The sequence below is a fragment of the Taurulus bubalis genome, assembly GCF_910589615.1.
Source record: "Taurulus bubalis genome assembly, chromosome: 2".
Classification (NCBI taxonomy): domain Eukaryota; kingdom Metazoa; phylum Chordata; class Actinopteri; order Perciformes; family Cottidae; genus Taurulus; species Taurulus bubalis.
This window is the reverse complement of record NC_136590.1, coordinates 10,693,673-10,835,456: the sequence shown is the minus strand read 5'-3', so window position 1 is coordinate 10,835,456 and position 141,784 is coordinate 10,693,673. Positions and strand designations below refer to the sequence as shown.

General features: G+C 39.8%; 6 protein-coding genes and 2 long non-coding RNA genes across 9 annotated transcripts; 1 reads left to right on the top strand and 7 right to left on the bottom strand.

Annotated features, from left to right (window-relative positions):
* Nucleotides 1–26,661: 26,661 nt before the first annotated feature.
* Nucleotides 26,662–30,503, bottom strand: LOC306732979 (ras-related protein Rab-5C-like). Its single transcript, XM_079214158.1, has 6 exons — nucleotides 30,464–30,503; nucleotides 29,459–29,792; nucleotides 28,482–28,633; nucleotides 27,917–28,039; nucleotides 27,671–27,764; nucleotides 26,662–26,926 (listed from the first exon to the last, which is right to left on the bottom strand). The coding sequence occupies exons 2-6, from the start codon at nucleotides 29,625–29,627 to the stop codon at nucleotides 26,799–26,801; spliced, it is 666 nt and encodes a 221-aa protein (XP_079070284.1). The 5' UTR covers nucleotides 29,628–29,792; nucleotides 30,464–30,503; the 3' UTR covers nucleotides 26,662–26,798.
* A 9,798-nt stretch (nucleotides 30,504–40,301) lies between these two features.
* On the bottom strand, nucleotides 40,302–48,384 carry LOC306732808. Its single transcript, XR_013770931.1, has 4 exons — nucleotides 48,308–48,384; nucleotides 48,123–48,204; nucleotides 40,927–41,037; nucleotides 40,302–40,782 (listed from the first exon to the last, which is right to left on the bottom strand). It is a non-coding gene; the product is annotated as an uncharacterized lncRNA (long non-coding RNA).
* A 3,866-nt stretch (nucleotides 48,385–52,250) lies between these two features.
* On the bottom strand, nucleotides 52,251–53,566 carry LOC306732976. The gene is made up of 4 exons (XR_013770936.1): nucleotides 53,470–53,566; nucleotides 53,272–53,353; nucleotides 52,773–52,886; nucleotides 52,251–52,629 (listed from the first exon to the last, which is right to left on the bottom strand). It is a non-coding gene; the product is annotated as an uncharacterized lncRNA (long non-coding RNA).
* An 8,054-nt stretch (nucleotides 53,567–61,620) lies between these two features.
* On the bottom strand, nucleotides 61,621–93,746 carry kcnh4b (potassium voltage-gated channel, subfamily H (eag-related), member 4b; the record flags this gene model as incomplete). Its single annotated transcript, XM_079214476.1, has 16 exons — nucleotides 61,621–62,694; nucleotides 63,507–63,583; nucleotides 66,451–66,542; nucleotides 67,588–67,967; nucleotides 68,777–68,815; nucleotides 72,961–73,175; nucleotides 73,265–73,514; nucleotides 73,813–74,012; nucleotides 74,556–74,750; nucleotides 75,489–75,690; nucleotides 76,050–76,207; nucleotides 77,281–77,515; nucleotides 83,556–83,689; nucleotides 84,112–84,243; nucleotides 85,920–86,153; nucleotides 93,671–93,746. The coding sequence occupies 16 exons, from the start codon at nucleotides 93,744–93,746 to the stop codon at nucleotides 61,621–61,623; spliced, it is 3,693 nt and encodes a 1,230-aa protein (XP_079070602.1).
* Nucleotides 93,747–98,274: 4,528 nt separating this feature from the next.
* ghdc (GH3 domain containing) lies at nucleotides 98,275–103,479 on the bottom strand. The gene is made up of 10 exons (XM_079234364.1): nucleotides 103,248–103,479; nucleotides 101,933–102,129; nucleotides 101,648–101,842; nucleotides 101,410–101,529; nucleotides 100,849–101,146; nucleotides 99,731–99,920; nucleotides 99,277–99,348; nucleotides 99,027–99,160; nucleotides 98,810–98,898; nucleotides 98,275–98,720 (listed from the first exon to the last, which is right to left on the bottom strand). The coding sequence occupies exons 1-10, from the start codon at nucleotides 103,453–103,455 to the stop codon at nucleotides 98,499–98,501; spliced, it is 1,725 nt and encodes a 574-aa protein (XP_079090490.1). The 5' UTR covers nucleotides 103,456–103,479; the 3' UTR covers nucleotides 98,275–98,498.
* A 1,770-nt stretch (nucleotides 103,480–105,249) lies between these two features.
* On the bottom strand, nucleotides 105,250–109,057 carry LOC306753463 (FERM domain-containing protein 6-like; the record flags this gene model as incomplete). The annotated part of the gene is made up of 13 exons (XM_079237328.1): nucleotides 105,250–105,291; nucleotides 105,372–105,394; nucleotides 105,473–105,607; nucleotides 105,912–106,073; nucleotides 106,304–106,478; nucleotides 106,591–106,659; nucleotides 106,794–106,859; nucleotides 107,028–107,183; nucleotides 107,263–107,482; nucleotides 107,614–107,672; nucleotides 107,941–108,020; nucleotides 108,214–108,304; nucleotides 108,989–109,057. The coding sequence occupies 13 exons, from the start codon at nucleotides 109,055–109,057 to the stop codon at nucleotides 105,250–105,252; spliced, it is 1,347 nt and encodes a 448-aa protein (XP_079093454.1).
* A 3,683-nt stretch (nucleotides 109,058–112,740) lies between these two features.
* Nucleotides 112,741–124,345, bottom strand: gpam (glycerol-3-phosphate acyltransferase, mitochondrial; the record flags this gene model as incomplete). Its single annotated transcript, XM_079234921.1, has 20 exons — nucleotides 112,741–112,857; nucleotides 112,968–113,026; nucleotides 113,331–113,520; nucleotides 113,650–113,787; nucleotides 113,986–114,063; nucleotides 114,470–114,627; nucleotides 114,803–115,070; nucleotides 115,494–115,564; nucleotides 116,734–116,846; nucleotides 117,711–117,796; nucleotides 118,053–118,166; nucleotides 118,343–118,555; nucleotides 120,477–120,576; nucleotides 121,319–121,455; nucleotides 121,731–121,830; nucleotides 122,050–122,199; nucleotides 122,347–122,460; nucleotides 123,557–123,630; nucleotides 124,004–124,123; nucleotides 124,262–124,345. The coding sequence occupies 20 exons, from the start codon at nucleotides 124,343–124,345 to the stop codon at nucleotides 112,741–112,743; spliced, it is 2,484 nt and encodes an 827-aa protein (XP_079091047.1).
* Nucleotides 124,346–128,434: 4,089 nt separating this feature from the next.
* LOC306733234 (large ribosomal subunit protein eL19) lies at nucleotides 128,435–130,943 on the top strand (the record flags this gene model as incomplete). Of its 2 annotated transcripts, XM_079214442.1 has the most annotated exons (6): nucleotides 128,435–128,461; nucleotides 129,427–129,524; nucleotides 129,622–129,744; nucleotides 130,205–130,325; nucleotides 130,447–130,557; nucleotides 130,750–130,943. In XM_079214442.1, 6 exons carry the CDS (start codon nucleotides 128,457–128,459, stop codon nucleotides 130,874–130,876), a joined length of 585 nt encoding a protein of 194 aa, XP_079070568.1. In that variant the 3' UTR covers nucleotides 130,877–130,943. The 2 variants fall into 2 exon arrangements, with proteins under 2 accessions (XP_079070568.1, XP_079070567.1); XM_079214441.1 differs by lacking the exon at nucleotides 128,435–128,461 and having other exon boundaries at nucleotides 129,419–129,524.
* Nucleotides 130,944–141,784: the final 10,841 nt, after the last annotated feature.

Sequence of the window (141,784 nt, the reverse complement as noted above, 5' to 3'; positions counted from 1 at the left end):
ACTATTTTCTGACGTTTTACAGACAAAACAATTCACTGAATAATCAAGATAATAATAAATGATTTGGCGGAATAATAAATGAAAATATTTTTTAGTTGCAGCAGCATGAGGGGGGTAGGGGTGCTGTCTCTATTTGGGTGGATTTGGAAATGAGGTGCAGGTGTGCTTATACATTATAAATTGTGTTTCTCTCTGTGGTGGATTTAGAATAAGGATGACAATCTTTATTTTGAAAGGAGCCGAAGGAGAAGCATGACTCATCTTGAGGGCTCAATGAAGTATAAACGCACACAAGTGAGCCACACAAGTGCATTCGAGCCATGAACATTCAAAAACACGCTCCATGACCCTCAGAGCAACACGGACAGACAAATGCACACACTGCATATACTATGTAGACACAACTATGTTGTTGGCATACATAATCCCGCAGCATGAGGGGTATATTGTGTGTCAGATCTCTATGACAAGGTCATTTGGAAATGTTCCACTCCTATAACGCAGTGATTCACTCGGTTAGGTAAGTGAGTGGGAGCTGTTAAGAGGGTGCATATTTTTAGTCTCTGCATTTCCCTTGGACTGGCACTGGGAACATGGGATGACAACACTGTATAGTTGGACGTAACATGAAAGCAGTGACATACAATTTTATACAAGGCTTCTTAGCCCTTTGTAATTTAAGGACCACTTCTGATTGTTGAAAGAAATCGGCGGACTAGCTTCCTAAATATATAAAAAGAAAAACATAACATGACAAAAAAAGGCAGGGGGGGGGGGATAATCTGGGTTGTAAATAAATATGTAATATGACACTGTCAGATGTAATGACATAAATACATATACTGCTTACTCCACCCATCACTGCCTGCCATTATAAATCAAAATGTGATGTATTCAGTGTCATATTTCATCACCACACACTTTGCAGCTTTTACTGGTGCAAGGTTGTCTCACATCACTTTTTTGTTTCAAAAGTCCATTTTGTTGTCTTGCATCTGTGGTAACATTAGCTATCTACGGTGGCAAAAAACGGTTATCTCTTCCTGATGATGCGTTGTGATTTGTGTGGTATGATATTCAGACATAACGAGTTATTGAAATTATTGATTTGAAATAAGAATTGTCTTAATTTAATCTGAAATTCCTGAGCACATTTAGATAACGCTTCATAAATTAACACAACATTTTATTTTCCATTTAGTTTAATCATTTGACAGTACCTATGCAGCCCACTGGTTGAGAATAGCTGTTATTATTTCAGTGAGCAAGAATATCAAAAATAATAATAAAACAATTAAATCATTAATTTGTGATTATGTTTTAGTGCCACAGATGTAATTCTGACTCACACTCAAAACCAGAATATTTTGCACAAAAAAAATGCCGGCACCAAATGCTGTGGAGCCACACACACAGTAGCGTTTTCATGACTTTTGGGGACTTACATTGACTTACATAAATTTCCTGAAGACTTACCCTAAACATAACTTCTGCCAGTCTAATCCTAACCTGCACCTTGACCTAACTCTAACCTTAACCCTAAAATGTAATGATTTATGTCACACACACACACACACACACACACAGACACACAGACTCACACACACACAGACACACAGACTCACACACAGGGGGAGCTTGGCTGAATTCCCAACAAACGTCTGTACTGGTTTGGCATCCATCTTGTGGACGCCTCACAGCAATCACCAGATAACACACGCACACCCCTCTGTAGCAGGAGATTAGGTCCAATGTTAAACAAAGAGGAAACATGTTTCTGACAAGCCAGCTCTTTAATTAGACCACTGGTATCTGAGGACACACACACACACCCCTGTGTGTCTGTTTTGTCACAGTAAGACTGTTCGACAGCCAGATAGGAGGTGGAGCAGCCAATCAGCTGTCACCTTCTCTGATGTGTTGGAAGCGCCACAGGAGCTGACCACCTCTTTGGCAAAGTATTGCAGAGTATTTGCCAGAACTCAATCCAAGAGGCTTGATGAATATCAAAATCCATTCATCGCTAGAGAAATTCATGTGATTTGTAAAGCTTTAAATTTGAAATTACAATTAAAAATGTATTATTTTTCCAGTAATGTTACACATGAATGCTGATGTGAACTGTTTTTTTTTCTAATTTCTTAAATGCTGTGCCACATTCGTACAGTTTTGTCATTAAGCTTATCATTACAAAAAACTAATTATTATCAACAAACCAGTCTTCCCACACACCTTACATCGGATGTCTGTGTCTGACTACTGACACATACATACTTAAATATCTAATCTAATCTGCAACAAAATTAGTTTTCTTCAAAACATAATTCATATTGAAGAGCAAGAATGTGAAACTTTGATTTCTAGCTTCATGTTTTTCCTGCGCAACCTTGTGAATCCCCTTCTGAAGAACCTCTGGAGTCCGCAGCCCGGTGATTGGGAACCACAGATTTTGTCTCGTTGTCAGTCATGGAAGCTGAAGAGAAACTAAAGAAAACAGTAAAAAAATGATGATACCGTCATATCTTTCCACAGTATATAGAGAACTAAAAGTCCAATCTATCAGTGGTTGTGAGAAAACCAACTGCACCCAGTAGTGCGATAGACAATCCAAAAATGTTTGTTCTACAGGTTTAAAGGCCATTTGTGTTTTTGTCAAAGCTACATCTATTATCTGAAATTGCTTATTGCTGTTCAGAGTCACAAACATGTTTTTTGCATCGAGTCAAAGGAGATAAGCAGCAGACATACATTCTAATGGAAACAAGCAGGTCAATCACACACACACACACACACACACACACACACGCACGCACACACACACACACACACACACACACACACACACACACACACACCTTCTACACCTGCACAGACCATCATCCACTGACGCACCATATGGTCAGTCTATTATGGTGAATGTATGTCTATCTGTTTGATCCTAACAGGCTGCCGTATATTATGATTATGAGATTGACGAGAAGCTGGCAGCTGCCGTCGCGTTGATGTTCAGGATTAGATGACACCTTTCTGTCAGCGGTGACCACACACAAAGTGTAAGCCAAAATCTTTGACATTTGACCTTGACTTTAGAGAAGCATCTGCCCAATGTCGCCTCACCCCAGAAGGCAAGACCCTGCTCTCAGCAATGGACTCTGAAGAAGAGCATGTTTGACTTTTTTTGGCTTCATGGTTTCATTGTTCATAGTAATGTAAAGTTACTTTTCAGTATTTGATATGAAAATCAGTGAAATAACTTTATTTTTTCTTACTTAAGAATTTTAGTTTGTGAAGACCAACTGAATATGACAAATTAAACCCCTTTTTGTGGCATTTTCTTTTTTTTTGGTCTGTTTATAATCACATTCAATAGGATGTAATATTCATAATTTGCCACACAATATTATAAATGCAATACCTAAATTCAATTAATTATGAAACTGCATCTTTTGTCCAAAGAGCCCCACTGATTTCTTTAACGTCGTTGCTTCGGTGGAGGGTATTAGCAATCTAAATATAGGCCACATTTTGGCACAAACCGTTTCCTAATCGGAGAAACACAGTGGCCATGCCTACTTAGAATAAAACCCTGTCCTTGCACTTAATCTTCTTCCAGCACAAACCTTGACACATTCACTTAAAAAGGTACATTTGTGCTCCAAGTCAACACTGCTGAGGTAGGCCATTGTCAGGAATGACACAATGTAATCTCCTTCTCCCAGGTGGAGTCTCCTACACTGAAGTCTCTTCGAGCATGTGGCTAGAAATAAAATATACCACAGAGCAGAATTTGAACTGAACATATTTAGTTTTTACCAGAGAGCTACTATATTTCATTGTGGTGTTTTTACTTTTGAAGGACCACACCATTTAAATGCATGTTTTAGCTGATACATTTACAAAACAATACATGTGCTTTTCATTGCACATCACTCATCGCAAACAAACCAACATGTTATAGATTTTTGAGTAGCTGTTTCACGCCTTCCAGGATGCCATTAGTTTACATTAATTTCTTTAATAACTGAAAATCAACTTGCAGAGTCTTGAAACTTGTCTTTCCTCACAATGAGCATCATGCCCGTTTATGTTTTTGTCAAAGCTACAATACCTTATGACTGTACAGTGATGTAAGTAAACTTGTTTGTATAAATTCTGCACTACATAACCAACACAGTGCAACAATTTTGAGCGTAGTTGAATCAGAAATGACAATAGCACTTCATATTTGTACTGTTGTACGATACTCCACATGTGTGGCTGCCATATTTATGCCCAGGCTATTTTCAGTGTTGATGGAGCAGCTACAATGTTAGCCTAGCATAGCACTGATTGAGCCAAAAATCGATGGTGTTATGAGGACTCCATAACATGTACAAAGAAGCAATAGTAGTTATTTCGGCCATGATTAATTATAACGTTGTTAGTTTCTACATGGAGCTAGGCATTTGTAACCGTTTGGACTTCTTTAAAAAAAGTATTGTAAAAAAGAATAGCCTCAAACATGCCCAAGCACTGGCATGACCCTTTATTAAACTGCTAATTGTCTATCCTTCTTTCAATGCAAAAAGACTAAAATGTTTTGCCCAGTGATGGAACATTCGGGATATAATAATTGACACCTTGATGTGGCTAAAACCCTTGGTAAGCATACAGCTCCATGATAAACAAAAGGAGCAGAGGACATGGGATCAAGCCAAGGTCGAGGAATGGTACAGGAGGAGAGGAGCGGATGTTGGGAAAAACTAAATGGAGCTCAAACTAACTGAGCTATTTCAATATAGTAAGAGGCAGTAGATATACAGACCGAAGCCCAAGAGAGGCAGAATTTGAATGAAAAGAAATCCAGGCATGAAAAATGGGAACTGGGACATGGGGGGGTAACTTATTGAGGGCATTATTTATTTTTTTTATCTGGAGGGAGGAACTGCACTCCAACCAAGGGCAACAGCAATTGTGGGCATCTGTCATCGGCCATCTGGGTGAGCCCTCAGGCTTCTGTGGGGACCAAAGCAAATGTGACCTGTGCATGAGTGACAGCCGGGTACTTGAACACGAACGAAGCATTTAGACACATGCAAACAGAAGAAAACAGGATAGTGTCTTGATTATGAAAACTAGAATTTGCTAATAATCTAAAAGGCAAAAGAAATATATATATATATATATATATATTTAATACACCTGGCGAATCAAACAATTCATTTGTTTTGTTCAATGCTTTGTGGTCAGGTCAAAGGCCCAACATTTGGAGAATATGCTTATACGCAAGTTTTTCTTGCCACCTATCTTTCTGCTAAATATGAATCTACAATATAAGCTAGCCTGGCTTTTTCCAATTACAGGGCTTACAGAGACAAAAAGAGAAGAGAAAAGAAGTGATAATGTGAGATAAACGTTCCTAGCCCGCATTGTGCAGGAAACAGTTTAGGCTACGAGGAGAATTTTCGAAACACTCAACAATCAGGATGCCCAAATTTCATAGTTTCATATATGGAAAGTGGCATTGGCAAGACACTCTTATTTCTAATGTATTGAATTTTTACACAAACAGGCACGACTATAACATATCAAATCAAACTTTTAAATTAAAATCTCTGACTTCTCAACCAGAATTAAGTTATGAAAAGGAATTAAAAGAAATAAAAACATACTATTCAACAGCATTTGCTTTAAAGTGATGAAATACAGAATGGCTATTTTCAAAGATCTTTCCGGCAAGAGAGGCATAAAACTGTGACGAGGGAGTGATGATTATAATGAGACTGAGTAGTTGAGGCGACTGTGCTGTTCTCTGTCTTTCCTGATGGGAGATGTGGGCTGTTGGAGTCGGCTGTAATCTTCCTCTTCCTTCTTGCCACGCTCTAAACAAGACTTGACCTAAATTCTCTTTAATAGTTTGCCCCAAAAAAAACTATAAGCGTAAAATTAAGCTATTATGTTTCCCATGATGATGTATTCCTAAGTAAACATACGGATTATATATTTGGAGAATTCAGAATTATATTTTCCTGCTTAGAACAGCTAAGAACAGTGTATTTTATATTTATAGTTTAAAGTCAAGTATCAATATATACACCTTGTTGTTTCAGGTCCTGATACGCCAAGCTACTTCCGCTACGCTCAGTTTTGTCTTATTAAAAAAGTTATATAATTAGTTCAGTGCCCATTGTTTGAGGCCAGTAATGAAGGAAATTGGACAGAGGCTTTTTTTGTTTTTGTTGACTTCAGCAAAGAAAGTTTTTGAAGTCTGACATTACTGTGGTCCGTTCTCTACACTAGCCAGACACAAATAGTCAGGGAAGGGGATTCTTTACAAAATAAAAAGAAGTAAACTGCACACTGAAACTTTACTTTTAATGAAGCAACATTTCGAGAGAGAAAGCAGGCCATACGTAGTCAAAAAGGACATCTTAATTTGCAATCATCCCGAATGATGTACTACGAACATAAAACACAGCTATAGCCATAACTAGTGATATATATATATATATATGTATATTTGTCAGTGGTCAAGTGCCATTTACGAAAAAAGGTAATTTGTCAAAAGATTCAGTTACTGACAAACAGTAGTTTTATAAATAGATGTTCCACCTTTAACTTGCCAAATATCTATTTTGAACCATCAAGGTAGTGGGGTTGTTAGGATCCACTCCATCATTACACTCAATAGTTTACATTCTGAAAGTAACGTGATTATGAACTTGGCACTGAAAGCCACCCTGGTAGCCATTGAGGGATTTTAGCTGAGGACTCTTCAGTTCTCCCGTGACCGACACACGGGCGTGAACACGTGTTTACATTTGGAGAGGACCCGAGGGCAGAGCAGGGTCAAGCCACTTCCTGCCTGTTTTCCCCTTCGGGCTTCGTGCTCCTGACAGCTCTCAGATCAGTCCCTGCATGACACTGATAACGCAAGTTGAAGCAGGGACCCGCGACAACTCAATCACGGGGACATGCGCCATATCTCAATCTGTCTCCATGCCGCCCTCTATAAGTGCATTTTCAGCTTTGGCTTCAACTTACTTTCTCGCCTTTTCTAGAACTTCAGCAGAAATGTAAACTGATGGCATGCCAAGTAGAAAACACATCCATTTGGCCAGGAAACGTATGCTTTTCATGTGCAGTGATAGCAGGAGGTGGGAGGAGGGAAGCATGGAGGCAGGGATGACTAATGAGAATGACTAAGAGATGTTTCAGGGCGGTTTTCCATGTCATTCGTCTAGCCCATGTCTCGCTTTATCAGTTGATAAATATACATTGTGTGGAGTTGGTAGTGTGACCCCTGGCTCTTTATATAGGCCATTTACAATCGGTGCCAAATGTTTTTTCTTCCCCCAGGAGTGGCAGAAATATCTGATCAACTATATATAAATATATATATAGTCCATCCGTTTATTAGTCAAAACAACTACCTCAGTAACACTAGTGGTGTCTGGATAGTGTCAGCGTTAATCCAGGCAGATTTGAATAGATCCCTGCTGTACAGGACTGTGTTTTGCAGCACTACTCTCCTTAACAGCAGCCCGGCTGTGCACGCCCTCTGCTGCATATGCAAGCGGAAATTAGTGTGTGAGAATATGAAAAAGGACTTTGGTGCACCGGTGAGTGACACCGCAGCCTTGCAAAATGCAGATTCACTAAGCTACCGCATTATCAAACAGCAGAGTAATAAACATTCAGGTGGCAGCTCGTTGGCAGTGCATTTAATTTCATGAGTAACTTGATAACTGGACAACTTTTAACAAATCCAAGTGAGAGATCAGTTTCAGGAGTCTTAATCACCTGTTAAACATTAGATTAGATATTCCTTTATTAGTCCCGCAGTGGGGACATTTACATTAAACATTAATTCATGTCATCAATTTAAGCTTATTAACAAAATAGTTTTGAAAAAGAGCCTTCAGTATTTGGATCAAGTAGTTTGTGTATAATAAAATGTGTGACTTTAAAAGTAGTTAGCTGTAGACAGCTGTTCACAACTTGTGTACACTGCCCCCAAGAGGCCAAAAAAAATGAATCAGCTTTTTGAGGTTTAAAAACAGAAACAATTGCTGTAAAAGTTATGTGTTCCCTAATTGCCACAGTCTCAGTGCCAATCAAACCAAGTGGCAAACTAGTAATACTGCTTCCTTTGGTTATTCTATAACTGTCTTACTATGTTGAATCTTGGCTACCTGCATTAGTAATTAATTATCTAGCCACACTTTTGATTAAATTACTTTTCACTTCAATGAGAATGTGGTATCTAATCACATGGTGAAGAAAGCCAATGGTGTTTTTTTTTCTGGAGCGAATCATCCCAACGTTGACAGAAGACTGCAGATAAGATCACTGCTCTTTCTCGCTCACATTCCCCTAATCATCCATCTTCCAAGTTCTTATCTGTGTTGACTCATATTGGAAACCTGACAGGCTAAATTGGATTGACTTTTAATTAGGTGCACTCCCCAGGTAAAATGGGTTTAATTACCTGAATTATCTCACTGGTTCTTTAAGGTGGTTGGACAAGGAAACGCTCTGGATAGCTTTTTCAACAAATAAGCCCATCTGAGTCAGTTTAATTCAAAATCTTATCAGCCTCTAACATTTGATAATTAAAAGGCAGTAGATGCTGATAAGCATTACGTGAAATAACCCTTTGTAGTAAAATATTACACTATGTAATATCTTATCAACCTAAAAGGTGATAATATGTCAATGTCATGTTCATAACTCTTTTCTGCTGCGACCAAGTGTCAAATAAAAAAAAAAGAAAATTGCTCACTGGCTTCCAGCATAATGCAACTGCTTTAAACTGATTCAGCTATATGTCAACAACACATCTCACAATAAGTCTTAACTTTCACCTGCATGGCTACACCCCGAAATCTACGTTATTGGGTTAATTCGCCATGAGCTCATGTCTCATTTAACTTGTTGTGTATATTTACAATTTTTCTCTCTGCGCTGGTCTCTGTTTTGTCTGCATCACTGGTGGCCACACTTGCCAAAAGTATGAGATAAATATATGTATATACAAATAAATAAATATATATATATATATTTAAATAACTCCTAAACCAATGGCCTAACTTTGTCTTTCACTGGATAATTATCAGACCATTCTACAAAACTGGCTTTGACATTGAAATAGCCGTGAGACCAAATATTTAAAAGCAAGTCTTGAAAAATTAAACGACATTTCCTGCACAATACTGAAGAAAAACATCATATTTAACTGCCATATTCAAAGAGTATGTAGGCATTATGACACAATATGGAGCCGTCACTGCTGTGGAGAATTCAACTCACCATCAGAGTTAAATGCTCCAGAGGGAATGCAGTAGCAGGAAACTTCACTTCTTTCAGAATATACACAAAACATTTCCTTTCCATGTACAAATAAAATGGTAACAATGACAATAATTAATTTTCAGCCCTTAATTGTTACCCCAAAGGGCCTGTAGGCTATACAACAGTGAGTTATCATAATGCACATGAGAATGATACTGCTGAGATTTAAAAAGTAGCCTAATTTTGTCAGATGAGCGATGGTCGTAACCTGTTAGTGGACGTAACGGTCCGGAGGCGTCACCCTCAGCTCCCCGTGATTCAGTCACGACCGATGAACAGACGGCACACGGCGAGCAGCAGAGACATGCTTTAATGGCCCCTTCAATTAACGGCCATTTCATTTGGGCTGCTTGACTGGTCTTTTGTGTTCAGGAGTAATGGCCATTACAGAGAATATAACACACCATTTAATAGAGAAACAAAGAGCAAAATCTTTTTTGAATAAGACTGCATAACAAATAGAGTGCAAAACAAAGCTTTTTGATCCGAGGAAAACCGAGGACAGATGTTTTAATAGTGTAGCTTCTGGACATTATGACACAGGCTACTGGCAAGCAATATTCACAGAGAGAAAATAAACGTATGTGCTGTCAAATACCATCATGGCATCATCAGCAAAATACATCACGCCTCCTCCTTATAATATTTCTGTATGACGTTGTCAGTACTATTAGTTTCGTTGTAAGGACTGGAGGAAGGCATGGGACACCAACACTGGTGTAGCAGATCAAAGATGGTCACCCACTACTAAGTTATTCTCCTTTGTGTAAATATTGCAAACTAAATCTGTCCACTCATTTATGTCTTTCTCAAGCTGTTCTCTGGAAAAACCCACTAACAACACCCTCAAGAAGTATGTATCCGGCTTTGCACAATGAAGCTCTTCTAGATCACCAAGATACATAGTTTTACAATTAAAAAATATTTGTATCTTAAGAACTGCCTCCACTTCTGCAAAATGGAGAGACCATTCCAGACAATGAGACACTGCACTTCCACAGGACCTCCAGCAGGCAGTCTGATTAGAGTACCTCGTCTTTTGCACTCGAGTACAGAAGAATCAATCCGCATTCTTCCATCTGAATTCTCTCCAAAGGGGACGAAAAAGGGTGGCACTTATTTGCCAGGGCACATAGTTCATCTTCAATGAAGGAAAGCGCCTGAGCAAATTTGGGATTTAATAACTTAATAATTACACAAGCTTGATGAAGTATTTTGTTCAGGTGCTGTTACTCATATATCCTGATGCAGCTTGTCTTGTGATCAACTTTTAAGTCAAAATCATTGATTTGGATAAAAGCAAGCAAGACATTCTCTGTATGTCCATGTCAAAGTCATACATCCTCACTACTGCATTGCGCAACCCTCTGGATGCACAAACAACAAACACACACACATATGCAAACATTCACACCTATATACTGTTCACCACAAACACACACAGACACAAAGAGACATTTTCACACTGCTGCCTGCTGCGTTGAATCGCTACCTGCAATGCAGCCACAGGGGAGTGGAGAGGTAATGGACCGTACAGAAATTCCACATCCCACACAGCCCTCAAGGTGTCTGCCTGTCCCTCCGTCCTATATGGGGACTCAAAGAGCAGCGATCCTTTAGGGCTGCTGTGTTACATACAGACATCAAGAAGCCAGAGTGGGTGTCCACATATGAGCCAATATGAAATGTGCTTTTTAAGAATTAAATGCAGGTAAAATGTGATATGCAAAACACTATTTTTGGGTGTTGCAAACCTAACTACCAGCAATTTGGAAAAATACTCAGAGAAGGCAGAGAAATTAAGGGTCTTTTTTCCTCTTTTTTTCACAGAATAGCTGCATGTGAAAAGAAAGGTGTGTGTTTGGCGCCTTGTAAGGATCAACAGTTCAGCAGCTTTCAAAAACACTTTTATGTTTCTCCAAATATGAAAGCTGATTCATGCTGTCAATGTAGTGATGTATGAGCTGTGAAAACTACTTACAGGTGAAACCAAACATTTTACTTAGTTTTCTACGTTTTCTATTGATCTCTTGTTGGCATTCTTCCATTCTTGCAGCACCTTGAAGGATTGTGTTTACACCCTCGGCTCCAGCTGACAGACAATTGTTACGGGGTCGTGTCGGTAGAGAGTCGGGGAGGTGGCTTTGCCCCGTTTCGACATGTGAGCAGCCAAATAAAAAAATCACAGTTATCAGTCCAGAGGCAGGTTTAAGCTGCCACTGTGAAGGAGACTGTCATCTGACGTGTAATGACACAAAATGAGAGCCATTACGTCTTTGATGAGAGACGTAAGCAGAAATCCATTTCAGGATGCAATCTGAGGCGGGGGGGGGGGGGGGGGGGGGGGGGGGGGGGGGGGGGGTGTTGAAAAGAGCAATCGGTTGTGGGTCTGTTGTGATAAGGACGCTGCACATTTACCTTTGGAAGCTTCCTCTGAGGGTTTGTAATCTCACAGACAGCACATTTAAAATAATTATTGATGCTCGATAGAGGATTTATTTTGCCAGATTAACCACACAGAATGATGACAGAAGTGTTTATTCTCAACATTTGGTGTGTTAATTGTCCCTTTTCTGTTTTATGATTGGACATCTGCGGAGGAAATGTCTGTTGACAACACAGGCAACAATAAAGTCCTGAGTAGAAAACAGCTGCTATGGAGCACTCTAGTGAATGTGTGACTGCAGTTATCTGGTCACAGTTTTGATTTTATGCATCTCTTTTGTCTCACCTGTATCATTCTCCTCTGCATAAATACAAAAATGTAAAACACTTGGTCAATTAATCGGCTGACCAATTTAGTACGGTTCTAGCGTCTCCAAAAATGACAACTCTGTTGTACATAATTTCAAATGAAATATCTTTGGGTTTTAGACTGTTGGTAAAAAAAAGAAAGAAGAGAGAAGTGATTTGAAGTAGCGTTGCAATTAAAGATCTTTACTATCTATTAAACCAACAGTTTGGTCTATAACATGTCAGAAAATAATTAAAAATGTCCATCCCAGGAGTTTCTCAAAATCCAAAACCTAAAGACATTCTGTTAAATATATATAACAGATAATAAAAAAAAATCATGGCCAAAATTCAAATTGCCCCCAAATTGGACACAGCACTCGCTTTGGTCTCCAGCAATACATCCGCCAAGAAGTAGATCAGAGGAGCGGTTCTCAAGAAATGCAAATAACACACAGACAGATAGAGATTCAGAGACAGAGATGAGGAAATTGATCAAATATACATATCTTAGTTATGCCCACAAGTTGTGATCAAAACCATGTCAAAGAGATGTCAGTGTGATATCTAGTTGTAAAAAAAAGTGTGACTGAAAACAGTTTTAAAACTAGGTCTGTTTGTGGGTGATACTTATTTGTGGTAATCTACACAACATACAGGTAACCTGACACTCTTAAAAGTATGCGTTTACTTTAAAATGGGGGTTTGTGTAATGACCATATGAGTATCAATACTGTCAATCTTCAATAAAAATGGCTTGATTAAATCAGGTTCATTTGAAGGAATTTCAGGAAGTTACTGCCATAAAAAGAAAATGCAAGGTGTCTGCCTGTCCCTCTGTCCATCAGGGCTGCTATGATACATAAAGAGTGGGTGTCCACATATAAGCCAACATGAGCCTTGTTTTTTTAAGCATTAAGTGCAGGTAAAATGTGATCTGCAAAACACAGTTTTGGGGCGTTTCTAAACTAACTGCAAGCATTTTGGAAAAAAAAAATACTCAAAGACGGAGAAATTGTTTGTTGTGTGTGTAAAAAAAAGAGATGTAATTTTATTCAACACTATTGACCTGTGACCTCCATGTAGTCGGCTCTCTGTACTTTGGTTTGCATTATTCAGGATTTAAAGGAAAGGTCACCGTGGCAAAATAAGAGGCTGCGGTTTATAACTTAACATTTGAAGAGAAGTTTTATTTCTGAGCAATGCATTACATTTCCAATTTTTTTGTCAAGCATTGTATAATATTCCAAACATTACTCCTACAGGGATAGTATTGTTTGTAACCTCAACACATTAAACTTGACCTCTTGTATCTAATAAACTATTTTGTATAACTTATAACAGCATTAGAATACAAAATACAAAATTCAAGTTAGCCTACAAAGATGTTCCTCTGTGACTAAACGCAGCACGGATAATGGGATTATCGTTTCCATATATTTGTATTTTTCTCATGTGGTGTCATTACAATGTTTTTATGACAGTGTTTTGCATGTTATCGTGCCAACTATCCAGAGGCTCTTCAGATAAAGAAAGACATTCGAGTGCCAGTAATGCATTTGTCAAACTTTTCCACCTTTCAGTGGAATATATAAAACACACACATGAGCAATGGTATTTGTGAATAGCAATAGGATATCTCCATAATGTCTGTTTAAAACATGTTTATAACAAAAAACACAGCTCTGGGTAATTTACTAAAGGCAATGATGAGAGTGATGAGTCTTATAGAATAATCTTCTCTACGTCATGCTGATGACAAAAAAAATGATATTCCTTGCACGTCAACCAAAATGTTTTGTGGGTGATTGCTGAATCCCCAGTGGACTTTATCAGCAGGAGCCACGAGTCCATTGACAGCGAAGGGCTGGAGCTCAAGCTGCTCCCGTCCCAATCTCGTTCCACATGATTATTCTCAATTTCACAGCCGATGGTTTTTACTGAGACAGACGGCGGTGGCCAAATGCCAAAGTACAGAGAGGAGAATGCTCTGAGGTGGGAGAGAAAGTTAGAGAGGGAGAGAAAAGATAGGCCGGTCAGTCAACTTCATCACCAGTGTTTGGGATCGAGGTAATCTGTGAATGTGACCTATTGCCAGGTGCAGGATGGTGAGGGATGTGAGGCGCCGCGACATTGTGAGACTGAGAGTAGAAACCCAGCTTTGTGTGAAGGTAAATGCTGGCTGTGAGAGTAGAAACAGTAAAGCCCCACATTCACAACTCCTCATTCTTTTCTTTTTCTAAATCTATAGATCAATATTTTCATTTCTGAAACCATTCAAGAGAAAAACCCCGAAGATAGTTGGAGTGATCAATCCTGCCGTCATATCAGAGACGATGAGATGTGCACCGTGGGTTGTATGGAGTCGGTCGGATACACAGTCCTGCAGCCGAAAATAATCACTATAGCACCAAATCCATCACTGAAAACAGTCCCCAGCGAATACACAATTTACTCCTTTAAAAACGACAGTGTCCTTCTGTTGAAGGAGATTTTAAAGCTTTTTATCAACAAATTATATATATTGCTGATTTGTTTTTAAAGATGAACGGCTGAATGTCATAAGCTGGAGGAGTTTTGAGAGATTGCTGGTTCATGTCTCATGTAACTTGTTGTGTATATTTTGCAAAATGCAAACTAAAAGAAACATTTGCTACAAATATCTTTCAAACAGTCCCAGACGACAACACTAGGTGCAGGGCATGAAAATGAAAATATTTGTTGAGCAACTTCGCTAAATTTGCTAAATGCAATTTACAACATGAGATAATTTCCTCTTGCACTAATGAAAAAGCAGTCGAGTAGGGCTGCAAATAACAATTCAATTAATTGAAGATTAATCTGCTGATTATTTTGTTAATTAAACTATGGATTGTTTTGCATTCTACAATGTCCTAAAGCCAAAGTCTTAGCTTGTTTTGTCTGACCAACAGTCCAAAATGCAAATATATTCAGTTGCTGATATTCAGTACCATCATTTCACACATCAAGAAAATGTTTCCTTACTACTGAGGTTAATCGATCCCAGTCATGTTCCGTCTACAAGCGAGCACATTTGCAATCTGATTGTAAGCAATATTCACATATCACTTTCATGAAGTGAGCCAATAAACCCATATATGCCTGGAAATAAGATAACCTTACTTACCTATGGCAGGTAAGATAAGTAAGGTTATCTTATTTCCAGGCATATATAATGTCCACCAGTGCTCCCCATAACAGCCTTTAAGAATTTTTTTTTTGACCACAAAGTATTGGCCGGCCTTGCACCACAATTTGTTGTACCCGCTAAAAAGCTACGAGCTAACACCCTTTCAGTTAATTTGGTACCAGTCTGGTGAATCTGAAGCTTTTATGTCACTGAAATTGTGTTTTTGAAGACTTGAGATATGCTCAGACACACAGTACAGTCTCTTCCTTTAAAAGCAGCTTGAACAATTAGATGTTGCCTTTCAATCACACTGCAGCGTATCGTTGTCCTTAACATTGTAATGTAACATGTATTTAACATAAGTCACGGCCAGTTTATTTGATGTATGACATTTTCTATATAAAAGTGCCTTTCTTTAGGAAGCTCGTCTTGTGAATTTGAGCCTTCGCACTCTTTGGAGATGGTGCGAGTCTGTCCCAGCTGTGCAGAAACCCAGGGGCCCAACAGAACCACAAAAGGTATGACAAAAACACAACCGACTCTCCCAGCCTCACACGGGAGGAGTGCGAGTGAAAATTACAGCATCGCCCTGGAGAGTGGGCAGTGGGAGGTGCGGGATTTGATGATTCAAGGACCTTTTGTTCACAGCAAAAAGGACGGCTTGCATGCAGTTGGAAGGGGCATCTCTTCGGCGGAGCTTGGCAGGCAGGCGGGCGTCATTTGGAGCCATTTAGGTTTGAAGCTGACTCAGAGGGGGACGGAGGAGAGCAAGGTCATTTAAAGAGGATGCGGAAGATGATGATGTGGCCGGTGCGGGGTGCTTAAGTGGGTCTACTCTGCTTGAATTGAGGAGCAGCTGAGTAAGCCATGGCAACACTCACAGTAGTGCCTCTGTGAGACACACAGAACGAAACGCAACTGAACTGAAATATGGCAAGCAAGGCTCACACATAAGGTGTTTCAACAAAAGGAATGAGTTAAGTCAATTACTCAATTAGATTATGAAAGTTACTACTTTAATAATCAATTGGTATCTGCTTTTTTTGCAAAAAATGCCAGATATTCTCTCTGAAATGTGAATATTTGCTGTTTTCAACATCAATGTGAACACCTTTTGGTTTTGGACTGTTGGTCAGACAATACAACCGCTTCAGTGATTTAGGATTATATTATTTTCTTGCATTTTATTGACCAAACAATGTAGAGAACAAGAAAATAACCACCAATCAGTAAGTTCCCTATTTTTCTTCTTGGGAGGACATTACAATACATTCAAAGCTATTTTCAGTTTTGCCCACACCGAATACTCACAGGGAGTGATTTGGTGTTCACTCTTGCTCAAAGAGGATCGAAACCACCAAAATGCTCCACCTGAGCCAGAGGTCTAAATGTAGGTCCAAGTTTTAAAAAGGACAAAGGATATTTTCCACAAAGCTAAGATGACTGTGTCACAAGAAAAGGAACATTGAACACAAACTGGAAAAAAATGGTATAAGGGAAATATTTCTCAAATGGACCCTATACATGAAAAAATGCTGCATTGTCTTTTTTGGTGCATTCATGCATTTAACGTAGTCTCTTATTTTCTATCTCATTCAAACCCTGACTGAAACTTTTGTGGGCGGAGACGACAGATCCTTGAAGTCCAAGATGTACATGATCCCTCCATTCAATGACCTGGTTAACAACGTTTGACCTTCATCAGAAGGAAGACCTCAGCTGTCAATAAACTACTTAAAGAGTAGAACACCTTCATGTTTGGGCCTCTGAAACACTCTGAAACAATTATTAAGTGAAGATAACAATCATTACAAGGCAACTTAAAGGCAAGTAAAACTACTTTTTTTTGTAAGTAGCTTCAGCTGTAACACAAGTATATCCGTATTGAAAGAAAATTGTGTTGATATTAGAAAAGTAAAGAATAAGTAAAACATAGACAGACCTTTGAGCAGGTGTCCTTTGAGCAGCGTTACACACATAGCTAGCTTATTTAGCCAAAATAAATGCATTTGTACCTCATGACAACGAGACATGTTGCAGGAACATGTGTAAAAACATCAAGTCGACAGACAAGAGCAGTCACACACACAGAGAAACCGCCTCGACATGAACGGATATAAACCGTCTTCCTACCTGTGTGAGACGGTGTCACGGCTCCTGCGGGGCTGCTGTCCATTTCCAGTTGTCACAGACTCCAGCGGGAGCACAGAGAGCAGGCGTTTCAGTCCCGCGAGCGAGTCAAGAAATGATGAACCGCGCGGAAAATGCGCGCGCGCGCTGTGCCACACGGCCGCTTGCGCTGCTGCGCTACCGAACCGTTACGCGCGAGGATGAGAGAGAGAGAGAGAGAGAGAGAGAGAGAGAGAGAGAGAGAGAGAGAGAGAGAGAGAGAGAGAGAGAGAAATGCAGCCAGGCGGTGTCTAAACAGAGCGGAGGGGAAAGTAGCGAATGTTAAAATGTAAAAAGAAATACCAAATTTGTCTATCCAACATGACCAACTTTTTAGAGCCTAGAGAACTAATAGGGCTGCAGTTAAATCACAGCAATGAAGTGAATACAAATGATAATGCAGCATTTCCAAGAATTGTTCTTAGTTGATTCATATTTTAATAATAATTCTACTCTAAATAAATGTGGATTAGTTTCTTTGAGTCCTCAATATATAAGATAGAATGCAACAGATTACAGGCTCAGAGCCTGGGGGGCAAAAATATCAATATATTAATGAAAACACATTACATAAATAAAACATTTTTGATAAATATTCCTTGCTCTCTTGAACAAACTATTTAATGTTAATCATCTATTTCCAAACTACCTACCGACAGTTTATTAAGTTTGCACTCCTGCACTACAAATACTTATTACATATGACGACTTATACACCACGACCAAAATATCTATATGATAAACTAATATAAACTGTATACGGCCTATACCGTAAAAGTGTAAAAACAGAGCATGTTAAAGGGGCACTCCGGAGATGTAGCATTAAGCACTACAACAAGTATTGATTAAAAAAAAGTAAAAAAATAAGAAAGATTTAAGCAGCAGAGGCCAAGATATCCTGATTTTTTTTTCTTCCCATTGTGGGTCCAACAGTGAATCCTACACTTCCCATAATGCAACTGGATTGCAACCGTAACCCCTCCAGTTTGTAAGGCTTTGTGGTATGAATTTGTAGTCTCTACGGCCACCATCAGGGTTATTTTCTCTCTCTCCAGAGGTCAATAAACAACAGACTGAGCGTTGACCTCTAAGCTCCCCTTTAAAATGTGCCTGGTTTCTAGTCTTACGGTTAAAGGCTTGAACCCTTAAAGACAAATGATTTACTCTCTTTGTCCACTGAAAGTACAGTTTTGCATGACCTCACTTAAGTCTTTGTAAACACCTTCTAGTATTTTTACAGCCTTGGAACAATGCTAATGCAATGAAAAGCTATTATAAACATTAACACAAAATAGCCATTAGGAGTAAGATGAATTGCATCGATGGTCAAAGTAAAATGTTGTACTACTCAAATCCTCTTAACCTTTGTGTCCCATTTGTAGGCTGGGGAGGCCGATCACCAGCCATCACTCCTCACACCCACTCCTATCCAGAGCCCCTCATTAGCAATGTGGGCCAAATGTTCAAAAGCAGATTCCTGCAGATGAACTCGGGAGTACAGTGACACAGACGCATGCCTGAAATTGCTTTGGCCGACCTGCGCGTGCGTCTGCGTCAGCTGTCAGCCGGACGTTGATGGATCCTTGTTGGAAATATACTTGGAGTTTGAGCTATGTCCTTCTCATTGAAGTCCTTTGGCACCCTGCTTGACCCCGGCAGCACAAGGCAGCTACCCTAAAAATAAAAGGTGCACATGTGCTTGTATGCACATACAAGCACAGACAAGGGTGAAAGATATCGCAGCTCATCAAGTGACGTCTCCGCTTGTGTTTGTGGATACAGAAGAAACAATGCGCATGCAGAAATACACACAACACCAGTGGAGTCCTGCTGTCGAAGTTGGATTTAAAAGGCGTATTTGGTTGCTCCATTTCCATGAAGCTTCGAGACCAATCAAGCATCAAAGTTAATACCAACGCTCGGCTCCATCATCATCTTGAGTGCCTTCATTAAAGGGCATTTTTATTCCTCCGGTCCCTGAATTACCAAGAAACCATGCCAACGTTTTCTGACTTCAAAGTTTGATTGACATGGCAATTTGTAGGATACGAGTGGTTCATTTAAAAAAAAAAAAAAAAAAAAGGGGAGAGTGTGGAGGTGAACAATATAGGACCGTTGTGAGCAATATGTGACTGTAGCTCCCAGCTTTGAACACATAAGAGTATCTGAGCGTGAGGACAATAATCAACCTCTGACTTAGTGTGACACTCCGTTATTAGTCCACTGCAGCGACCAAAGCATGAAGCCTTTTGGTCATTTATTTCTCAAACCACATAAGTGATTTCATGGTTTTGATTGAATGTCCATCACATTATCGAGTCCTAAGCCGTCTATACATTTCAGGAAAGACAGAAAAGGGAATCCTTTCTCAATGTGACAAATGACAGGAAATTAAATGGACATTTCTAAATGATTCTGTCCTTTCTTCAAAGTCAAAAGCCTTCTGTCTTAATGTAGAGTATTATTCTTTGCTGTCAACGATTTCTCTTCTTTCTTTTTTTCTTTTCCTTTCAACAGTTGCTTTTTTCTACTTTTTTTTTCATTACATAAGTCAATGAAAAATAAAATTTAAGACCATCTTGTGGCTGAAATGTATTGTCCATGACACATACTGTACATTTAAGTAAAATATATTTAAAAAATAGCAGAAAATACTGGAAGGTAATTTCATTTTGAATTAAAATATGTAAATTGTAGATGTATTGATGAGGAAAATGATTAGTAACAATGTGAGTTTTAATCTTTGTATTACTGCAAGGAGGCATCAAGTAAACCATGTCCTGAAACGACATGAGACGAGTAGCAACATGCTACATCGATGTCTGGGCGATATAAGATATTGAATATGTCCCATTGTATAATTTGACTTGAGTATCAACATATTCAAGTAAATTTGCAAATATCTCTTTGGTGATTGTAAATAAATCCGATCTGTCATTTTAGGAGAAAAATTGTGCAATGTCCAACAGATTTGATAATGTTTCATTTCCTATATACATTTTAATAATACTACTACTTCAAAATACATGGCTTAACATTGTTTGAGATTGTAATCATTTATTTGTATTACTTTGCCTGACCTTCTCTTTTACTTGAAAATCCTTTATGATGTCTTAAAGGCCAGACCTACAACGTGTCGCTCCCAGTGTTCGTTTAATATGCATTACTTGGCTTTTGTTGCACACTGAGCAGCCAAACCAACATCATACGTGAACGATTTCAGGGTAAAGTCTGAGGGATCATTTAAAAAAAACAACACTATTACTTTTTTGGCAGATCTAACGATTGAGAATATATAACGACGAAAGCTTCTCAGAAAAGTGGTTGATGAAAATGATCAACGATCACAATGCACTCTGGGTAATATGTGCTGAGTGGACATAATCGTCCATCCCAGTCCTTGAGGGTCAATGAAGTCCACTGGTTTTTCCTCAGTACTAAAACGCTCCAGAAAGCGATGATTCCTTGAAGGAAAAGTTCCAAAGAAAAGACGAAAGGTTAAAAGACTATTAAATTCACTGCTGGTGTCCTTCAGATATTTTTTATAAATGTGTTGTAAGTCACTTTCTCAAAGTTTGAAGGCAATTCAATATCCAGCTGAGTCATGGAAACATTGTAGGTGTTTTTTTTTTTTTACCTTGTCGTGAATAGACTTCAATGACGAAATCCGACAATATAGCCTATATATGGTATCCTCTTGAAGAGTGTGAGGCGGCAAACCTCCCCTCATCAGCTGTGCTATGGTGTGCTGTGGACGTCAACGTTGGTGAAATAGAAAAAAATTAAAATAATAACTATATGCAAATATAACATTAAGGAAGATTGTGAGGCTTGATACTTTTTAATACCTGCTCAAAATAAAATACTAGGCTATTGGTGTTGAAATGCTTGAGTTGAAGTAACCGGTAATCAATGAGTATGAACTACTGAGACAGTGTGAATGCAATGCAACATAACGCAAGACATTTAAAAGAATCACTATCCATTCAACTGTTTATTGTGCGTTATTCTGGTTGCTTCCTCACCAGCGTCCTATCCGGTGGCAACACAGTTAGATGTTTCATTTTAGATAAGAGACAATTATTGCACCACATTACACACAGGGCCTGCTATCAGCAGAAATCTCAAACCACAGAAAGCAATCCAGATACCGTGTCCCGGTGCCTTTGGTATTTAATGACATTTCTTTCTGTCCAGGAAGATAGAAGGAATCCATCAGAGCGAGCGTTTGGAATTGTTTGACTGTTTTCTGTCTTTCTGAACTGCTATGAAACTGGGCCAGTGGTTACTCAAGCAAAAACACACATAACATCACAATACTAAAGCTAATCCATAAACCCTCATTGCTGATACAAACACAACGTGCTAAAGCTTCATTTGCTGAAAATTTGTTTCAATTCTTCCGCAAATTAAATAGAAACAACTGATTTTGTGAACGCGTAAAAAAAAGGTTGCGTTTGTTTTCAGGGCACATTCCCTTTATTCTGCAAATCTCCGCCACTAAACGCAGTCCATTTCAGTCCAGCTCTCACACCATTATGATTCACAAAAGCCAAGTATGAAATGAGTTTCTCTTTTGACAGAACACGCCTTGATTGACAGCTCAACAAATGAGAAATCATTTACTGTGAAAAGAGCGGCAGTCTGCTTTTGGCAGAGACGCTGCCTGTCTCTAAGGCGAGTGTGTGCCTGCATGTGTGTGTGTGTGTGTGTGTGTGTGTGTGTGTGTGTGTGTGTGTGTGTGTGTGTGTGTGTGTGTGTGTGTTCAAATGGATTTAATGTTAGGTTTGAGGCATCAAAACCACATTAGTGGGGCTGTCAGCCTAAAAGACAGTTTACACCATTTTCTGGTGTAAAAATCTTTACATGGTTGTAGTTTTCTTTTACATGAAGGATCAGACCAATATAACTGCTGCACCTTTAAACCTTTAAAAGCAAACATATCCCTTCATTAGTATCTCCTGTCTCACGATAAAACATGAATGAGTGCACTGTGTCAGCAGACACAGTCAGTGTAATGACAGGTACACGGATAAAAGATAACTACCTGCATGTCTTTTGCTTAGAGTAGCTTTTAACTTTAGCTAATAACATTAGCTACTCGTCATACCAGACCAAGATAGGTTTGATCTGAGTGTATTGAATCGAGGAAGGTTGCAATTCAATGCTCATCCTTTCCTCGTACTTCATAGGGAATGTGTTATTTATTCTCTCAAAAGTGATATTGTGCATTTATCTACCTATTTTGATGGTCGTTTAATATAGCCGCGTAAAAAACTGTTTGGTATTTGTATTGTTAAGTGCAATGGAAACAGACTTTGCAAATACATCACGATGAACATGAAGCACGCGACCTAAACATACCCCAATATATAAACGGCATATTTTCATTGTGTTTTCAATGCGTTTTTCCCCTCGTTTGTGGTTTAACTGGCACTCTTTTAATTACGTAATTTTGTTTTTTCTTCTTCTGCAATAAGGTTTTAATGGCAACCCACTAGATAGGGTACGCGCCCAAAGGTTTATCTCAATACAACCAACTTCTAACATTCACAAAACAGTAGTAGTTGGAAACGTTTTCTTTTGCAAACCTACTGTAAATTAATTTCAAAAGTGTGCTCCATTTGGATGGAAACTTAGATACTATCTCCATTTAAAATACATCGATTGAGATCATATCTCTTCACTATTACTAACCAAGAATTTATTGTACTAAATAGTCAACATGAGGCCCACTTCTACCACTGATTCAATCGCAACACAAATGAGAGCTTCCAAACTGACCATTAAGTTGAATTAACAACTTAAAACTGTTTCAATAATAACATGATTGAATTGGGCAAATTATGAGTCGAACCCTGCATGGGTAAATATGGAAGAGGAATTAACAGCTCCATTCCAGGTTATGGACTCGTTATCAGAAAAACACACAACAAATATAGATCAAGGAAATCTAATTTTACAACACTGAGTGGGCATGGGTAAGGGCACATACGATTCTAGGGATCTCTCAATATAAACAAAGCTACTCCTCCACTTGGAATAACCCTCTAATCTGTTTAGAGAAAAAAGTATTTCTACGGGATACATGGCGGGCAAAAGGAATACATGTTATCAAAGATCTCTACAGAGACGGCTCATTTAAAGCATTCGAGGACCTTAAAGAAACATTTAATTTAGATGAGAAGGGGGATTTCTGGAAGTATTTACAGTTGAGGAGTAGCATGGGGTCTGGGTTCGGACTGAAAAGAGAAGAGAAAGAAGAGAATAAGATCCAAGAGTTCCTAAGTGTTTCCCTACACTCTGGCTCAATATTCTATCGAAAAATGACAGATATTCAAGGTGGAATGTGCGAGGGCCTGAGACTAGTATCGCAGAAAGATCTCGATATCGAGATTGGTAAAGATGTGTGGCGAGAAATTATATCAAAAGGTAGTCTGGGCTACAAGGGATGCACGAAGCAAATGTATTCATTATAAAATTGTACATAGATATTATTTCGCACCTCTTAAACTATATAAAATGGGCTTGACGCGAGATAATAGGTGTTGGAGATGTGACGTGGAAGTGGGCACTTTCCTGCATGCTGTGTGGGAATGCTCCAGGGTGTTGCCTTTTTGGAGGGTGGTGCTGGGGAGCCTGGAGGGGTGGCTCAAACGTTCTTTGCCAGAGTCTCCACAATTTTGTTTATTGGGGGACACATCAGTAGTGCCACCAGGCCTTAATAAGGCAGAGTTTAGACTGTCGCTAGCAGGTTTTATGGTGGCAGCGAGGCTGATCCTGCGGAGCTGGAAGAGTCCACAGACGCCCACGCTCACAGAATGGCTTAGGCTCACGGCAGAGACGGCTGCCTTTGAAAGTATGATCGCCAGGGTGAAGGACAGTTCAAGCCAAACTGACCAGGCATGGAGGGATCTAATGGCTTTTTTTACAAGTTAGAGGAGTGGTCAAGTAGGTCCTGTGTGTGCTCAGGAGAATGGAGGTATAAATGCAGGGTCATGCAAATTTACAGGTAAAAGATAATAAAGGGGCGTCGGGGTAATTGTATTCTTATTTTATTTTTTTGTTTTGTCATGTCTGTTTGTCTGATGTATTGTTTTCTTCTTTATTTTTTTTCTGTGCTTTTTTGTTGTTTGACAAACCTGATTTTGTATTTGTGTTTAATGTTAATATATTGAAATGATTAAAAAAATGTAAGTTAAAAAAAAAAAATGACATGATAACATTCATACAGGGAGGACTTATTGCATTTCTGTACCAGATTGCATTCATTTTAGCCAGCTTCACCGAATAAACTTACAGGAGTGAGTGTATGTTGACAGGATTTTCACAATTTGCTATTGTGCCTTCTTGAAGGTCTGAATGTCACTGAAGTTATTCTACAGTTTCTTTAGCTAATAGGATTAAAACCTCAAAGAGCACCAGAGACCTTTATTTAAGTGTTCATCACAACAGAGTGAACTGCTGAACCTTAGCATTAGCTGCAGATGGCAAGCTCACCACAACCACCACGCCAAGCCTCTGCAAGACAGACTCTTTATTCTCACTTTGCCAGTAATGGCTGTTGCCATGGTCAATCTACATACTGTCCACTTTCACTCACTCACACAGCTACATTTCATTAAGCTATTGAATTTACATTTGGCCTTAAAATGACTTTAGCATTAATTAAAGTTGCCAATTATTTGATGTCAATTTCTTTTTATTTTAATTAGGAAATATCGACCACATGTAAATTATAAGTCACACATGAATTGAAAAGGAGCCATTTGTGAAGAGTGAATCTAGATTAAAGGGTTCTGCTGCCATCTAGTGGTTGGAAATATTTACTGATGCCGTTTCTGCTGATTATTTCAGGCATTTCAGTACATTTTATACTTCTAATCGTTTGCATTGTAGACATGAGGCCACAAATCTGATGCGTACATTTATTAGTAACTGGATTAAGGATCTAAACTGCAACATAGTATTATGAACAAACAAAAAATTATTTGCTCCTGAATAAAACTTGTCAACCTACAAAATGTATGTTGTTCCTTGAGGTGAAGGCAAAGAGGGACATGTCTTGACCGCAAAACAAGAACATTTATATATCATTAAACATGTATATAGCAAAACAATATATCCTATTAAAGTAGCTCGTTATGCCTGTATGAGACATAATCTGATTTAGTGACCCTCTTATTGCAACATCTATTTAGAGAAGTTTTTTGATGACGACACCTTTCAATAAGGCAGGAATTTATCATACATTTTAGATTTTTTTTAAAAATTGAATCAAGCTAAGGAAATCTTAAAAATAAATCTACAAAAATAATCTTCAGAAATTAAACAGGGTATTTCTGATTCCAATTTAAAATCTGAATTAGCATTAAGAGCCTTTTCACATTTAATTTCCAGGAAAAAAGAAACAAACATGTCTTATATTTGGGCCGATGCCGTATCTTACAAATCTAAAAACCCTATTTAGGGAGGCTGTACTTTCAACCCACCTGTACTACCCAAATATGCATGCAAATAATCATGCAATGCGATACCATACCACTGCAAAACAAAATCATTCTTGCATGTTATTTATTACTTTTTTTTTAGATTTACAAGTGATTTTAACAATTCTTTTAAAAAAGGCTAACAACTCTCCGGTGTTACAGGTATCAATAGACAATGACTGCAAACAACTGCTTTTGTTGCACAGTTCAGAAACACCTTCAGATGTGTAGCCTATTAAATCATGACCTGCTTCAATAAGCAAAATAGATCTTTCCTTTCCTTTCCATAACTGTGTCATGTCCAGGTCCCCAACAACAACAACAACAAAATGCTGTTCTCTAAACTGCAATAGGACAAAATATTTAAGAATAATTGCTCTGTCGTTTGCAGTTTCAGCATTAGTAGTTGGGTATTTGTATCTTTCATAATGATGATCAACGTAGAGGGGAAATGACAAGAGTAGAAAGGTAAACTGCCAATATACAGTACATGTATGTGTATATACTATAAACATACACATACATACATACATACAAACAAAAAGGGAAAATGGCAAAACAACCTCAGCATCACCCATCAAAAAAAAAAATCACTGAAGACAGAATTCCATCAATGGAGACAGAGGCTGAAGATGAACAGGGAGGTAGATAGATAGATAGATACACGGGGGAAAGACAGAAATAATGAGGGGTCTTGGTAATTCCCTCTAGCTTATGATTCTTAAAAAAAAAAAAAAAAAAAAAAAAAGAAGAAGAAAAGTTCCTTTAATCAAAGAGGATCCAGATAATCGCATCTGTAATCTCAGTTTAAGTGCAGGGGTGGCGAATGGCTCTGCCCTCTCCTGCCTCTCTGGGTTTTAGCTACGTGCCGTCCTTAAAACGATGTTCAGGGCTCGCTTACTAAGTTCATTGTTTTGTACTTGCTAATTGCCACCGCCACAGCACTGGCTGCTGCGGCTCTGCGGAGCAGTTTCTTGTAGATCCACTCCTGTCCGGGTCCGCCCCGCTTGTCCAGCTCCACCCTGAGGATCGCTTTTTGGTAGCTTCTTTGCTGCAGCGACAGGGTCACAGATGTTTGATTAGAGCAAGTTTAAAGGTTCAGAGTTGCAAATATACAAAACAAAGGTTACAAAAACATATTCATTGGAACTTGTCACTGGGAAAACAAGTGTGTTAGCAGCAGGCTAGCAGCTCTGTTTTTGGTATTTGAGTGCCTAAAAATACTGAATGTAATCCTTCCCATTAACGCTGTTTGTTCACCATGCTTACCAATAACAATAAACGTTTAGCATCACACTTACAACCTTTGAAGTTATTCATCTCTTCACCCAAAATCTCTTCGACACAAGCAGCTCTTTCAGATCTAATCTGAGTGAGCCATTTGAATGTTGTTTCTTTTGTTTTTTTAAATCAAGCAATATGGACATTAACCAGCTGTTAAACAAAGTTGTGTTATGGTAGACATCCCTTAAATGTGTTTAAACGTTAATGTTAAACATTAACGTTGTTCATTTGTGCGCACAAGTCATGAGGTCAAGTGCAAATATTTCCCCCCCAAAAAACTGCTGAGTTCAAATTGTTTTGGTTGTTTATCAGCTGTCTTTTCTTCAGGTACTATCAAACCAGTACGTATTCAATTCAGATGCAAGATGTGTCAGTTCTCTCGTTTGGAAATTAGTGAGCAACTCAACTTTGCTGCAGAAATAAGTGGGTGGTAAACTTAAGTCTTGCCTGATATTTCCATCTGTGGGAGCAGCTGAAAGGGGCATTTGACTCAGCAGCATGAAGCACTTACCAATAGCCATGAAAATTTCATTGACGTTCATCGCGGTCTTGGCTGATGTCTCCATGAACAGTAGACTGTTGTCATCAGCATATGTTTGTGCCTCCTGAGACCAGAATTTAGACATTGAGGAGAATATAAAACATAAACAGCACTGACAAGTGTAATACAATTTTACTACATTTTAAATAGGATAAGAATATCTGAAATAATTTTGCTGTATTTGTTATATTGATGTATATTTTTGCATCTTCATACCTGGAGGTCTATAGCTCTCTTGTTTGCGATGTCTGCCTTGTTTCCAGCCAGAGCGATCACGATGTTGGGACTGGCTTGTCTCTGCAGCTCCTTCACCCAGTTTTTTGCTCGTGCAAAGGTATCCTAATTGAGCGGCAAACTTGATTATTATGGCTCTCACCCGGTGTATTCACATGACAACTATATTTAACCTAGGTGGGTCATAACAGTACATTTCAAAACACCCACACGCCTGAACCTCAACAGGTCTAATTTGAGACTTAAAAGAGCAACAATTGGAGAGTGTCTTGTTGTATATTGCAGTATTCTGCCTCTAAAAAACCCAATACACCTCTATAAGATATTCTAACATTTACAAACTTACCTCGGATTGTCAACACAGTTTTGCTTAAAACTTCACGTTTCAGAGCAATGGAGTCAACAAAGAAATTATACACTAAATAATGCAGAACAAACATTAAAGTAAATGAAGGTAATATCAAAAGTAAAACCAATCAGAGTTCATCATGTTGCTCCCGACTGATAAGACTCTGTCCCCCATTGTTTCCCTGCAGGTGAAACCTACTGTGTTGGTGATGTCATAGACCACGATGGCCGCCTGAGCGCCTCTGTAGTACATTGGAGCCAGGCTGTGGTAGCGCTCTTGACCTGCGGTGTCCCAGATCTCAAACTTCACAGTGGTGTCGTCCAGACAGACGGTCTGAGTGAGGAAGGCAGCTGAGGAAAGCAAGTAATAAACATCAGTGGAATTATAGTGTTTTAGGACCATGTATGTTTCCATCCTCCTGAAAGATCATATTCATGTATGCAGCAAATAAAGGCTCTCACACACTCGTACGCCAAAATAATTAGTAATTTGACTCAGACTATTAAATTAAACATTCCACTTCTTCTGACCATTCAAGCTAATTCTTGACCTTGGGAACAGTACTTGTGACATGTGGTTGAAACTCCCAAAAAGGGCCCAAAATGAGATAGCTTTTTTTTTTTTAGATATGACACTTATTGAACCATATGATGGAAAAGTAATTTATCGGGAATACAATTGGAGATTTCTTCATTTAAAAGACTTTTATATTAAAAATAATTTTATATTTAAATGTATATTAAATATTAGAGTTTGTAGACACTTACACTATTATTACAATGATGAACCTATTGAACTAGAAGTGGAACAGAGACCCCAACATGGTAAATATTGGTCCAATGCTTTATTTAGTGAACTACACCTCTACTGGGTATTGAACCTGAATGTGTGTGTAACACAAACTGTCATCGGCTGTCCAATCAAATCTGTAATCTCCTACAATTACTCTTTGTTTGATTAGTTCCTTGAACAGCTGCATATGTTAATATTTGATAACTTTAGCTTATATCAGTAAATTAAAATGTCTTTATTTTAAATGGACATGTCTGTGGCATTGTATTAGCACGAGTATTGATATATTTTAAACAATATTAATCATCATCTAAGTACATGCAACAACCCAATTTACCTGAGACACTCCACAAATAGAGAAAAGTGTTTTTTTTGTCTCTTACCTCCAATGGTACTCTCCTGGAATTCATGAAACTGGCCTTTGACAAAGCGCAGCACTAAGCTGGACTTGCCCACGGCAGACTCCCCCAGCAGCACCAGTTTGAATTGGCAGATTTTGTTTGCTGCTGTGGCTCCATTTGGCCTGGTTGGTCCTCCACCGCGCCCAGCCATTGACAGAGACAGAGGTTGTTATGGATGAGATGGGCTGGAACTATAGGTCAATGCAGGTAAAGACTGCTCAGGAGACACAGGCACTGATGGCGAGCAAGGAGAGAAGCCAAACTCCCAGCAGGAAGAACGGAATCAGATGGGAAGCAGTGGAGTGACCCCGTCTACCTTGAAAAAAAGAGGAAAATTAATGGATCTAATAAAGAGAACCCAAAATACAAAACAGAATTATGAAATGGCAGTTTTTCAGGGCAGCAACTAAGTTATTTTCATTATCTATTAGTTTGCTAAATACTTTATTAAATAATTGACTAGTTGTTTGTTTAAACAACAGTTCATCATTGGTTGCAGCCCCATACTTTTTTTATTTCATGACATAAACATGTCATTTGTTAGGACAGTGCAGCCTCGACACCAGGATAACCTTCTTTGTAAAACACGTTTTAAAACGTTAGTTAGTTGATCAAGTCTTCAGACAACCCCGATTGTTCACAGAGTGAAAACGGGATAAACAGTTTCTGATAAATCAAACACTTTATAAGGTTTATAAGTGGATAATTGTACTATAACCTGAGCTTTTACTATATTGCCTAGCCATATTTTTGTATTTTTATTCTAATAAGCAAATTCTAGATAATATATATTTCATTTAATTCAAAACACCACAATAACAACCATCCAACAAACTGATTCACCTGCTGGTCTAAACTTTGACCGAATAACCTGATAAAAATAAAAAACAACTGTGAGTTAGCTGCGAGGCTAAAGCTAGCAATGCTAACATCGGCTAACAAGAAATAAATACTAAAAGGAAACGAACAACAAGGTGGCGTTCTTACCAACAACGAGACACAATATCCACTTCACCCTGTCACTGGTGAGTAATATCCGTGTTGATCCACGTTAAAAACGTTTTCTTCTCAGCCTAAAACACTTTCAGGTTCAGTAAAATATGCGCTTCCGCCTTGTGTAACCAAAATACTTCCTGGTTTCATCCGTCATGTGATCCACTTTGAGAGCCAATGAAATCGCCGGATAGTGGGCAACAGAAGGAGAGCCAGAAGAAGCCAACTCACTGCTAAAAAAAACGTCAAGCAGTACGAGTACATAAACTCAAGCACTGTACTTTTTTGTTGAAGTATGTATTTGAATCCAGGAATATATATATATATATATATATATATATATATATATATATATATATATATATATATATATATATATATATATATATATATATATATGCAGAGTGTGTCCTTTAAGTATATTTTAATTTAACAGAGTATTTCTGAGGTATTGTCACTTTTATGTTAAAGAACTGAGTACTTCTTCCACCACTGATTATATTTACGTATCATTTTGCCTACCATAAAATTAAAGGACAAAAGTTACAACTGATTGATCTTTATTATAACAATGCAAAAGTACACAATACAGTATTACCATTACTGGAAGATATGTTGCTTGATGAATTTTTCATTTTGCATGTACATTCATCAGTTGCAAAGATCAGTGCTGCAGCAGGTGTCAGCGGCTACGAGTGGATTTATCCGCCTCTTGCAATCCTTTTCCTCCATGCACGTCTTATAAAAGATGTCATCTGTGAAAACAGAAAAAAAGACAGGAAGTATTACGAGACAACTTCTGCAAGTATTTAATGAATGATTCTAAACTGATTTAGAACGATTGTTTTCCCTCTTTGTTTTTAGCTGAACAGCACATGGCGGGAGCAGCCAGTACTTACAGGGTGGAGTACGTTCAGTATAGTGGGCACAGACTATATTCAATCCGGAACAGATCAAATAAGGGCTTCTACACAGCACCAAGGTTCCTCCACACTTACACCTCAAGGCTTTACCTGGAAATAGAAGAGAAAAATAATGTTCAACCATCGTATACAAACTAGTGCTACACTTGCCAAACCACAAAGGATTGTCCTAAAGCTTTCAAACCAGACACACAGGATACATAATATTAATTTACAGTAATCAGCTGCAGATCATTGTGGCTGGTTTTGAGGAGGATTTCATTCTTGTAGTGGAATACACTGCAGGTTTGTTTGTTTCTCGTACATTAACTTACCCTGGCTCACAACCACCAATAACAGAAGAGCAAGAATCACAGTCTTCATGTTTGAACCTGTCTGTACCGTGTACACCGATCTCTGCATGAATAAAACAAGATGGAAAAGTGTTAGAAATCAAAGGACATATTTAGAACACTTTTATCATGCACATATGAAAACACTTAAAGATGTCCCACCTTGTTAGTCGTCCTACTGGAGTATTGATGCCTCTGATGTGTGCTGTCAGGCTGCAAGCTCCTTTTTATTTGAATTTGTTTTGTTTGTTTTGGACAAATTTCACTTTCACATAACATCCCATCAAGTAACATTTGGCACACTATCATTTGGAGGTCAGTTCACAATGTTGAAATGGCACCATTTTTGGATTATAAATAACAGATCACAAACAAACAAAAATGAGCACAAAGTCTAATTATTGGAATATTTCCAAGAGGTGTGACTAAACGCTACTGGACATTTCTAGTAAGTGGACTTTATGAAAGTTGTGTTATTGCCAAATCAGAGAATTGTTTTGCAACAAAAACAAACTTGAATGAAAATGATCAGACAGACAAAGCAAAATTATAATGGGAAATGAGAAATTAAAGCAAAATGGAGAGCGGTGAAAATAATGTCATTCAAATCAGGATCAATGAAACATTAAAGTCTTCATGTAGTAGGCAGTTTAAAGAAATGTTGCAATAAAGATGCTTTAAATTTCCCCATGCTGAGAAACTGAGTTAGTGAGATCCACATATTAATAATCTAGAACAAATAGGCAAGTGCCTCATAGTGAGAACAGGGTGTGAGGACGGGAAGCAAACAGTTTTTGACCGTGGTCGTGTCAACGTGGTCGTGTCAACGTGGTCATGTCTTTTCCTGTCTTGTGGTATTCTGTGTTGTGCTGTTACCAAGCTTGTAGGATTAATGTAATGCAAGTATATTGAACATTACTGATTTGATGCTATGTGTCACGGAGCAAAGGAATAAAGTGGTCAACAGATTGAAGGAAATACTGACCCAGGCCGTGTTTTGTTTGTGGCAGAACACGCGTCCAAACAAGTTCTCCCCTTCGCCCCTCAGTGGCTTTAAGATTTAAATTGGTTATTTGTTAAAGTCACTACAGTGTGGTTGAAATAAATAGAGAATTATGAAATAAACACACTTTAGACACACTTCAGAAAATCCAAAATAATGCACAAATGACATGCTTTTGCATAGAAATTGTGTACATTTTATTGGAGTTTGACAAATATGAGATCCCATAAATTAAAAGGTGGAATACAGCACACATTGACATTCTCCAGCAGGGTCTCTCTAACACTGTAAGTAGTTGCATGTCCATAACTTTTTGTTCAAGTCAAACACTTCAAAAGTTTTAAAGAACTGAGTACTTCTTCCACCACTGATTATATTTACGTATAATTTTGCCCACCATAAAATGACCATTCGAAAGTGTTATTAAAAGAACAAAAGTTACAACTGATTGATCTTTATTATGACAATGCAAAAGTACACAATACAGTATTACTATTACTGGAAGATATGTTGCTTGATGAGTTTTTCATTTTGCATCATTCATCAGTTGCAAAGATCAGTGCTGCAGCAGGTGTCAGTTGCTACATTTGGATTCTTCCGCTTCAAGCATTCCTGTTTCTCCATGCAAGTCTGGATATAGACGTAACCTGGGAAAACAGGAAAAAAGACAGGATGTATTATGAGACAACTACTGCAAGTATTTAATTAATGACTTTAAACTGATTAAATACGATTGTTTTCCCTCTTTGTTTTTCAGCCGAACAGCACAAGGAGGGAGCAGCCTGTACTTACCGGATCTAGATTGATGAGAGACGCGGGCACAGACTTGATTAAATCCGGAACAGGGATTATCAGGAAAGAAACATCTCACAAAGGTTCCTCCACAACGACACCTCAAGGCTTCACCTGGACATAGAAAAGAAACATAATGTTCAACCATTGTATACAAACTAGTGCTACACTTGCCAAACCACAAAGGATTGTCCTAAAGCTTTCAAACCAGACACACTGGTTATATAATATTAATTTACAGTAATTAGCTGCAGATCATTGTGGCTGGTTTTGAGGAGGATTTCATTCTTGTAGTGGAATACACTGCAGGTTTGTTTGTTTCTCGTACATTAACTTACCCTGGCTCACAACCACCAATACCAGAAGAGCAATAATCACAGTCTTCATGTTTGAACCTGTCTGTACCGTGTACACCGATCTCTGCATGAATAAAACAAGATGGAAAAGTGTTAGAAATCAAAGGACATATTTAGAACACTTTTATCATGCACATATGAAAACACTTAAAGATGTCCCACCTTGTTAGTCGTCCTACTGGAGTATTGATGCCTCTGATGTGTGCTGTCAGGCTGCGAGCTCCTTTTTATTTGGATTTGTTTTGTTTGTTTTGGACAAATTGCACTTTCACATAACATCCCATTAAGTGACATTTGGCACACTATCATTTGGAGGTCAGTTCACAATGTTGAAATGGCACCATTATTGGATTATAAATAACAGATCACAAACAAACAAAAATGAGTACAAAGTCTAATTTGTGGAATATTTCCAAGAGGTGTGACTAAACGCTACTAGACGTTTCTAGTAAGTGGACTTTTTGAAAGTTGTGTTATTGCCAAATTAGAGAAGTGTTTTGCAACAAAAACAAACTTGAATGAAAATGATCAGACAGACAAAGCAAAATTATAATGGGAAATGAGAAATTAAAGCAAAATGGAGAGCGGTGAAAATAATGTCATTCAAATCAGGATCTATGAAACATTAAAGTCTTCATGTAGTAGGCAGTTTAAAGAAATGTTGCAAAAACGATGCTTTAAATTTCCCCATGCTGAGAAACTGAGTTAGTGAGATCCACATATTAATAATCTAGAACAAATAGCCAAGTGCCTCATAGTGAGAACACGGTGTGAGGACGGGAAGCAAACAGTTTTTGACCGTGGTCGTGTCAACGTGGTCGTGTCTTTTCCTGTCTTGTGGTATTCTGTGTTGTGCTGTTACCAAGCTTGTAGGATTAATGTAATGCAAGTATATTGAACATTACTGATTTGATGCTATGTGTCACAGAGCAAAGGAATAAAGTGATCAACAGATTGAAGGAAATACTGAGCCAGGCCGTGTTTTGTTTGTGGCAGAACACGCGTCCAAACAAGTTCTCCCCTTCGCCCCTCAGTGGCTTTAAGATTTAAATTGGTTATTTGTTAAAGTCACTACAGTGTGGTAGAAATAAATAGAGAATTATGAAATTAACACACTTCAAACACACTTCAAAAAATCAAAAATAATGCACAAATTACATGCTTTTGCATAGAAATTGTGTACATTTTATTGGAGTTTGACAAGTATGAGATCCATAAATTAAAAGGTGGAATACAGCACACATTGACATTCTCCAGCAGGGTCTCTCTAACACTGTAAGTAGTTGCATGTCCATAACTTTTTGTTCAAGTCAAACACTTCAAAAGGTTTAAAGAACTGAGTACTTCTTCCACCACTGATTATATTTACGTATAATTTTGCCCACCATAAAATTACCATTAGAAAATGTTTTTAAAAAGACAAAAGTTACAACTGATTGATCTTTATTATGACAATGCAAAAGTACACAACACAGTATTACTATTACTGGAAGATATGTTGCTTGATGAGTTTTTCATTTTGCATGTACATTCATCAGTTGCAAAGATTAGTGCTGCAGCAGGTGTCAGCGGCAACGAGTGGATTCTTCCGCATCAAGCATTCCTGTTTCTCCAAGCAAGTCTGCCAATAGACAACTGTGAAAACAGGAAAAAAGACAGGGTGTATTACGAGACAACTTCTGCAAGTATTTAATGAATTAATCTAAAATGATTTAAAACAATTTGTAAGAGCCATAATAGACTTTAATAAGATGTGTCTAGTAATTTATAGAAGTGTGTTGAAATTCTCCTTTTAAGTTACGTTGCTGACTACGTCAGAGCCTATATCCCTCAGTTGAGGTAAATCAGTCTGCGGAGCAAGACAGTTTTTTGACCGTTGTGCCAAGTTGAGCACAGAATGATTCTTGTATCTTTATTTTTGTTAAGTAAACTTTTAAAATGGAGTTACTGTCTCTGAAGGTTCATTAGTGGTATTAGGGATTACCGGACGGAGACATGATTGCCGCTACACAATTGTTTTCCCTCTTTGTTTTTAGCTGAACAGCACATGGCGGGAGCAGCCAGTACTTACAGGGTGGAGTACGTTCAGTATAGTGGGCACAGACTACATTCACTCCGGAACACATCAAATAAGGGCTTCTACATTTCACCAAGGTTCCTCCACACTTACACCTCAAGGCTTCACCTGGAAATAGAAGAGAACAATAATGTTCAACCATCGTGTACAAACTAGTGCTACACTTGCCAAACCACAAAGGATTGTCCTAAAGCTTTCAAACCAGACACACTGGATACATAATATTAATTTACAGTAATCAGCTGCAGATCATTGTGGCTGGTTTTGAGGAGGATTTCATTCTTGTAGTGGAATACACTGCAGGTTTGTTTGTTTCTCGTACATTAACTTACCCTGGCTCACAACCACCAATACCAGAAGAGCAAGAATCACAGTCTTCATGTTTGAACCTGTCTGTACCGTGTACACCGATCTCTGCATGAATAAAACAAGATGGAAAAGTGTTAGAAATCAAATGACATATTTAGAACACTTTCATCATGCACATATGAAAACACTTAAAGATGTCCCACCTTGTTAGTTGTCCTACTGGAGTATTGATGCCTCTGATGTGTGCTGTCAGGCTGCGAGCTCCTTTTTATTTGGATTTGTTTTGTTTGTTTTGGACAAGTTGCACTTTGACATGACTTCACATCAAGTGACATTTGGCACACTATCATTTGGAGGTCAGTTCACAATGTTGAAATGGCACCATTATTGGATTATAAATAACAGATCACAAACAAACATAAATGAGCACAAAGTCTAATTTGTGGAATATTTCCAAGAGGTGTGACTAAACGCTACTGGACATTTCTAGTAAGTGGACTTTATGAAAGTTGTGTTATTGCCAAATTAGAGAAGTGTTTTGCAACAAAAACAAACTTGAATGAAAATGATCAGACAGACAAAGCAAAATTATAATGGGAAATGAGAAATTAAAGCAAAATGGAGAGCGGTGAAAATAATGTCATTCAAATCAGGATCTATGAAACATTAAAGTCTTCATGTAGAAGTGAGTTAAAAGAAATGTTGCAAAAATGATGTTTTCAATTTCATCACACTGAGAATCTGAGTTAGTGAGATCCACATATTAATAATCTAGAACAAAAGCCAAGTGCCTCATAGTGAGAACAGGGTGTGAGGACGGGAAGCAAACAGTTTTTGACCGTGGTCGTGTCAATGTGGTCGTGTCAACGTGGTCATGTCTTTTCCTGTCTTGTGGTATTCTGTGTTGTGCTGTTACCAAGCTTGTAGGATTAATGTAATGCAAGTATATTGAACATTACTGATTTGATGCTATGTGTCACGGAGCAAAGGAATAAAGTGATCAACAGATTGAAGGAAATACTGAGCCAGGCCGTGTTTTGTTTGTGGCAGAACACGCGTCCAAACAAGTTCTCCCCTTCGCCCCTCAGTGGCTTTAAGATTTAAATTGGTTATTTGTTAAAGTCACTATAGTGTGGTTGAAATAAATAGATAATGATGAAATTAACACACTTCAGACACACTTCAGAAAATCCAAAAATAATGCACAAATGACATGCTTTTGCATAGAAATGGTGTAAATTTGATTAGAGTTTGACAAATATGAGATCCCATAAATTAAAAGGTGGAATACAGCACACATTGACATTCTCCAGCAGGGTCTCTCTAACACTGTAAGTAGTTGCATGTCCATAACTTTTTTCAAGTCAAACACTTCAAAAGTTTTAAAGAACTGAGTACTTCTTCCACCACTGACTATATTTACGTATAATTTTGCCCACCATAAAATTACCATTAGAAAATGTTTTTAAAAGGACAAAAGTTACAACTGATTGATCTTTATTATGACAATGCAAAAGTACACAATACAGTATTACTATTACTGGAAGATATGTTGCTTGATGAGTTTTTCATTTTGCATCATTCATCAGTTGCAAAGATCAGTGCTGCAGCAGGTGTCAGTTGCTACATTTGGATTCTTCCGCTTCAAGCATTCCTGTTTCTCCATGCAAGTCTGGATATAGACGTAATCTGGGAAAACTGGAAAAAAAAAGACAGGATGTATTATGGGACAACTACTGCGAGTATTTAATAAATTATTCTAAACGGATTTAAAACGATCGTTTTCCCTCTTTGTTTTTCAGCCGAACAGCACAAGGAGGGAGCAGCCTGTACTTACAGGATCTAGATTGATGAGAGACGCGTGCACAGACTTGATTCCATCCGGAACAGGGATTATCAGGTAATAGACAATGAATATAGGTTCCTCCACATCTACACCTCAAGGCTTCACCTGGAAATAGAAGAGAAAAATAATGTTCAAGTATCGTATACAAAATAGTGCTACACTTGCCAAACCACAAAGGATTGTCCAAAAGCTTTCAAACCAGACACACTGGTTGGTACATGTGTTTCTCGTACATTAACTTACCCTGGCTCACAACCACCAATACCAGAAGAGCAAGAATCACAGTCTTCATGTTTGAACCTGTCAGTACAGTGTACACCGATCTCTGCATGAAGAAAACAAGATGGAAAAGTGGTTGTATTCAAATGACATATTTGGCTAGGAAAACCTTTATCATGCACCTATGAAAACACTTAAAGATGTCCCACCTTGTTAGTCGTCCTACTGGAGTATTGATGCCTCTGATGTGTGCTGCCAGGCTGCGAGCTTCATTTTTATTTGGATTTGTTTTATTTGTTTTGGTCAAGTTGCACTTTGACATGACTTCACATCAAGTGACATTTGGCACACTATCATTTGGTAGTCAGTATACAATGTTGAAATGACACCATTATTGGATTATAAATAACAGATCACAAACAAAAACAATTACCACAAAGTCTAATTACTGGAACATTTCCACGAAACGCTACTGGACATTTCTAGCAAGTGGACTTTATGAAAGTTGTATTATTGCCAAATTAGAGCAGTGTTTTGCAACAAAAACAAACTTGAATTATAATGGGAAATGAGAAATGAAAGCAAAATGGAGAGCGGTGAAAATAACGTCATTCAAATCAGGATCTATGAAACATTAAAGTCTTCATGTAGAAGTGAGTTTAAAGAAATGTTGCAAAAACGATGCTTTAAATTTCACCACGCTGAGAAACTGAGTTAGTGAGATCCACATATTAATAATCTAGAACAAATAGGTAAGTGCCTCATAGTGAGAACACGGTGTGAGGACGGGAAGCAAACAGTTTTTGACCGTGGTCGTGTCAACGTGGTCATGTCTTTTCCTGTCTTGTGGTATCCTGTGTTGTGCTGTTACCAAGCATGTAAGATTAATTTAATGTAAGTATATTGAACATTACTGATTTGATGCTATGTGTCACGGAGCAAAGGAATAAAGTGATCAACAGATTGAAGGAAATACTGATCCAGGCCGTGTTTTGTTTGTGGCAGAACACACGTCCAAACAAGTTCTCCCCTTCGCCCCTCAGTGGCTTTAAGATTTAAATTGGTTATTTGTTAAAGTCACTACAGTGTGGTAGAAATAAATAGAGAATTATGAAATTAACACACTTCAGACACACTTCAGAAAATCCAAAATAATGCACAAATTACATGCTTAATACAAATATGAGATCCCATAAATTAAGAGGGGGAATACAGCACACATTGACATCTAACACTGTAAATAGTTGCATGTCTATAACTTTGTTTCCCAGTAGTAGTGAAGTCAGTGAGTCTACCCCTGTGTTATGACTCAGAGTGTAATGAGAAAACAATGAACTGTAATCTGCTGTTCACCTCCCTGCCTGAGGGGGTGCTGTTGTATTGTTTTCGGTACTTTGCTCTGTTGTGTTGCAGGCATTTCAGAGGGAACCTGTGGAGGCTGAAGGTTTCTCTCCTGTCTCTCCAGCTTCCAACCCGGCCATGCTGCTCGTCACTGATCTTTGGGTGGTGGGGTTATTGAGCAGTCTGTGTATTGGTAGAGGGGAGAAGCTCTTTTTGTTCCACCTTGTTTTCTCTAGTTTTCTGGTAGGGAGATAGGTAAGATACATGTTCTTTCTTTTGTTTCTTTGTGTGCTAAGGAAATTAGGTTACTTGCAAAGATTGTTTTGTTTGTTGTTTTGGGACAGGCTCACCCTGACACAATAAATACAAATTGAGGACTATAACACTGCAGCATTGCGTTGCTAATCAGATGGGAAGCAGTGGAGAGACCCCGTCTACCTTGGAGAAAAAAGGAACATTAGTGGATCTAATTATGAAAACCCAAAATACAAAACAGAATTATGGAATGGCAGTTTTTCAGGGCAGCAACTAAGTTATTTTTTTTACTATCTATTAGTTTGCTAAATACTTTGTTAAATAATTGACTAACAACAGTTCATCATATAAGGCGAGGAGAAGCTCATTTGTTGGTTGCAGCCCCATACATTTTTATTTCATGACATACACTTAAATATGCCATTTGTTCGGACAGTGTCACCTGTCACCAGTATAACCCTCTTTGTAAAACATGTTTTAAAACGTTAGTTGATTGATCAAGTCTCCAGACAACCCCGATTGTGCTCAGCGGGATAAACACTTCAAAAGGTTTAAAGAACTGAATACTTCTTCCACCACTTATTATATTTACATATACATTTGCCCACCATATAATTACCATTAGAAATGTTTTAAAAAGGACAAAAGTTACAACTGATTTTGTATTATTACAATGCAAAAGTACACAATACATGAGAGTACATTATTACTGGAAGATATGTTGCTTGATTAATTTTTCATTTTGCATCAAATGAGTTAGTTGCAAAGGTCAGTGCTGCAGCAGGAGCCAGATGATACTTTTGTATTAATCAGCCGCCAGCAGATCAGTTTGTCCATGCATTTTCTGATTTTCCTGTCAACTGTGAGAACAGGAAAAAATGACAGGATGTATTATGAGACAACTACTGCAAGTATTTAATGAATGACTCTAAATTGATTTAACACTATTTGTTTTCCTCTGTTTTTTAGCTGAACAGCACACGGAGGGAGCAGCCTGTACTTACAGGGTTCATGAAGAGTGACGCTTGCACAGACTGGATTCAATATGGAACAGGTCTCAACAGGGTTTCTACATTTCACCAAGCTGCCTTGACAAAAACACCTCAAGGCTTCACCTGGAAATAGAAGAGAACAATAATGTTAAGAACAATAGAGAAAAAACAGAACAACCCTAGGTTTCTCTTTAGCACTGTGGCCAGGCTGGCTGAGAGTCATAGCTCGGTGGATCCGTGTATTCCTATATACTCAGTAGTAATGACTTCATGAACTTCTTCAATGGTAAGATTCTGGCTATTAGAGGCAGGATCGGTAATCTCCTGCCCTCGACTACTGCCGGTCCATCCTCAGGTGGGATGGCCATGGAGGAGGCTGTGGGCCCTGCTGTGTGTCTGGATGGATTTTTTACCATCAACCTCGACCAACTGTCTTCAATGGTTTCTACTTCTAAATCGTCTACTTGTCTCCTGGACCCTGTTCCGACTAAGCTGTTTAAGGAAGTTTTACCTTTAGTTAGTGCCTCTCTACTAGATATTATCAATGGGTCTTTACTAACTGGTCATGTACCACAGTCTTTTAAAGTAGCTGTAATTAAACCTCTTCTTAAGAAGCCCACTCTGGATCCAGAGGTGTTGGCTAACTACAGACCTATCTCTAACCTTCCCTTCCTCTCTAAGATACTGGAGAAGGTAGTCGCAAATCAGTTGTGTGACTTTTTACATAACAATAGTTTATTTGAGAAGTTTCAGTCAGGATTTAGAAAGCATCATAGCACAGAGACAATTACTAATGATCTTCTAGTTGCATCAGATAGGGGACTTGTCTCTGTACTGGTCTTGTTAAACCTTAGTGCAGCGTTTGACACCATTGACCATGACATCTTATTACAGAGACTAGACCAGTTGATTGGTATTAAAGGTACAGCACTAAGCTGGTTCAAGTCGTATTCATCAGATCGATCTCAGTTTGTATTTGTAAACGATGAGGCCTCAATGACCACTGCCGTTCGCCATGGAGTTCCACAAGGTTCTGTGCTTGGACCAATTTGATTCACCTTTTATATATGCTTCTTTTAGGCAGTATTATCAGAAAACACTCCATAAACTTTCATTGTTATGCCGATGATACTCAACTATATCTGTCGATCAAGCCAGATGAAACCCACCAGGTCGCTAAACGTCAAGCGTGTCTTAAAGACATCAAAACCTGGGCCCTGTTTCTCGTACCTGGCTAAACAAAGTCAAGCAAATGTCCTAATCTCCATCTTAAATTAGCGAGATGATTGACATCGGGCTATCTGGGTTTCTTCACGGCTGATCCGCGCTGAAACGGTCTCGTTAATTCTAGCCAGACGTCAGTCATCTGGATAAATGCGCAGGCCCGCTCCTCTTCAGAAGGGATAATAATCGAGCACCGACACCACGATCTTCTAACAGTACAATGGCAAATAAACTCAAAGGAACCTCTTTTTATTCCTCTGCTGAGAAGCAGGAGATGATCATGAAGGCATATGAGGAAGTCAATACCGTAGTCATTCACAGCAAACGCGTTGCGAATATTCCAACGTTTTTGCAACATTGTTGCCGTGAACGCAACTTTAACAGCGCCCCCGCTGCGAGACATAAGCGTCGCAAATAGGCTCGTTCGAGATGAGCCAGTTCTGCGCAGAATCGATCGGCGGCGATCGGCGCGCAATGCATGCCGGTTAGATTTGTGTCCGACTTGCTCCCGACTTGCTCTGACGTCATGCACACGTGGTCAACGATACTCTCACGAGACTAAGCCGACCGTCGATTTCAGAGGCAGGCGCTGCAGTGGCTCTCCCCTGACTGCTTGGCCCAGTGCATGATGGGAAACGCCTGGCTGTCGCCACATCAGAGAGCTGATTGGCTCTTAGATCTGACAGCAAACACCACGTGTTGTATAAAATCCTTATTGTATGTGTAGTTGTAATACTTAACACTGGATTATTGACTATTCATATCATGTTTGATCTAAAAACACATCTTGTGTGGTTGTTAATACAAAATCGTATTTATATAACACATATCAAAACTAGTAGTAATGAATTTCACAGGCAGACATCAAAAGACCAAAGGATGCAGCTACACACTCATTTTTACATAAATATATATTTATAAACACATATAACAAATCCAAACGTGATCTGTAAACTACAAGTAAACAAAAGTTCGGAACTAACAGGAAGTACTTTTTTCTGTGACTTCCTGTGTATACACAGCTGACAGCTGACAACTGTCCGACTTGATTGCAGTTTTTTGTCAACGCCTCCTGCTGCGGCCGCCTGCTCTCGTCTGGATTCCAGGCGAGGCGCAGCTCTAACGAACGAGCCTAGTATATCAGACAAGTTAAATGCCTCAGTGTTGGGAAAATGTATCGGCAAATTTGAAGTGCTTCATCACCCAAATCAATCAGATTATATTTACGAATAAATATATACTTATGAGGATATATGTACTGTATGCGGGTATGAATCATGTACTATATGTATATCCATGTATGTGTAGATTACTATATAACTAGGAGTTTGAATATGTGTATGGGCGGATCAGTATATATGTATTATTCATAATCAGGAATTCAATCAATTAAAGCAGTGAACATTTTTTTTGTGTAATTCTCTGTATTCTTATCACGATAACCTTAATCATGTTCTACAATAATGATATGTATGGTGTACTAATAACACTGTCATATAATTATGAGTGCTTTCACTCCTTAAGTTTCTTAAGAGCTAAATAAACTTAAGAACAGCGCGGCATGCAGCGGGTGATAGTCTGTGTCTGAGACGGGCGATCGACTGCGCCTGTAGTGATCAATGTCCGCGACTCGAGAAACTCTCGTAAATAAATGATTTCTTGCCGGCAAAATCTATATCGCCGCGTACAGGAAGTCATGATAATGTAAAGGATGGATCCTGGCGATCTGAAAGAACTCTCTCCCTATAAAACTAATATAACTAATATCGCTCCTTCATCAATGAGGAAGTGAGCTGCCTTTTTTGTCCGGTGGGAGTGGCCAGCTTATCCAGTGAATTTCAGTAAGCCTGCCCGGGAGCAGGTTTACATTTTTGGATGTGTTGCTATGGTGATTTATCTAAGCTTGCTTCGAGAAACCGAGAAAGCCTGACCTACGTCATCTTATCCTGACAATTAGCCCGCTAACTCAGTAAGCCAGGTACGAGAAACAGGGCCCTGGATGACCTGCAACTTCCTGCTGCTGAACTCGGACAAGACTGAAGTTATTTTACTCGGACCAGAACACCTCAGAAATCAAGTATCTGATGATATGGTTTCTCTGGTTGGCATCGCTCTGGCATCTACCACCACCGTAAGCAATCTCTGAGTTATTTTTGACCAGGACCTGTCCTTTGGCTCCCACGTGAAACAGATCTCAAGGACCGCCTTTGATCACCTACGGAACATCTCAAAGATCCAGCACATCCTGTCTCAAAGCGATGCAGAAACATTGATCCACGCATTTGTTACCTCAAGACTGGATTACTGTAACTCCGTTTTATGAGGCTGCCCTGGTAAATCCCTTGGATCTCTCCAACTGATCCAGAATGCTGCAGCTCGTGTACTAACGAGGACGCGGAAGAGAGATCACATTACTCCTGTACTAGCTGCTCTCCACTGGTTTCCTGTAAGATCGAGAATCATATTTAAATCCTTCTCCTTACCTACAAAGCATTAACTAGTGATGCACCATCATACCTTAAGGACCTTATAGTGCCATATTACCCCACTAGAGCGCTACGCTCACTGCATGCAGGGTTACTTGTGGTTCCCAGAGTGTTAAAAAGTAGGTTGGGGGCTAGAGCTTTCAGTTATCGGGCTCCTCTTCTATGGAATCAGCTTCCACTTTCAGTCCGGGTGGCAGGCACGGTCACCTCATTTAAGAGTAGACTTAAGACTTTCCTCTTTGATAGCGCTTATACTTAGGGCTGGCTCAGGTTTGCCCTGGTCCAGCCCCTAGATATGCTGCTATAGGCCTAGACTGCTGGGGGACATCTTAGGATACACTGAGCTCCTTCTCTCCTTCTCTTCCTCTTTTGCTCCTCCTCTCCTCTTCACCTCTTCTTTCTCTCCTTCTGGATAAATTATTGTCTCTTCAATGCACATTACTAACTCTACTTTCTTTTTCCATGGATCGTGGCTGACTGGAACCGGTCCTGCCTGCTGCCATGGCCCTGCTGATGGAACCGGCCTGGAACCAGGCCTGCCAGCTGCCATGGCCCTGCTGATGCCCCTCCTCTCTACCTCCTTCTGCTTAATGGATCGTGGCTATCTGGATCATGGACCATGCCTACTACTCATTATATGAATAATTTCTGTCATATTCATTGAATGTGCTGTAAATCCGTTACGTTATTCATTCTGGCCACATGACATCTATTGCTTCTGTCCATCCGGGGAGAGGGATCCTCCTCTGTTGCTCTCCCTCAGGTTTCTTCCCCTTTTTTTTCCCTGTGAAAGGGTTTTTACTATCTTTATTGGGGGAGTTTTTCCTGATGTGAGGTCCCGGGACAGGGATGTCATGTGTACAGATTGTAAAGCCCTCCAAGGCAAACTTGTATTTGTGATGTTGGGCTGTATAAAATAAACTGAATTGAATTGAATGTTCAACCATTGTATACAAACTAGTGCTACATTTGCCAAACCACAAAGGATTGTCCTAAAGCTTTAAAACCAGACACACTGGATACACTGTAAAACCTTTTCATGTAAAATTACAGTAACTTACAGGAGAAACTGCTGCCAGTAAGTTACTGTAAAATGTACAGCATCTCTACTGTATCAATAGAATACAGCAGCTTGCTGTATTCTATTGATACAGCATCTCTACTGTAATAATTCCAAATTACAGTAATTTGCTGGCAGCAGTTTCTCCTGTAAATTACTGTAAAATGTACAGCATCTCTACTGTTTTTACTAGATTACAGCAGCTTGATGTATTCTTTTTATACAGTAATTTACTGTAATTCCAAATTACAGTAATTTACTGGCAGCTGTTTCTCCTGTAAGTTACTGTAAAATATACAGCATCTCTACTGTTTTTAACAGAATACAGCAGCTTGCTGTATTCTTTTTATACAGTAATTTACTATAATTCCAAATTACAGTAATTTACTGGCAGCAGTTTCTCCTGTAACTTACTGTAACATATACAGCATCACTACTCTCTTATGGACATACAGTAACTTGTTGTAATCCAAATGTAAAGTAAATTTCTAAATTATTCAAAAAATATATAACAGTACTTTTAGTGCCAGCATCAGGAAAATTAACAAGCATGACAAATAACAACTTACAATAAACAAGACAAAAGGACATATTCATTATAATATTTTATTTATTACAATAGCCTGAGTTTTACAAAAAATAGCATCCAAATAAGAGATTAATTTACTTGAACAATAGTGTGCTTACCCAATAGCCAACTTCAATATTAAACAAAAAATAATGCCTGGTTGAACATTGTTAAGATAATTAAATACAAATAAATACAAAAAAAGCCCTTACAAATACAAATAGAAATGTGAAAGAGTGAGACACAGTCATAGATATGAAGTGTGTGTGTGTGCGTGCGTGTTTATGTGCGTGTGTATGTGTGTGTGTGTGTGTGCGTGTGTGTGTGCTCCATGGACAGAGTTAGGGTAGTGACAAACTCATACAAAGTCCCACTCGAAATCCATGAGCTTCCTCAAGAGGGTGCACACATGCGGCTTCAGGGATGTCACTTTCTTTTGGACCGTTCTCCCGCTCTTCTTGCTGATCACCTTTCCCTGACGTGCCTTTGTCCCTCTCTCTGGGTTAATTCCATCACAGCTTCTGGAAAGGATGGCAAGGTAGAACAAAAATAAATAAACGTGAGTCAAACCACTTCTAAACTATTGTTAATGGCCACCACATATTGTTAGCATAATTGTTCTTTTTCCTACTTTATGTTTATAATGCATATTAGAGTAGATATCTGGAAAAGTGGTGCTATATTTATTGCTAATACTTACTTTTCTTAGGTTTTTATAAGTGTCACGTCTTTGGAATGTGTAAAGCCCGCCCACTCAGTCGCACAGGAGACTTTTCTGTCTCTTCCTGTGTGACTGAGTGGGCGGGATTTACCCATCATGCAGTTTGGCGGTGTAATTCTTTTAAAACCATGAGTCAAGTTCTATCCCTGAGACATAAGTAGCTCAGACTAGTGTGTCGTCAGCTGTGAACATTATATTTTGTTGCCTGCTGAAGAGCAGGATAAATAAATGACAATAAAATGTCTAATGTTAATGTCCTTGTCCCAGAACATTCTTCACTTAATTTCTACTCCCTCTGACTTGGGAGATCTCTATATACTTGACATGTTAAAGCCAAAATGTTGCCAAATGAACGGCTACAACCATAAAAAGCATGGAGAAACATGTGCTAAAGCTAACCCACATGTTAGCAAAGGTGTTTGAAAATGTATCTTAAGTTGAAACTGGACGTACCTTGAAGTAGTTAATTGTCGTCCTTCTTGCGCTTTTCGTCTGGACTGAAGATCAAAACTTAAAAATAATACATCCACTTGACTTTCCCAAACTGGCAGTGGTGAAAATAAAAAAAATATAGATCGTAACATTGTGAGGTGTTGTGTCTCCTCCACCTGCACTGGAAGGGAATGGGTCTCCTGCTGCTGCGACGAGCACGAACCGAGCAGCGGTGAAAATACAAATAGCCGCGAGTTTTAAATGTTTTATCTTAATCTGATAAAATTAAAGTGATTTACGTATTAAAACAGAAGACATTATAATTCAAATAGAAAATGACGAGATTGACAGAGGAATTGCAAAACTCCGCTCTGGCTGCTCATTATTTATGAGAACTTCAAAACAATAGATGTTACTTTCCCATGATTCTCAGCGGTATGCAGTAAATTACTGTGAAAAGAAACACTTGACCGTAGGATCATGGAAGCAAGCGCTATACCTCCCAGAATGCATTGCTTTTACAGCATTATACTGTATTAGCACATTACAGTAGGTTACTGTTAGAATTTCACCGTAAATTTACATCAAAGTATTACAGTGTACGTACTATTAATGTACAGTAATCAGCTGTAGATGAATGTGGCTGGTTTTGAGAGGATATCATTTTTGTAGTGAAATACACCGCAGGTTTGTTGTGTTTCTCGTACATTAACTTACCCTGGCTCACAACCACCAATACCAGAAGAGCAAGAATCACAGTCTTCATGTTTTAACCTGTCTGTACCGTGTTCACCAATCTCTGCATGAATAAAACAAGATGGAAAAGTGTTAGAAATCAAAGGACATATTTAGTTGGGAGCACTTTTATCATGCACATATGAAAACACTTAAAGATGTCCCACCTTGTTAGTCGTCCTACTGGAGTATCGATGCCTCTGATGTGTGCTGTCAGGCTGCGAGCTTCATTTGTATTTGGACTTGTTGAGCTATCAAGGGAAATTCCAGTGTGTGAGTGACTCATGAACATGAAGGAGGTTTCAGTTTCTTTTTGCAGCAGAAAAACAACAGAGCGGAGCAGAAGGAGGGGAGGAATCCGTAGTGACTGTATTATACGTCATAGCAAATCAGTGAAAACTGATAAAGAGGAAAACCCCGTTATAGAAGGAGTGTTAGAATGAGTCTAGTATCACTGTGACTGTTTCATTGAATTTAAATTGTTGTATGCGATAGTTTTGAGAAAAACTTTAATAAAAACTCGGGCTTAGAATTTGTAAATGACTGAACTCGAACAAAGTATTCTGTTTTTTTTTTTAAAACAATTTAACCCTCTTCCCCTGTCCGTTAACCGTGTGACACAGAAGCAGAGGTGTCAAGTAACGAAGTACAAATACTTCGTTACCTTACTTACTAGAAATGTTGGGTATCTATACTTTACTGGAGTATTTATTTTTCAGACGACTTTTTACTTCTACTCCTTACATTTTCAGGCAAATATCTGTACTTACTACTCCCTACATTTAAAAAATAGCCTCGTTGCAATTTCATTTTGGTTTGTTTTCACTCCCGCTTGTCATCGTTCAAAAACACACACACACACACACACACACACACACACACACACACACACACACACACACGCACACACACACACGCACACACACACGCACACAAAACCTCTCCGCCCCGTTGCCCACAGATACGTGCACGCGCACACAGGTGAGCGCTGAGCACACACACCAGCGGACAGAGAGCGTCGAAAAATATGTCACGTGAAAAGTAGACCGCTATATCTGCGTTTTAAACGCTCCCAGGGTGAAGATGCAACAGCAGCTCTCATGTGAGGAGCAACCGGAGTTCTCCTCGCACCGGAGCAGCTCTCTGAACCCAGAGCAGCTCTCCTGCTCCAGGTGAAACGAGCCACGGTGCTCGTGTCTTCTGCCAACAATGAGCTGCTGGCTTCACATATTACAAAAGTGCAAAGTACACGGATATAAAACTAAGTCATTAATAAATACATAGACAAAACATTGTATGTTGGGGCAATCTGATTTACTTGAAAGTGATTGCAATTTTCTTTATTCTGTTATTTATAAAAGCACAGATGAGTCACACAGTTATGTTATTTACAGAAAAAGTTTGAGAACCACAGCTTTAAGTGTTTCTGTCGGAGTCGCCGTCGCCGCCTATTTTGCACTATTACAATACTTATAGGCAACTAGTTATCATGTCTTCCGCTCCATGAAACGCATGTTAATGCTCAGTAGTACACATATGGTACTTTAATGTATTTGCATTGTAATAAAATGTGATCATTTTCAATGGGCATATATGCAGCTGAAACGGGTAGCCTAGTGCATCCCACATTTTTCAACATAACATTTTAAAACATTATAGTCATTATGGCCTTTATAAAAATGATTGTTTTGGGGGAGGTGGGGTAGTGCACTATAGGCCCCTGAGACGCGGCTAAAGAGTTTGTCCTTAATGGAAAAAAAACATTCCCCTTACATTACTTTTACTTTTATACTTTTAAGTAGTTTTTAAACCAGAATTTTTACACTTTTACTTCAGTAAAAAGCTTGAGTTGATACTTCAACTTTTACAGAAGTATTTTTAAACCCTAGTATCTATACTTCTACTTGAGTAATGAATGTGAATACTTTTGACACCTCTGCACAGAAGTGACGACGGAATCTACCAGAGGAACTTAAGGTAAGTATCTTTGAGTGAAGACTTTGCAGTGTTAGTCATAAATGGTGAGCTGTTCACATATCATCTACCAGAAGGTGGTGCAAAGTGATGGAGAAAAAGAAAACTCAGCAGAGCCTCGTCGGCAGCCTTGAGAGGCTTTATCAGTGATACACTCAAAGAAACTTAAATGTGTGCAATACAATCTTTTTAAGAGCAGGTGGCGATATTCCGGTCTAAATCTACCCTGTTCAATTGTCTACTGAAGACAAATACGCAAAAAAGTTATATATGAAAAAGATGATTCATGTGTCATTCGTCCCACCAGGTGCAAAAGAGCTAACGGGAGCGTTTGGGAGATGTCAATCAGTCTGATCTGAAAAAGGTCTAATCAGCCAAATGATTACAGTCACCGTGGATGTGCAAGGCCTGTTTCTATTATTAAGTTGGACAAAAGTTACAACTAATTGATCTTTATTAGGACAATGCAAAAGTACAAAATACATTAAAGTACTTTATAACTGGAAGATATGTTGCTTGATTAATTTTTCATTTTGAATGTACATCCATCAGTTGCAAAGATCAGTGCTACAACAGGAGCCAGATGCTACACTTGAATTAATCAGCAACCTGCAGTCATTTTCCTTCATGCAACTCCTGAAATAGCTGTAGTCTGTGAAAACAGGAAAAAAGATAGGATTTATTATGAGACAACTACTGCAAGTATTGAATGAATGACTTTTTTAGCAGAACAGCACAGGGAGGGAAAAGCCTGTACTTACGGGATCCAGCTTGAATAGTGATGTGGGCACAGACTGGATTAAATTCAGAACAGGTCTCAACAGGGTCTGAACATCTCCTGGAGGTGCCTGCACAACGACACCTCAAGGCTTCACCTGGAAATAGAAGAGAAAAATAATGTTCAATCATTGTATACAAAATAGTGCTACACTTGCCAAACCACAAAGGATTGTCCTAAAGCTTTCAAACCAGACACACTGGATACATAATATTAATTTACAGTAATCAGCTGCAGATCATTGTGGCTGGTTTTGAGGAGGATTTCATTCTTGTAGTGGAATACACTGCAGGTTTGTTTGTTTCTCGTACATTAACTTACCCTGGCTCACAACCACCAATACCAGAAGAGCAAGAATCACAGTCTTCATGTTTGAACCTGTCTGTACCGTGTACACCGATCTCTGCATGAATAAAACAAGATGGAAAAGTGTTAGAAATCAAATGACATATTTAGAACACTTTCATCATGCACATATGAAAACACTTAAAGATGTCCCACCTTGTTAGTCGTCCTACTGATGTATTGATGCCTCTGATGAGTGCTGTCAGGCTGCGAGTTTCCTTTTTATTTGGACTTGTTGAGCAATCGAGGGAAATTCCAGTGTTTGATCAACAGACTGACTAACTAATCAAGGCCAGGCAGTGATTCTGCAAAACCTCTATGACCTCAGAAGAAAATACAAATATGTTCTATTGTCACATTGTACAGCTAACTAATGATAATGCTAGCTTTACATAGTAATAGCAATTACAGTGTAAACGTATATTCCTGCATGAGAGCACATGTGAGGCACTTTGACAACCAATAAAATCGCTGCATAATGGGCATCAGAAAGAGAGCCAGAAGAAGCCAACTCGCTGCTAAAAGAAAACGTCAAACAGTACGAGTACATAAACTCAAGCAATGTACTTGTTTGTTGTATGTATTTTAATCCAGGAATATATATATATATATTTATATATATATGTATATATACATACACGCACAGTGTGTATTTTAAGTATATTTTAATGTAAGAGTATTTCTGTGGCAGTCACTTTTATGTTAAAGAACCGAATACTTCTTCCACCACTGATTATATTTAACTTATAGAACACTTACGTTGGGTGTTTTTCACCCGAGCGATTGTGGTTTTGTTATTTTCATTGTGTTGCTTTTATCCGAGTTGTGCGAGTCCTTGTGTAGCTTCATGCTGCTCACAGATGCTATTGAAGGTGGGCGTGTCTCTCTGCTCCGATCCCTGTTTTTTCAACAGGCACGTGTTCAGGTGATTTTCCACCGGCGTTAGTGATAGAGGGTGAAAAAATTCCGGGGTAAAAAAAAAAAAAAAATAAAGAGTACTTCAACTTGCCTTGTATTGTTGTATTTTAATGAGAAGTATATTTTATCAGGTACATTATATTAGGTGAAATATAGCTCACGTTAGTGATAGTGTTACTATTTTTAACGCTAGTGTTCTAGGGAAGTATAATTTTACCCTCCATAAAACTACCATTAGAAAATGTTTTAAAAAGGACAAATGTTACAAATGATTGATTTTCATTATGACAATGCAAAAGTACACAATATATGAGAGTACATTATTACTATTACTGGAAGGTATGTTGCTTGATTAATTGTGCATGTACATTCATCAGTTGCAAAGGTCAGTTCTGCAGCAGGTAACAGATGTTCCTTTTCCTTTCAGCTTCTTGCATTCAGCTTTCGACATGCAAGTCTGGCGATAGGTGGAACCTGTGAAAACAGGAAAAAAGACGGGATGTATTATGAGACAACTACTGCAAGTATTTAATGAATGACTCTAAACTGATTTAAAACGATTGATTTCCCTCTGTTTTTTAGCTGAACAGCACACGGAGGGAGCAGCCTGTACTTACCGGTTCCAGTACAACGAGTAATGTGGGCACAGACTGCATTCTTTTGTGAACAGGTATACTCAGGAAGTAAACATCTCACCAAGGTTCCTCCACAATAACACCTCAAGGCTTCACCTGGAAATAACAAAATAATGTTCAACCATTGTATACAAACTACATTTGCCAAACCACAAAGGATTGTCTTAAAGCTTTAACACTTTAAAACCCCACCTATTTGTAGGCCCTTTCCTTGAAAATTGCATACCCAAACTAAAAAGGGTGTATCTTTACAACCACTAGGGACTTTTGAATAATTTTGGTTACAATAAAAGCTGATAGGTGCAGCTACGGGAGCAATTTATGGTTAAGTGTCTTGCTCAAGGACACATCAACATGGTCTAGCGGAGCCGGGGATCGATCCGCCGATCCTCTGATTGAAGGACGACCCTGCTCACCACTGTCGCCACAGTTCAATACATCCAACGCCTCAGGTTTGTTTGTTTCTCGTACATTAACTTACCCTGGCTCACAACCACCAATACCAGAAGAGCAAGAATCACAGTCTTCATGTTTGAACCTGTCTGTACCGTGTACACCGATCTCTGCATGAATAAAACAAAATGAAAAAGTGTTAGAAATCAAATGACATATTTAGTTGGGAGCACCTTTATCATGCGCATATGAGTTAAAGCAAATAAATGCAATAAAGATAGCCCACCTTGTTAGTCGTCCTACTGGAGTATTGATTCCGCCGACGTGTGCTGCCAGGCTGCCAGCTTCCTTTTCATTTGGTCTTGTTGAGCAATTAAGGGATATTCTACTGTGTTATGAACAGAATGACTCATCGAGGCCAGGCAGTGGTTCTGCAGAACAGTATAAAAAAAAACAGATCACAAACAAAAACAATTAGCACAAAGTCTAATTACTGGAATATTTCCAAGAGGTGTGACTAAAAGCTAGTGGACATTCCTGTCATATAAGTGCAGGGCTGGACACAAGAACTAAGGAGCAGTACACAATTATCTTTATTTAAACAGAACCAGAGGTGGAAAAGGTGAGGGATCTGTGATGGCGTCCAATGCGGGCTGGTTACAAACAAACAGATGCTGGGAATCAACGTGGCCGTAGTTCCATGAATGTGAACTTGGGGTAGATATACTGTGGTGCTTGATGAGAGAATGGGTTGCATGTGTGCAGGTTAAATTGATAACAGGAGGGGGAAAGAAAGGCCACACCCAGGCACTCACACACACACAGACAAACAAACAAACAAACAAATAGGACAAATGGGGGACCAAAAAGTAAGTAGACAACAATGTATTGACCCCTTTGATGATGCACTGTACATTTAAACGATCTGATTAAATGTAATTTGTATTAACTGAAATGTATTTCATCGTCTGTGAACATTATCCCCTCTTCCTATATGTTGTGTATCACAGATGGGAGCAGGACATTGAACAATGTGATATCGTGACGTTGTACTGTGACGAGTTTGACAAATGAGTGATAATTTGTAGTGATAATTTTGACATTTGTCTCCAGAAATGCCATTTAATCTCAGCAAGCTCTCTTTCCTGAATTGGACTGCTGGAGTGCGCTCCCAGTTTCTGCTTTCTTTGAGTCCTTTGAGTCCTTTGAGTAATTTTAAAACCAGATTAATGGAAAGATTCAATACAGTGTAGATTTCTCCTAATGACTGCCATGCCAGCATGCAGCAAACTGGATTAGTTTGCTTGTTTCTGCCTGCATTTACTCGATTTAAGTCAGACTGTACTTGTCCCAGTGCAGACATGACCACTAGGGGGAGACAGTCATATATGTAAGACTTCTACAGTAGCTGTTACTCTACTATACAGGTCTTATTGTCTTAATTTAAACAGTGGATTCTTGGTCAAAACTCTGACTTCAGTGCCTTCATCTCGATTACTGTTCTCATTGTAAGTCAGAATACATAAAACCACAGTCTATAGACAGTTTTCCTTTGGCTGTGTAAAGGTCAACCAGTTGACAGTCCGCCCCACTTAGTTGTTGATACCTCTGCAATGTGCTCCCAGGCTGCCAGCTTCCTTTTCATTTGGACTTGTTGAGCAATTAAGGGATATTCTACTGTGTTATGAACAGAATGACTCATCGAGGCCAGGCAGTAATTCTGCAAAACAGTATAAAAAACAGATCACAAATTAGCACAACGTCTAATCACTGGAATATTTCCAAGAGGTGTGACTAAAAGCTAGTGGACATTCCTGTCATATAAGTGCAGGGCTGGACACAAGAACTAAGGAGCAGTACACAATTATCTTTATTTAAACAGAACCAGAGGTGGACAAGGTGAGGGATCTGTGATGGCGTCCAATGCGGGCTGGTTACAAACAAACAGATGCTGGGAATCAACGTGGCCGTAGTTCCATGAATGTGAACTGGGGTAGATATACTGTGGTGCTTGATGAGAGAATGGGTTGCATGTGTGCAGGTTCAATGGCAGCAGGAGGGAGAAGGGAAACACACACACACACACACACACACACACACACACACACACACACACACACACACACACACACACCAGGTACCACAATGATTTCTAGTAAGTGGACTTTATGAAAGTTGTGTTATTGCCAAATCAGAGAAGTGTTTTGCAACAAAAACAAACTTGAATTAAAATGATAATGAGAAATTAAAGCAAAGCGGTGGAAACACTGTCTTTCAAATCAGGATCTATGAAACATTAAAGCCTTCATGTTGAAGGCAGCTTAAAGAAATGTTAAAAAAGGATGATTTCAATTTCACCGTCCTGAGAAACTGAGTTAGTGAGATCCAAAGAATCTTATAGTCACCTTTTTGTAATAAACACAACTACTTTTCTACTTATTCTTCACCTGTGTATCGGTGAATATTGATTTCATGAATAGACCCGAATGTAATTACCCAGTAGATGTGAGTACTTTTCAAGTAAGTAGACAACAACGTTTTGACCCCTTTGATGATGTACTGTACATTTAAACAATCTGATTAAAGGTCATTTGTATGAACTGAAATGTATTTCATGGTTTGTGAACATTATCCCCTCCTCATATTGTGTATCACAGACGGGAGCAGGACATAAAACAATGTGATGTAGTGACGTTTTACTTATTCATGTACCTGATTGGAGTTTGACAAATGAGTGATAATTTGTAGTGATCGTTTTTCTCGACTTACTTCTGACATTTGTCACCAGAACTGTCATTCTTGAGATGAATGGAACGATTCAATACAGTGTAGATTTCTCCTAATGATTGCCATGCCAGCATGCAGCAAACTTTTTACTTGATTTAAGTCAGACTGTACTTGTCCCAGTGCGGACATTACCAGTGTCAGGACTTTATTGTCACCACTAGGGGGAGACAGTCATATATGTAAGACTTCTACAGTAGCTGTTACTCATGCTGTCTACTATACAGTTCTTATTGTCTTAATTTTAAACAGTGGATCCTTGGTAACTCTGAATTTTAGTGCCTTAATCTCAATTACTGTTCTCATTGTAAATCAGAAAACACAGGCTACTATAGACAGTTTTTCCTATGGCTGTGTAAAGGTCAACCAGTTGACAGTCTGCCCCTTAAGTGTTGATACCTCTTATATGTGCTCCCAGGCTGCTAGCTTCCTTTTCATTTAGGCTTGTTGCGCAATTGGTTCAAATCCAATGAACTCTAAAATTGTCATCTGGCTTAAACAGAGAGATTTATCAACAAATATTGAACTCAAAGTCTATTTCTTTCGAAGGAGACAAAAAACTAACTTGAATGGAAATGATCAGATAAACAAAGCTAAATTGTAATGGGAATTGAGAAGTTGAAGCAAAACCATAGAACATTGAGGTGACCATGATGGCACAAAAATAAAACTCCTCATGGTGAAGGGATTTTAATAAATGTTGTAAAATACAGATTGATTTTGCCAGCCGGAGAAACTGAGACAAGGATATCCGAAGCTGAGGAATCTAACAAAGCCCAACAGTCACCCTTTGAAAGAAACAAAAACACTACTACTCTAATTCTACCAGCTACAAAAGAAGTCTCTTTTTCTCTGGAATAAAAGTGTTGAATATATAAATATATATGTAAGAAAGAACACACTTGGTTAGATCTTTGTTGTTTTGAAATACCATTTGAAGAAAATAAATTTGGAAAAAGGCCCAAAGTTTCAACTGACTGATCTTTATTTTAACAATGCCACACAACACAACCAAAGATTTATTATTATTATTATTATTATTTTGGAAGATTCGTTGCATGATACATTTATCAGTTGCACCGATCCCTGTTGCAGCAAGTGCCAAATGAAACCTCTGAACTACTCATCCGCCTGCAGTCATCTGCATTCATGCATCCTTGGATGTAGCTGACATCTGTGAAAACATGGAGAAAGACCGAATGGATTAGAAGACAACTTCTACAAGTTTTCAGTCAAAGTAATGACTCTGAACCGATCCAGCTAATGTAATTTTTCCTTTTAGTTTTTTTGCTGTACAGCACATTAAGGGAGCAGCCTGTACTTACGGGATCCAGCGTGAAGGGTGATGCTGCCACAGACTTGACCTGATCCATAGCAGGTCTCCACAGAGTCTGAACATGGCTTCGATGTGCCTCCACAGTTGCATCTCAAATCCTCTTCAACTTCAAACGCTGATAGGTTCTGCATACGTTCAGCTAAAGACACCATTTAAACTTTAAAAATGTTGACAAAACCTTCAGCTATTATTCTATAATTTCTGATATCTTTTATAGTTTTTTAACTGTCAGCGTTTTCATTTCATGCTTTTTTCCAACCATTTCTGCCTTTAACATGGGTGTGTATTGCGCCGCTTAGAGGGCGTGACGTCACAGCTTGAGTGTAGTTCCCCTGGAGGATTAGTTAGATTTCATTTTTGCTTTTTGCCATCTCCTCCACAATACTAAGTCTTTGGGCATAATTTATACATCAAAACGTAAGAAATCTTGTCTTACTTCGTAAACTTGGGTCGATTTGAATCCAAAAGATTCAGACGTGTTTAAATCAGACGATATGTGAGAGGTGGCCTCTTTCTTCTTCCATTCCCTCCCATGTTAAATCTTCCTCAAAAATGTCTCTCTCCGACGACCGTACCTGATTTAGAAATTGCAACTAGAGACAAATCGTGTAGCCTAGAGACCCACAAACAACCTTGACGCGTTCGCAAGAGTCTTATCTCTCAGAAAATATTATTATTTTGGCGTCTTGCCTTTGAAGTTCTTGAGATATGAAGCTTTTTATGAAAAAAAATGCACTGGAGTCTATGGAGATCATACAACTTAGTCTCTCATTCATGTCACAGGTGTTTTCAGTTTGAACTAATCACCATGCGCGCGCGAACGGCCGCGCGCGTGCACGTGGTAATACGGTCGCGCGCACTGTCGCGTGTGTGAACTCAGTGGAGCTGTTGCTCCCACGTCTATTTAAACTCCAGAAAAATATCAAGGATATCAGTGCGATCGTCTCCTCCTCTCCTCTCTGTTGAATGTACTATAATGGTGATTTGAGCATGTTTTTGCCTCGAAATATGGGGTTTAACAGATGGTTTTGTACACATTCTGCACACACATTGGAGTGTGTGACTTGGAAATATTCATGCAGATATTCAGTCAAAGCATTGTAAAGCCTCCTGTCTGTCTGTCTGTCTGTCTGTCTTCCCTTTCAAAATAAAAGCCCCATGAATTAACTATCATAACATAAAGCTCAAATGAGGATTTTTGGATTAAATACTTAATGCGCAGACTAATACTTTGACTACTGCTGCTAATATTTGGACTATTACTGCTACTCCTGCTACTAATACTACTACTGCTATAACTATTACTCATTACTACTACAGCTATTAATGACTACTGCTACTGCTATTACTATGAATACTACTACTACTACTACTACTTCTACTCATACTATTATTTAAACTACTACTTCTAATACTACTACTACTGTTACTTCAACTACTACTACTTCTACTACTGTTACTTCAACTACTACTACTTCTACTCATACTACTGTTATTTCAACTACTTCTTCTACTACTGTTACTTCAACTACTACTACTTCTACTCATACTACTGTTATTTCAACTACTACTTAAACTACTACTACTACTGTTACTTCAACTACTACTACTCATACTACCGTTATTTCAACTACTACTTAAACTACTACTGTTACTTCAACTACTACTACTCATACTACCGTTATTTCAACTACTACTTCTACTGTAATTTCAAATACTACTACAACTACTACTTCTACTCATACTACTGTTATTTATATTACTACTACTATAACTACTACTTCTGCGACTACAACTACTGCTTTCACTCATGCTACTGTTATTTCTACTACTACAACTACTACATTTAATTTATCTCTTGGATTATTTAGATGTTGCAGTTTTGCTTCCAACTTTTCCATTTAAACATTAAGGATGTTCAGCAGTTCAGTTCAACGCTTTTGGGCTTCAACACTTTTCAGCAGGTAGTTTATCTTTTCAGCTATTTCCAGCTATATTTAGCTATTTTCAGCTAAATTCAGCTATGTTTAGCTATATTTAGCTATTTTCAGCTATATTCCGCTATTTTCAGCTATAATTAGCTATATCTTCAAATATTTAAGCTTTAAGCTTCAGCTTTTTGCATTCCAACGCATTTTCAGCAGGAAATGCAATTTCTAGTTGACTTGTTGAGCAATCTGTTGAGCAATCTTGTTTTTTTTGACAATTCCCTAATTTTTCACCCGATTTTGAGCCTTTTTTCAGGGGTCTCCCCGTGATACCTGTTTATTGTTTTATGAGAAGTTCTATAGGGTAAAATAAAAGAGTACTTCAACTTGCCTTGTATTGTTGTATTTTAATGAGGTATATTTTATCCGGTACATTATAGCGGGTGAAATATACCCGACGTTAGTGATAGTGTTACTATTTTTAACGTTAATGTTCTAGGGAAGTATAATGTTGCCCACCATAAAACTACCATTGGAAAATGTTTTAAAAAGGACAAAAGTTACAAATGATTGATTTTCATTATGACAATGCAAAAGTACACAATATATGAGAGTACATTACTACTATTACTGGAAGATATGTTGCTTGATTAATGTTGCATGTACATTCATCAGTTGCAAAGATCAGTTCTGCAGCAGGTAACATATGTTCCTTTTCCTTTCAGCTTCTTGCATTCAGCTTTCGACATGCAAGTCTGGCGATAGGTGGAATCTGTGAAAACAGGGAAAAAGACGAGCTGTATTATGAGACAACTACTGCAAGTATTTAATGAATGACTCTAAACTGATTTAAAACGATTGATTTCCCTCTGTTTTTTAGCTGAACAGCACACGCAGGGAGCAGCCTGTACTTACCGGTTCCAGTACAACGAGTGATGTGGGCACAGACTGCATTCTTTTGGGAACAGCAGCAAGACTCTGTTTTTTGTATCCTTTTTTAAAGCCGACTGGTGGCTTTCTGTTTTTCTCTGTTCTTACCAGAGATTTTTTTTTCTACTTTTTGATAATTTCGTCTGTCTAGTAAATGGATAATAATAATAATAATAATGCATTTTATTTAGAGGCGCCTTTCAAGGCACCCAAGGTCGCCTTGTCTGTATATTTTTTAACATCCTGGTGGGAGGTAATTCAAATTAAAATAATTCACAAATTTTATATTTGGCAGCAACTCTTAAAGCAACGGTAAAGTGCTTGAATGACACCGTATTCATTCCAATTTACAGAATTTCCTCAGTGCAAAAATATCCCAACATATCCTCCTATCTTGCAACTAAATAGTTGTTCATAGAATACGTGACATATTTATTTTCAGACAATTGATATACATCAAGTAAGGTAAGTGTGATGCCAAAATAAAAGACACTTTAATACATTTCTGTATACTTTATTTTGTCAGTTAGGAGAAATAATTGAAAAAGAACAAAGTTCTTGAATTATTTTTCCCACGAGGCATTTATATTTAGTAAATTAATGACAGTACTTAATATTGAATTGGACCGTCTTTTCATCTAAATATTTATGTATGATTTATGTTTATTTATTCATAGCTATGCTGCGTTAATAGAAATATAGATCTGTGAGAAATAAATGATTTCAAAGCACTAATTTGAGTGCCTTGGTGTGGAAAACAAAAATACATGTCTTAATATCTCATAAAGGATCTTTAAGAAAGCATAAAACATGAACATATTTGATGGAATTTTATTGAAATCATAAATGATGCTGTGTACTTTTTAGTGGAAATTGGATATTAGATAATCATAGTAAATTAACTCACAAATAAAAAAATGTGAGAAAAACATTCAATTTAAAACAATAAACAATCTATACTCAATAATGCACATACCTATGCAAGGTGAAGCATGTGTCTTTTTTGTTCCACATATTAAAACATCCAACGACTCTGAGCTGTCTGCCTTACAAATACAGTGTCTGTGTATCACAATCAACAGGTTGTCATGTAGAATGCTTACACATTATTTTGGAAACCTTTTCCTTAGGAAAAAGAATAAACAACTTTACCATGCAAGGAGGTAACTGGTATTATCAACTGCAAATTGCTCCAAGGGATGTTGGAAAAAGTATACAGTCTACACTGGAACTGTTGTATTGAAAGACACACTTAGTAAATCCAAAATAATGCACAAATGACATGCTTTTGCATAGAAATGGTGTAAATTTGATTGGAGTTTGACAAATATGAGATCCCAGAAATTAAGAGGGGAAATACAGCACACATTGACATTCTCTCTAACACTGTAAATAGTTGCATGTCTATAACTTTTTTTCCCAGTTGTAGTGAAGTCAGCGAGTCTACCCCTGAAACAGTTTAATCTGTGAGGTCCAGACACCACGACTGCTCTGTGCTCTGAGTCTGAACACCAATGCTGGACCTTCTCGATGACACGCTTTCACTGTCCCTGCTCTCCATAGAGCCCCCATTTCCCAGTAGGCACTCCAGACTGGTGTGTTCTACGGCAGATGGGTCGCCCAGTGGAAGATCAGGCTCAAGAGCATCCGATCGCTGTGAGGCTGAATCCAGGGAGGATCCAAGAGGGTGGCCTGGCAATATGGGTGGAGATGCAGACACAGGGTGGATCGAGGGGTCCGAGTCCTCGATTTGGAAGAGGGAGGTGTCCTGGATCAGATTATGGGATGTTGTCGCAGATATCAGATCACACATGTCCTCATGTGAGGCTTGTGATGAGTTAAGATGGGACTCAGAGGGCATGGAGAGATGGGGGTATGATTTGGGTGACGAGTCCAGCAGGCTGTGTGTGGACGTACCTGTGGGGGCACCGGACAAAAGGCAAGAGTATTCATCACTATCACTGGGAGGCTGCAGGCACAAAGTCGGCTGGGATTGGCTGATGGTGGTCGGGCTCGCACTGAGATGTCTGTTGTCAGAGTCTTTATACCCAACATGAGGTCCGAGGCCTGGACTTCCACCCTGGAAGCCTCTGCTGGCGCTAAGAGGAGACGGGCTTGTCCACAGATGTGTCGTCATACTCTCAGAGCTGTGACACAGGCCTAACCTGGGTGCAGAGTTTACAGAGAGGGGCAGGCGGGAGTTGGCAGGTGGACTAGAGGATTGAGGCCAGTGCTGGCTCTCTGTTTGGGTTTCAGTAGCTCCACTGTAGTTCCAAAGGCCAGCAGGTGCAACACTTCGTTGGCTGTGGCCTTCCTGACTCCCAGGATCGTTATTGGGGTGGAAGGTTGGTGCTAAATTGAAGGGCATGCCAGTGTTGGGGACTGTAGACGGGCTGGAACCCATTTGGATGCCATACGGGTATGAAGGGAGGGAGGCTTTGTAGTGTTGCACAGATACGTGGGCCTGAAGGAGATGCATCATGTGGTGTAGGCCCTTGGTGAGGATAGATACTTCCTGGTTTAATGTGCCCATCTGCAAAGACAGTGCACACAGTTTGGTTGTGACGTTAACAGATTTGGATCATATTCTATCTGACTTTGCATATTCCATTATTACACTGAGCATGGTAAAGTCAACAAGTACAGTACAGCTTCAAAGTACACAGAAAACAACAACACAGTTTTGCTCAATTTAGTCCCCAGCACAGTATGACAAATGAATCAGTTTCTATCTTTGAGGTTCGATATTGGATTCCTATCCAGATATAATTGTCTGATGACCTCTATAAAGATGGCTAAACCATTTGAATCCCCTCTTTTATTAAAGGAGTCAAAAGTTGAAAAATAGGGAAGAAAGTACACAGAATACTGGGAACAAGGTAGCAAAACAAGAGGGAAAGGGTGTCAGAGAAGGGCCACAAGTAGATCGAGGTCATTATCAAACTTTATTTTTGTCGAGTCAGCACTCCGCATTGCAGAAGCATCCTGCTGATTTAATTAATATTAACTTCAGAAAGCACCTACATGGGTCCTGTATCTGTATCCTCTCGCTGCACCTGCTTTCGCATTATTTACATACAAATTGCAGGGGCAGAAAGGGAGTCTATTTCTGCTTATGTTCTAGGTCTGCACTGAAGAGGTCAGCGAATTCATTTCTAAACAGGAACAATCTTAAACAGGTTGTATTTTATCATCAAAAGTGAATGAATGCTTCCTGTATTTCATATTCAGTGTCTCCAAAATACTTTACAGACAGATGTGATGATGCAAAGCAAAATTTGGATCTGTGAGGCTACATTGTTTTTGGTTAAGAGGCTGTATTTAGGTTAAGAGGTTGTACCGTACCTTTTGGTTGAGTTGACTGATGCTCTCTCTGACCTCCTCTGTCTCAAGCAGCAGAGTAGCATAAGCCTGTGTGGAGTCTAGAGATATGAGGAAAAAGAAAAAGTAGTTGACGCAGTAGCACACAACTCAGCCACAGAGGGTTTAACTCCAATCCCACCTCAATCTTAACAACCTCTTAATCAACCTCCTTGACCTCAGCGCTGCCTTTGACACCATCAACCACTCCATCCTCCTCTCACGTCTCCAGCAATCCCTTGGCATAACTGGCACTGTCCTCTCCTGGTTCACCTCATATCTCTCAGACCGACATCAATTCATTGCATTAAATAACTATAAATCCTCCACCTCCCCAGTCACCCACGGTGTCCCCCACGGTTCCGTGATTGGTCCCCTCCTTTTCATCATCTACATCCTCCCCCTTGGACAAATCATCCATCATCATGGTCTCAGTTTTCACTGATACGCTGACGACACCCAACTCTACCTCTCTTCCAAGACCATTACCTCTGTCACCCACTCCACTCTCACCACCTGTCTCACTGAAATAAAATCATGGATGCAACAAAACTTTCTCAAACTCAACTCCAACAAATCTGAAATACTCATCATCGGCCCTAACTCCCTCACCCGCTCAGCCCAGACCTTCTCTTTGAACATTGATGGCTCCATCGTCACCCCCTCCACCCAGGTCCGCAACCTCGGCATCATCCTCGACCCCACCCTCTCTTTCCTCCCCCACGCAAACCACATCACCAAAACTGCCTTCTTTCACCTCAGGAACATTGCACGCCTCCGGCCCTCCCTGTCCCCTGCCACCACCGAAATCCTCATCCATGCCCTCATAACATCCAGACTCGATTACTGCAACAGCATCCTCTACGGCTCACCCAACAAAATCCTCAATAAACTTCAATATGTCCAAAACTCTGCCGCCCGACTGCTCACCTCCACCCGCCGTTATGATCACATCACCCCGGTCCTACACAACCTCCACTGGTCAAGTACAGGATAGACTTCAAACTACTACTCATCACCTACAAAGCCTTAAACAACCTGGCCCCTCCCTACCTTTCAGACCTCCTCCCCCTCCACGCTCCAACCTGTTGCCTCAGGTCCGCCGGCACAAACACTCTGAAGAGCATCAGGACCAAGCGCCGGACCTGGGGGGACAGGGCCTTCTCAGCTGCTGCACCCCTCCTCTGGAACGCTCTCCCCATCCACATCCGTCAGGCTCCCACCCCTCCATCATTCAAGCAAGCCCTCAAAACACACCTCTTTCAACTTGCTTTCACCTGCTAAACCCTGCACCCATCCTCCACTATGACCCTCAGCTTCTCCAGTTTTCTTTCCTTTTCTTTCATTGTCACAAAAATATCCTGTTTGTTTGTTTTTGTTTGCTTTCTTTCATTTTTGTTCTGTTCTGTTTGTCTTTGTCCATAATGTAAAGCATCTTTGAGTATCTTGAAAAGCGCTATATAAATTGAAATTATTATTATTATCATTATTAAAATGAAAAACCTTTCTCCAGAGGATGACAAAATACAGATACAGTATGTCTACATATTGCATGTACACATACACACATGCATGCATGTACAGTTGAATAGTATGCAACCTAATACAACAGCAGTGTGAAATACTGCAAAACATTATGCTGTAGAGCTATGATGTTATCTCTACTCTTATGTCTATTATCTAAAGCAGGGGTCTTCAACATTTTCTGACCAAGGACCCCCAAACTGATAGAGAGATGGAGCAGGGACCCCCTACTATATATATATATATATATATATATATATATATATATATATATATATATATATATATATATATATATATATATATATATTGTATATAATTGTGTTTCATTTTAAACTCGGCCTAGTGCCATATATACACATACCTTGTTATTGTGCATTTAATACACAGGTTCATATTTGTAAAAGGTATAAGTAGGGTGGCCGTGCCACTGCCATTTATAAACATACATTGCCAACTGATACCAATGCCAATATCAACATTGTCTGTCAATTGCATTATAATCATGCTTACAAGCCATTCAAATTTACATTTTTTATTTTGTTATTTACTGAAAGATAGCATCTTCTGCCTCCATTTATCCATTCACTACAATGTGTTGGATTCATGCTAATGTGTATTTAAAGACAATTACATTTGTGGATAAAAAATAGTGGAAAAAATATGTAAAAAAATATGAAAAATTGTCTAATCAACCAAAAATGTTACGACACCCCTTGCAGTACCTTCATGAACCCCCTAGGGGTCGCGGGCCACCTGCTGAAGACCTCTGATCTAAAGAAATGGTTTACACAAGCTTTGTAGAAAGTGTGTTGACTACTGTTGTTGCTGCAGTATGTTAAGCTTGTGAAGACTTAAAAGATAAGCAATATGACAGTATACAGACCACAGCAGCAATTATGTGGAATCAATGAGGCAAAAACTAAAAAGAACATAATGCAGGACAATCCTCTGGGAGGCGCTGTATGATGGCAAGAACAACTCAAACCAAATCAGGAGGTTCATCCTACACCACAGCTTTTAAAAACACTTTTAGTGATTAGAGAGCTGTACTCTGCATTGATTAGTGTGTAATGTTGTGCATCTTGTTGCAAAAGCACTCATTAAACTAAAGTAAATGAGTTGGACTTTAACTGAACTGAAGGTGATATTCATCCCAGAATGATAGCTATCGTCAGTATTAAGCTCAGGTTAGATGATCTGTACACTGCTTTGACCTCTGTTGTCCTTTAACATGTTCTCTGACTCTTTGGACACCCGGCTGTCATTTCATTCCTCTGCGCTCTCATATTTCCCCCAGAAGGAGTCAGGGCAACATTGTTGTATCCACTGTTTGAACTCTTGGGCTTACCTCCAGCCATCTGGCACCCAGGTGACCCTCGCAGCTGGAGGTGGTTTGACTTACCTTGGGTGCTGCCTCCTGTGCTGGCTTTGGGCCTGCTGTGCTCCACGTTGAAGTGGAACGCGTGTCCATTGTCTTCGATGCCGTCTACAACCCTGGCAGGGAGGGGCGAAGAGAAGGGAAGCCGGAGTTAATGTAACAGTAGAGCTTTTTCAATTATCATTGGAGCCAGCAGACGACCAAGGAATGTGGCATGAGAGCTGCTGCTGGCAGAGGACCATGTGGGTTTGAACATGAGGAGAAGAGCCCAGTCTGGAGGGGCGGACACCTGAGCTCTCTGAACCAGCACTTACCCATATCTAGGACTTACTGGATGACTTAGGGATACATTATGAATACAGATGGTTGGGGCAGGAGGATAAGGTGCCCTGGTAATGACATACAGTGACATCTGTTGAAATAAGCAATGCAAATACACTGCATTTACATTAAGTGGATGATGCCGGTTCCTGTGACATGACTTTAGGTGCCATAGGCATCAAGGTCCATGGTCTGGTGGTGCTGTTATTCATGAGGTAAACCACTGTTAAATAGTTTTTAAGGGGACACACATTTTGGATTCTTGAAAATGAATGAATTTCAGCCTCTGGAAGGAAACCCCAGTGTTTAAGAAGGAATGACACTAGCATGTTGCGACTCACAATGAAAGATTATATGATGATAACCAATCAAAATAAACCTATTTATATAAAATCCCTATCACACTGTAATGCAATCTAATACAATTGTTTGAATACATTCTGCCTTTGTGGATCTTATAATTTGCTGTTGACACTGTGCCATGTGTTAGATCTACTTGAAGTGTTGTTGTGTTGAACTGCATTAGAACGTTATTTGAAATATAATGAATACATTATATATAATGAAATGCAATTTAGCACAGACTCAAACAGTTTAATCAAACTTAATCAGGAAATAAAGACATTTTAGTTAATTGACATTTAACACTTATGGCATTTTTTATATATTACATATATATTGCATTACATTATATTGCTGTTTCTATTTTTTTCTATTTTGGTCAACCAGCGACCAACATGTAAAAAAGCATTTTCATTTAGACTTTGATACATTTTTGTTTGTTTTCTACTTATGTTTTGAAAACTGATATTGATGTACTGGTAATAGCTTTCAGGCTACCTGGGACTAAGATCTGGGGGTCCAACGCAGGTGACAGTTGGGATTAGCAGCTTCAAAGGCTTTTTCTCGACCCGCGACTCCCCCTGGGCTGAAGTTGAGGCCGTGGTGGCTTTAGGGGAACTGTGCTCTTTCTTCGACAGTGGCTGAGGGGATGAGCTCTGCCCGTGGATGCCACGGCTGAGGTTTGGTGAACGGCAGCGGCGCAGGGCGTTGAATTGCCGCAACTCATCCCCCAGGAGGTTCCCCAGGGAGGTACGCCGAACAGGGCTGCTGAAGTTGGGGAGCAAGAGGTTGCGACGGGAGCGGGTAGCTGGAGAGAGGTGGAAGGAGTCGTCGGGGTCATCCCCCTTAGTTTCCACAATAGAGGGGAGCCTGGCTTCCTGCATAACAGCAAATACAACATGCATCATTATTAAGTGTACCCTTCTAATGTGAGCTGTCACTACCAAGGGATGCAGAGGCCCTAAAACTGCATGGTTTGTCGTCGTGTTTGAGGATATGAAAACAGATTTTGAAATACTGGAGTAATAATTGCATGAATGCTGAAATACTTAAAGATATTGGAATCATGTCAGGAAACTTGACCAATTTAAAATGCCACTCACAATACACAAATCATTCCATGGGTAATCCTGCACATAATAAGCCTTGTAATCATGAAAGCTGCTGATAAAGAGCCATTATCGTGTTATTTAGATTTTAATGAGATGCAGCTGATGATATTTTAATCACATTATTCTAATCTGATACAGATCTATTACACTCCAGTCATGGCTAACTGTGTGCTTCACAGTATAAACAACAATAACCTTTTAATGGCAGATAAAGGGAGCACTGTAAACAGTATTTTAATATTAGAAAAATAAGGCGGGGCGATAAGCATAATGAGAAAAGTAGCTCACAAGGTTTGCCATTAGGAGAGCTACTGACCCAGTTAGCGAGCTAACTCCAGGGACTCAACTGATCCCTCTTTCCCAATTGAGTCTCAACCTGCAGGGGAAGTCCTTGCACAAACCATCCCACTAGCAATACAGTCCTGTATGTCAGACACGCCAGTCAAACCTGACACAAATGCACCTTTGACGATTCAAAAACAGGCTTTTTTTAACTTAAAAGTTTAGGAGACTGTCTGGTGGAAAAAGGAATATTAACACCCCGAAAAGAAGAAGTACATTTCATTTGAACTCACGTGGGGAAGCCTGGGTGACCTTGAAAACCTGCTGAGGCCCTGCAGTCACAAAAAGAAAGCAACAAAGATTACAAAAGACACAGCCTCAGGCAAAACATATTAATGTATTCAACTTTATATCCTCTTTATCAAACCTTCAAACATTTAACGTAACCCTTGTAATGACACATTAGGAATTTAAAGTTGCCCTGTGGAGTTTTCTCATCAGCAAAACAAAGTTGAAATTCCATGCATTCTGTGTATCCTTGCCTTCTAACAAAAGTGTATTTCCTTCCTCAAAACAGTTGCAAAGCTGATCTTTAATTACTCCAGCATTGGCGCATTGCAGCACATCTTGCCGTGTTACCACCACCTGTTGATCCATGGAATAAAGTGTGACATCATCGGCAGCTCCTAGTGCAAGTAGAGGTCAAAAACTCCACAGGGAATATTTTATACATGTTGGTGATGTCTTTGCATTTACTGTGTTCAATTACAATGTGTTATCTACTGTTTTATCCACTGGAACCCTTTTGGAACTATCTCAATGACCTTGGCCAGTGATGAAGCCATTGCTACACAAGTCGAATCTCGCATAACCGATCCTTTCTCTTCAATCGATTGCAGAGGGATTTCGGTGAAAGTTTGTCTTACACCGTTGCGAGCAATTTAGCATAATCACCAGCTGGATGGCAAATGAAACTGTGTTAGTGTGAAGTCTTCCCTCATGTGTGAAAAGTGTGCTTCTGACAACATGGCTTAATGTGACAACACAAGCCACAGTCTATCGCTCTACCAGCATAGTGCAAGTAATGCTCTTTGATGCATGAAGGCAATTCACTGAGGAAACACATTACATTTAATCCTTCAATGAAGCACAATACTGAGTTTAAAAATCATCTCCACTAAAAGGCGGTTAAAGCAAAAACATAACTCTAGTTGTGAGACGTTGCATCTCTTTTCGGGCAAGGGTGATATGTGAAAGGCATGTGAATCCATTCAAGGCAGGAAGAATTCCCCTCATAACGAAGACGAACCCTGGGGCAATATGCAGTGATTAATTAGCCAGACAGGATTATTGGGGCCAAATTACATTAATTGAACATAGTGATGCCACAAGTGTCCCACATATGAAAATTGGTTTGCGGGGGATTCATTCAGGGACTTCTTCCTGTCACTCACAAGAGGGCTATCTTGTTTTTGCTCATGCAAAGAACAGACCTACTTAAATTCATCCTGATATATCTCAGAGTGAGACGGGGATATGATATATTGCACTGAAGGGATGTACTTGAAATGACACCGTCACCTGGGACAATTGTTGTGACATTTGCTTTTGTCATCTCCTCTGTGTACTCCTTCAGCCCACTCCTGGTTGGTATTTTTATCCCATCCAACATGTAATAACATGTTTCTAGCTTTTTTAAACTCCTTTCTCTCCCACGACTGGTTATCAGTGGCTGGCTTTATCATCTTTGTTAAACTGTTGTTGTCATATGAGGCTCCAGCGGAGGTTGCGTCCCTATAACTTCTGACCGGCCACCTTGTTCTTCACACTCCATGACTTCTGACTACTTAACTCCCCCTGTGGCGACATGGTCATTAAAGTGGGACTCAGTGCTGGTTCCCTGGTGGTGTATTGACCTTCCCACTCTGCCCAGCAAAGCACAGTTATCCCATATCTCTCTAAATCCACCTCCCTTAAGACATAAGCCATGCTCCTCGATCTTCAATCATTCCATACCAAATCATTCAACCTGACCTTTTTGCTTGGGCAAAACAAACAGAAGCTGCGAGCACACTGTTGACTTATCATTCATTACCTTTTACTAACTGGGTATGTCAGGTATAGAGCAGGTGTACAGTGTTTTAAAAAAAGGTATTTTTTCATTGGAAACAGCTGCCTGCTGTGCCCAAAAACAACACCATGAGAGTCTCCTACAAAATGACATTCATGTACGACTAAACTGCATTTGTACTTATGCTTCAGAGGAAAGATATTTTCGTACGATCGCAGTTGTAACATATGATTAACATTGTAAATATGAACAAATGTTAATGAAGACATGGCTTGAAATAAATTCACTAGTTACGTTATTTAAATTATGGACATATGATTAGAAACCTATTTGTGACAGGTCATAAACAAACGTAATTCGGGAGAATATGTTTCCATCGAAATGTTATTGAGAATAAACAGGGAAGTAATTTTGTAGAAGACCAGTAAGTTTTGGCTAGACAGCAAAACATTGAGCTGAAACTGACAATAAAGCTCTGTAAAGGTAGATGCAGATCCAGTGATAATTCTCTATAGCTTGTTCAATATGAACGACACTTTTCACATTGTCATTTGATACATTGTCATAATAAAATATGAATAGCTGCTTTGAAAGCATAAACAACTTTTTTTGCTCAGTACAAATCGCTGAAAAAATGTCACACTCTCCATCAAAACCTATTGAAAATAATTGAATTGATATCACATCAGTAAAAGCTATTTAATTATAGAGCTGACAAAAAAAATCCTCAAACAAAATAATTTCCATCTGGTAGTCTGGGTTTTTTCCTTTTTTGACAAGATAAAGTAGTCCCTCTTGGAAACCTTACAGTAATAGGCATTCCTACAATCTGTTTCTTTGGCAGTATTTCACGATGACTAATTGCTGTACAGTCAGAATACAATTCTCAAGTATCTCTCGAGTGTAACAATTCCCAGCTCAAACCACCCACCGTGAGGACGTGGAAGAGACGAGTCCTACTGTGTGTGTGTGTGTGTGTGTGTGTGTGTGTGTGTGTGTGTGTGTGTGTGTGTGTGTGTGTGCGCGCGTCAGGAGTTATGGAACCTGGCAGCTCGACCAGCTAGCTGAGCACTCCTTCATCCTAGGGATCGACGGAGCCCCGGCTTTGTGCATAAACTCTGAGCAGATGGCCTGAGACAGTTAGAGAGCTAGTGCTTGTGATCAGCCACGCCACAGAGAAGGCTGCTTGAATCTTGAATCATAACTGAAGACTGTAAGAAGTCTAATGTACATAATTACAATACTTTACATTTCATTTAGCTGAGCAAACATACGCTAATGGCCTCTATATACACAACATTCTTTGTCTTGTGATAACCTTTATCCAATAATGAGCTTTTCTGTAGTACATACATATGTTTGGTGCCAAATGGTATCTATGATGTCTCTTTATAGGATGAAACCCCTAAAAAATAATAATCATCTTTTTGAAACCCTCATCAATGGCTAAAAAAGGACAAAAGGACGTCCATAATGAACATGGCCAGCACAGATGTCCTGTTCTTCATATTCCAAACTATGTTTTATTTCTTTTTATTAAATGAATGAGCTAATGAGCAAGAAAAACCTTCAAACAATGGGAGCCAAAGAGGAATGCTTGAAGCAAGTACAAAATGCTTGAGATTGACAATAAGGATGACATTGGAAAAGTTTTTGGGGAACTTTGTCAGTTTTGTCAGTCACACATCAAAGACATCTTGGCATTAATTTGTTTAATTGTACGGTTAAACAAAATGCTGTGCAAACACAGCCATTGAACTTTGTCACACTGTTTCTGTAATTAATGGAACTATTACATTTCTGGGTTTCAAGATGCATCTTTACGCAGATTATATAACAATGCCTGAAAACATGTGCTACATGTGTAACATCAACAGGTGCATTTTTTCCACGGATGGAGGACGGTCTTAAATAACTGTTAGGGGTAACAGGCAGCACTGAGAGGAGGCCAGTGTCTGGCTGTAATGTCATCCGGCTTTGCTTTCGGGTGGCACCAGGGAAGCGATACGGCGGCCTGACAGTGGCACCAACGCATTGTAATTGGTGTGACAATCAAGCCACCAACAGCCCTTTGGTCGTTGTGGTAGACCAAGTGTCAAGGAGAGTGACAAAGGTCCCTTAGTGGGGAGGGACAAATGCGTTGTCTGGTATATTGTTGCTCTATTCTATCAGACTAATGTGTGTCTCTGTGTGTGTGTGTGTGTGTGTGTGTGTGTGTGTGTGTGTGTGTGTGAGAGGGGGAGGGGGGAGGGGGGGGGGGGGGGGATGCAATACAACTAGATGAATTTCTGAATTCTCTAGGCTTCAAAAACATTTTGAGAGTTATAAATTAGAGATTGAATTTGAAAAGACAAAGAAAAAGGGAACCCAATGACACATTTCTGTTTGGGAGTGATTATTCGGTACCTCGTCCTGGCTGCCCTCACGCAGGTTGTAGGTTAGGTTGTTGTGGATGTCAGAGGTGAACACACTGGCGTACTCAGGGTAGAGTTCCAGCACCTCTCTCAGACCGCGCACATTGATATACTGGAGGTCACAGTAGGTCAGCGCCTTCACATCAGCATTGGTTTTGATCACCTGGTCGGTTCCAGGCAGGTCAGACCCAATCAGGTCCCCTTTTCCTAAAAATCAAAACAAATATTCACTGTCTTGCTCCACTACATAATCAACTGAAACAGGATGCAACAACAGTCCACGCCACAATACAAACCTAATATTGCCAGCACCATGCTGTCTTTCAGCACCTCCAGAGACCCGGAGCAGACAAAGTAGTTGGCATGCAGCGCGTCACCCTGACGGATGAGGTACTCCCCAGGGACACAGAAGGAGGTTTTTATATGAAGAGAGAGCGAGCGCAGGCAGCCACGACTGGCCCCCTTAAAGACCGGCAGCTGGAGGATGTCCTTATTCAGATGCATGGCGATGTCGGCCCGCAGCTCATCAGGGAAGTCGTGCAGGAGCTGAGGATGTGTGACAGATGTAATAAGGTGTGACACTCAATGGTATTTAGGGAATGGACTGTGTTGACACCAGTTACCCTCCTCTTTTGAATTTCAATAGGATGTGAATTGTTGGTGTACAGGCAGCCGTGGGACGTGAAAGATCACGAACAATTACAGCTGCAAAGGGTTGTGAATGGATTGTAGAACAGATGCAGTGCACAAATCCCATCTAAAAAATGACCCAGAAGTTTCCTGAGGGCAGACAGCAGCTTGTACAAAAGTATTACATGACAACAACAATGAAAAGGACTCCTACCTCATTGGCATCTATGCCATTGTTGACAGACCATGTGGTCTGGAAGTACTCCAGCATGCGCTGTTTGATCTGCTGGGGCAGACGATGGACACGGATGAAGTCCTTCAGGTCCGTCATGCGTGTGTGGTAAAGAGAGCGCCGTGAGTACATCCGCTGAATGATGGCCGTCACGTTACCGAACACCAGGGCGTGCATCAGCGCTGCGGGACAGAAGGAAACAAAAAGCACAAAAAAAATGTACATTTTAATATTAAGGCTGAATAGATCTATTGGTACATAAAACACGTACAATCTGACATTTTATTCCAAAGGCGGTTTCTTTTGGCCTTTTACAAATCTAATTAATGGGTTGAATCACATCTAATCTGAATTCACTTTTTAATTTAACTTTGACTTTTCACTCCTTTCAAACACTTTTCCTGCTTTAAATTCAAAATCACATTTTATATTGATCGCTACCTAATAATCTACCCTTGTTCCTGGTTATTTGCTTATTAATCCACACAAGAGGCAGAGTAATTTACAGCTTTGTGTATATCACTGTTTGCAAAATACTTGCCACACAATAATTATCTTCTGGATTGTTGAACCAATAATTGCCACCTCAGCTAAAATAATCGGTTTATTGGTATATACATATACAAGCTGTGTTGTAACAGCTATTCAAACCATCAAACCCACTTCCTGCTGAATCTCTAGTCTCTAGACGCCAGGGGGGGAATGTACCCTGGTGTCAGACATACCGCCGATGAGCATGGTGCAGATGGAGAATATCTTCTCAGCATCGGTGTTGGCACAGACGTTGCCAAAGCCCACACTGGTCAGGCTGCTGAGGGTAAAGTAAAGGGCAGCGATGTAGGAGCTGCGCACTGTCGGGCCGCCCACCGTGCTGTTGATGTAGGGTGTCTCCAGACGTTTGCCCAGCTCATGAAGCCACCCTTGAATGAGAAGGTAGAGCGTGCACAAACAATGTTCAAAGGTTATGGTTCATGTTATTATCATGTCTGAGCTTCTTCTGTCTGCTCTGAGACAGGTGGTAGTGGCAGAATGGAACTGCAATACCTGGACAGAAGTGCATGTTTGGGTCTGTGTGTGTCTGACAGAGATTTCCAGCGGTTTCAGGAGGCTGGCATGTCGGTGCGTGTTGCTATTTATGGTTGTTTAAAGAAAACATACGGCTGTTAAACTGTAAGATTAAACTATGCTCTTTGATCTGACGCAGGCAATTGTGTAAAAAAAATAATCCTCAAATCATTTATAGACTAGAAAAGATTTAAAAGTCAGTTTGTGATATAGGCTTTTCTTTAGTCTCCATGTTGAATCATTTAGAAACAGTGGCACAAACAACACATTACTGTGCTGCTTCCTACCAGTCATCTTTTTTTACCATCTTTTGATCTGGTTTCAGACAGTCCTCATTCGAGCCCCAGAGTATGGTGTTCGCCACCATTTCACCACTGAGCAGAGCCAGACACCCCAATAGGTGAACAATGACTATTTATAGCTACATGAGACACACAATTGTCTACCGAAGGCCCAGTGGGGACAATTAATAATATCATTTTCTCACTATTGCTGGATGGAAAACCAAATCTGACCTTCAAACTTTAATAGCTAGGATTTAGGATTTAATAACTTTAACAGGTTTCTCTTAGCAAGGCCTCAATCAGACTCACCAATGTCATAGGTCGCATTGGTCTCTATCTCTTTACGTCCAATCATGTACCAGATGCAGGCCATCCAGTGTGCCAGCAGGGCAAACACAGACATAAGCAAGGTCAGCACCATGGCGCTGTACTGCGAATAGCGATCCAGCTTCTGAAGCAGACGAAGGAGGCGTAGCAGGCGTACCGTTTTCAGCAGGTGGACAAGGGAGGTCTGAAGAGGAGAAGCAAGTATGGGTGGGCATAGTGACAGAGAAAAGGAGAGAGAAAGTGAATCCCTTGGGTTTGTGTTGTATCTGGAAACGCACTGTGACTGTACATACAGCTGAATATCACAGCTTGAACAAGCGGCAACTTGTTTTGATCAAACAAATGTTCTTATCTTTTGTAAAATTCACTATTCAGGGAGGACTAGACACACAGGCAGGCGAACGGCAACAATAGAAGCCTTGTGGAATGCAAGGTAGTGCATTTCAGAAACTGAGTTTGTTCATTAGTTATAAGTAATCCAATTGCTGCATGTCAACAGTCCCAGTGACAAAGAACGACATTCTATTGTCCAGTTGCACTCACCACTGTGATGTTGAAGGCGTACAGCAGGTCAAAGGGCAGGGCAGCCACCAGGTCCACAAAGAACCAGGTGGTGGCATAATGAATGCAAATGGAGCGCGCCTCGTACTCCACCTGCCCTGACTGGCTCACATAGGTGGTGCGGAAGTTTAAGATAATGTCTGCAAATACAAAGTTTGAAGGTAATATTTCCCTCCCCCACCGTGACGCATTGTCATATTCATTCAAATGGAAAAGGTCACACATGTCTGTGTTTTGGACTGATAAAATAATGAACACATTGCATACAGAGAGGAGAGGTTCACTTGTATGTGATATATACTTTAGACCACACCATGATGTTTGTCATTCACAATTTTGAAAGTGTAGAATGGGTTGTGTAACAATTTAAAGTAATTGTTTTAATGCATCAATATGAATCAGCAGGTTGGCAAGACAAATCATCTTCATCTTTGTGTCAGAATGTGGCAAGCACACATAACAAGCAGGCCTCTGGGTGTACAGTATGGTTTCATGTAAAAATCTAAAACATATATGTTATCCAAGCTGTTGATATGTCCGGATCTGTTGGCTCATCACTCAATACAAATCTCAGTTATGAAAAGCTAAAAGGTAGAATGATAATGATGATTTTGGAACCTGTTCAATATATCATATTCCCTGAATGTGTTTGGCTGGCATGCCTTATTGTATAGTGATATACTGTTTGAGGCAGTTTCTACTTTTTTTTAACCTGCAATCTATCAATTATATTCAAAGTCAAATTACAGTCAAATTACAATTAAAAAAGCTTTCTCCCTAGAATGGTTGGTGGCCTCCCTCTTCTTGCTTAGTTGAGGGACTCAGACATGAAGTCTAAATCAAACCACTGTTCATCTACACCCTAAGTGGCCACCTCAATTCTTCCCTTGGGTGCTTTCCTTTGGAGGTTGCCTGAAACTGGGTGTGCTTTCACGGGAAAAAAAGATATCTCTTGTTGCTCCTTTGCCATAGGTGGCAAGAAAATTAATGTTTGTTAAATGAAAATCTTGTGTCGTCACATACAATTTTTTAAAGGACTAAATATGGTTAAGATTATGAAAGTTCAGCACGATTTGATTTGACTAAACGCGATGCTCAAAATAAGTGGAAAGAATTGGCAAAACCATAATTGTGTCACTAGTGATTAGTTGAGCCGCAGCACGAGAACTTCAGAGCCAAATCAGGGAGCCAATGTCTCCTGTTTAACACTCACCTATAATAAAGAGCATTTCCACCACAATGTCGCTGACAATGGTGGAGCGCGCAGCTGTGACGGTGTCATCATACGGCGTGAAGCTGACGTTGTAGGGCACCGTGACGGCCACGTAGAAGGTGGCCAGCAGGATGAGCCAGTCCCACAGAGCTTTAGAGATGCTGTAGTGGAGCAGAATAAAGCGCGACTTCTGCACTGCTGCCACCTTGTACTCCGGTATTGAAGGCTTCATGCCCTGTAAGAGAAGTGTAGAAGTTCAAACATATCTTGATGAGAATACATACCCTATCATATATATACATACATACATACATGTGTATACAGTATACACACACTCACACACAAACAGCCACTTGAAATTCAAGCTGACATTGATAAATAAAATACAAAACACCCAAGCACATCAGAGAAACTGCATAATTGAATAACTTGATAACCAGATGGTCATGAGGTGGAGTGCTGTGAAAATAAATGGTAATCAGATGGACATTGCTGTGCCAAGATTTTGCAGAAACAGACAATATAAATGTCAACACCCTGACCGGTGATGATTCAGTACGGTATGCAACTCAAGTGAAACAGATATGGTAATGCTGCTGGTTATCTATTCATGACAGCCTCCTTATAGACAGTGATAAAACCGTTAAATGGTCATGCAGTAATAACACAAAAATCACAAACATTGGACTGTGGTCAGTGAAGGGGAAACAATTGCCAACAATGACGCCTGATAATCTCATACATGACTTTGCCTCGGCTTGACTTCATCCCTCCAAATGCCATAAATGCTTTAAGTATTAGGTGGTACGGTACAATGGCCATCATCTGCTTTTATTTTTGAAACTCCTGCGTTTTCATTCCACTCATTACATTTTTGATTGAGAAAATCCAATTGCAGAAAGCATGAATTGTTATTGCTGATGAGGTGGGGGAATCCATTCGGCACATAATGAGAGTGCAGTTCTCCAAATGGGGCCATGCACTTGGCACTTAATAGCCTTAACCATTTAGGAGACAGGAGGAGAAGCTATTACCACTGACAGCGGTGAGAGGGATACAGAAAGACACACGGGAAGTAATTCACCCAAGAACAATGCGGCCACTTCACGAACAGGTGTGGTTGAGCAAAAATGGAGCCTCGATAGATAGTCAGTCCCGACTGACTATTTGAAAGTAATTGGGTGACAATGGACAGCCTTTTAAAATAAGAAAAATACTAAAGAACAATGACACACTCTCCTGTATAAAGAAAGGAAAGGAAAGAGCATCAAATTGTAATGCAAAAATGTTCAAATTGTTTGAAGGGGTACAACCTTCAGAACTGTATTAATGATGGCTGCTTGACACTGGATAATTTCTGGTCAAAACATACGTTATTCATCATAATATCAAATATCAAAAGTCAATTGTAACCACAATGGGAAATCTAGAGAGACCATGCTGACTGACTGTGGCCACTGTAATGATAGTTCAAGCAATGTCAGCAAAAGCTGGACTGTTTTTTTGTATTTGCCTTACAGTGCACCGCCTGACCTTTGGCACTTGAGGCAGTCAGCCGAGCACATCCCAATGATTAAAAAATAAAAGCCCAACACTTCGAGAGCACATGCGTGTTTCACAGCTACAGCTGGTCTTTGCACTTCATTAACTCACACTGTAGCTCAGAGCTTACTGTTCCAACTACATCTCCCAGTATGCTTTGGGCTTCAGCACTGATACAAGCCCGTCCTTGATGGGGGAAAAGATACACACATGGCTTACCATGTGACTCAAGAACTCCCTCAAGCACATAATCTATTCTAGACTATTGCAGAGGATCCACAGCCTTCAATATGTACCCCAACATTTTTTAAACAATGCAACGGGAGTACAACACAATAAAAACTGTAAAATGAGCCCGCAAGTAAGGAAATACTAGTCAACACTCAACAATTGACTCTGCTTTGTTATTATATGATTATGTGTTCACTACACATACTACACTTTGCAATACAATCTTTAGTTTCAACAACCAGTTTTCTCCTTCAATAAATTGCGTTACAGCAAGAAACTAAAGACAAGAAATTGCTGAGGGTGAGGGTACAGGGCATGGACACAAACTATGGGCTCTGTATTTTACAGTCAGCCAAAGAAGTATTTGAATCATAGCTTAAAAATGCCTCCAGATTCATAGCTCTTTGACAAGTGTATTAAAGTGCAAAGAGGCAATAGTGGTCCTCCGCTGGGAAGTGCTTAAAATCAAGTCTGAACTACTAGTCAGTGTGCTCGTGGTTACAGTGAATGATACACTCATGGGCTGTGGGCATCAAAACTGGCAGAACGGAGAAAACAACTTCTCAGTGTTTGTGTTTGGCAAAAGGCCTTCAGGCAAAGAAACACTCGAGCTGAACATGTTTCTGGAGAGGCAACGTAGTGTGTGGTAGACCATTTAAAAAGGATGCAACCTCTGCAGTTGGAAAATAAGGTACACAGAGTACAATGGAAATGTGAAACGAGTGAAATCAGTTAATGGATTTCCATTTGTAATTATTGATGCTTTAAGCAGGTTGTGCCTTGATCTAAAGATCTGTGCATGTGTCTATGTCTTTTCCAGCCAAAGGATAGCTCCACTTTTTCTTCCTTGCCTGCAGGCTGAAGGGCTAAATGTAGATCTAGTCAGACGAGCTGACTGGTGTGTGGAGGCAGAGGAAGACATTGTTAGCTAACTGCCAGAGAGACAGACAGACAGAAACAGACAGAGGGACAAAGCCAGAGAAAGATGGAGGGGGAGACAGACAGAGAAGAATGAAAACAGAATGGGAGAAATATAGTCAGAGTCAGAGTGGGAGGATGGCAGTGGTGGAAGAAGTAGTTTGACCCATTACTTAACTTAAAGTAGCACAACCACAATGTAAAAATACTCTATTACAAGTTAAAGTCCTGAATTTAACATCTCAGTTGTATAATCAGTAAAAAAAAATACCCAAGTATCAAAGGTAAAAGTATTCATTATGACTTATTATTACTGATGCATCATTGCGTAAACAGTAATGTAGTAGCTGGTTATTGAGGAGCTAATATGAACTTCTTTATATATCGTTGGGTCATTTCATTTTTATATTTTATTAACTCATAATGGATTTTATAAATGCAATTAAGGACAGCATCTCCCTCTGGGTTGTAAGCTATTAACTTTCAGAAAATGTAAGTCCTGGAGTTAAATACAAGAAGGCTACTTTAATATTCCACTAATATGAAACATTAAGTATTGAAGGTCCAGGTCGGAGGGTCACACTTTGTGAGCTGCAGGAAAAAAAGTGGAAGCGTGACAGATCATTCAAAAACAGTAGAAAATTGGGCACCACAGAGTGACAGATATACAGGGAACGACTGCAGGACACAGAGAGATGACGTCAAAAGGAGATGAGATTCGTGATGGAGTGAGAGAGGGAGAGAGAGAGAGAGAGAGAGTGAGGGGGAGAGAGAGAGAGAGAGAGCTGGTCTAACACACAGAACAGGGGGAGCTGAGGACACTGGAAAGGACACAGAAACAAACTTAACATGCACGCTCTCCAGCATTATTTTATTTTTTTTATGACAACTGACAGTTAGGTAAACTAACTAACTGCCGGTAAACTCAATAGTTGTCTCTGTTACTGCATGTAATGTCCGCAATAATCTAGATTCTAGACATACTCAAGCGGTTCAAATGTAAACATTTCATTTTCTCGTATGTTCCAGATTTGCTTAAGATCTCTATTGTTTAACACTACTATGATGATGATTTAAGTATAAAACAATATGTTTTGGGTGTCCCTGCCTTCCAACATTTACTTCACTATTGTTATTTTACTGCTTAGCAGTAATTTCACACAGAATTTATATTGTGTTATATGAGGAGGTGATTTTATGAAAGGTAACCTTCTGAGAAGTGCATGAAGAAACAGTCCAGTGAAATTGTGTCTAATATGTGCCTAAACATGGGTAAATTGTCTGTTTTAGGATAGTTGACTGTACAGCCATATCATGAAACATCTAGTGAATATTAGTTCCTAATCAATACTCACTGATATGTATGATGCAACATGAACTGCACAGATATATAAATTTAAGAAATGACTCGAGGGAAAGCCCATGCACACAAACCAGCAAACACTAACATGTTTCATCTCATTCTCATGCAAACTGCAGCTCATCTGTTTAATACTGGTGGCAGGTCTGCAAGGCAAGGTGTTCCGAAGTCACTTAATCACAAAACACTGTCAAATGAGCCGTCAAAGATCCAGAAAAACACAACAATAACTTGCAGAAATATATCTGATTTATACTCTAACCGGTCAACGTTTTTTGTCTGCATCCAAAAATGCAGGTTGCCTTCATGTGTGATATGAACCTCATCACATGCTTGTTCTGAATGTCTGCTTATTGTTTACAGTTGCAGATATGATATTATCAGTCCCAAAGGTTAAGTTTAAGGTTAAGGTAAGTCCGACCTTTTTCGTTTATTTTTCTCACTGAACTCAAAAGTTAAAAAAGGTTGTTCAAATTAAAACACAGAAGCTTGATAATGCTGTGTCTACCTCCTACTTTGCAGCAGGAGGTCCGGCGAACAGAGGAGAGGTGTAGCACCTTGATTCCCATGAAGACGGCAGCAGAGCTTTTGTTTCAGGTCAAGTTCATCTATCCAGGAGCTCAATGGGATCTTTTTAAATTGCTGGTTTTGTTTGACCATCAATCAAAACCTCCAAGTTCTTCATGTTACAATGAGATAAAACTGAGGAGAAGCAGCCAATCCTCACACGTATGAGGATGTTGTTTGACATTGCTTAATTCATTATGAATTAATCAATGTTTTGTCAGTCGACTAACCAATTTATCGACGGACAGCAATAGTAATTTAAATATCTACAGTATAAAGTAAATGGCATGTCCTATTATTTATTTACGAATGTAAATGTATTAAATTAGAAACTCCATATTATCTTGTTCTCTCTTTTTAGTAGATCTATATATATCTGCCGTTGGCAAACACGTTTGACCGGTCACTGGAAAATTTATAGTGTGTTCGAATGATAAGAGTCAGAAAGCCAGATTGTATGTTAGATTCATGCGTTTGCAGGTTTTAGCAATAAGTGTACCAGAGAAGGGAAGCTCAAAATGTGGTGTCAAGTAGGGGGCATACCATTACCATGACCATTAAAAGTTAAAGTGCTTTAGAGTTGAGACACCTAAAAGGGTGAATAAATCTCTTTACATATACACAACAGCCTTTTTTTTCATTTTCAAATGTTAATAATAACCACTTGAGTCACACATGTCTCACAGGTTTTCAACCTTTTTTTCCCCCCAACATTTTAATTTCCCCCTGAAATGTTCTGAATTGCTTTTAGCCCCCTGGGATGAAACGCCACATTGTGAAAGACAGGTTTGAGTACAGACCCAGTTGGTAACTGAGCCTCTGCAGGGAGGAAGCGGGATTATCTTAAAATGGTGCTACGCTAGAAAAACTGCTCCTGTTTGCTATTTGAGAGCAAAACAGGGGCTCGTTCTCATTTGTCTGGAGTGTAGAATGCCTTTGTTCTGTAGAAATAAGACAAGTGGCGAAACTGACCATACTTAGGGTGTATATCACCACAACAACGTACCTGAACACACACACTTGAAAGACCAATAGCACCGGCAAAATGACACACTTATCTGAAATGGGTTGAGATCTATATGAGCCTAGATGAGTTGTGTATATATATATGATAATGTATAGCAGCATTAGACACAGCAGTCTCACCAGAACCTACTGTAAGGGTGAACGTAATTTAAGGGAACACGCTTGTGATATAATAACCTACAATACAAGAATCCTACTGGCTTGTACTGTTGGCATGTCCACATAGTCCTAAAAAAAAGTGATGATGACGCATCCAGCTTCGCCTATGAGCAACACCTCACCGTCAGTGACAACCATATTGTGCCTCCCAGCACACTGACCTTGCTATTTGTCCATTTAAAGCCACCAAACAACAGCTTCCATGTAAATAAATGCAACAGAAGGAAGAATAAAATCCTTTAGTATAGACGTAAAGTAGTGATCCCGATTCATTTTCCAGATATAAGCCACACTCTGGGAATCTGGGTCAAGACTTCCCTTGTCTTTCTAAAAACTCATCTCAAGTTCAAGATTGAGGATGCTGCATGTCTGAATAACTCTTGTTTATTTTCCTCAAGGCTATTCCAGGGTGCACGTAAGAAATACCATCATAAACAAACAGAAAGTATGTGAAAGTGGTAAAAGTACTCACGCCACTCAGGTTGACTTCTCTTTTGCCTCCCCGTGAGAACTGGCTGGTCAGCTGGTACAACATGGTGCGTCCACGCTTCCTGGCCTCGACGAAGTGGGAGCTGCTCTTCCGCCGGCGCCTCTTGTCCTCTGAACCTGTTGCACATGTCAATTAGATCACAAGGAAGACAAAGAACACCTGAGGAGAATGATGTGTAATTTAATGAATATATTATTATATTGTTTCCTGTAAGACACAAAAACACAACCACTGATATGTACTTGATTGCATTATACCACAAATGATTTCCCCTGGCATACTGCTTGATATTTTCAATGGACTGTGTCCAGGTTCCACTTGAGGACGCACCACTGCCCAAATCAAACTCCCCATTGGAAACACATTGTCTGAACAAATGCCAGCCTCAACAGAAACTGCAGGGCAGCATGCCGACAGTGATGAACAGGAGTGCGTGGAGAAAATAAAAGCTGGAGGCTGGGAGGATGACCTGCTCGTAAATCATGCTCAAATTAAGCGAATAAAGGCAGTATTTTTGGAAGCAGGCCTTGTAACCTACCCTCCTTCTTGCTGTTGTGGTGGCCCCTTCCATAGGTGTCAGTGATGTCCTTGAATGAGAAGAGGAAAAGAACCATTTCACCCTTCTCGTTCTTTATAGGCACGATGTCTAGCAAACACCAGAAGGCCACACCTGGAACAAAAAACAGAAGTCTTCATTTGGGGATTGAATGAAAATTTTCCAGCAAGCACATCCAGTGTACATGTGATGCATCTCCTTAATGTGATTCCCCGTGTCATGTCAGCTCTCACCATGTCTGAGCCGTTGATACTTGTCAAGTATGGCATAGCCTTTCTAAAAATACACCTCCAATTAGATATGGACCATGTTCGGGAGGATTGGGCACAAGGAGAAAGTCTGAGGGTTGGTTATAACAAGTCGGCAGGGAAGGAGCATCTTGGATCTCTACGACCTGTATGCTCATTAGGAACTCTGAAACTGTGCACTGCCAAACAGATGTTTCACATCTATCATAGTGTCCCTAGTGTGTGTGTGTGTGTGTGTGTGTGTGTGTGTGTGTGTGTGTGTGTGTGTGTGTGTGTGTGTGTGTGTGTGTGTATAGAAAAGGATAGAAGACAGAAACAGTGTAGATGCTGGTGTTTCAGCACAAAGCTGTGGGTGTAAATGCACAACACGAGAAGCTATTTATGTATTTTGTGCTAGCAAGCAGAAGGCGCCAGTGGTGGAATGTAACTAAGTATATTTACTATAAGTACTGCACTTTTTTTTAGGTGTTTTTACTTTACTCAAGTCTTATCTTTTCAAGGCATTTTCTACTTCTGACTGACTTTAACAGAATAATTCTGGTTTTAAAGGAATTCATGAGTAATAATAATCAATTATATCATCTATAATATACAATAGTATTCACAGGAGTCATATTTTTTTATTGAATATTAATACTTGAAGAAGTGTTTATGATTATACTTACATACATTTCAATTCAGGAATAAAACTTGTGACGAAGTATTTTTTCGATCTGAATACTTCCTCTGGAGGTGTGTGAGTGAGTATGTGTGAAAGTGTGTGGATGTATGTGTATGTGTGTGTGTGTGTCTCCTAAATTCCTTTAGTGTCTGATTTGATCATACAACTCCTGCTAATACTTTATAAGTAATATCTGCAACTTAGACTGTAGCATTAAAATGGAATTGCTTCTCTTTCATTTTCAGTCCTTGTTGTCTTTTCTTTTCTATCGTTGTTGTTTCTGAATTGACGTTATATTATGTTTGGGGCATATTCAAAATGATCGTGTCCTTCCCCTCATTAGTCTCACTGGCACTGCCTTGCTGTTTCTCACTTACTGAAATATGTATTCAAGACTAGCTTTACGAGTGTTTATCCAGCACATAAATTCACTTCAAGCACCTTTTGCACTCACATTGAACGGATCAGCAAGAAGAACTGACTGCAAATTTTCACTCGATTCGATGGTTTTCTATTAATAAGACAGAACACTTACTCTGTGCAAAGAGAAAGTATTGCACTGCTGACCTGCTGTATTCAAGATCACTCTGGGGATTCATAATTCAACCTAAATGTTCAGCTCTCATCTAAAAATGACTATGCTCTTCATGATGTTGAGAACCCAAAAAAATCCCACAATTTACCGAACAGATTTTCACAGCCTGATCAAACCAGAACAGGATTCAGGAAAACAACTTGTTATTTCCCCAGTTAATAGAAAAGTTTGATCAACTGAACACAGTATGACAGGTTAATTGCCAGATAACCCTTTAACGTCTCAATGACAGTTATGGAGACACATTGAGGCTCTCCCCTTCTGATCATCTTTGCCATGCACCCACCATTCTTCTTGTAGAAGTGGACCTCGGCCTGGTACTCCTCTCGACCCTCCAGAGCCTTCTCCATCTGATGGGCCACATGCTCGCTGGTGTCGGCCCCGTACAGGAAGCGGCAGCTGCAGTTCTTCTGCATCACCTCAGTTCTCGTGAAGCCCGTCAGTTCGCAGAAGCCGTCTGAGCAGTAGACGATGGGGTAGCCGCGGTGGCCCTGGGCGTTACCCAACAGGAAGTTACTGTCTGTGAGGAGGACATGGGAAGGTTTTAGAGTGAATGGAGCATCATGGAGGCAGAAAAAAAGATGGATGAGATTAAGTTCTAGGCTTACGTGATCATTTGTATTTTTAACAAATTAGTTATAGTGTCATGTTTCAGTCTGACATTTGGTGCAAAGTTGTTCATTGCATGAGAATCAAAGTCTGTTTAGCTATTGAACTGATTTCAAAGTTTTGCAGGTTAACTTCAACACTAGTTTACAAGTTCAAAGTAAACATGAATCAGACTTTGGTGTGGACTCAATTAATGTGGATGGTTGAAGAAAATTGCTCCTGGGCTGCAAGATATTAAAACAGCCGACAGGAGTTTAAAGAGAGCACGAAGGTCAGTGATGTAGAGATGGAAATGAAGTGCTAAATAAAAAACTAGATTGCATAGTAGAGAGAAGCATAAGTTGGTAAATAAGTGACTCATGGATGCATTTAAAGAAATGTATTTTTTAATAAATCATGTATTTGGATGTTGATATTGCAGAAGAGATAATCAGACACAGACAACACGCCATGTTCCACCACTTTCATGCCAGAACATTTCATTCCTAGATCTTAGTCTGGTCAAATGGTTGTGTGTTTTATTTTCTTATTTGTTATTAATACATCTAAAAGTAACTCCACCACCTCTCCACTCCACCCACATGTTATGAAGCGATTATGAGTGTAACGTTATATTAAATATCTGTGATTTTAAAATGTGAAATAAATTGCATTAAATTAACTTTGGATGCATGTAAAAACGAATATATAGATAAATACAAAAACTGCATATTTTAAGCTAAATTACATCATGTTTATTTTACAGTTTATAAAAATGGTTTCATATTAAATCTTTATTCGAGCCATGGGATGGATTGAACCTCATTTTAAAATCCAATAAAACGTTGGAATATTGTCAACGTCCCTTGCTCCTACATGTAGGCTCCCTCAGCTGCTTGACACACTCGTTCATCTCAAGGTACTGGCATTAAATGGAAAAATGCAATAACAAAAATCCACCAGATCCACACAACTAAATGTTTCATTAAATTGTTGAAATATTAAGTCTGGTGTGCAGGATTTTACATCACGTGGATCACATGATGTGGATATTGCACTCCACTTGAGCTGTTTATTCAGCACCAAAGTATATTAGCTTTGCCCCGTCATTTCTTCTTGTCTTGCTTTCAGCACCATGGACAGTTCTACAGCAGCAACAGGCTTATGCCCTTTTCTTATTCTTATTCTTCTCTATTCTGGCATCTCATTAACTTCCGGCTGAAGTACATTTGTTCCGCACACCTATATATATATATATATATATATATATATATATATATATATATATATATATATATATATATATTAATCCTTGTGATAGGTATAGTTAATAAATTACTCTTTCCCTCTGTTGCTAGACGCATGTGACCTTAATAATCTTGCTGCAGAGAGGCTTCTTTGTTAGACTAGATGCCAAAGCTACCAGTGGAAGGAGCTTTGAAATACAATACATTTTACGACAAAATCCACAACAGCCTACTCTGTGCTACAAAAAAACATCAACAATAATTGAGGGGCTTCCATTTAATCACTTTTTCTGTATTTGATTAATGGAACCTAACATCAGCTATTACCAGGCGTCATTTTTATTTTTTAATTGTCAGTTTGGTCCAGTTTGCAGTTTGCACATTATTACTTGTAGCAACAGTTTCTGAACATTTCAGACATACAGTATATCCATTACTTTTAGGTAACAATTTCAACATGTATTCTCAGAAGTAGCTGCAGGGTTACTTGTTATTGTGACAATAAATGTGTTAATTTTATCATCGCTGATCTTTATCCCTATTTGTATGTGTGAATGTAATATATGATGTTTCTTTCAAATTCCATGTAGCCTCTACTGCATTAGAGTAGCTCATGCAGTACAGGCACGGCATATGTACGGATATTTGTTTGCTAATTAGGCATCAAACTTCGCTTCACAGTAACTGACTTTTTTCTGCTGCTTAACTGAAAACATAACACTTCAGATTTTCTGAATGCCGAGCTGAGAGGCAGCGCACATGCAGTGTGAATTCTCCTGATTCCACAGAGAGTGAGCCTAAGAAGGAGGAGTATTAAGCAGCTGCTACAGCGCTTTCCACAATCTCACACTTTAATTGGCCAGACTGAGCAGAAAGCAGTCCATAGGGGATGTCTTTTCTGAGCGGTGACAACCTTTCTGGGTGTGCAGTGAGCAGCAGCTAAACTGTCACTGTGGAATTATAGAAAGAGACAGGCATTAGTCGGATCCATCAACAGACAGAGGAGGGTTTATGCCAATGCTATGCCTTGACATTTGCAGTTCCCCAGACTTTAAAATGGAGAAACTGAAATATTTCTGCTCCACACATCTACTGCAGATCTTTGTGTTCATTGGTGTCATGATTTTTTTTTACCACATACTGATTATTTGCATATAAACTTTGAAGACAAACTGCTCTGGTATACTGTCTCTGCCTTTTTAAATAATAAACAAAAAGAAATCGCATTAGAAACAATGGCTGAACACAAAGTGTTAGTCTACCCTGTTGAAAAAGAAGAAAAAAAACATGCCCTCTTTTTCATGTTCTATATATTTTTAACACCCCAACTCAGTGAGCCAGGAAGTCAGAGAGCATCCGCATTCATCTCTGGATTATGTAATGTTTACTTAAGAATAGGTACATCTCTGCTCAGCATCCCTAAATCGGTCCTTCAAGTAGGTCAAGGGCAGGTGTAGTCGTAAATCACTTTGTAAGGGTGTATTAAAACCAACGAGCCACAATTGGGAGAATAACTTTTACACTGCGTTTGGAGGAATGCAAACTGCTGCTTCACAACGTGGATTAGATCAGCCATTGAAGTTATTTTCATGAATCAGAGTTGGGAAATTCAATGGTTTCCTCAAATGATAACAATCAGGTTGGGAACATTTTTAGTTGGAGTAAAGCACATTCAAAACAATAGTTTAGCATTTATTTACTGACAAAAGTTAGACTAGAAGATCTGTACCACTGTCATGTTTGCATGGCAAAAAGCTACAACCAGCAGATACTTTGTCTTGTTTAATTATCTGTACGTATGAGTAAAGTAGAACTATTCCTTTAAGATATTGATGATTTATGATCATTTTATATCCTGAAAATCCTCTGATGTGATCTTATGAAAATAATTAAAAAAACTAAATGCTTTCACTTTAGCTTCAACAAACACATACTTATTTCTTCTCTGGTAACTTTGCAAGCAAGCAGTCCAGTGCCCACATGGACCCCACTTGATAAACCGCTTCTGTGAGTGTGTGTGTGAGAGATTGTGACATAGCCTCAATTCTTAGGCCATAATCCTCTCAGGGATGTTGCTTTGAGTGGCTGCTCCGCTGTGCCAGCTTCCTTAATTACACATCTGTGCTGACTTGCTACAACTGTAATCTGACATGATGATGCTACATGCTACTACTGACAGAAAGCAGCCTGCATCATGTCCTTCTATTTGAGACAGATGAAGCCCATGAGGCCTGGCCACTGACTCACCAGCTAATTACCGCCCAGCAGTATGTAATTACTTGTTGGGGCAGATGGGTTAGAGTGCAAAGAGCGGTAGTCTTGCAGGGGAAGAGGTCACTGTAATGAGGAAATCATCAATCATTTGATATATATATATTGGAATCAGTGATGAAATAGACAATTTTTCAACAACATCAGGACCAAATAATGCTTGTTTGACAGAAGGATTTGTGGTATTGTGGTGGGAATCATTAAAAAAGCCAAACGGACTGCATTTATGTTGTGGCTTTATTCTGAGAATGGTGCAAAGTGCTCTACAAATCCTCACACCCACTCACACCTACATTCACACACCAGTGGAGGCGGAGCTCTCACGAAAGGTGCAGACCTGCACATCAGGAGCAAATTTAGATTTCAGTGTCTTACTCAAAAACATGCATTCAGGAGGAGCCAGGTACCAAAGCACCAACTCTGCTATGACTGAATGATCTCTATTGTTTCATTTAAAGACTTTTACAATGTCAAATCAATACCTAAATTAAACATAGCACCTGTAAACCTAAATACAACGAAGCAGCAAAGGATGAACCACACAAGTAATTCAGCTATCCACTGGCTTCTGTCTGCCGTGTTCTGGCCTTTCCAGCTGCCTATGAAGACCCGTTCATCACCTGGCTAACAATGAGCTCCATAAGGTTCAATCTGACAGTCCTCCCCGTTTCCTCTTTGGTTCCTCGGTCGCCTTTTAACAGAAAAGTGTTTAGAGGGAAAATAAACCCCGTTCTTATCTCTGGCTGCAGCTGCCCTGTGGTTACGCTGTCCCACAGGGCGAGCGCTGCTGTCAATGTGAAAACGCCGCCGGGGAGGTCGTGTAAAGGAGCTGGGGGAGATGGGGACGGGTGTAAAGGACAGGCATGTATGCCGTAACACTCAAACACACAACACAGACAGCACACTGGTGGTAAACATAGTTCAAGGTCAAAGTTTTTCCCAACAAACATCAGAGGTGCTGCTCTGTAACGTGGCCCTCACCTCAGACATCAGAGAATGACCATACAGGGATCAATATTCAATCACAAACATACGGATACATCATATAGAGTCAGCCTGTAGTTCAGAAACTAAGCCCTGAGCCCCTTAAACACACATGCACACAAATCCTCGGGGAACAGGAACGCTGACATTGCCATGAGCCAAGTACTGTGTTGTGCAAAGGTTAGTGACTTAACCTGATCTGACATTTGGCTTATAGTGAGGGGGAGTCTATATGGTGTACATGTGCTTCGTCCAGTATCTGTTCAATTAAAAATCAATTCAGAATTGCTTTCAGTTCTGTAAAGGTCATTCCTAAGGTTGAGCACAGTCCAATCAACATTTGTGAGCATGAACAATTTTCACTCAGAGACACAGACTGAAGAAATTACACTGAAACCCCTTGATGGCATGACAATGTGGAATGTAAGCTGCACAACAGAGATCGTCTGAGAGGTTTTTTTTTTAAATCAAAATGCTCTATTATTTCCCCCAGAGAGTAGTTACGCTTTGCATAAAGGCAGAGGGCGGTCTTGTTTTGTGTAAGGGAAACAATTATGGTAAGGTCATGTAAAATAGAGAAATACAACAGGATAATGATTTTACATAAATAATACTACCCTGATATAAATTCTACTTACTGTAGATAGTCGACCAGACAATGACAATGTTGGCGGCTCTCTTTTGTTTTGCTGAAATAACATTTGTTTAACTAATGTGAAATAGTGAGACAGCCTTCCTGTTTTATATATGTTAAGGATGCATACAGCTTGTTATGTATTAGGGCACACAAAAAAATAATTATGTTTGTTTAAGTTGTATTCTGGATGGGGATTCGCTTACAGACTAGTTTTGATGTCACACATCCTGCTCATACGTACACACATGAACCTCACGGAGAAACGTCCCCACCTTCAACAGATGAATGTGAAAACAGTCTTTGAGGGTCAAATACATCATTCACTGAAGGTCAGAAACAAGAAGCAGAGCACATTCTTTTGAAGGGGACTTCAACAAACACTAAGTTTTAGCACTGCATAGAGCCAAATTGTTTTCAAGGCAAAGTGGAGAACCACCTTTAGCCACAGCGGGTTGAGGGCAGTGACACTGAAACGAGATCGCAGCTGCACGACACACAATGCCACTTGTTTGAAGATGCGCCTTTTCCTAAACAAGAGACCAGCTGGATTCTAGAAGTCCTTGATTGGAAAGCAAGTTCAAGTGTTTTGTCTTTAGCGGACCATCTTTTTCTCAAAGACCAAAGTGTTCAAGCATCATCAATGTCAAGTGGCGGGACCCTGTCGCCCCGGCAACAGGAAGGAAGCTATTCTGGGCCGTGGGCACTCTGCCACTCTTCTGGGAGCCAGGAGATATATCGGCTTGAAAGTGGCAAGAACTGGCATGTAGTTGCAAGGAGGCGTGTCCTGCTGCTACCAACATCTCGGCCATTATTTGGTTGTTTATCAACAAGCATGCAGGAGAAAGAATAAACACTTTGCTACACTGAAGTAAAGCACATATGTGAATGTTGAAATTACTAAATGCTTGTCGGTGGGAAACTGTGACGTCATATAGCGCTGGCTATAGGCTCAGCTGTCCAGAGCTACAGCAGTGCTGCGGGACTGAGGGCTGAATTACCACAACATGTGAGAGAGAAAGGGTCCTGTGACACTTCAGCGCTCTAAGTGTTTCTAGACATCGCTATCAAGAAGGGATACGCATAACAAAAGAGTAGAAAATGGCATGTCAGGAAGGCTTTTCACTGATGAATAGTTTCTGCTGTTTGTTGACTTTACACATTAGAAAATACATTGAGCCCGAAAGGGAAGTGTGTTGTTCCCCTTTCACTGGTTCAACCAGAGAGCAGCCCTGTGGAGTCAGCAGGGTGTCCGTGTTTATCTCACAGACCCTTCAGCAGGTCAGATGCAACATGGGGACCAGATCCTCCAGCTGCACTGTGTGCACGTACCTCTCGATTCAATGTGTTTGCATCTTTTTATTTCACAAGCCTCTTCGTTTGTAAACCAGGGCCAGTTTTCCTGATTGGCAACGTGTGTTTTAAGCTCTTGAAAGCTCATTTAACACCTCATTAGAATGCCTCACCCACAAGTCAAAGCTGTAATTGCATACGCTACACATCAATTACACTGCAATGTCTCTCATTTCACTGCGTTTACTTCCCCGAGCCGAGTTGAGAGCCAGCTCGGAGAATAACTGCGAGCCAGCGGTTCGTTCAGGCAGCTCCGACTAGCAGAGAGCGGGTAGGCTGAATCGACAAGCGAACACAACACAGACATCCCCTTGGTATTTGTTTACAACAAGCCACAACTTCCCCTGAGGCGGCAAGAGGTAAAAAACACAAGAGACACAAGTCAAGCAGAAATGGCGCTGCTGCCTACTAGCTGCAGTGGTTAGTTTGGAACTAACTGTGTGAAACAAATGTGAAGTGACAGGATTTTTGAAGGTCAATTTTCTGCTTGTGTCTTATTATAAAAGTGAAAAACAAACTTTTCTCTACATCCCACTGCCCCCTGCCAGCAGATGTGGATTTGGTCAGGTAGTCAGATACAGAGCACCACAGACTGACCTGAGAACAGGTGTATCTCGCTGATGTTCAAATTCAAAATTATTTATTTTCTCGTTGAGAAAACACTAAGCAAGCTTATTTCCTGTGACGACAGCCATGCTGCATAAATACATTTTAATGATTTCATTTTTACTTGTTCTTTTAAAGTATTTTTTCCCTCATTAAATAGGATAGAGTTTAGGGGTGAGAGGAAATGAGGGGAACAAACTAGTCGGAGTCAAACCAGGCCATGCAGTTACATGGACAGCAATATAAACCACTAAGCCACCTGGGCACCCACAAATGTCTTCAATTTGAAAGAACAGTAAGTTGTGAGCAAAACTACAAGTACCAAAACAACTCAGATGGTTCCATTGTACTTACGGGTGCCATCGAAACGTGTAGCGATGGTGTCCAGAAAGGTGTTCTGTGGGGCCAGGAGGCCCTTCATCACTGGCATCTTGACCCAGATGTGGGACGGCCAACAGCTGGCTGAGGTCACACCATCCCAGAGACACGACAGGTGGCTTCCAGGAGCTCTCAGCTGGTGCAGGTGACTTTGAGGGTGGCAGTCCAGTGCCGGCAGGGACACACATTTACAGTCAAAGCTGCCCCCCTTCTCCAAGCGATGCCTCTCCCGAAGACAATAGTGCAGTCGGGGAAGACTAAATTAGCTCACTCCAACAACGCAGAGGTTCAGGTGGGGGCAGCCTAGATAAGTAGAAGTGAAAAGTAGCAATGACCAGCAGCTGCTCAGTCAGCAAGGTAAGATCAAGTCCAGGTGACGCTGAGATCCAAAGAGCTTCAGATCAGTCCGCCCAGCTGTTGCTCGTCTGCACCTTTCAGCCGGAGGGCTCATTACAGCAGCAACGTGGAGCAAGTCCACCGCTTCTTCCATCTATAGGAGGACCCAGAGTCTGAAAGACAAAAATTGACAGTGCATGTGTCTGCACCTTGCCTCCCTCCGCTCAGAGCTCTGTTAAGATGCTGTGCCAGAGTAGTTGCATCTTCTCGAGGTTTCTCTCTCTCTCTCTTTCTTTCTTTCTTTCTCTCTCTCTCTCTCTCTATCTCTTTCTCTCTCTTTCTCTCTCGCTCCTGCTCCCATCCACTCCTGCGATGCCCCAGCCAATGAGATGCTGGCATCCTCTGTGGGGACCAGTTTTCATCAGTGGTGGGGGTATAGGGAGAGCGAGAGTGAGAGAGAGAGAGAGAGAGAGAGAGAGAGAGAGAGAGAGAGAGAGAGAGAGAGAGCAAAGGTGGAGGATGGAGGGAGTGAAGGAGGAAAGGAGGAGAAAGGATGCTTTTGGCGCAGCTGACAGCACCATTACACCCCATAGTGCTACTACTGGCACATGGCTTTTGTGTGCAAGTCTGCAAATAAAGGAAAGATGGATTACCTGCATGTCGGTCCATGCCGGCCATTGTATTCAGTTGGACTGTGTGCCATTGTGCGGTTCTGTCATGTCGACTCTAGGGATATTGTTTGTCTGTCTGTGTGTGTGTGTGTGTGTGTGTGTGTGTGCGTAAGAAACATTCAGACTTTTTTTCTCACATATTTACTTTGCTATGTGAAGGCATGAGGACTGTAGTCCTAAAAATACCATTCCTAGAGTAGTGTTGTTTTAAACTTGACTCTGCTGGATGGTGCTAGTCATCATTTCCCTCACAGCCTCAACAGTATATTCATGAGAGAATTACGGCTCTGGGATAAAAGCCGCTAAGAGCGGATTAAAAGGATAAGCCTGGAGATGTTTGTCGTGAGGACTTGGTGATAAACACCAAAGGAAAGTTGCGACTTAACTCACTTTGACCCAACAAACAACTCAGCTTAGGAAATACCTATAGTGTAGACACAGGAACACTTGTTTATTGTATTGTGTTCATTTTGTCAACAGCAGATATTACAGTAATCAGGGGAAATATTATGCTACTCTTAATTCAATTAATGTCATCAAATATTATCATTTTAAAGTAACTTGAGAAACCTGATAATTAGGGGCTGTTCTTTGAGGAGATAACATGTCATATTCCTTCCAGTTTAGATGCAATGCATTAAGATCATTTATTTCCACAGAAGATTTTAGCAAATAAGTGGGAGACTGAATTTATTCTGTTCATTTTTAAGTGAACAATAGGAGGTTTTCAGTCAGAGGAAGGGTCTGGGTTTAACTGAATTATGAGGTGGAATTGTTAGTTTTTTGTCACTGTGATTTATGTGGAGTACGAGGACGAATCCAACAACTGTGTTCAGGTTGTATATATTGTTCCAGGAGCTTAAAGCCCCATCAACGACAATATATCATTTTGAAGCTTTATTTAGACCTTTCAGCGCCCTCAATTTAAAATGAACACGACAGTCAAGACTAATTGTTTTTGTGTTTTTAACATTCCTGTAATATCAGAGGTTTGAAACTTTTTTGTTTTTCTATGATTTTCTAAAATCAAAAATATATCTCCTAGATTCTAGGAGATATATTGTGAGGACTAGATTATTTATTTTGTACACCATGCAGCAAGTGTTGCTTTATGCAAATTGGGAGTTGAGTACACAAACATGGATGAGAAAAGTTTCTTGTGGGGGCGTCAATAATCTGGGGAAAGTTGAGCAGATTCAGCAGCTGTGTGGGCGCTTCTTCAACCAGAAATGAAGTTTGTAATCTTCAGGGGGGGGGGAGTTTGGTTTTGATCCGTTTTGGCAGTCCCGGCAGCAACTGAGATGAGAATGAACAGGTCAAGGAAGAGGTGAAGGATAACAGCCATTGTACTGTGTGCATGTAGTTATTTGTTTTGAAAAAAGCAGTGAGAACAACATGTGCACGTGTCGAGTCTGATCCATTCGGTCTCTGAGTGATAGAGAAGACAATTTTCTGAGCTCAACATTGATATGATGTTATTCCAAAAATGGTGGAGAGAAAAGATGATTTAAAGAAAAAAAAAAAGCACAATTAAACCCATCCAGCTGGCAGCACAAAGGAGCTGCATTTAGAGAAAAGGGGGGAAAACACAACCAGTGAAAGTAAAAGACCGGCTCTCAGACTGTACGAAAGTAATTTCCCCTCTCGGATCCTATTCAAGCCCTGGCAGCTCCTCGCTGCTATATTTTTAATGACCTCTCTTCTTGTAGTTCATCCATCTCTGCTTGTCGTTAATAAAGAGGCTAATCCATTAAACATTCTCACTATCTACTAATACGACAGTGACGCACAGACGGCCAGGTGAAATATGATCCTAACTACATTTCCCAAAGTTCCTAGCTCTGTTGGTATTTTCCCAGATTGTATTTTGGGAGGTGCTTTTAAAAGGGTTGAATCAAAACTCACCGCTTTAAACTTCAATGAAAATCTGCAGCTGTAATCCCGATTGGAACTGTAAAATAAATAAGCTCTGCAGTCGGCGTCATTCACTCAACATGCAACATCTCCACTTTCAATCAAACATATCCTCCATCCCTCAGCAAACCCATTGAGAAAACAGGCCTGTCATTCTCAAATCTCGGCTATTTACATTGAATTAACTTGTGACTGAGCAGATGTGCTCAGAAGCTTTGTGCGTAAATCCTCGAGGCATGTGAGGAAGACAGACACACACCATTCCACTGAACACCAATCAGAGAAAGACGACAGTCTGTCACAAATAAACAAATACATGGCGAGATGATGGATACAAAAATAAATATTTACCTCCCACGCTGTCATTATATTATACCCTGGAACCCCACTAGGCACAATCAAATTGTTTTCTCAAAATAACAAAAGCAGAAAGTCATGGGTTTGAAAGATTTTGTTGAACCAAACGTTCCACGATTATTACATTCACATTTTTTCAACAAAGTGTGTTATTCTTCCCCTGCGGTTAAAACATCAACTAAGTAGTGTTTTTGTGCTGATTAATAAAAACAAGATATTACATGCTAACTATTGAGCTTTAGGGCGACTGGGATGAGACAGACTTTCTCATCTTCAGGTAACTAACATTACTGTTTAACTCTAAATATCTTCTGAGAGAAAAACAACATCTCAGCCTCTGTTCCCTCGAGTCTCCATCTCATGAAATGGCCTATTTGACTCCTGTTTGGTCCTGATCACACTGTGAAGCCAAAATAATGCGAGAGTAGTGATAAATCTCTGCTGAAATGGGACAAAACTAAAAATATTAGCCCATTTTGTGAGAAGGGAGACCTGCAGCAGAGAAGCGGGTCATGCAACAACAACACAAGAGTTAAGAGGGTCATCTCTGATGTGGGCTTGTTTAGTATTCTGCTCATATCATTTTCATAAAATTGAATAATAATGCTGGAGACAATATTATAAGTCTCTATTCTCTTTGATCTGCCAGTAAAATAAAAATACCTTTTTGCTACATTTAAACTACAGATATCACGTATAGCCTGTGATTTTATGTATTCTGACTTACAATGAGAACAGTAATCGAGATGAAGGCACTAAAAACCAACAATCCACTGTTTAAATGAAGACAATAAGACCTGTATAGTAGACAGCATGAGTAACATCTACTGTAGACGTCTTACATATATGACTGTCTCCCCCTAGTGGTAATGTCTGCACTAGGACAAGTACAGTCCGACTTAAATCGAGTAAATGCAGACAGAAACTAGCAAGCTAATCCCGTTTGCTGCATGCTGGCATGGGAATCATTAGGAGAAATCTACACTGTATTGAATCTTCCCATTAATCTGTTTTTTAAAATGACTTACGGGACTCAAAGAAAGCAGATATATATGGTCTATAAATAAGAAGGTTTACTGCAAAATGTTTTTTTCTGTTGCATTTTACAACAGAGATTTTACAAGCTTTTAGTAAGGAGAACACTACACACTATTTTGATTTCCTTCACCTGCCATCAAAACCATTCAAATAAATGATCAAACACACCAGTAATGACCAATCAAATAATAAAATATGGCACAATGGTCATTTTATGCCAGACAAGGTCTTCAAACATTTCACAAACCAAAACTACGGTAACAGTTTAATAAAACACTTTAATAAAATGATAAATGTGGTCAAGAAAATAGATCCATCAAATGAGCATTTCTCAAACATGAAGTTATGTTGTGTTTCAGAGTTCCAAAAGGCATGATAAATCAACTCATTCATGAGCAGCAGATTGAAAAACTGGAGACATGTAATTCAGTCAGCGCTCACCACCGAGTCCACACGCTTTGTCTCTTTCTCCTCAACAACGGGAGCTTTTAGGAAACCGTTTTTCCCAGGAGGAAGTCAGCGTATTCTTTCCTGCGCAGCACTCGGTGCATTTTGAAGGTGTTGACCGAGGTGTTCGAGAAGGCCATCATGTGTTTGCGTAGTTCCTTGAATGCACCGTCCGCCACCAGCTGCACCCTCATTGGTCCGATGCTGCCTTTGACACGAAAGGACTTGTAGACGGCAGAGTCCTGCTGGAGACAGGTGTCCAACTAGACGGAGAAAGAAGAGATGATAAAGATCTATTTCAGAAAAAAAGAAGGAAAGAAAACTACCGGTAGGTATGCTAAGTTTGTCTTACCTTGTATCGTTGTTCCTCTGTGAGGTTTCTCACACCTTTCAGCTCTATAAAGACCTGGTAATGTGGATCTGAGCCGCCTATTGAATCTCCTACAACACCAGCGGAAGGTAAGATTAATTGGAGGGCAAACTGAACCTGACTAACCATTTAGAAGACTTTCCACACACACACACAGATGTCTGATCCCTAATGCTGGGGTTAAAGCTAGACGTCTTACCCATGATGCCGCTCTCAGCGCAGCAGTAGTCAACGAGCTGAGCTCCCGGCCACTGAGCGACCGCTTTCTTCAGAGCATTAAGGAACAACGCCTCCGACACTTTCTCCCCTCGGACGTTCAACATCTGACCCCGTCTGGCGAAAGAACACATGTTGCTGTGATGTATACTCCAAAAACCAACATGGGCAGACGGAGAGTGCTTCACATGCAGCAGGGCATATGAACACATGTGCACAGGGACTAAATGTACCTGTACTGAAACTCAACAATGGGACACTGGTTGTGGAATCCAACTACTTTCACGATGTCTCCAATGCGATATCTGTAACACAAACGAAGAACAGGGTGATTTTTTTGCAATTTCCCCAATTCAACTGAAGTTTGTGAAATACCTGGGATTAAACCTCAGATTGTAGTTTTGAGCATCTTTCAATTTTAATGTTGGATTGTCTAACGGAGTCTGAGCACAAATGTAGATATTACTAGACTTGAGATGATGCTCAGTCAAATGAAACCACATCACAACAATGACACAAAGCAATTACTGAATATAATCTCTCACTTTTCTAATCTCAATTTTTGACAAATGGACAGTTCATTAAATGCATCGTAAATCTTCCAAAATGTTGTCTACATTCCAGGTATTTACTCCCTAATCATTTCATTCATCATTAGATCATTTTTGGTTGTAAATAAAATCAGACCTGAAGAGTCCTGAAGCATTTGTGATAATGAGCTCGTAGTTTTCTCCCTCCTTCACCTCCTCCATCAGCAGCGTGAGAGGCGTCTCCTCCTCCAGGCTGCTCTCCGGCAGGAACTCGCAGAACATTGCACGAGGACACAGCATGTAGCGTCTGGTTGGCTCGTGAGGCCACAGGTTCACCCCTATCAGACCTGCAGGGGCACACGCGCACACACACACACACACACACACACACACACACACACACACACACACACACACACACACACACACGCGCACACACACACACACACACACAATTAGAGCTCATGCTACGAACCGTAGATGCAGGGGTGTCATGCACGCTTAAATTCTGGTGGGGCACAACTAGAGCAGAGGAGTTCTTTCCCAGAAAAAAAAAGAAAATTATGTAAATTTCTGCTTATCATACTTTTAAAAGTCCCACCACGCCTTCCCTATGGTGTCCGTCTGACAGCAGGTATACATACTCTATTAAGTGTTGAAACTGGGGGAAATAAAGGCTCCAGCTTAAGTGTTGCTGAAGTGGTTAGTAGAGCATCGATAGCTTTTTCCTTCATGTGAAAATGAAAGGCAGTTAGTTATAGTTTACACGCTTAATTGTACTTGAGAAATATAGTTATAGATTGCTTTGCAAGAGATTAGCTAGAACCTACCAGTTAAAGTTAGTAGCCATCTCTCAGTTTGGTTGTCTAGCCCTCTGGCTCGCTAGCTAGTCGTGACGTGTGATAGCATATAGTATCCTATTTAATATTGGTAAAGGAGAGCTGTTTGAATCTTATGGCCGCAAGCTGATGGATTAATTAGTTCTTTTGAAATCCAGTTAAAATCCCTGATCTGCTGTCATAAACAATCCTGTGGTTGGTTTGTTTTCTGTCACACCTCAAACAAACTGCACTAGAGTTCGCATGGAGGCTCACCGAGACCTAACATTTTTTCAAATGGACTCTGTTCGGTTGTTGGTCTACACCAGGGTTCGATTAACAGATTTAAAATCGGCCCAACGAACCCAGCAAACAGACACAAGTTGCTTTTAAACCAAACCAAACAGGTTAGGTGTGGAAGCACCCGTATAATGGTTAGGTGGAATCAGGCTCCTACCTTCGGTAGCAGCGTAGAAAGGCGAATAGAAAGGCACTCCCCGGCAGTAGCTCTCCCTCAACATTTCCCCATAGATCTGATTGGAGCCTGAGTCTACTGTCAGCACCAGGTGGAGGTGAGGCCACAGCCGCTTGCCGATCCCAATGAAACCTTCCTGGAAGTGGGCCCGGAGCTGAGCGGCCCTTTCTGGGTCCGGCTTCATCAGAGCCTCGAGCCTCGACCTCACTTTGGTCTCCAGAGCCAGGGAGCTGCTAATCTTCCCTAGTTCGATGTCGTCAACAAGCTCCTGCCAGTGATCCTGCAGAGGAGATGGGATAGAAATTACTTTTCTCATCCTTTCTCCATCAAACATATGACTTAAGCTTTTCTTTCAATCAGTAAGAGCCTATCAAAATGAATATTTTCTTCAATGATTTCAATGAAAAACGTTCCCTTTTTCGGTTTATTTTTAAGTAGTAGAGAATTCCTTGATGCAAAAAAGGAGTATAAGTAACAAGGAGGGTGTTTATACGTTACATGCAAATATTATCTGTCTAAATCATGTCATGAGCTATTCTGTACCTTTAAAGCACTGAAAGCATAGAAGACTGTGGAAGCAAAGTTGGACTCCAGTGTTCCCACACTGGAGTCTTTGAGAGCAAACAGGAGATGCAAGTAGAGGGTGTCCTTCTCACTGGGAACCTGAAAGGGAGGCCAATATAATCCCTTAAACACGGTTCAAAATGTAAAATAATAAACCGATTTTGCACAAAAATCATACATAGCAAGATAATTAGGGCAAACTCATGTTGATCATCACCTCAAAGGCGGCTGCTGGGGTGGTGTAGAGGTTGAGCATGTGGCGGGAGGAGGCTGGTGTGGAGGAGTTTGGTCCGATGGGAATACCGGCCTCAGACTGACGGAAAGTAGGTGAGTAGAAGAACTTGGTGGTGCGCTGAAGGCTGTCCGTCGCAGGAAATGCTCTTCCCATGGCTTCCAAACCCACAGTCACTCCCTGGTGGAAACACAAATAAATATAGTTTAATTTGCACAACAACACGTAATCATCATCATCATCATCATCATCATCATCATGAGGCTTCACCTGCAGGAAGAACTCAGTGTTGGTGTCCTTGGTGCTGAGCAGCATGGCGCTGGCTCCCGACGTCCCAGAGGTCATGGCCAGGATCAACGGCTTCTCGGCAATGATGACCTTCTCCTCTCCTGCCGCGATGCGTCTGATGAGCTCGCGGTAGTGCTCGTATGTGGTGATGGGGTGACGCGCCCGGAAGCCAACACTGTCTGGAAAATCACAGGCAGTTTCAACTTTTCTGTTTATGAGAGAAAACTGTTTACATTCTTTACTTTTGAAATCTTGATTTCACTGGTTTGTAGCTCAGAAGAGACAGTAAGTGGTCCTTTGAGTTAAGGGTATTTATCACACTGTTCAAAGGTAAATAATGACGTATATCATTTCTTAATAGGGATAAGACCCACCGTTTTATCTTACAAAGTCTAACTCCACATAAGATGAGGTGCAGCCTCACATCCTGGCACCTTTTTAATTGTATAATCTTCTAAATTAAATATGTATGATGATTTGTATGCGCTTGTTGCAACATATTTTGACTGCCACCAATCCTGTTGTTTTTTTTGTTAACTACTTACAGTTAACTTGTTATCTAAGAAGCAACACAGTTTTGAATATTACCATTTACAGTTTATTTTCTTCCGCACATAAGTGTTTTCTTTCTTGTCCTAAAGGAATAAGTATTTTCCAGCTGATACCATTAAATATCTTACAAGAAGTTGGGCAATTTTTTAATTTAATTAGACTTTTAAGCTTTAAATGTGGCGTATATTACTACTCCTTTATAGTGAGAGCTGTCAAACAGGATAAGCTGTATGTCATGTTTAAGTAAGTTTGGAGAAGTGTGAGGTGCTCAAATAATGTGTTTTATTTCAAAGAAAAGCAAAGCATCATGTTTCTTTGTACAAATGTCTATAGATTTGTTTTAATATATTTTTCCTCACAAAAATATCAAACATTGCCTAGTTTGCAATTGTGAGAATGTGCTTAATTTCTTTGTCTTACAATAAATGATATATGTTTGGAATGTTGACATTTGGTCAAACTATATAAGTGATTTAACGAAATTTGTGTGATATATATATATATATATATATATATATATATATATATATATATATATATATATATATATATATATATATATATATATATACACACACACACACACACACACACAGAGTTACATGACAGCCGGTCAGAGGACAAATGGGTGTCAGAGGAGGCAGGCTCTTACAACACGTGCAATTTGTTGTCCTGCAAAATAGTGCTTTAAAAAAAAAAAACACCACGTCAAATTCACAGTTCATTAGCACTTTCTCATTCTCACCTTTAATTGAGTTAAAGTCGTATTGTCTTCCATAACATGTGTTGGCGTGTTTGCGCAGGCGCGTCAGCAGCGTCTGCTCCTGGACTCGTTTCACGTTGAGAGTGTCGGCTTCGAGCTTCTTCCTCTGCCGCCTGCCCAGCCAGCCCACACCCTTCACCGCCACGTACTGGCTCAGCAGGCTGCTCCACGTGCGGCTGTCGCCCTTCATCCTCGAGCTAATGTCCCTCCAGATGAGCGCCATCCCGGCCAGCGAGCACACACCGACGGCACTGCCGAGGACGGAGGGCAGCGAAGGCGGCATCACTGTGGCCGACGGCCGGTGTTACACAAGAAACACGAATGAGCCGGGTGGAGGCGCTGTGAGCCAACTTTACACCGTCACGTTTTAGCGAGGATTTAAACCCGTTTATCCTTCACTTTAAGCTATTTATTTTACATGTTTAGTCTTTTAGGGAACTATTTCAACCGTTTCTTTCACTTTAAGCAAACTATTTCAACCGTGTATTCCTTACTTTAAATGCTCATTTGAACTGTTTACTTTTAGCTATGTAATTCTAACGTTATATTAATGATATAACTACTTTTATTAAAACTTCTGTATGAGTTTGCTCGGTTTTCACTCCTGCAACATGTAGCCAGTGTTCAGGTGCTGCATCTGATTTATCTGTATTGTTTTAATCTAGTACACGATTTCTAATATTTCCACCAGGTCGGGGGTCACTGATCTAGCTCCAGTTAAAGACAGCCAACTCAGTGCCCCTTATATGCTCCGGTTATAGCGGCCCTTCCCATCACCTCACACAATCAGCTTCATCATTATGAAGCCACTTACCCAGGATGTGCCCAATGATGACGAGAACAAACGACCCAACCGCCACGCGAACCCATGAAAGAGCCATCTTCAGCAAACAATGTGCCCTAATGTTTATGTATTTTTAACTGTCCACGTGAATAATAACATATATGCCGCATTTTTTTCTGACAACAGAAGAGCCTGAACTTTGGTTTCGTAGCCTCTTGAGGCGCTTCCGTGTTTTGGTCGCAGCCTGTACCGCTGATTGGCTGACTACACGGTGACGTATGTCCAGACCCGCCCTCTTATTTTTATGGAGGAAAACATGAACGTTGGCTCTAATTTAGCTGCAGATCAGTTTAGCAAATCCCAAATATACAAATGAAATGAACATTTTGAAGACACAATTTCACTCACATCCTCAGTGATTTTCAGCTAAATTTGAACTATTTCAGGTTTGCAAAGAGAGAGCACCAGCATCTTTTCCTCCATTTTCTTCTCCTCCTACGTATCACTTTTCTAGTGAATGCATGTATATGTTTTGTATCTTAAAAAAACAAAAACGGAACTAGTCCCACTATTGTTTTGTAGGTCAAAAAGGCACTTTCATGCTTAAACAAAACCATATTTATTTTTAATTGATTATTTCCATATTTTCTATAATTTACAATCATTTTTCTGGAGAATATTTCTTTCAATCTAAAAATTACACCAGATTGAGGCTTGACGTCTGTAAATTCTTTGTTTTTTATATTGCTATTGTTTTAAGAGCATATTATTTCATTTTACTTCCAAACAATTTTGAGAATACGAGTTAACAATTCTTTATTATAAATCTTTAATACATTATTTGGGAAATATCATATATATTAAGTTACATTTTGTAATAAGAAGCCCACATTTTCTTTCTTTGAATTAGGTTTCAGTCAACCCATGAACATAATCCAACCATCAAGGAAACAGAAAAATATTAACCTTAAAAACATACATGGTTTCAAAAATCTTTGTTTTGAAAAAAATAGTTCTTAGCATAGTTCTTATTTTATTATTAATTACATACAGTAAGTAAAAGGTATTTGTCTGAGCTTACATTGCCCTGGAGACGTACAAGCATAATTTATAGATTAGGTATGATGTGAGCATCAGAGCAGTGACATTAAGGATCGTGTCCTGAGCTGGTAATGAATCCCTTTTGCCTCTGGCGGTACATTAGTCCACAGAAGCTCCTTCATCAGCTCTCCTCCTCAGAACCTGCACAAAGATCACAGACATCACTGACACCTTTGATGTCGGGCTGTGCCGGAAATGTTCAATCAGAGAGATCAGCTCACCTGTTTCATTTCCCCGGCGACGACTGAAAATGAAAGAGCACAGACAAATCACGTAGTGCACATGAGATGATAGACACACTATCGAGTTTATTTGGACTAACCTGCCCAATAAGAAGAGGGTAACACCACAGGCTCATCGGCAGGCAGCTCAGCCAGCCACGACACCTCAGCTGGGTTGTCGACAAATAACTCCACTGGTTCGTCCACACAAAGCTCAAACTCTGCCACAGTCAACATAAACACAGATGTTCAATAGATCCTCCTGATTTCCAGCAACAATCAGAAAAACTATTCAAGTCTTGATTGGCCCTATTAGCGTGTACATTTTCTGGTGGATTTTGCAAAACTTAAGGCACCAATTTTGCAGCTGTAATTGTTCCCTGTACTCTGAGTTTTTATATTTATCTTCATTATGTATGTCTAAATTAATATCATGTATTGTGCAACCTTTAGTGGAATAGAGTATACAAGAAAGGAAGTAAGATGACAGCTGACAAACTTATTTGTAAGCTGCAACGTCTTGGAACATGTTTTCTTGACCTGTGACTTCATCATCTTCCTCCTCCTCCTCTTTGAACCAGGCTGTGACTGTTTCGACTGCAACACTGCCCTCGGACATGGACGAGGTTAGGCTGTTGCTCTGCAGTCTGTGTGCCAAGCGTGTTGTGTCACAAATATAGGCCTCTTTGTACAAGTGACTGGCTGAAGAGAGAACGACAAAAAGAAAAAAAGACTCCTTTGAATTGTGATTATGTGAGAAACCGGCTGAAAAATCCCCTAATATTTGTTTTTCACAACATTGTTTAGTTTGTTAAAAGTTTGGTTGTAAAGGATATTCATTTAATGAATCATTATGAATAATGGAACCGGTCAAGACAAAGTTTGAAATGAAATAGTGATGACCAAACAAGATTTTCTTTTCAATTTCGGACCCTGCATGTCATCTAGCTGTTGGATGTAGCCGACTACTCCTCTGGTGTTGATGTGGAGCCGGTGACTGTCACTAAGGTGCTTCAGGACGTGTTTGGAGTGGAAGGCTGACGGAGTGTAATACACCAGCTTAGGGAGGCACCGAGAGCCCACTGCAGCGATTTCAAACCTGCTGCCCTGGAGAGCGAGAGAGAAGAAGGGTACAATCCAAAAAGAGGGCCAGAGGATGTGGCAACATGCACGTCTATGTGAATACTTTGTGTATTTTGGTGTGTACTATCTAGTCAACCTGGAAAGTGAGACGGTCAATGTCGGTCCAGGAAAAGTCATACATTAGGCACAGCTTCCCTTCCAAATCCTAAAGTAAAAAGTTACTACATGTAAACTCAGGAATACATCGATTAAGAAAGTAACAGAAAGTGTATTTACTTCTAGTGAAACCCTTCAAGAATGAATGTGTACATGCAAAAATAAATTCCCAAACAGACCCACCTGATAAATACGGACACCTTTCAACTCCACACCAAGAAGGATTGAACTTCTCATCTCTTTTTTCTCCTGCACATAAAATATAAAAAAAGGGGAAGAAGAGTTTTATATATAAAACATCCGCTCTTACAGCAGCCGGTGTTGCAGGACCAATATGTTTCCTCGGTTAAACACTCTCATAACGGTCTATGTCAAGAGCGTTGCAGTATTCTGGTGGTTCGTTCCGTGCAGTCAGACCTGTTTGATCCTGTAGAAGGTGACCGGTCCATCCTGCAGGTTGCCGGCCTCTTTTATAAATTGCAGGACGGCTTGGCTACGTGTCACACCTCTCAGCTCTATGTGTAACACCGGGCAGTGCCGCAGCAGGAAGTCTCGTCCACGACGCTTTATCAGCTGAAGACATAACTCATGTTACACACACACATACAAAAATATAGGTTAGGTCTAAAAGCTCACAATTGTTTTTTTTTACCCAGGAGGGGAAGTAATCTTCAGGAATAAAGTAATGTCTGTGTCTTTTCTCTTCTCCCTCCTCATCATCATTCCTCTCTGCTCTCTGCTCCAGATCTCCGACTTCAGCCTGCAGTGCAGAAGCTGCCAGCTGGAAGAACAAAGCTTCCTGATGGCGGCTCTCTGAATGCAGTACCTTCTGCCTCAGCTCAGCGTAGTAGAGCTGCTGCACTTTGCTGCTCCTTAAACAATGAGAGGTTGACTCTGTATTGTTAGCACATATTGATAGAAAGCAGATGTGACGTTTAAACAGTGCGGGGGAACATTCAGTATTTATATAGACAGATAAAATGCTGATGGGACATCAACTTACGATATCAGCCGACCACTCTCTACATAATACTGAATTCTCAGAAATAAGATGAATGGGACCTGAAAATAAATAAAATATTTCAACAGTCAACAATAAATGACAGTTTAGTTTAGTTAATATTTATATATTTAGAAACAAACAGAAATCATGTAACAACGACCTGATGCACATTTTTTTTTCCAGGTAGATATTTCCCTGAACAATAACAGGACACAGATCATCTCCCGATATAGAATATGCTTTATCACTGTTTATAAGTTCAATGAGGCACTTGGCTACATTCAATGGTACAGCTTCTAAGAAAAGGACGGCAGAGCTTAAACTCACCATTAAAGGTCCTCTGTTCCATTGTTTGCCAAAGTACTTGCTCAGTTTTTGCTCAAAATCAATGAAGAGATATTCATTATCTGGAGGAAAACAATGCACACATTTCATTAACTCAGAGAAAACACGGCATGGCATCCGGTTTGTTTGCTCATGGTTATCTTTAGCTTCACAGGCTAATGTAAGTTAAGGCCGCAGCCTCCCTACATTCCAGCATCCCACAATAAACGACTTGAAAACATTTACTCTTGAACTCCCACACAGACGCCAACTGACCTCTGAGAACCGCAAGACCAAAGACTTGGAGTTCACTGACGCCAAGCTGCTTCAACACACTATTCAGCACCTCGTGGCCTCTGGCTCTCACCTAAAAACCACATAACAAGAATATGTACATACGAGTACATGTGAGCTTTGGGCTCACACTGTTAGGGTATTTGGGCCTTTTGGTATCAGCATTTTGTGAATAATTAGTCAGAATGCGGTTTGATTTTGTTGTTATAGGTCAGAAATTGAAGGATTTACTGAATGTATAAAGAGTGATAATCTCACGTTAAAAATCAGTCAGACTTTCTCCAGAGGCTAAGGATGTCGTGATAATGTAAATAATACACGCCTAATAAAACTCGCCTCTTAAATCATATCGGTTTCTTTCCCTTTTTGCGTTTTGTACAGCTACGGTTACAGACTCTCTCCACCCAATAAACGAAGAAAGATTGACTGATAGCATTATCTTTATATGATAAGATATTGCTAATGACATTGTTAATTCTTTTGGCCACGATAACCGTGTCGTGAAAACCTGAAATTGTGAGCCAGAGTTAAATTATTGAGTTGCATCATCCCATTACAGTAAACATGTAGTTTCAAATGCTTTTCCAGTTTAAAGAAGTTCCCCTAATGTATCTGAAATATTAAAATGATCACATTCCAGCCACTGAGTAATCTGGCACATCAATGACAGCCGGGCTCTATATATTTCTAATTCCAAGTGATACATTAAAACAAAACAAAACATAAATATGACACAAAAGACATTAAAGCCACGCACCCTGATGGTACAGTCCAGGTTCTGCTTGTTTGGTAGAAGGATGCACACTCGTCTCTGCGTCGTCCTCATGGTGTCAAGAGCTTCAGTTGGTCTCAGACCTCCATGTACCGTCCTCTTGTCCTCCCATGAGCCAACTGAAGACAGCCGGCCTTCCTCCCTGACCCGACACATAATGTTGGGTAACTCTTGTTGATGTAGAAACACAGAAAAGCATCACATCCTCACATTGCACATTTTGTTTGTAGCATTTGTTTGGGCCTTATCCATGTCTACAACATTCTCACGTAAAAAAAATGAAATAGGATACAGGGAATAATATCAGGACAAAATCAAGAATGTGTGAAGTTAAAGCTGAGGCGTCGGAGAGTTGGCAGACATGGTGCTTCCAAACATCTTAAAATACTGACATTGCTAAGAGAATTCTTTGACAAAAACACTATCACACCTGTCACAATTGAGAGATATGATTAAAATGCGACATACAACCTAAAACATACAAACTTTTGAATTTGTTTTGTATTAAAAAAACAAAACATGGATGAAATGACTGAACTATGGTCATTCAAAAGGAAACATATTTTGTTACTTCACATGATATAGATCAAATCAATTAAGAGTATTTAAAAACAGTAGTTTCCCAAACATGTACCGTCCCATCCCGCCACAAAAAAATAAAATGATAAAAAGACAGACAAGACACACTTGTTAATCTATCATTAATTTATTTAAAAACAAAATCTAATAATGCCAATTGTGCTTTGCTCGGAGAAAGCAAGAACAAAAAAAGTGACACTTTTTGTTTTTCAGTAGCTGGTGATTCTTCTTCTAATAACGACAAGTTCTTGGCTCTTGTTGTTGTTGTTGTTGTTGTTGTTGAATTACAATCTACAGTGTTCTTTTGGATTCCCACACGAAATAATCTTTGTTAACATGCACAAAAACACAACAAATAAAAACACAACCAAAGAACACTACAGTGTATTAAAAAGGCACCTGCTCCCCACATACAGGCTTTCTTTTATCCTACAAAGTTACATAGTTGTAGAGGGACGTTGTTAATGCAGCTTCAGTAGCAATTAGTCTCAACAATAATCCCAATGAGCAGTTCATAAAAACTGTATCACGTGTGTACCGACTCCATGGAGTACTCTACAATATCACACTGACCTTTTCAGGGACAGATGAGATACATTCAAAGAGGTAAACAAATTTAACTTCATCTCCGAAAACAACTATCTTTCTCTGCAACATGACTGTAAAATACAATTCTCAGGTTAAGTGGAGTTCACATTGAAATGTCGATGATTAAAGGCGACCAGAGGAAACATGCAGTACAGTACGTAGTGTTTTTTTCTTTTTTAAATCTTGGCGGAGGGGGTCCCTCAGCAGATTGTGGGCTCAGAAATGCTTTGCATGTAAATCAAATCACTTTGATCACATTCACATTTAAATGACATACATTTCTGTTCTTCAACATGCTGCGGGCGTCGCTCACCGATCCTCCACAAGCTTCCATGTCAGGGTTATTTTGTACACAGATTTTAAAGACTGCATGAAAATATGCAGGTCTATAATATTAAATTAAGCAATATTGTTGACAAACAGCATTTAAGTTAATTGTAACAAGCAGTGTTGTTGATCACTGTCAACAAGTCTTTCAGTATAAATATTCACTTAAATGTTTACCACCAGACACCCAATGCCCATTTACTTTTATTGCCCTGACAGATCAAGAATGTTGATTTCTAACATTCACATTGTCTTCTTCACATTATCAATCTGAGAAAATGTTGTTAGCATTTCCTCTAGTAATCCAGAAAATGTATCAACCTTTTTTTTTTTGCCCTTTCCAAACACATTCTATTTATCTCTATCAGTTGGTGTGCACTTAACTTCGATGTTGTACATTTATGTTGATTTTGAATTACACACGTAGGACAAGGTCTAAATATTGAGTCATGTTGTGTTATTTTGCAGTAAAAATAAAAAATGGTAAATGTTAATCAGCTAAATGCACAAGAACAGTACACTGAGATTTCACTATCAGGTTTTACTTCTTTTTTTTTTTTTTTTCAACAGTTTCCTTTTGGGTCTGTTTTTGATACCACTGAGCTTTTACTACCAACCTGTCTGACACAATTTTCTTTACGTGTGCATTTTGGAACAACAACTGAAAGGATCAGGACCTACTTCCTTTAAGTGTGTTTATAGAACATTTTCAGACTGTAGTTGTGTGAAAGTGAGACAGTTTGAAGTGGAGCACTAAAGCAAGAAAAATAAAGAATAGATAAACCTGACAGTTAAGGACTATTATTTCATTTTCAGTAATCTGCACGAAAAGTATACAAAGGAGAAATATGTCCTCTCCTTTCTTCACCGGTACAACAGAGACACAATCTTGCTAACATTTAGAGACATTATCTTTTGTTTTAATGCACTACACAGTGGATATGTACCATTCATTTTTAAACCGCATTATGCAGGTCCTTCGTTTTGCAAATGCCCATCCATTGGAGCAAAACTACTCTCTCAGCAGTTATGCTATAACAGCTTTTATAAAGTAAATATATTGGAAAAAGTGGTAGTGAACCCAAATCTCTGCTTTCCCTGAATGGCGTGACCTAAGAGTTTCTGAGCTTGTTGCATTTGAACCTAAGTGGATGTGATGGCTGGTATCAAGTATTCTAAGTGCTCTGCTATGTACCGTTGATCAACAGGTGAAAAAGCTGTTATGCAAAGAGATCAAAGTTACTTTTCATCAAAAACCCATGACGAAAAGTGTAACTGAATGCACTTAGAAATTAGTGGTTTGAATGCACTTAACTGGAGATGCTTGGGATTTTAGGCTTCAACTGCGCAAACTTTCAACAGGTACATTTTGTGTTTGCAAAGGAGATATTTTTGCACGGCAGAACTGATTTGCTGCTTATATCTTTGATATCTTAAACCAGTAACTGTGGAGTATAATGGATCAAAACTATCTATAAAGAGGATTAGATTTCAACATTTAATTTAGCAAATGAAAATTTGGATATGTACGCATTTTGCAGGGAAAAATCTTTCTATCTAATGTTCCTACATCATTAAAGTTGATGACATCAGTGTGCATGTATTTATTTAAATGCACAACAAATGAGACTCTTGCTCTTCTGGCCTATGTACAGGGATTTGTTTTTAAAATGAGCCTTTCATCAAACTACTATTTTGACATGTCTTCTACTGTATGATAGTAGAGTGCACTGGAGAGAATACAGCAGTTTTACAAACAAGCAGAGTTAACATAAACACGCCTTTGCTTGTTTATGTTCACCATTATCTTCTATGCATATTTTGCTTGTTTACTTGAATAGACGAAAGGCAGCCTGCTTTGTTCGGATTGCTGTAAAAGTGATTCCTATTTACTAACCTGCTTGAGTATATTTTCTGATTAAGTTTAAAATTTTGATCATACTAAAACCTCATGACTTCAATCGCAAAGTTCACAAAGAGATGATGATCTCTCGAGGTACCTCATCAAAGAACGATACATGTGTTTTATCAGCTGCACAGTTCTTAGACAGGAAGTCAGAGACTGGAACAAAAAGGGAAGAGTGGCTTCAAGTCTCTTCCGGCTAACAGCTAACAGTTAGCGGCTGTTACGTGAAGGCACTTCCTGGTAAAGCTTTCCACAGAGTAGCACCTGGGATTGTTTAGAAGTAACCAGTAGAAGCCCTTTATTGGAAGGAGCCTGGGGTCTGAGCTGGGCGTCTTGGTCACAGCAGGGTGAAACCCAAGATGTACTGCAGGAGTTTGTTCCGATTGGCTTGAGGTAGAAAGGTGCTGCTCAGCTCCAGAGTCGTCACCTGGTTCTCTCTTCTCTGCTTCAGGACCTACAGATCACAACACAAAGCAAATTGAACTCCAGTTGGAGGAACCCCAGACCCTACTATGTTTCAACAACTGTAAGCAACATATTATGTGTTCATAAACACACTCTTACCCCGAGCTCTTTGAATGTCTTCACTGTGTTCTTAACCAGGTAATGAGTTGCACTTTCACCTGGAAAAAAAAACCCACACAAAAAGGATAAATGACTGACATTATATTTTATTGAATATTGTACTAGTCAATTCATAATTAATCTTCAGATGCTATTTTTGCTCTGAGATATAACTAATATATTAATAATATATTATATCTAGTTCCAGCAACTGTTTAACAATGATTTTTCTTTACATCATAAACAGATGAAACATGGAGTAAGTACGCATTGCCCTTTATTTGTTTATTCCAAGTCGAAACTAAGCCTGGATAATGAATTTTAAATAACTTCTGTGTCTGTGGGGAGATATTGCAGTAGTACCATAAGCAGCCACTCCTCTCTCTGTGCGGGTGAGCAGGTATCTGAAGAGCCTCTGGGTGTACTCGGACTCAGCCATGGGCTGACTCAGACTGTGGACAAAGATTGCAGCGCCGCTGTAGGCCTCCAGCACCGGGCTGACAAGTCGCTGAAGGAAGACGAAGAACTCCTGGTGCTCTGCGGAAACGCTCACCTAAAACGGGGAGAGAAAGTCAGTGACTCGGTGTTGCCTTATAGAACTTGAAAACAGATCTAGATGTTGGCGGTTCTAATTTGGGATTTAATAAAAAAGTCTTTTGAGATAAGTATTACTGAAGTAGACCTTTAGGTAGCGATCTCTCTGCTCCTCTCCAAAGTCACTGTCCTCGTCCTCCTCGTCGCTTCTCCAGGAAAGGGGCTCTGAGAACTTTTTGGGCCAAGGTTCCTCTGTGGGACTGGGACTCAGTTCTTCCTGGTCCTCCTGTCAAACACACACACACACATTACAGCAGACCATCTGGGTCTTGAAAAGACCACATATTACACATACAGTAAGAAAGTATATTTAACCACACTTCCCAAGATGTTCATCATCCATGAGTCTACTTTCAGCATTAGTCAGAGTGGTTACGTTCATTTTGTTGTCCACCAGCAGTGAGGTTTGTATCTGAATACTGACCTCTGCTACGTAGAGAACTCCATATTGGATCAGCCGGGTCACTGCATCATGAAACACCTGGTAAATAGTCTGACAGGGCTGTGAGACAGAGAGGAGGAGAGGGAGAGCCACTGTGAAACATGCAACGAACCATGTGGAGTCCTATTTAAAATCTGTTTAAATACTCAACAGAATCAGAAACAAACAACCAAAGTTGACACAACTGATTAGTATTTTGTGACCATTAGCTATAGCTGGCATTAGGTCTAATGAAGAGCCAATGTTGATATGGGTTGGCCATATGTTATTCTCTTGCACAATCCCATATAATAAATAATAAAGCTATAATAAAGCTTTTCATATTTTAATTCGGACACAGCCAAGAAGAAAATAGGGACATGAAAGTGTTTGTTTTTACAACCAAGATAGTTTCCTCTTGCTACTTGCTGGATTAATTGTGTACAGTGCAAAGTGTAGAAAGATGGTGGCAATGTGCAGGACTTACTGGTGCTACTGCGACCTCATTAATAAGAAAGTGAGAGAGCCCGGCGGCCTTGCGGATGAGTCTCTCCTGACTGAGAGGGAGGCTGCTGGGACCATCAGGCGGTTGATCAGACTCTGATTCCGCGACCAGCTCTCGCTGCAGTGACAGGATGCTGCAGGCTGGAGACATATCATGAAGTAAAAATCTAGGCCTGAGAAAACAATCATCTGGCTGAGGTAATTCATAACTTCAACAGCTAATTTGACCTATAACACACCAGTAAACGTAAAAGTAAGGTAAGTGATGCACCAGATTGAGCGCAGAATAAAACAACAACCTCTTGGCTCAACATACCAATGAATGCATCAGAAATGAAGACATGGAAAAGGCCATTGCTGTAAAAGTTGAGCTCAAAAAGCGCTGGTACAGTTTGGCTGGGTGCGATGGTGAACTCTCCGTTGCGATTTGCACTGCTAGTTACATTGACGCAGTTTCCCAGCAGGTGGAGGGCACGCATGACCACATCCTCCGAGTTCCCCGAAAAGCCCAAATCAAAGTCCCGTGACAGGATCTCCTCCTTCATGTTGAAGAAGTCCTCCACCAGCTTGGACAGCACCACCCCCTGGAGCAGAGAGGAGGTAAAAACCCAAGCTCAAAAAGAGCACCAAAAAAAAACAGAACTCAAAATGCTAGACTGGGCTTGAGTTGTATGCAGCGCTGGCCATTTCTTCAGAACGGAAATATAATTTCAGTAACTGTTTACCATTGCAACCCACTTCCATCAGTGTGCCTGCAGAGGGCAGCGGCTCACCACTAATGTACAGAAGAGAGGACGCAGGAAGAGGGAGTTCTCTGACAGAGAGGGACATTCACTACTATCATGCAGAGGTATGTGACATTTGGATCACCTTGGTGTAAGAGAGGATGATGGGCAAGACTAGGATGAACAGGAGATGAAAAAAAGAACAGCGGAGTAATAGAAAAAAGGGAGGATGCGGTATACCATGGGTAAGAACCGAGAGAGGACATGAAAAGCCAGACTTACCTGTCTGTGTCTGTACAGTAGCAGACAGGCTACAATGTGGGTGGACATGATTGCTGATGACTTATTAGCCGCTGTGAGAGAAGATATAAAGAGATTATGTTTAGAACACATAACAGACAAACAAATGTACTAATATCATCCATAAATATGTACTATGTAATTTGTATTCTTAAGATAAAAAACAGACGCTATGCTGTTCTGACCATCTGACCTGAAGACTAAATAAGTATGTACAGACGGGACTTGTTGGCCAACCTATGTTGGAACACACATTTTCAATATTAAACCTTTTAAACGTTTTACTCCCTGGGCATCTTACAGACTTAAAATAAAGTTATGTGTAATGTTAACATACATTTGAGCAATGTATCAGGTTTGTCATTGGAAATTATGTATGATATAACACAGGATTAAAAACATCCAAAAAGAGTTGATTACATTCATAAGATATATGCAAAAATAATGTAGTGTGTGTGTCCACGTGCGCATGCCTGAGGACAAGGGTTACTAGTGGTCATTTCAAAGTATAGCTCAGGTTTAAGGGTGTAAAGCATGTGTGAGCAGTGGTACTGCATTCCTCCCCTCCTCTGCTTCTCTTTCCTCCCCTTCATCCTATTGGCTGAAAACAACATGCCATCCAGCTGGAGGCTCTGTGATTGGCTGAGAGCAAAACACAAATGAGCCTAGCGTAGGAGAATGCAGCTGAATGAGCTGGGGAGAACCGGTTTCTGTAGTGCTACCCCCGCGGTAAAAAAGCCCCGAGTGATGTGAAGCGGATGGACTGATGCTGTGCTGTGTTGGATTTCAATTAACGGAGGCAGTTTGATGGATTGTATTTCACGTGTGCAGCCTTAGCTCCAGCAAGCAGGTGCACTTTTAACAGAGGATGAAAAGGAGAATGATGTGCTGAAGAAGAAGACAAAAGAGGAATGCATAATGAAGCAGCAAACATGTGCTCCAGTATTTTAAATAAATGAGATGTGATCGTGCCATAAGAAATGTAGCTTAATGGGCCATCCTGGTTGGAAGACTTTCAACAGGATTGCAGTCACATGTCGCTGTCTTTCTATTCTACAAACTAAAAATCCACCAAAAGTTGCACTGTGACTTTGATGTAAACAGCTTTAGTTAACAAACTGGGGAGTCTTGGGGAGGCAGATGATGACCTTTAATGTTATATGTAAAAGGCTATAGTTAGGGTGTAGCAAATTCAATGGCTGAGCGGTAGTGAATTTCTTACTGAAGAGGACGTGCTTGGCGAGGTTGTTAATAAGTTGTCGTCTTAAAATGTCATTGGGCAGCTCTCTGTTCAGTTGCTCCTCTTCCTGCCCCTCAAACAGCTGAGCATCGGGTCTGGAACAACAACAACAATAACAACTCAACTTGTAAATATAAATACTGAAGATATTCAGCTTGATATGGTATGCATACACCAGTTCATTTCACAGATGTGTTTACTTTTCTCTCATTAAATAGGTGTTTATAATAAGTAAAAAGATTGAAACCACCAATATAAGTTTAAATATAATATTTAGAGTATTTGTTTCGACTGACGTGAGACATGACTTGAAATAAAAAGTCTGCCCAGTGTACTACTTTTCTGCTTAACAGCTTTATGCTGCAAACAAACAGCCCCTTGTGTTTTGAATAAGTACTAATCTGAACAGAAATAAGCTTAATATCTTACCAAATGTGATTCAATTCCCGTTAGCCTCCTGAACATGTGGTGCTTTCTGCTCACTTCTACACTCACCTTTTATTTCCAGGCTATTGCAGAGTTGTCCAAGACAGGATAGGCTACTATTCAGCATGCAAGTGTTACTATACATGCTGTCGGGCACCTTTTATGAAATATGATTTGCTATTTGTGTTTTCAATTGAAACTGCTAGTATTAATTCTGAACTTGGGACTTCAGAACAGCTGGGTTGGAGCACTGCTGTCTTTATTGATGTACTGTATGACCATCAGTTGTATTTTGAAGGGACAGCGCTGAACTGAAGTGACCCCTGCCAATGCTAACTTAAGTGCTGTGCTCAGATGTCAGATAACAGACCGCGCTGTGAAGTAGCAGGGGGGAAAAGTCCAGCTTGGACACGAGGGTTTGTAATATTACAGGTGTGAATGTGGGACAGCTGGTTTGTGGTCAGAGGCGTATATAACTGATTGTCAGAGTGCGACCTGTGTGTGTGTGCGTGCGTGTGTGTGATTGCCCTTACTGTGCAGAAATAATGATGGGCATCAAGGTGTGCTCCAGGGACACCGACGGTGGAATATGGCGGCTTCTCTGAGAGTCCAGGTACTCCTGCATTAGACACACAAGACAGTATTTTTAAATACATTATATAAGCTACATTCATTCATTTCTCATTTCAAATTCTCAGCTTGGGTCCATGTTAACTTCATTTCAGCTATTGTCATTCACATACAACACACAGGAAATAAACTGTGACACATTGAACATTCAAAACTGTGAAGCATCTATAGTTATAGCTCCACATGTGGCCACAACTGCTGTAGTTCTTTTGGACAAAAGCTGATGTAAACATAGGGTCAGTCACCTTTAGAGAGAAGGGCTGGTTGAAGTCGACTCGGACGCAACCATAGTTCTTCCTCAGCATCCTGAACACTCCACATGCTATTCCCCACAAACTCTCATTCTGCTTAGGTTTGCCCTGGTGGGAATAAGGAGTTCAGAAGGTTACTTTATGTAGATAATCACAACAACATATTCTAGTTATCCCACCAAAAGTCAAAAACTTTAACAACGTTTCTTTGAATGACTGCGTAAAACAGCTTTGTTGCCAAAGCAAAAGTACACACAAACAACAGACGTCCACTAAGCACTTACCAGCTGCTCACTATTGTAGTTGCCTTCAAGAATACGATCATAAGAGATGCCAACTGGAACCACTAGAACGTCGGCGATGGACCCAATGCACATTGTGTCTACCACGATGGACAACATGCCTGCACGAGCGGTAGACGGCTTACCGCTGCGGGAGCGAGTACCCTCCAGGTAGACCTCCAAAAACTGATGCTGACGCAACAACTCCTCCGTATACTGAAGAAAGATTGATGACACACAGAGAACAAATGTTGGAACTGAGAATGGTGGGGATGAAGATGAATGATTAAAAGGTGACACTGGAAGTCAAAAGTGAGACAAATGTGCATCCGTTGTGTTTAAAGGTCACACTACTTTTGATGAAACTGCAATTTGCTGCAAAGTTTTTGACATTCTGTACAACAACATTGACTCCTACCAGGTGGAGGACAAGTCAAGTGAGTGCTGTGTATGCAGCCTGTTTAAAGTGGGTGGTGGTCTCCAACAGTTTGACCCTCAAACACACCGCAGGGTACTAGGCACCTGCCAAGGCAACCATTTTGTGTAACAGTATTCACCAGAGTACAGTATGTGAACAGCTGTCTCTCGCTACGTAGACACTTTTGAGAGGAGAAGCTTTGTTTCCTGAAATTGACTCCGTCCTTTTCACAGCTAACTTTAAATGCCAGACCAAAATTAGAGCAGCACATGGCTTTTTATTATTAACCTCTGCCTGCCCATGAGGGAATTTGGTTAATTACTTTTCTATGGCATGCCATTAAAATTATATCGTCTACCAAATTTAAGTATCAACTCTGTTTGGTGGGATGTGTTGTATAATATTGGAGGTACAAAGGGATCAAATGTAGGTCATGCTTTAGAACAGATGCTCATGTCTTAAGCTGATATAGCTTATCTTAGAGGCACAATGCACTTCAATCCTCACAACTCCCTTCCAAACTCCAAACATGAACATTAACAGCAATTCCCAACTATGATAGGCTGGCATCAATAAGTAAATCCACTAAAGCAGCCTGGCTGTTTTGAATAAAGTACATCTAGAGACTTTGCACCAAAAGTAGCAAATGACGAGAAAACATTATTATTATTATTATTATTATTATTATTATATTAACACAGTAATCATTGACATTAGTTCTACTTCAGGTTTTCTCATTAGCAAAAGCTGTTGATCCACATTATCCAAATGCTAGAGCTGAACAAAATGTTCAGATTCCAGTTTTAATCAGGCTCTAATTTCCATTCAGTCTATTCAAAAAGCTTTTGCACCAGTAACTTTCTTAAGATGCAATATGCACACATCAGGGGGGAAATACATTCCTACCAGCGTCCCAACAGCGACTTACGCTGATCTTCAAAAGTCAATACGTCAAACATTTTACAGACATTGTTTGGACATTTAAAAAGGCAACTCTCTCTACTACTCTTCATGCGATCCCTTTAGTCACCAATGACAATGTGTCTCAATATGTCAGAAGACATATAAACCTACTTACATTTCCAACAGAGAAAAACTGACTAGGAGTTGGATTTAGGTCAGTGAATTGAAGGGAAGAAAAGCAGCATAACTAATCTTTACTTTACAGCAGAAGTTGTAGATACGTAGAATATTTTGTTGGATAAAAACAATGGAAATTATTTTGTCTTTCTTTTTGCAAAACATTTTTACTTTTATATATTCTTTATGTTTAGATCACACAGGTCCAAAACAATCCTATGCAGCCACCATGGCAAGCTAATTCTACAACTAGTAGAATATTTTATCAAATAATAATACCAGTCTAGCCTAATCTTTAACTGCGCAAATTAATAGAAATTTTGGGGGGGGAAGTTTTTGATTTAGAATTTGAACATCAGCATTATGAATGAATCTTCAAAGCTTCAAACTTTTCACTACAGTCCGAAAGAGAGTGAGAGAAAAAAGTGCAAACATGGGCTAACATTATGTAACAAAAGCTTTTAAGTCTCTCTGCCCATTACTCAGGAATGAAAAGAGCACACAGAGCAGAGAAGCATGAAGACAGCATGCAGTTCTATAATTAAAAAATGCCAAGAAACACACAGACATAACTCCATTTCTCAACGGTATAATAAATCGGCCTTTACTGTAGAACATAAATAGACTCTTGGGACTTACTGCAAATAAGAGTGATCTGTACAAAACATCTTTCTTTCCATTTCCTGTTTCCTCCATTTTCCGTCGTATGAAAAATCCTCCAAGTTTACGGATAAGGGTGCTGAAGAGAAAAAAGAACGTTTGATCATGTGGCTTCCACACAGAGCTTTCTACAAGGGCAGCAGCGGCGTCCTTATCATTTTCAGTGGGCTGCAAAATTGTGATATTCCAGTAATTACAACAGGCCAATAGTTTGGATTAGTTCAGTTAATAGTATAACTGAACTGTGGTTAAAACATGTCATTATTGGGAGTATTGTTGACAACTATTCCCTTAAATTTGGAAAAATGTTGTTGATATGGAACTACTGCCTTTACTTATAGGCTTCTACACATTTATATGCTGAACCCATCGGTTCTGTATAACTCGTCTCTAAAAAGTTTTCACTTCTTCATTTCCTTATTGTTTTCTCGTCTGTGTCCTCGGTGTGTTCCTGTTCTCAGTAAACATGGCTCAGGTTGGTACTTTAGTGGGGTCTATATCATTAGCACCCAAGTACTATAGAAGATCTGTTTCAGAACCTCAAATATTATTAAGCAGGTTATAATATAATTTATAATAATATAATTTTCGCCACCTGTTGTCAGCCTGGCTTCCTTGATATTAATGTTCCCTCGATGTAAAATCAGTGTCAAGCTTTAGTTTCACTCTTTAGATGAGTTTGAATTCCTCTCTGATCGACTTCCAAGGATTTCTCTTTCTTCTTATATCAAACTGATCTCTGTGTTTTCACTTAGAGAGCACATATACTGTCCATCTTCTTTCTAGATCAAACCAGACGTGAGGCTCTGTGGGCCTTTTACCTGAGGATAGGAATGCTGAGGTTGTTTCCAGCAGCAATGTGAGGGGCTTTGATGTTGTGACAGAACAGGATCAAGGTGATGAGCAGGTAGTCAATGTGGGATTTGTGAACCGGGAGGAAGACCATTGGCACATTTTGCTGTAAAGACAAGACATAGATGTATTTTCAAATAATACATTTCTCTGTGCAGAAATGCAGAATAAGTAAGAGCAACCTTTTGTCATCTAATTTGATGTAACATCTACAGTAACTATAATCTACATTGACAATGCCTCCAGAAATGTATTATGATGATCAATATTTGTGTAATTCCTGTGGAGACACTATGTTTTAAAAACACCTTCTTGCATGTTTTGTGGAGAAGGTCATACTGGGACAGTATAGTCAATACTGTGTGTGTAGTTTCTGCTGACCTCTGTAGCAGCTTTCTTGACCATTTCCAGCTGACCCTTGTGGATCTGGATGCTCCAGAAGAAACCATTAAAGAGCCTCAGGAGGACCCACCCTGTCAACCTGAACAACAACAACAGTGTGAGAAGATGTGGAACAGGGACAAATAGTCCACATATTGAGCTGTAGCAGAATCTATTCTATTTTAGTGTAACGTAACATAAATTAAGGTGTGTAGCCTTGCACATAGAGTGTACTTTTCTAAGGTTTTGTTAATGTTTTAGAAGATCAATCAATGACTGAAAAGCAAGAGCGCTGAGATTTCTTCTATCCAGTATGTACCTGATAAAGGACGGTGAAATGTTGGCCACCATCTCCTGAAGGAAGGCTCTGGCTTTCTGCTTCACTTTACTGATTGCTTTGTGCTCCTGGCCCGGCTGGCTGGCTGCAGAGTCCAAATCTGTGGCTACCTCCACAATAGAGCTCTCCACCCTGCCATGGACCAAAGCACGGAACAAACACAAGTGGACACAAACATAAATGGAGTTTTATGCCAACAGGGGACACGTCATACTCTCATGCTCAGTTGCACATTGATGCCAAGTTCCAACAAATGCATCACGTTACGTCGGCTGTTACCTGCTGTTGTTGAGCACATTGTCCACTACGTTCCTGGTGAACATGTCCTTGTTGACATCTCTCTCCATGACAAACAGCACATAACTCAGCCTGCGAGCCAGCCATCCCCGCTGTCTGCACCAAGACACATTAACACACAAATGTGAACCGATGTAGAGACAGAAACATAAGGAAGTGAACATATTCTCAAATACACTGTACGCATGGCACCATTTGCACATATACATATATATACATATATATATATATATATATATATATATATATATATATATATATATATATATATATATACATATACATACATATATACATATATACACACACACACACATACATACATACACACATACATTTACAACTGTTGAAAACAATTATAGAAATCTCTGTCTCATAAATAACAATAAAAAACACAAAATAAATAAGGTATATTTTAACTGTTCAGATAAAAAAGGCTAGCAAGACAGAACTTGATCTCTGTTGGTTACACTGATTTCCTGGTAATATTAATAATAATTTAACCCATTTTCAGGAAACAGAGATCAGCATCGGCAGACATATAGAGACAGCTTTCTTACAACAGGGGTTACGTTAAGACAGTTTATTCTTCTTTGCTGAGCTCATACATGATAAAATACCAATCGTGTCAGACAAAACTAACAGTACAATCTGGTCCATATTGGCTCTGGGATTGCAAATACAATTTAGAACAAATGAAATGGAAGAATATAAAACTTTCAGCTTTTTCTGTGCTATTTGGATCATGACGACAATCGGCGCTCACTTAGGTACCGCTATCCAAGCTCATCTTTACACTGTTTGAGGTTGAGCATTAAGATGTCTGACTGAGTTTTGTCTGCTAAATTCAGTCACTGGATGCACGTGTTCGGTGTCTACTGACAAACATTTTAAATTATTCAACTGTCTACCTTTCCACTGTTTCACAGATCGGCCCTCTTGACTTAAAGACATTCATGAGGAGGGCCAGCGCCTGTCTGCACTGTATTGATTGTACTATACAAGTAAAGTTAGAGCTCTAGCTATTGTTGCAGGTTACAAATAAAAAGGTCATCAGAAGCCAAAACAGCATGTGAAAGCCAACCAGCTCGCCATATAGTTTCAGAAGTTGAATATGTTCCTCTTATCTGGCCAATGGACTGCTCAGTGTAAAATACTGCGGAAAGAATGGAGTAGGTTTTGCTTTATTTACCTGGTGTGGGTCTCATTAATGTAGATGACGTTGCGCAGTCCCAGAGATGGAATACTGGGGTTGAACAGTTTCTCCTGGGACCAAGACAATAATGATGATTATTATTATTATGAGGAAGACACCATCCACATAACTTAGAAACAGAGATGGGTTAAATATTTGAAAAATAAATGGATGAAAGGTATATTGTATATTGTCTCTCAAACCAATGCTTCACAGAGAGAAATATGTTTAAAAAACAATGTGTTGCCTCTGCTGTTACAAATGGAATTTAAATTTGGATTCAAAGAAGATGTCATGGTAGATTCACATCAAAACAATACATTGTAATGTTCACTTGGATTTACCGGTAGATGGATGTATTGTGTCTTCAAACAACATTAACATTACAACAAATAAAACTGTGGATGAGTTTAGTCAAATTAATTAGCTTTGGTGTAAAATTACCCAGCTCTGTGGTGTACAGGAGTGACAGCAGCGGCCCACAAAGGGCCTCTTTCTGTTCAGCAGGCCCTCCTTCCATGTGCTGGCAACACAGCGCAGGACTGAGGGGCTGGTGCTGCGGTCCTTTAAAAGACATCCACACGGAAAAATCATTGACGGTGCTGAGACAAGATTGAGATCACATATGATTTGACAAGATGTGTAATGCAGATCCTACTGTATAACGGCATTATGGAGATACATTGATGGTCTGTGGTTTACCGAGTCATCGTTGGGGTGTTTCCAGCGGTTGCACCACTGTTCTCCATTGTTCACCTGCAGCAACAAGCCATCTGACAGCTCCATGTTCTCCGCTGTCCTTTTCTCTCCCTCCAGATCACACACCACTAGCTGGCAAGCTGGAAAGACACAGGGATATCACATGGTTACAAGTTTTATTATATTAATGCAGCCATCATGGCAATATGCAAGTTTAAATGTTTTAAGCTTTAGCAGCGAGCATGAAACAGGTGTTACCAGCCTCACTTCAACCAAAAACCAGAAAAACTAGGTGTAGCCAGTAGCCAAAAACACGTCGGCCCCTCCCACACAATGCATCACGCTGCTAGTATGAGTTTGGTTCACTTAACACCCGTTTGCTCCAGGTAGGCCAGATTTGCCGAGAAATATAAGGGTTACATAGCAGGAAGTATTAATCATTACATGCCCAAACATCTGAGCCTGGAGGACCAATCAGGTGGCAGTCACTACTGAAAAGTATATCATGCAACTCAAATGGCTGGGTATATTTACCCCTCCTTTATGCACTCTCCAATATCATCTGATCATTTTTTTTTAATGCTATAATTTACTTGTTAAACCTCACCTAGAAAGCTATCTAAAAACCGGTATGATACAGTTCAGAATGGCAAAGACTTCTTCATTTTGAGAGCCACTGATTTACATGTTAATCTAGATTATTCATCAACCTTTAAACTGACAGTCAAACTAAAGTGTTCCCTATCATAACTATATTTGTATACGGCACTCAATAATATTGCGACGGTGCCACCAAAGCAAGACACAAATTATTGTTTTTTAATCTACAGTAGCAGTTTTTGATTATCACAAGTTAGACAGGTTTCCTGTGAGTACACAACACTTCATCTAAAAAGGACTAGAGCGGGGTTCTGTGATTTCAAAAAGTCAAAATCAGAACCCGATTAAGTTGTGTAGCTCTACAATACATATGAGTGAAACCTGAAACACTACCCAGAAGGGGGTTTGGGAAGAGTCACTATTGGTTTCACTGTAGCTCTTTAAATATCTGTTGCAGGATTGTTAACAACTGGATCCTTATTCAAAACAACATTTATCTCAATCTAATAAATACTATTTGTATAGTGCTTTAAAAGGGTACTCAAAGGCCCATATGACAATGGGTTTCATCAGACATACGTATTTGCTGTGTACTGCCCAGTCGACTATCTCCAAATAGCCTCTGAAAGTGTATAACAAGATTATATACTTGGAAATAGGCTGTGCCCTGATTGCATATTTGCCAGAGGCCACCTTAACAGCTTTGGTCAATACAGAAATGGACTTGGAGTATGATAATTGCCAAGGAAATGGACAAAGTATTAGACTCTAGCTTCAGCTAGTTACAATAAGTGTTCAAATCAATATTAACATAGGGAGAGACTTTTTCCTAATTATTTTTAGGAGAGTTAATTTGTCTATTTTTTTGAATACCTTATGTTTTATATGTTGTATAATTGATTGATATTTCGTGAGATGTTCTGAGGATTTAAACAATGTACAACAGTTCTGCATGACCAACTCACACATGCAGGTCTCATACTGTATTGGTTACTGCCTTGTTAACCTTTTACTGCAATATGCAGCATCTGGGCCCCAAACACCTACAAATACAATGAAACACTTTGACATTGAAACCTCTCTGCCTGTGGTTTCCGCAATTGTCCATTTCAACAACAAAATACAGAGTACATGCAGAGTCCAACGGGCTGGAGAAGCAAAAGTACAAAAGGTAATTCACAGAAAATACCACGGCCAATGCCTCTGATGCGTTTGAAAAAAGGTTAGCGAGTCACTTTATGAATAACTGCTTTAACACTAAACATTGTATAGTATGCGTGTAAGTTAAGGGAAAGGCACATATAGCAGCTCCACTTTTCTGTGGAAAACAAGTCTGAAAAATGTTCCTGCCTGACTAGTCCATCAGCAGATGAATGCCCTGTACTCCATTACCTTGTTGTAGTGATGTGGTGGGAATAGGTGACATGCACACTGATGAGGGGAAACTAGGTTTTCAAAGGGGTCAATGACCGAGAGTACACTTGCTGGGGTGACTTTGTTGGAAGCAAAACAAAGAAGTTGAAGAATGAGGCGTTTGGAGGGGTTTAGGTGACAGGTGAATGTAGCCATCAACGCACATATATTGGCTAATGTAGAGTAATAAGACTACATTGTTATTTTCTAGTCTTCTAATGGAAAGAATACTTATGCAATATTCCTCTTATCATCCAAATGATATCAAATCACAAAGTGTTTCCGCTTGATAAGAATTGAGATGGCATTTGTTGCAAAACACTAATGTTTTAAAAACACACACACACACACACACACACAATATTCAATACTCCATACCATCCAATACCATCCTCATCAGCCAATGCAGACTTGGATCTTTACAGACGTGCATACATTTAGGAAACAATTACTAATTTTACAATGAAGAAAACCACTCACAAAAATAACAAACATGACAATACTACAATATTCTTGAAGGAAACAAATACCAGTATTCATTTCAAAAGCTCTTATCGTGGGAGAGCCCATCTCCCAGCTGACCACAGCCTATTTATCTTTTAGAGGGCAACCCCCCTCCCTTTTCAGAAGCACTGTACACGACTAGCTAGCTAGGATAATCCGCCACACATCCTCCAAGCTGTCTGCCATAAGCAGGTCAAACAGGAGAAGTCTCTGTGTGACAGATGGGGTGTGCAGATAACTAGCTGGGCAGAGAACAATGGCACCCGACGGGCCGCCCGGTGTCTGGTTCGGCTACAAAGTAACGCCGACTTGTTCGGCCGCAATCTCTTCATAATAACTGGTTAATACATGGCTTCAGTGGGTCGTTCGTGTCACAATAAAACCCGCACGAGGCTCGGCCGTCGTCTTTAGGAGATTGCATGGCATGCTGCCGAGCCTCATGTGGCACAAACCTGACGTGAGGGTTTAAGGGGAAACGCATTTAGCCCGCACGGAAGATACGTTGTTGAGGCGTTTCATTATATTGGGTGACCGAAATAGCCAAGGTTAGATGTATAAAAACCTCCTGAACTCAATGTAGCGTTAACTGGCTAACGTCGGGTTGCACCACTAACATGTGATTTATGAATGAGATTTAGCAGGTCGCCAGTCGCGAATGTGCCAACGACGTCGTGTAAGACAAGCTAACGTTACAACGCAGTTGTTTCCATGACAATACATGCGCGGCATCAGTTAGACAGTTTGCGTTCCTTCAACGTACGCTAGCCCGCGAGTTATGCTCGCGAGAGCGAAATATGCCTTACCTTGAATGTTGTGTTACGCTGACTCATATCTCACAAAAATAAACTCGTCGACAAAATCTTGCAGCCAGCCAACCGTTTGGTTCCTTGGTGCCTTTTGTGTCTCCCTAAAAGAGCTCCTCCGCTCTCCTTCCAAGACTGGACGGGCACAGACAGAAATGTGTCACCCGGAGGAAGAGCGCTGTTATTTCAGTACAGCGGTGAACTGCCAGAAGTGTCATTTTGTCAGCGACCAGGAGAGGGCAGCACCGCGCCAACGAGATCACTGTGCGTTCGTTTCCCCCATTCATTACTTTAATCATCTGCAACCAAAGACTGGCTGCAGGTATAGATAATATAAAACAGCCTGCGATCCTCCAAGTACACTAGACTAGTATGTTAGATTAAACTGAATTCCCCTTTGTGATATGTGCCCTATCTGTGTCGGTGTGTGCTTCTATTATATTCTGGTTTTGTAATAAAAACTAAAAATGTTTACACGTAATTCCTCAAACAAAATAATAACATATAGTCATATACAGTAACGTACATTTGCATAAAGAACAGACGCTTTATAAATTACAGTTTTTTAAACATGGATGTAGTGCGTCCTCCAGCGGTCGGATATTTTCAAAAATGTCATTGGGCAGTACCACTGTGCTATGAAGGGGGGGCGTCGATAAAACACTTAGTGCCGTTTAAATAGTATATTAAAAGACTACGCTGCATATAGATACTACATTGAACGTCTTCCTTATAAAATATATTTTCAAAAGTTACTATAATTACTCAATTTACGATTTCCCGACAACTCGCCGTAGTTGAGTAACCCATGACGATATGTATAATGGTCGCGACTAACTCGTTCTATTTCCTTCGTTTCTGCCAAGCTAGCAGCAGCCATGAGGTGAGCAGCACATTGGGCTTTTAAATATGTGTTTTTATTCTAAGCAAACACATAATAGGCTGGATGGATTAGTTATTTAAGACAAGTAGCTCGACTTCGCTTCTGTTCGACGATGAGTAAAATGATTCATCCGCTTATTTCTACCAGAACGCATGTAGCGTTAGCATGGGGCCTACGTGAGCTAACTTAGCCAAATAACCAATACATGTCACACCATGTTCCTGTAATACCACAGATCCTTAGCGGCTAGTTAGCTGGCCACAGTGCAAGTATTTGGCGTCGATGTCTATCTTATTCGAACTAGCTGACCAATAATGTCGGTGGAATTAGTTGAACAAGCTATTATAGTACAACCCATTTTGGATGGGTGCGCTTTTCCTCTCGGTAGCGTGCAACTGGGTCCTCACACTTTCCATTTGGCTAAAGGGCTCATATTTATTAATAACATGCACTTTCATAAGTTTTTTTTATTTTAAATCCCACATTAATAATTCACAATGCACATTCTGCACACCTGTTAATCACAGTCACCAGTTTGCCATCTGCTATCACACCCGATAAGATTAATCCATTTGCACCTTTTTTTTATTAAATCAGTTTGAACCTGTTGGTTCGGTATAGTCAATGTGTACTTAGTCCCCAAAGAGCACACCTCACTCAATTAGAAAATTGGATGTCGTAGTTGAGCATAACCCTTATGGTAAGATGAGTCATTCTTTCATGAGCACACTGACACAGGTGACCAGTATGGTGGGATTGTTGATTAAATGCCAGGTGGCAACGGGTAACTGGCAGTCTATGTTCATTCAACAGCAAATATTTACAGTAGAAGTGCTTTATACTTTGATTTGGGAATTATGAGAATGTATTTTGTCTATATGTTTTAAATTCATAGCTGAGCTTGTAGGCCCTTTAGGGTTGTATGCATCTGATGTCTTGCAAAACTAATATACCTGTATGTTTAGGCTCCAGAAGCGATTGGCATCCAGCGTCCTGCGCTGTGGAAAGAAGAAGGTGTGGTTGGACCCAAATGAGACCAATGAGATTGCCAACGCAAATTCTCGTGAGTAGTTTACTTTCCATTGGGGTACTCTCCCTCTCTGTAGATTTGTGTGGCGAGAACTTCATAGGATCACATCTTTATTGTATTTGTACCACAGGCCAGCAGATCCGAAAACTGGTGAAGGATGGACTGATCATCAGAAAACCTGTGACGGTTCATTCCCGCGCTCGCTGCCGCAAGAACACGTTGGCACGGCGCAAGGGACGTCACATGGGTTATGGTGGGTAACGTCCGTCTCCTTTTCCTCATTTAGTTAACACGCATCACTTTTCATTACATTTAGCTGACTCTTTTATCCAAAGCAATGAAAAAAGTGCATTCAACCATGAGTACAAACTCGGAACAACAAGAATCAAGAAAGTACAATTTCTTCAATAAAGTCAAACTACAAAGTACTATCTTTAAGTGCTACTACAGTGCTACCTTCCTTATTTAAGATGTAGATTTGATTTCCCAGTTTTTAGATTGATTCATGTGCAAGTATTATTTAATTCAGAGTTGTGGTTGTTTTGGGACAAAATTAAAGTAACTTTGCATGTCAGTTTATTTTTTTTTAAAAGCATGAAATTGTAAATTTGAAATCCTGCAAATGGCAGTTGTTTGGTTTTGATATAAAGATTATTTGATACTGTCATTTTATAGATTTCATGATAACTTATAATATATTTCCTCCTGCCCAGGTAAGAGAAAGGGTACTGCCAATGCTCGTATGCCGGAGAAGTTATCATGGATGCGTCGCATGAGAATCCTGCGTCGTCTCCTTCGTCGCTACAGGGAGTCCAAGAAAATTGACAGGCACATGTAAGTGTAAATTTGAGCACTCAGTGCTGGTGAATAAACCAGTGTCGTTTGCACTCCTACTTCAGGAATAGGCATCTTGCTTTGAGACACTGAGTTATTTTTTTTCCCCCGTCTCCTCCAGGTACCACAGTCTCTATCTGAGGGCCAAGGGTAATGTCTTCAAAAACAAACGCATCCTGATGGAGCACATCCACAAGCTGAAGGCAGATAAGGCTCGCAAGAAGCTGTTATCGTAAGTTGCTCTTTTTCGTCTTTTCTAATTTTTTAGATTGTATTAATTCATACAAAGATTTTTACTGACAAATAACCAATTTTAAGCTTTTGCTCTTTCTGGAAGTGTCCATGTATAATGACACTTACTATTAGCTCACGATTTACTGTCAAATAATCTTTCCTCCGTCTCCACCTTCTTTTACCCAAACAGTGACCAGGCTGAGGCTCGTCGCTCTAAGACAAAGGAGGCCCGCAAGCGCAGAGAAGAGCGTCTCGTCGCCAAGAAAGAAGAGATGATCAAGAACTTCGCCAAGGAGGAGGAAGCTTTAAAGAAGTGAATTTAGATTGAAAGTTTTTCCTGTCGGATTCCCTTTTTCTTTCTAATAAATTTGGATAAAAGAGCCATTCGTAGTTTGGTGATTTATTATTGTCTGCCTGTTTTGGTGTTAAAAATGATTCCATGTTGGGAGAAGCAAAGTAATAATTGTTACATATCTTTCAGCATTTTCGGCACTTAACTCAGAACGGTTAGTATGGTAAATGTGTTCATGTGGCTTGAGAAAAGACTGCTGCATTTTTGTGTTGGTGTTCTCAACAGTCCAGCAAGTGGCAGCAGAGCACCGGTATGAAGTTCTCTTAACATCAGACGTCTTCAATATCAATCATCCAGATGTTTAAAACGCTAAAGGATAGCGGCAGAATAAATGGTGGCTCAAGGCATCTATTTTGTCATTCATCAATATTCAATCACTTTTAGCTCTATAACGACACCAGCAGACATTTTCCAGACAATATGAGTGTATATAGTACAAGTACATTTTTTTGGGGCAGTGAATGGGTGTTGGCAGCGTTACGCCAATATCTGTGCACATAAAATGCAAACATTTCTTGGATGGAGTTCTTCAACACTTTAAATTTGTTATTGAAGCAACTGATGCACCTCATATCTTGATACAATCCTAACAGTATAAACCTCAAATACTCTGCGTTTGTCTATTCTATTTGCACAGCCTACTTTTGGTTGGTTATTTATACAACTTGTAGTAGCCATTTGTCCGAATAATCAATAACAAACAAATCAAATGGTCATTGATGCACCATATTATTTACGCAGGCAAAAGAATGCACTGTCCACAGAGGATTGCATGTTTCGTGATTTTATTTATCAAAACGAAAGAACAAAGAAAATCTTGTCACTGCCTCTTCTCTATCAAAAGAAAAAACTACCTAAATAAGCAAACATCTAGAATAATTCAACAATACCACTTATGAATTAAATAACTAAATACTAACTTAAAATCAATAGCCCCTACAACTCATCGAACAAAGACTGCTGCAGCATTGTTCATGCATGATGTGTTTCACGATCGTGTGTCAAACAGGAATTGTCCAAATGTTTTTTTTGTATCACTCGAAACATTCTAGGTCTTCGTCTGCTAGTGTGTGTTTGGTTACCAGTCTTTATGTGTGAGTGATGCATTTCATCCATGACATGATCCATTTACAACTAACTAACTGTGTGAGCAATCATTTTCAATCGGTCACTTTGAATTCCTGTTGATTGCAGTTGACATTAGTGCAAAACGTCAAAGGGGTGAAGAACACAACACACTTTTGTCTTTGGACGATTGGATTCTTGTCCACCGCTGATTGTTCACACAGATTTAGACATTATGCAGCTATCAATTATTTTTTCTGCGTCACCTTTCCTGAAGGCAAATCACAAAGCCAAACGGTGGCCATGCTCCCGCCTACAACCACTGACAGACACATTAATCCTCAACTGCTGACGTTCCAGTCATCAAGTCATTTTCACTTCTTGCTCAGGCCTTGATGGATTCCTTCTGGCTTGCTTCCTTGAGAAGGTGTGGCTGAAGTGTTTGCCCATGCAGCAGTCGCTAACCAGGACAGACAGGATGCTGTGTCTGTCTGTGGTTGTAAGCAAGAACTCCGGGATTCTCCTCAGGTGGATTCAAAGCAGATGTTATTCAGCAGGATCGTATGTGTGTGGCCCTGCTGTTTTAACTTGACTTTGAATTGCTTTTTGCGATGGATACAATGTCCTACTAATGACATACAATCGTCAGGAACAAATGAATAATTCACAAGTTTTTAGGCTTTTGGATGAAGAACTCAAGTTGTCTGCCACAACTTGCCCCAGAGAGTTCACTTCCCATTCACTGGCAGATGTTTAACTTGTTTTAAGTCTGGTTTGTCGTATCCTCTGTTCTTATCATGCACCATCACGCATAAACAATAAGACACCCATGCTTTAGAGGCTGCAGTGAAAAACCCTCATGTTTAAAAGGCCGTGAGGAGCTGGAATGAAAGCTTACGCAGCATAATGCATCTGCTTACCTTGGTATGGTGATTTAATTTGGATACGCCATAGTTTAACCATACGTTTACTAAAATGCTACTACAATGTGAGCTAAACCATAGTGTTACTAAAACACAGAACCGTCCATTTAAGAGTAAATGTGAGATCTCCAGAAAGAAGCCATACGGATTGCTGATGGAGAAAACAGGCATTGTGCAGCGAGGCCATTTTGGAGCTTGGTTAATGTATTTCTTCATTACCAGGAGGCACTCCTATTTCCTGAAGCGTGAGCCTTAATGAGATTAGATAAGGAGAGGAGTACGAGATGAAATGAAGCATTGCTCTTTATTACAGTTGGCCTTCAACCCAGGCAAAACAAATGGAGAACACTAAAGAGTTCATGAGATCTTCAAAAACAACTCAGATTTGAAGATTATAATAATTAAAGTAGATTATTCTTTTAATACAAAAACTATCATATAAAAAGCTTTGCGCTTGGCATTTTGATGACCTCCTTTGCAGTCTTGGGCTTTATCTCTATGGTGTAAAAATAAACTGTTGGCCATCAGAGGGCTCAAGAGACCTTTATGGAGTTACAAGGGTCTTGAGGATGGATTGATAAATGTCAAGTTTAATGTGCATGGGATCCAGCTGTAACCTAACCTAACCTGACACTGTCACCTGCCTATAAAACAACATTACCCTCATCCCACTTCCCACGTCTCTTTTCTATCACACCTTCACCTATTTTTATTTTCTCTCTCCTCACCTCTGTTACCTAATTGCTTGTTTTATATTTGGGGAAGTATATTATAAAGCATGGGAAGGACTCACAATGTTCTCTTGTGTTTCTTTTACAAGGGATTAACTAATAGTGTGCAATAATACAGATTATAGACAGACAGACAAAAACACATTTCACTCAACCTCATTGTCATTGCTTTATTTTTGTTCTCTTGTACCATTTAAACTGCAGTTCCATTCAGCAAGCAGTTATACATTCACTGATGTTATGGTGACATTCTCAAATACTTAATTTCTGTATAATCAAGGGTAAAATATTCTGAATTAAAAGCCAAGTCAAGCAAAAATCAAGACATCACTAATGAACCTAAACACATTTGATTGACAGAAGTTATGCAACTTGTCTCATTCCCAATGATGTCTTCTCTCTCTGCTAAGGGGTCTCATTTAACAGTTCAATTTCAGCCCTGATAGACTGTTAAAGTGGTACAAATATAGATGCCAGTTATGAATTGGAAATGTACTGCCACAGTGTACAGGAAGAGCAAACAGTGCTTCGCCAAGCAAATGAATCAATACAGCTATATGCAGTGGCAGCTGCAGCAGCATGCCGGAACTAAATGCTCCATTTAATATTAAATGAGTCAGCTATGATTAAAAATCTGTTTTCTGCTGCACAATGAGATGATGAATCATTTTCTCACTTTTCGCGAGAAGTGTGTGAAATGTAGTTAATATAGTCAATGTTTTGGTGGAAAAATGCAGAAGGAATTAAACTGTTTACTGTGATTTGTCTTCTCTAGCAATGAGCAACAACCAACTCCTGACAATTACCTTGTGTATACATCAGCATCCCTCTTCACAGTGATGGTGAGGGTGGAACAGAAAAATCAAGAGAGAGAAAAACTACATTTACAGTATATACACACTATAATAGAAACAACAATCTGACGCAGTTTGAAACATGAACAGATGGAAGGGGTGACAAGAAAAACAAGCCTCTGAGGAGAGAAGGGAATGAGAGTGAGGGTTGAAGAAAAGTTCAGGATGATGTGATCGTCATAAAGTTGAGGTGGCGGCAGGGTCAAGCGTAGTAAAGGAATTATTGTCAAGAACTTTGTTTTGTACAGGATGTTCGCAATATTTTGAAAGATCAAAAGGTCATTTAAGATGGAGATTCATGTGTCCTTTAAGCATTAAATCTAGTCACATTTTGTGATTCCACTTTATGCAGCGCCTACAGTTTCATTACTGTCCACAGCAATGTCACAACCCCTGTAATCTATTTTTTTTTCACAGTATTTCAGACCGTCTTCATCTATCTTTCTGTCCATACCCTCTCTCAAAAGCTTGTACTTATAAACGCACCAAGCAAGGTGAGACTTATTACCAACTCCTTCCCTGTCTTGCTGATTCTTCAGTATGCTGAATATTGTTGGCTTTTTCATCTTTCTATCTGTCATAACAGAGTTGTTGACTCGGGCAGCGAGTAAGAAAAAGTTGCTTCAGCTGATAGCAAGCAAAGCATCTTTAGCAAAACAGAACAGCTCCAATTATCCTCTAATCCCTGCGCCTTGAAGGCACAAAAAAACCCAAAGTCTGTGGCACACTTCAAATTGAATAGATTAGTTTAGCCTATCCTCTTCATACCAGGACAGGACATTTTAGAACATGACTAAACTGAGGTCTTGACTGAATTGAACCAATTGTATAAGGAAAACAATAGACTGGTGGAGTGTGAAGTGTGTCTGCATGTATATTTATGTATGGGCAGACACACTTAGGCGGAGTAGCTGAAAAATTAATATCTTCAGATCCACAAGCGAGTGCAAAGAAACCCTGTTCAGTGGATTTCAAGTCCTTTTCTTAGCGACTTAATGGATTTTGAAGTTTGCTTTTAAGATTTCAGAGCGTGTTGGATCGGGAAAACATTTAAGGACAGGGAGGGCTGAGGTTGGGGAGGTGAGGCGTGAAGAGGACCTGTGGCAGCACACTCTTCCATCATGTTCGCCTGAGAGGAAACACATAGAAAGAATATGAGAGCAAAGACCTTCTGCTTTGTCTTAAGATCTCAGTATCTTCCGTATTGCCCGACAAAGCAAAAACATAGTAACTACCCAGCTGGTCAAAGTAAAAAAAAACTGTCTCTTTGACCCTGTTTTTATCATATAAATGATTTTGGCAAACTTGTCATTTCTGATTTGTAATTTTCCAATATGGTCATACTTCAACTTGTCACAAACGTTTAAATTAGGCAGTAGCTCAATTCAAACATGAAAAAACCAGCATAGCTGAGCAGTAATTGTAATGTAAGCGTCGGTCCATGGGGGAAATTAATGTGATTTTTAGCATGACATTTTGTAGCTTTTTGTCACAGATGCAAATTTAACTATAAAGCAAAAGCATAATGATATGCTAATGGTGTAATGAATAATAATGCATTACATTTGTCATTTTTATATTTGTGGGTCAAATCTGAAGCTGCTACCTCCCCAGTAACATCTTTGTCGGGTAAATTAGTGCAATGCTCCTCTACATCGCAATACCGCACACTAAAAGACATTCAAATGTTTATTTCAAGTGAAGAGTAAAATGCATTATCATTACAATGTACTCACATCTACCTTTTGTCCAAGTAATGTTTTCATTTATAATGCTGCATAGTAAATGTATAATAATTCACCACATCTTTATTTAAATTATTCATCATGATTAATATATATTTTCTGAGTAAACTCTGCAATGTAACTAACAATTCTCTGTCAGGTAAATTAATTAGTATGATGTTCACAGGCTGAGTTGAGCATGTCTTCCGCCTCTACAGGCCGCGGCTCATTAACCGCAGTGCGCTTTTGCTGCTGGATGCTAGACGTCAACATCACAACCGAATTCTTCTTCACTGCCTTGGAGTCTCTGAGCGGGTGTCAACAACGCTGTAATCAACACTTCCGATGGCCCTGAACAAGCACTGCACTAGTATATTAAATGATACTGTTAATTAAAAGGCAAAGTTAAAGCTAGCTGGTGAAATAAACACAGACTTAGCTAGAGATAAATGTAGGCGACACACTTTTTCCACATTATTCTCTGTAAGTCATGATCTATTGTGGTTATCCAATAAGTTAGTACTTCAATTTGTCATGTAGATATAAAACATATAATTTATAAAAACACAACAAAAACACAAGCTAGTCTTATTAAACGCTAACCAGACAGCTTCGCAGAATAATCAACAAGTCAGCTTTCAAATCTGGGAATTTGGGTGATTTGATGTTAAGTAATTAACAAAGCAGACAGAATTTTGTTGATGTAGTTGCTGTGTTTCCCCCCTGCCTCTTGTCCATAACATTAAGGTCTCAAAAACTGACTTCTTCAATTCAATTTGTATGTTAAATGTCCCAAAATTACACTATTACAAAGTATCTTGGCCTTAAAACCTTTTTCTCTCAACTTATGGCCTATGTTTTGTAGGTCAGCATAGCCTATAAGATGTGTTCACAATCATGATTACGTTGGTTTTATGCTGCTATATATTGTTCTTAGATGGTGGTAAAGTATCATGTGTCAAATGGAGTAAATCTGTCACTAAAAAGCAGCAAGTAACTAGGAAACCAGGACACTTAGTGACACATAGTGTGTTTACTTAACAATTAGGGAGATATAAACTGTCTTTAAACAACCGTTACAAATGCTAAGAAGCAGCTTAGTGTGGGGATAAATCACCAGAGGTCTTGCAGTCATGGACAAGCATAAACACTAAAGCAAACCAACTTTTAATCCTCCTTGATCTGAATAAAAGCACGCTGGGAAACGTATGCAGCCTGAATCAACAACACTCCACTCAAGCCATAAGTGCCACGTCCTCATGTCCCTTCATTCTAATGCTGCTCGACCATCCTTGATTTTCATTTTGAGAGGCCAACAACAAGATCAAAGCTAATTAATAATGATTGCAAAATGTCAAAGATGATGACAAAAAACACAAGTGGTCAGTACTGACAAAGGGGTGGGCTGAGTGAACTGCTGCAGAGTTGCTGAGTGAAAGCACTGAGAGCAGGTGTAGAGGTGGACTGGATTTACAGGAGTGGAACTTAGTGTTTATTTTTTCACCAGGTGTCATGGGCTTAATTCAGAGCAGCATCTGTGATAACCCATGAAACAGCCGTCTGGCTTACAGGGCAACTTTCTGGGTAGACGTTCACCTCAGTTTATCAGGCTGAGGAACAGGGATAGCTGCTGTTGGATACGAATACACTGAGCTTGACTGAACTGGCTTTAGCACAGAAGGGGAAGCAGTGCAGGTTCCATTAATGCAGAGCAGATTTCTTATCAGTTGTTGCCTCAGTCCGTGTGAACAAACTCACTAAATCATCAAGGCATTAAGGAAGTAAATTAACTCACAGGACAAACATGTCATGTCTGAGGTCAAAGGTCTCATTAAGTGTAAGTGATTGCACCTGAGGGGGCGGGGCCTGTCCATGCGGGAGCGTTTGTTTTGTCCTCCCTGCCTCAGGTTTTTGTCAATGTAAAACGATACATTGTGTTTTCCTCTAGTGTGGGTAGGACTTGATTGCGCTCAGTCTCTATGGTAGGCTACATTGACTACATCATATTAATTTGATGATGGCAACTTCCATTGTCATGATTTTCTAATTGTTAAATTCAAGGTTATGTTTTTGTACTTATGTGAATAAAAGAAGTGCTTGATGTAATGGTTGCTCAAGAGCAATCAAACCAAAATAACATTTATTCAAGCACTGGTGGAAAACCACTTGAAAGATGACCTTGTAGGATGACAAAGCAGCAATTCCATCAAGCACATGATTTAAGCCTTTAAGGGGCCATTTTTCTAATCAGTGGGATTTCTGGGACTGGATACAGGCTATGGAAAACATCAAAAATATCCTCTGATTTCCCTAGTAATTACAGTAATGCTGGATATAGTGCAGGAGCCCTTCCATTGTGCTGACTAAAGAGCTAATTCGGCAGCAACACACAAACAAAGTTTCATCGTCACATTAGATATACAATTACAATGTATGGGCAAAATAGAATAAGGCTAGTAATAGTATTTTTAGATAAATACATCCAAACGTATTTTCTGAAAGTGCCAAATATTTCTTTCTGATGTACACATACAGATGCATAATTTTACCCAGTTATTACCATAATTAGATTATTCTGACTGCAAACCAAGATAAATCCCAAACTTACTTGAGGGTTGTTTCATCCCGCAGAGCTCTTTATGTATTCTACAATGCCACTCTTTTCTGGAATGTTTTATTTACAAGAAAATGCATTTAAGATAAATGAAAAAAGTTGATTTTGGAAATTTGGAATTTTTTGTTGAGGGCACAGTGGTTTGAAGCTAATCCATCTTCATGAATAAAACTTTCTTGGTCTCTTTTTATTGTGTGTGAGAATAAACAGTAAATCGCCCTGGGCCTCGCCTAAAATACTCGATAGAAGCAAAGGAGCATATGCGATTGCTCAAATCAGAAATTCCCAGTGTAGCAATGCTTGCAGCTTTCATGTTTCAACCCCGGGGCCTATTTTCTTCGTCCTGCTCAACCTCTAAGATCAACTCAGAGGACATGCGCTAACGTTTCACCATTCAAACTCGGAATTCTGGAACTCAGTGTACCATCTTTTACCTCTGGACTCTGCTGTAGCATCCTGAGAAAGCGGAGGTAAACCTCAGAGGCAGGAGATGAGACCATGCATTAAACATGCCATCTCAGTGTACCTTCTTCATTTTTAATGGTCCAGTTGGCTGGGAGTGTAAACACGGCTGCAACCTGAGGATGGTGACAACATAAGACCGGGAGGAGGAAAAATAACAGCAGAAATCAGGCTTGGTCATCAAAGTCTGCAGCTGGAGCGTTGATAGTCTGAGTCACCCAAGTCGTCTGATTCAAGACATAATATGGTTTGGAAATTGAGTTGCAACTATCAGTTGAATCCATTAGCTTTTATGTCAAAGAGTGTTTTTTTTAGTCTAAGAGTGTTTTTGATTAAAAATGAAAACCTGAAACCAGGGGAACAAAGCAGATGGTGATCACAGTTATTTATAGCTGAAGCTGAACAATGCGTCAAAATTCTTTGCCTTTTATTTCGGCAGGTACAGAGACAGGTATAAACAGGTGTAGGTTATGGTTCAGAAGGTCACGCGCAAAAACACAAGACAACAAAGCAACAATGCAACTTTGATGTTCAGGCAAGAAGGCCGGTTATACACTGCAGGGCTGATGAGGGAAAGTGGAAACAGATGATCAGGTGTGCAGGGAAGGTCATGATGACTGCAGGGAAAGTCTGAGGGCATCTGGGGGACAGGGAGGAAATGGAAATGAACGCATTTGGGGGAGTGTGGCTGCAGGGAGAGACAGTCAAACAGAATCTGACTCTGTTTTGGTTCAGTCTCACAGCTCAGCTGTGTTCAGCAAAGCTCTAAGAACACAACGTGTGTCTGATACCTACTCAGACCAAATGGCTGACAGATAAAGTTAGTGATTAGCTGGTGAAAAAAGTAAAAACTTGAGAGTGTATGTTGGACTAGATTTGTGTGTAATATCCTCTCACATACACTGAATTAAACAGACACTAAGACGAAGTGAGGGATTATTTTTATTTGCGTGTGTTTGATTCTGGGGTCTGTAAGGTGTTTTTTTTTCTTCACGTCTGTCAAGCCGCAGAAAGCTTTATTTCTCCCTGACAGTGCTTTGCTGATCCTTCTGCCTGCCTATATAATCAAGTGCTATTTTGGGCACAGATTTTGCATTTGAATTTGCATTGTTGCTATATTCCAGCTCCTTGTCAACGCCCTTGTGCTGCAATCACCACCCCTACTGTGAGTCTGTGAAGCCCAGTTCTAAAAATGCAAAGAACTGAGTGTGAAGAGTATAGGCAGGAGATGACAGTGTAATATTTAATGAGCCATTTTACTTCCTTTTCTGCAGCGGGCGTGATATGCGGCCGGACCAGCCTCTTTGATACTCGGTTTGTAGCCCCAAACTAAACCTTCAATGTCTTGTTGTGATGTTGATGAATGCAGCGTGAAAGAACGGTGAAAATGGTTTTCTAAGGGGAGAGACAGACAGTCAGCATTACATCCTCTGCTTATGGCTGCCGTCAGAGAAAGAGGTTTATTGCCATGAAACAGAGAGAGAGAAAGAGAGAGAGAGAAAGAGAAAGAGCTCAGTGGTACAGGTAGTGCAGAGCACCATGCCATCTTGAGCACCAAAGTCAGCAATTTTATGAAATGTAAGAGAAGCTAGATGTTCTGCCAGTTGCACACATTTCCTTCTCTCTCTCTCTCTCTCTCTCGCTCTCTCTACAGAGATGAAAATCACATTTGATCCAATTTGATAACAGAACTGGGTCATGATTTGAGAAATGTTCTTCACACCACAGCAGGGACACACACACACACACACACACACACACACACACACACACACACACACACACACACACTCTCTCTCACTCTCTCTCTCTTTGCCAGCGTAGTCTATGGCCTGCCAGCAGCTTCTCCGTTGCCAATTAATTTCATTGGGAGTTAATCACATTATTTATGGTCATTAAGAACAAGGAGTCCTCTCAGGCTCTGCACTGTCAAGTCACATGAAGGATCTCTGTGTATTTCTGTGGCCATGGAGGGAGACATTTTCTGTTTGGATTCAAATTATGAATTTAGGTGTGAAATTACACATTGGATATGAGGTGAAAGTGCAGACGTTCAGCTGTAAATTTGTGTTTTCTTTGTGGATAACAAGGATGGAAAAATAGGACCATTTCATGTGTTTTCTTTATAGTGTTTTCGTCATGCTAGCAGCTCTATGGCTGGGACTGTCAGTCCACCTCTTTGGGCTGAAATATCTCAACAGCTATTGAATGAATTGCCATGAAAGTTGGCTTATTACTACAACAAGGTGGCATCATCTGCCCTTGAGAATAGAATAGAATGCTGGATGGAACTGTTGAGTGTATAAAGCCAGGTGCCTCTGCATTCAACCCTCAAAGTGTCTATGCTACCTGTGCGTAGCATGGCACATTTTGTTTATAGTTTGTTTACCATTGACGGGCTTCCTGGGGGCTCACCACCCATCTCTGTTAGTTCTGGGATGGTGGAGTTCTGTTGGCGTGGAGGGATATGCTCGGGCTAATCGGCTGATGAAGTGCCAAG

Excerpts from the sequence above, each read along its gene's own strand:
- LOC306732979 (XM_079214158.1), bottom strand. The coding sequence starts at position 29,627 with ATGGCTGGGCGCGGTGGAGGACCAACCAGGCCAAATGGAGCCACAGCA. Across the intron at positions 28,040-28,481 it reads TCTATGACATCACCAACACA|GATACCTTTGCACGAGCAAA; the intron begins GTAGGTTTCACC and ends CCGCTCAATTAG. Across the intron at positions 27,765-27,916 it reads AGAGAGCTATAGACCTCCAG|GAGGCACAAACATATGCTGA; the intron begins GTATGAAGATGC and ends TTCTGGTCTCAG.
- ghdc (XM_079234364.1), bottom strand. The coding sequence starts at position 103,455 with ATGAAGGGCGACAGCCGCACGTGGAGCAGCCTGCTGAGCCAGTACGTG. Across the intron at positions 102,130-103,247 it reads CGACTTTAACTCAATTAAAG|ACAGTGTTGGCTTCCGGGCG; the intron begins GTGAGAATGAGA and ends GTGATTTTCCAG. Across the intron at positions 101,530-101,647 it reads CCCCAGCAGCCGCCTTTGAG|GTTCCCAGTGAGAAGGACAC; the intron begins GTGATGATCAAC and ends CCTCCCTTTCAG.